This window comes from Molothrus aeneus, chromosome 11, assembly GCF_037042795.1.
Source record: "Molothrus aeneus isolate 106 chromosome 11, BPBGC_Maene_1.0, whole genome shotgun sequence".
In the NCBI taxonomy this organism is placed as follows: Eukaryota; Metazoa; Chordata; class Aves; order Passeriformes; family Icteridae; genus Molothrus; species Molothrus aeneus.
This window is the reverse complement of record NC_089656.1, coordinates 5,258,317-5,401,914: the sequence shown is the minus strand read 5'-3', so window position 1 is coordinate 5,401,914 and position 143,598 is coordinate 5,258,317. Positions and strand designations below refer to the sequence as shown.

The 143,598-nt window shown below is 46.6% G+C and overlaps 2 protein-coding genes across 2 annotated transcripts; both read right to left on the bottom strand.

Moving 5' to 3' along the window:
• Positions 1–2,483: 2,483 nt before the first annotated feature.
• VAT1L (vesicle amine transport 1 like) lies at positions 2,484–59,577 on the bottom strand. The gene is made up of 9 exons (XM_066557147.1): positions 59,266–59,577; positions 53,141–53,270; positions 49,204–49,419; positions 37,190–37,332; positions 34,962–35,065; positions 33,942–33,997; positions 32,054–32,248; positions 7,289–7,372; positions 2,484–5,337 (listed from the first exon to the last, which is right to left on the bottom strand). Exons 1-9 carry the CDS (start codon positions 59,493–59,495, stop codon positions 5,239–5,241), a joined length of 1,257 nt encoding a protein of 418 aa, XP_066413244.1. The 5' UTR covers positions 59,496–59,577; the 3' UTR covers positions 2,484–5,238.
• Positions 59,578–73,734: 14,157 nt separating this feature from the next.
• Positions 73,735–143,111, bottom strand: LOC136561426 (hydrocephalus-inducing protein homolog). The gene is given in 63 exon segments (XM_066557722.1): positions 73,735–74,092; positions 74,861–75,788; positions 76,261–76,427; positions 76,940–77,100; positions 78,276–78,497; positions 78,838–78,980; positions 79,324–79,575; positions 80,182–80,284; positions 80,846–81,038; positions 81,974–82,125; positions 82,718–82,950; positions 83,323–83,527; positions 84,165–84,237; positions 84,567–84,805; positions 85,087–85,255; positions 85,732–85,831; positions 86,346–86,448; positions 87,136–87,334; positions 87,491–87,663; positions 87,774–87,933; positions 89,231–89,350; positions 89,592–89,774; positions 89,946–90,133; positions 90,557–90,715; positions 91,193–92,261; positions 93,517–93,650; positions 94,132–94,317; positions 94,620–94,748; positions 95,160–95,284; positions 96,490–96,663; positions 96,964–97,128; positions 97,592–97,802; positions 98,060–98,299; positions 99,369–99,473; positions 99,839–100,030; positions 100,118–100,239; positions 100,892–101,028; positions 101,982–102,115; positions 102,843–103,033; positions 103,500–103,677; positions 104,567–104,695; positions 105,561–105,770; positions 106,469–106,670; positions 108,745–109,090; positions 109,558–109,690; positions 111,028–111,171; positions 111,738–111,996; positions 113,056–113,294; positions 116,162–116,326; positions 116,779–116,914; positions 118,158–118,258; positions 119,055–119,287; positions 121,409–121,476; positions 123,391–123,614; positions 124,782–124,900; positions 126,129–126,228; positions 127,299–127,491; positions 130,304–130,508; positions 131,811–131,935; positions 133,693–133,892; positions 135,329–135,463; positions 137,218–137,328; positions 142,845–143,111. Coding segments are annotated over 63 exon segments (12,330 nt in total). The 3' UTR covers positions 73,735–73,923.
• Between the last annotated feature and the right edge of the window lie 487 nt (positions 143,112–143,598).

Genomic DNA, 143,598 nt, shown 5'->3' with positions numbered 1-143,598 from the left:
AGGCTGATGGAGCAGGACTGGCAGAGCACCTGGGCTGGGCAGGAGGGGCACATTGCAGGAGCTGTGGGCATGGGAGGCCCAGGTGCTTCACCCCTGTGGTTCTAAGAGCAAACCTGCCCCAGAGAAATGCTCAACAGCTACTCCCCAACCCCTCAGCACTCACAATAAAACAGGTTTTCCTTCAGAGCTTTTCCTGCTTCTTTTGGGCTAATTGTAACATCTCAGCCTGGTAACTGTGCAAGGGGAAAAAACTCTTCCAGATAGATCAAAGCCCTCCTACTCTGAAGGAAAAGAAGAAAGTCCCCACCCCTGCAGCCCTCCCTCAGTCACAGACCCCATCCCCTTTTCAGTATCTGGGAGCTGCTGGTCCTAAACTAACAAGTGCCAGTGGCATCTCTTAATTGAACCCCATTTAATCCCCGAGTGCCCAGTTTGAATGGTGGTATCTGTATCAAGCATTAATCATCATGAGGCTTCAGAAGCTGAAAGAATCTTCCTTTGATTTTTTAGACTGTGCTTCATTTGAGACAGTTTTAAAGCTTTTACCAACTGTGCAGGCTGTTCCTTCCTAAATGAAAGCTGATCTTACATGATGGCAAGTGTAGGAGTTTTTAAGAGACAGGACAATCACTATGAGGGCTGTCAATGCTTGTTCCTTTCCTATTTTCCCTCATCCTGCCCAAAATGCCTGCAGTTCCCATAAGTGAGAAGAAAGGTTTCTCTATGAGAAGGGTTAATCCATGTGTATGATGTCCACCTGGAGTTTCTGTGTCACTCTCTGTGGGGCATGGAAGTGGATGTGACCCATATCCTTGAGAAGGTAAAAAAATAATGTCCTGAAGTGCAACCAGAGAGCAACCATGATGATTGAGTATTGCAGGGACTCTGGAACTCCTTCAGAGAAAGGCTGGGACCCCTCCAAGCACACACATGAATCAACAGAAAACATGCTTCAAATCCTCCTCCCTTGTTACTCTTGGGCAGAGCGCACAATTTTCCCCCACACTCATCCTCTCAACTCTTCCTCACCTGCACTGTTCCCCCAGTGCCTTGCAGGTCCTGCAGGGTGCTGGTGGGGGCTGGCAGAGCCATGCCAGGCAATCCCAGGAGCAGAGCTTGGGCAGGGCCAGCTGGGCACCATCAGCCAGCCCTGAGCAGAGAGAGCAGCGCTGGTGCTCGTGCTCAGAGCTGCTCTCTGGCAGGAGAACACTGGCACATTTGCCTGGCTGTCACAAATTACCTGGGAGAAAGGTGCTCTGCTCCACACAGCTGTCAGAGTGTGCTCTGCTCTGGCTCTTCCTGCAGGGGAGCAGAGCCCTGGCTCACAGCAAGGGACCCAGTGCTGCCAGGGGACAGAGCCCTGCACGGTTCTCCCAGAGCTGGGGGCTGTGCTGGCAGTTGTGACAAACTGGGAGAATCTGTCCTGACAAACCCAATCAGGAGGAACTCTGAGCTCCCAGAAAATGAGAGGGGAAGCACCAAATGGAGGGTGAGGTGTATTTTTGCATTCATGCAGATGCTGCACAAAGGCAACTTGCCTGCTTTGCGGTACAGTATGTGACAGGGCACTGCAGATGGCCCAGAGGGAAAGGTGGCAAAGGCAGAGCTTTGGTGGTAATCACAGAGTATTTGCAAAAGGCTATGGCTGTTTGCTTTCAGCCTCATCCTGACCCCATCATTATGGATGCACTGATCATTACTGGCTTATTAAAGCTTAAAAACAGAGGGCAGAAATTTACTCTTCACACTCAGCACTGTTCCTAAGAGCTTTGAGATTATAGAGCAGATTTGGTAACTACTGAAGTGAGATTTTCCAGGGATATCACAGGCTTTGGAATGTGTCCTGCATGACTAAAATGAACCAAAGCCCACACTCCCTCTTTGTTTAGATATTAAACTGAAGTTCATTCACGTCTTTGCCTCGTGTAGGGAGATCTTTAAAGCCATGTACTCCAGTGCAGGCTGGAGATGACTGTAGGGCTTGGTAACCATCACCAGTTCTTCCAAAGACATGGAGCCCTGGAGAGTGGGATTCAAAACTCAGTCATGTCCTCCTGCTTTCTATAAGCTCATCTGGTGATGATGGCTTTTGGATTCTATTTTAAGATTATTCCATTAGGGAGTTCTAATTTCTGAAAGGAGCTATCTCTCTGAGGGTAACCTTTGTGGCAGTCTGAGTCTTAGTTTCTCTTTGTTTTAAAATACACTTCCCTAAACACTTAGTAAAAGGTGTCCATATAATGTTTTGAATTTCTTAGACTGTGACATTCAAAATTTTAGATCTACAATGTTAATGGTCTGTAAAGCAGCACACAGCAGTTTTAATAACCTCGATTTACTCTGTAATAGTCAAAATTATTTGTATATCCCACAGTGAACCAAAATGGAAAATATGACCCCCTCACATTTTCCTCTTAAGCAGTTCCAAGTCAGCAGTTCCCTAAAGTGACAATAATACTAGAATAAAACATAGACACCAAGGATAATGCTATGCTCAACATTTTATTTATATTTTTGTGTAAACATAATTTGCTTTGTAGGCACAATATAACAAAAGCTCTAAAGCAACAAATACAATTAAACAGTGTTTCAGTTCACTTCAATCAGGCTTAAGTTAAAGAAGCTTTCACAGTTCCTTTAAGGCAAATTGAGAAATAATTTGTTTCACTTGAAGAAACTATCCAATTGTCTCAGAGTTGTTTAAACAACACTGTCAGTAGTAATCACAACCCTTCATTTCTGCTACAGTAAGACTTGGTCAGTAAAAGCCTTTTGGCTTCACCAGTTTGACCAGCACAGGCTCCACCCCTGCCAGTGTGACACTACTGCTTGTGGTCTCCTGAAAGGTACTTAGGGCTTGTGGGCCAAATTCTGCTAGCACACACCCTGCTTCCAGAATGGATGCCTGGAAAACTTCCCTTAATATCAGCAGCAACCTCCCTCCAAGCTCTATTGATAGCAGTAAAGCACAGAGCAGAGTTTAGCTTGCTGATGGTCACCCTCAGCTGCGTTGCACTCAGGTACTTCCAGCAGCACTCCTTTGTACTCACTGCAATTACCTGATATTCTGCTGACCAGAAAATGGCCCTAAAATTGGTATGAATTAGCATGAAGAGTATTTTTTGCCTTGCTAACAAAACCAGAAAGAACTAGCCAAAAATTATGTGATTGTTGTCCCTGTGGTGTCTGTGGCCATGACCAAGATCACCCATATTTGTCTTGCAGGGTAATTTTGAAGCAGAGCCCACCAGACTGTGGTTTAGAACAGAAGAATGGGTTTGCTATTCTGCTTGCCCTACTAATTTAAGGCCTTGAGAATGCCACTTACTGCCAGCTCGAAGGTCACCAGCAATATTGCTCACTTTGGCATCAAATCAAAATTCCTAGTTATGTTAAGGTCTGTTGCAGGACAACATCATTACACTAGCTGCAAAACAAAATTGGGCATGTTTCCTACTGCTGTCAGCTGATGAGTCATGAAAACCTAATGGCCCTTCTTAAAAGTCCAACTGGCAAGCCCAATAAATGGAAAACTCTCGCTGAATACATATTTTCTTCTGTGGATAAAGTCCCTGTTTGGGCCCAAAATGGCACTGGAAGTATAGGAAAGTCCAGCTTGAAAATAAACTCAACTATAATGAAGTGAAGAGAAAAATGAAGTTCTGGTTGGATCAATAGTTCAACAGCTTTTTGGCATTTTTCCCCACAGTTATTTCTTGCTGTTATTTTTGAATTTGTTTGACCCAAGGGGAACTCCTTCAGAATGAACCATCTGCACAATTATCTGACAGCGACTTCATGAGCACAGTGTAAAGAGATGGACATTAATACTCAGGCAGCAAAACCAAACAAACAGAAAAAACCTAACCAGAACCTTCTAAAACCACACATAAAAGTCATCCAGACCCAGAAGTCCTCCCACACTGAGAAAACCCTGAGAAGCCCCCATTTTTCATTTTTCTGTATTAATTTTTAACTTCTATCGTAACATGCTACTTGTAGATTTGGGTGAACAGCTAATCATGTCTGGGTAAACACCTTCTTTTGAAAAAATAAATATTAATTTGAAGCTGTAGGCATTATGCAAGGTCTCTGCCAGTCCTTCAGCATTTCTACTGTATGTGATCACTGTAATTTTAAAATAACTGTTTTAACAAGATAGTTGAGGACCTGAGTAGCTGCTGTTTGGATAGGGGAAGGACGTGGAAAAAATATTTATTTTTTTCATGTTTAGATATAGTTTCCACTAGTGGGAGGTAGATAAGACTAGCTGGTCTTTGAATACTTGATCCTGTAAATAATTATAAATGTAACTGTACATAAGGAGCAGAGCTTTTGATAGAACAATTCACCTAGATAGAAGTTATCCCTGTACATGATTGGTGGTGGGATTAAGGCCTAAACCTCATTTTTTACAGGGTTAACTTCTGCAGGAGTTCAGCTCCAGCCTGACAGCTGACCACACATTAGCAATTTCAGAGCAATAAACTCCATCACCAAATTTCTTTCCACATCCTGATAAGTGATCCTTACCAATGCAATTTAAAAATGAAATTTAAAATTTGTTTGAATTTGACATATGAGGCAGTATGTCCTTACCAGAAGATGTTGATCAAAGCCTCTCAATTAATGATTTCTTGCACAATTTCAGATTCCATGATTCTAGATGAGGTACTTTTGAAAATTAATATAGGATTGCTTGTGAAATGATGAAGTATGACTGAGGAAAATAAAAAGCAATCTTTGTTGCAACTTTTATTTGTGGTTCATTAAAGGAAAACCATTTTAACACTGAAAATCCAGAAACAGAAAATTATCCCTCCAGTTACTAGAATCTTTCAGACAGCAAGTAGGGATTTATTTTTTTTTTTTACTGTTTCCAAGTTGCAAAAAAAGCCCAAACCTCCCAAATAATTTTATGCAAGATGTTGGAATTTGCATGAGAAAGATGCCCATCTAAAAATACACAGTAAGTTAATAAGGCTTTCAAACAAGAACAGAAAAATCCATGGGACTCCTACAGGGAAACTGGGCATTACACAGAAACGTGGTAATACTGCACTGGATGAGAATGGCACTTGAGTTCAAAACAACAATGATCAACAGCTCATAGCTCAGCTGACTGCAAACAAATACAACACACACTGTACTACAGCATTTGTTCACTGATGCACAGAAGAGATTTCCCAGTCTTGCTCCCTTCTCCTCTCGGCTCCTGCTGCTGCCCAGCTCTGGCTGCTACTGGATGAAGGGCATGCGCTCCTTGTTCTCGTTGTCGCCCTCGTGGTCCTCCTCCTCCTCGCCAGCCTCGCTCGTCTCCGTGCTGTCGTTGGCCATCTGCACCACGAAACATCAAGGACATCACAGCACCTTCCTCACCCCTTGGCTCCTCCTCATTTCAGCTGGATTCACTGCATAAAGCCACTTGGGAAGCTCAAGGAGACAGGGCTGCCACAGCAGAATGAACGTTCTGTCTGTGCACAGCCCCGGCACCACTTCCAGCCAAACCTGCAAGCTGCTCCCCCACAGCTCACAGCTCTATTTCCTAACAGAAGGCTTCTGGAGGACAGCTGCACACGAGGACTCTGCTCTGTGCACTTGTAGTAAACTGATAGTAAGGGCCTTGGATAGGAAACACAGCTGTGTAGGAAGTTTACAGAACGTGGCACCTCTGGGTTACAACTCCTGCACCTGCTCTAATGGATGGCCCCATCTGAGGCACAGTGTGAAAACTCAGGGGGCAATTTCCTTTCTTTTATATGTTAAAAACCCAATGAAACTTTACAAATATAGGTGCTGGCAGGATACACCCACGACAGAGTGAAGATCCCAGATCATACAGGAGTGGGAAGAAACTGCATTTTCATATTTTACTGAAGATGCCTGCACAGGCAGTACACAATTGCAGGAATCTGTAGCTCAGAGCAGCATTTAAGGAGTACACAGTGGTTTTTTCACCTGTAAATATTTATTACAAGCTGTGTAAAGGTGCAGGACCCTCCAGCACTTCACCCTGTCAGTGTAACAGGTCTGTGGAGGCACAAGAGTCTGGCTGACTGCATGGGGGTAGTTTAACAGCACACATTGGTGTGACTGGATTCTATTATACACCCATGTCACCTCTCTTAGGACACAAGAAGATTCTTGTATTAGCTCATAACTGCTTCAAAACCAAATAAGCAAGGGACCCATTTAATTTTTGAAGAGAAATGCAATGATGTTCCTTCCCTGATTGATTATATTATTATTAGTCCTCTCTTAGGACACAAGAAGATTCTTGTATTAGCTTATAACTACTTCAAAACCAAATAAGCAAGGGACTCATTTATTTTTTGAAGAGAAATGCAATGATGTTCCTTCCCTGATTGATTATTAGCCTCTGGTGGAAATAAAAATCTCAAACACAGCCTGATTTCAATGCAGAAAAACCATTGCTCTGAAGTTACCCATACTTTTGAGTTAACACCCTTTGATGAAAGTGTATTGTTCCACAATGTGAGGTCCTCAATGCCTTCCTTTCCCTTGCAGAGTGTTTGTATGAGACTGGGGGGCAGTTTTAGAGTGAGTAAGAGCTTAACTCTAGGTCTAGGTTCTTTTCTTTTGAAACAGAAGGTTTCTCAGATCTGAAAGCAAACTTCACACATCAGTATTGATTTAAAGTCAGGTTTGCATTACCTTCTTTACTGCTCTTTCCTACACCATCAGTGAATGCTCAGGAGAGCCTGGCTTTCATTTATTACTGCTCTCTGAAAGGTTTCTGGACCATCCTAAGTGCTCCAAATCTAGTGGACCAGAGCTCCATCACAACTATTTTCCCTCAGGATATTTCTGGACATATTTATGTGTTATACTTCATATATTACACTTACCAGTAAACTAAAATTCCTACCAAAAGTATACTCTAACTTTACTGTGGGAATCAGAAAGCACTTTTATGTTTGCCCACTGCAGCAATATTGACTGGGCTTTTTCCTGTTCAATCCACCTATTAATACAGGAATTTTTTAGTTGAAGTGTCTGTTTGTTTTCCTCACAAGGGCAGAAGGAGATTTGGCAGTTTTACCCCAGTCCAACACTTGCTGGCTCATTTTTGGAGAAGCAGAGAGTGATTCAGTAGAGAGAAGTAACTGCTGGCACTTCAGCAAGTACATTTCACTTGGGTTAAATACAGAATTTATGGTTATTGGTGGTATTTGAGTGCTACAGATTTAGAAGAAATCAGTGTCAAAAAGGGACATGTGGGACATGTGTCCAGCATGTGTACATCATGTCTGTGCTGTGCACTCACCAGGGGAGTGGGTGCTTTCTCCACATCCAGAATGAGTTTCCCTATATTTCCTCGGTCATGGATTCTCTGCATGGCCTCCTTCACCTGAAAGAAAGATCACTATTGATAATTTCCAGTCACACCATGAGAGAACCCTGAGTCCCTCCCTTCCAAAACCTGTGAAACATTTGCCATGCTCTGTGCAAGGTCACTCAAAGAGCTGCTTGAGAAAAGACCAAGAGTTAAACATTTTTTAGTGACTTTGTAAGGCCTGGCTTTTGCATTGTGTTTGCCAAAATGGGATGTGAGTCCTGAGGACAGCCTCTGAATAGCAAACCACATCCATAAGGTTAATGCAGAACCAAAGTGATGGACAGCTGAGGTGCAGGGAGAAACACAGGCTCAGGGAGGTAATTCTAAAGGGGTGCTCATTGCACTCCATCTTTGCAGGATATTTATCAAGACATCCTACTTTCACTGAAAGTATAACACATTTTTCTAATTGACCTATGATGTTTTTCAATTTCTTATGGGTTACCACAGAGGAAATGCCATGCCCAGGCTATGGCTGGGATTAATGCAATACTGTGGGTCTTGTTGCCTAGGAAAACATTTCTTTTCCTATTTTTTTGTCACTTTTTTCCTTATCTTTTAAATAAAAATGTTAAATAACTGGTGTCCTACCATATCACCAAACCCATCTGTTTAACAGCTGGCTGCAATTAGTGCATGTGAGAAAGGCACAAGAACCTCTTCTTACAAGTGCACTGGAGAGAAGCTTGTTTTGATGTATGAACTTTCCCAACTCAGGAGAGCTCATTGTTGATAAATTGAATTTGTGTGTGAGTGTGTTGCACTGAATGTTTAATGTGCAGCACACAGAGCACTTCTGAGGCCCTGGCACAGTGTGCCCAGAGCAGCTGGGGCTGCCCCTGCATCCCTGGCAGTGCCCAAGGCCAGGCTAAATGGGGCTGGGAGCAGCCTGGGACAGTGGAAGGTGTCCCTGCCATGGCAGGGGGTTGGAATGAGATGACCTTTAAGGTCTCTTCCAATCTATGGTTCTATAAATCACTAAAAATTGGAAGGTGTCAAGAGTTTCCTCACTTTCACCATGGGAAACTTCAGGAACTGAAAATGTGCCCATAAAGGCTGTCCCATATCCTACTCATGCTGCTCTTTGCCAGAATAACAGGGTCAGTTGAGACAAAAATGAGTTTTATGTTAATAGGATTTAGCACCTGTGACATAGTTCTATTGAATATTTAAAGAATAATGGCATTTATGTTTGACAGAAAATGCTGAGCTGGGACCTGATGGGTCCCACAGTACATTTAAAAGCCTGAATTGGGGTCCAGGCCCCCAGAATATTCCCTGAATGTCTAATACAGAAGGAAGTATGTGATTTTTAAAGATTATACAGCATTCAACTTCCAATTAAATTGAATGGATGCTGGGCACAGCACAAAATGTCTTTCCCATCTGTCAGCCTTACTTGGGAAGCTGACTGCAGTGAACTCAGAATTGCTCCTTGAATTTTAGAGGTGTTCCCTCAATTATTAAATACCAGACTTAAGAAAAATTCTATTAGAACAAAAGAAAAATTGCACTGCAAAAGCAATGGCTTTCTAATTTAGGGCATTATTGTGAATTCACCTCAGAAAACACAATCTTATGAATCCCACTGGATAGCAGGCTGACCTCAAGGCTAGTCCACAAAATCACAATACCTTTTATGAAGCTACCTTGGAGCATAAACAACACTCAGCTATCCTGTCAGACTAGCTCTGCACTGTGGATAATATTCCTTTATCCGACCACGATGCTGGAGAAGCAGCAGCTGTATAATTTTTATGTCTGTTATTACCCAAATCAAGCTTTTAGGAGGTTACAGCACAGAATAAATAACAGAATTGGAGAAATCAGCAAATACACTTGCCTGTCCACTGAAATTTATAACCAGAACATCATGTGGAAAGCAGGGCATGCAACATTTATTTTAATTTGTACCACATCGTATTTAGCAAGGCAAATTTGAGAAAATGTGCTTTCCCTGCTTTTTTCACAATATCAAGTTTAAGCCCCTGGAGAAAGGTTCAGGAGTTGTTTCCAAGACACTTGTAAGTAACTTGCAAATGCAAACAGCAGGCAGAGGCAGAGGGAACAATAAAACTTGTAACAATAATAGTGGCTATGGAATCCAGATGGAGCTATTAAAATATATAAAAACATTGAGAAGAATTTGAAAAGCTGATACAACATCTGTGCCTTTTAGTGCTATTTGCAACTCACCTACCAGGCAGTCCAACTCTGTCCTAGTGCAATGCCACTCAGCACTCGATGTCTGAGTTAAGAGACCAAGAGCTATTTTAGCAATGAGCAATTTTATGTTTATGGCTGCTAACAGTCCACTTGTTCAACCAAGACTGCAACTACTTGTTTCCCAAGGTGCCTATTAAAACCATTCCCTCTTCTCCTACAGAGGAGAGAAAGGATTAAAAACCTTCTTTGCTGTGCAAGTATGGTTAAATTGTTCTGCACAGACTATAGGGAAACTTTTAGGTTTTTTCTGTGCCTTTCACAGAGGGAGAAGCTTCTGTGAGTTTGTTCCCCAGTGTTTGCATATTCCTAATGAAGACAGTGCATCCTTCTGTACTTGTTAAAACCAGACCCAGGCTTAATTGGCTGTACAGGGAGGCATGTAGAAATTCCGGAATTTTCTGGAGGTTCCCTGAAGTGGTTGATGTTTGATTCAAAATAAACATCCCTTCCAGCAGAAAGAATTACAAGGGTTTCCCTCTTCTTACAGCATTCTGTAAGAAGAATCCCTGAATCTCTTTTCACCAATTATTCCACATTGGCTGCTATATTGTTTGCATTTGTCAGCTCAAAGCCAAGAAAATGGATTTTACTTCTGTTTATGTGGATGAATTAATTGAAATTATTCTTGTGCAGTATCAGCCTCAGAGGGCTCTTGGATTGGAAACAGTGCACAGGGGTGTTTAGTGATATGAGGAGTTTCCACTGGAATAAAGGACAAAACTCCATTGTCCTGTGCTTGCTTTCAGTATGGCTCAGGCCTGAGAGGGTCTGTGTCTGACCTAGTGCCAAAATACAGATTTTAGCCTCGAGAGCCCCCAGACTGACACAATTTCTATCAAAGCTCTGCAATGGAACCAGAACTATTACACATTAGTGGACCACTGGTCCTGGCAGTGATACACTGGATTGATATATATTGATATATATATTGATGTATCTCTCAAGAAAACCCATATTTCAATTTCTCTTCAGTTAATGATTTGCAAAGTGTTTATTTCATTGAAAGCAAAAGTGAATCCTGTACAGTAACAGTCATAAACTATCCCCCACTACTGAACACAGCACCTGTGTATGCACTGGGAGCATGGTATGATATTATTGCAGTTACTCTGTCTTTAGTGAGCTGACAGCAATTTTCCTTCAAAGTAAAATACAAGCTTGCATAGAAAAAAGAGAATAATAATTATGTCAATTTCTTCCTTCTACATAGTAAAGTAGTAATAATAGCAGATAGTGAAGCACTACCAGCTTTCAGGAATCACAATATACCCACAAATGACTTAGAGAAGTTTAATGAAGTCTCTGTCAGTGCTCCTGATTAATTTGCAATACATTTCACTTTGAGAAATATAGGTTACAAAAGCTCCAAATTAAGCATGTTAGTACCTGTAACCACTCTGACCAGACAAAAAGGATTTTCCTATTGAAATTAAAAATAGCAGGCACTACACAATTTTTATCAAACAGTACCTGCAATGATAAAACAATGAAAAGCAAGGTGTATTCCAAACAGAACAACTAACATAACATGCTGGCATTGTATTTGCATATTTACAGACAGCTTCTGATTACTCTGCTTTTCCACAGCTTTTGATGTCAGGGTGTAAAACCAGTCCATTGAAAATCAACTAAAAGACTCTTTTTTTCCCTGCAATACATACTGTACCCCTGCCTTAATTCTTTTTTTCCTATGTTCTCCTTGGATTTCTCTTGTTTGTTTTTAGTTTTCCAGGTGGAATCAATAACTGGGACAGATTTCTTGTCTGGCTTTTCATCTTAAGTCTTTCATTTCAAGTCTCCACCTCTGCTGTCCTGGTTCCTTTTCCTTTGGAAAGTTCCTGAATAGAGACACTTTCCTGCGTGCAAGTCTGATCCTCTATGAATAATAGATGCCTGAAACAAACAATTATGCTCCAACTTTGTACTGCTATAGTCAGGCCCCCACTTACTTACCCATTTTACTACCAAACTAATTTGTTGTCTGCTTGCATTCAAAATCAAGAGCCAACAGTAATCTCTACTGACGTATTCATAAATTCTTGCTGACATTCAGTTGGCTCTGGAACATCATTTTGCTGTTAGAACATAGCAAGAGCAGTCTACTGCTTTATAAATACAGGGAAATTTAAGTGGGAAATGTATTACTAATTATCTGCTGCACCATTTCTCAGTGTGAAAGAGAAATGCAGCCTACCTAAGAAATGGATGCTATTTTCAAGCCTTCGGATGTTATTTTAAACATAATGATCCATTTCTGTATTTGGCTCCTACAAGGAACCAGTCTCAGGAGTAAAATGAAAGAGACTGGGAGCTGGATCATGAAACCACTGGCTCTGCCAGCATAACACACTGGGGGCTTCAGGCCCACGTCAGTCATGTGGAGTTTAGGAGGGAGAAACAATGAAGGCAACATGCCATGGAAAAGCTTCCTAGTGGAAATGTCACAGCACAATCTTTTCATCATGCTACATGAAGCTGTTTAGCTCAGTAATGTGATTAATTTTATTGATCTTTTTTTTCTTTTTAGTGAAGTTCCACATTTACTTCAGAAAAAAGAAAAGCCCTTGAAAGACACTGGTGCAGGAGAAGAGTGGATTTTCTTTAGCTGCATGAGGTTGGATGCAGTCTGTTGCACAAACTCCCATCTACAGATTACAGTTCCATTTTTGCAGACAACTTCTTTACCCCCTCACTGTCAGCTGAGGCAGGTTTATTGGCAGAAGGCTTTGCCCTTTCCTTTCTTGAGGCCCTCTGATGACAGTGTTATTCCCTAAGGTATTTGAAAGGATTTCTACTCACAATAAAGGAATCCTTCACTCCCTTTTGATAAATCAGGCCATGGTATGAAAGGCTAAAGAGTCTTATGCTAAGATTACAAATTTAATCCACATCAGGAGTGATATTAATTCAATTATCTCAGTGTAATCTGTAAAACTCCCCAGTCATTCCAACACTGTATCATCACGAGCTGTCAAAAAGGTTATCAGCACCCAAAGGAAACTTCCCTCAGTACCAGATGGGCACAGTGAAGCAGAGCATCAGTTCAGCTTATGATCTACAATTGCAATTTTCCCTCTCATTAGTTCCACACCTTTAGGTTCAAGATTTCTGTTTATTTTTATACATCATCTCAAAGAATCACCTTTCATCCTCTGCTTACACACTGAAAATGTCCAAGCCTTCCAAGCATGTCATGACTGTTCCCTTCTAGCCATGAAATAATCCCCTCATAAATTTTAAGCTGTGCTGCACACATCAGCCTAAAGCCCTGCTTCTCCAGCTACACCCCCCCCCCCCTTTAATCCTTCAGCTGATTCTTCAGACCAAAAGCAAAAACAAAAGGAACAACATTCACTCCCTGCATCCGGCCACCAACCCAAGTCCCTTCTGCCCACACCCCCTCCTGTGAACACTTCTGCCCAGTATTATTTTTAAACATCCATTTTTTGGTGTTTTTTTTCACATAAGAGAGTGTCCAACACAGACATCTCCAAAGCTGGTGCTCCAGGGATTCTTTACAGCAGTTCCCCCAATGTCACTGCATGCCCCAAACCCAATGACACCACTCTCCTGCTGGCTCACCCATTCAATCCTGGCTCTTGGGCAGTTTCTGAAGCCTGGACTGTGTCTCCTTGAGGGGTGTATGCCATGTCACAGAACCCCCACCTGATCCTGCTGCAGCCTGCTCATCACAGCTGCAGCACCCAGAAATAGCAACAGCACCTTCTGACCTGCTGTCGTCATCCAGCACATTCATAATTAAGTAAAAGAGGTGGAACAAAGCATTCACCTCAGCAAAATGACTTTATCTTCAGCCTGGCTGACTTCTGTTCTCCAAAGAATATGGGAGGAAGGAGGGAGCACCCTTTAGCCTGCTTAACCATCAGAATCAGAACCATATCTCTTATCAAAATGTTTGTGTGGTCTTTGGTTTGGTTTTGTGCAAAACAGATCCAAAATCCACTTCACAGTCCCATTGTGAGGTTCATCAGAGGTCAGAATGGAAAGCACAGCATGACATCTACTTTTGGGGGAGAATTTTGAATATCCTGTATATACAGACAGATTTCAGCCCCTGCTTTACTGGTGTAATTTCCCTAACATCACCAGGTTGCACATGAATGAGGGAGAGCAGGTACTGGGAGGAGAAAAAAGGAATACCTGGAGTGTTCCATAGCCTTCAATCACTCAAACAAATGTACTGTAAATGAATATTATCATTCAAGCATGGCTTTTACACAGATCAGCACTCTCTGACCACTCCTCCCAATCGGAGCATGAACTTTCCATCAGGAGAACTCAGTGTTTGCCTTACAACAGCCCAGAGAGCTCCCTCCTGCTAGCCCTGCCCTGCTCCTTTCTGTGCAGCTAAAACACAAATGAAGAATTTTGCTGGTGTTTGAGTGCAGGCTCTGTCTGCCAGGGCAGAGCTGTCTGCACGAGCTCTGCTCAACAACAATTAATTCCTCTCTGAGACGCCTGCAACTGCATCATGCCTGCAAAATCACATGGACAGGTCTCCATGGTGACAGTGCCATGAGCTGTGCAAACATCAGCTGGCTAGGCAAGGTTACTTTGGCAACCCAAGTGTCACAGGTAATGATCCAAATCTCCTTCACATTTATGAAAAAATAATCTGAATTAAAAACATGCCCATTTTTCATTCCAGGGCTGGCTCTGTTCTGTTGCTGCTCCTAACTGGCACTATTGCAATGAGCCCAGAGCTACCTCCATTAGAATTACAAACAATAATATCAAGAATAATTATTTAAGCATTATTTCTAGACAGTAATGAAGAAAAAAAGATGCATACTGCAGTTGATTCTAGCTGAGATCCCCCATAAGCCAAGCTTTAATACTATAGCTTTCATTAGTGCTATAGAGCAAAATAATTTTTATCAGGCTCACTGCTGTGTTCTATTACAAAGCTATGCTGTCTTTAATATGGATTGTGAGCTGCATTTTAATTGCAGATGCACTTCTCAGACCAGGAGAAGAGTTTTCTTTCATGTTTTTGGTATATATGGCTTTCAAAACTAACACTGCAGTCGCTGCAAAGAAAAAACACATCATCTGACTCTGGATTTTGTCTGTCTGGTCTGTGGAAGCGAAGACACTGGAGGAACCAAGGGCAGCAGCTCCTGCACCTGCTGGCAGCTCTGAGGGAACCTGTGGTGTTCCACTCCCTGCAGACCCTGCCAGGCTGCCAGGGCAGGGGAAGCACTGAGCAGAGGGAAATGGAAATGGAAATGTCCCTTTGCAGCCACCCAGCCCTGCTGGGGTGCCTTGGGCCCAGGGAAGGGACAGCCATGGTGTGTGATTAGTGCAATACAACACCACAGCTCCCTGGGCAGCCAGACACACACGTGGCCAGCAGTCACAGCCTCCTCTGCTCACAACTCCCTTCTCCTCCCAAAACAGGCATCTGTCAAAATTTAGTCCTGTTGTTTTCTCCTTGATAATCTTGAAATGTCTCTCTCATGTTTATACAATATGATGTTGTGGGGTAATATTTCAGCGGGAAACATGCTGGTTTTTTTCAAAGCCTTTTTGGTTTTATTTTTTTTAAGTGACTTTGCAATACTTCCCTTTCTCAGGCTGCCTTCTGTACAAGCTTTTGTAAAAACCTGTTTTCCTGTGTGATTAGTGACAGTTATCCTACCAGACACGGTTATTTGGACAAAGCCATCCTTTGCTGTGAAGGACTATTTCCCTTGAGAGCAATGGAGTAACCTGTATTCAGCACAGCACACTTCCCAGGGAATGATCTGCATTCCTGATAGGAATATTTCCCTTGCACTGTGTAGCAGAATAGCCAGCAGAAAAATGCTTCTAGTGTTAAATTGCCTTATCTGCCGTGACAAAATCCTTCAATTACCTGTTTGTGTGGGAGCTGGGTACATGGGAGGCTGGCAATCCCACATCTGCAGCCAGCCTGGATTCTCCTGTCTCACCTACTCCATTAATTCTGAAGAGACCTCCCAGACTCTGTTCTCCTGGAGGCTGAGGGTATGCAGCAGCTTGCATGGCAGATGGAAAAGCAGCATAATATTTACAGGATTTTGAAAAGGCTCTATTCCTGCCTGTGGTGAATGCAGCCAGCTCTTAAGATGCAGAAATTGAGCACTGAGCATATGTAGGAAGACACATCAAACTCAGGGTATGCGGGGCCCAATTTTCATAAACGCCTACATGGGCATGGAGAAAACACGGATACAATCAAAATGTAAAAATTCAGTATCACTAGCAAAGATTTTGAGCTGATTGGAGTGTTTTTCCTACAGGAAAAACTTGGATCATGAAGTCTGTCTCCATGTCACGTCACATCATGTCGTGTCCTGTCCTGTTCAAAGCCACCTGAAAGCAGAAATGATTTTATCCAACACCTCTGTTCATGCCCTGTCACACTGAACTTTTGCACCAAAGGTTTTGCCTGCACAAGTGCAAACAGAAAATACTTTCTGTATCCCTTTCATCCCTCCAGTGCTGTTTGCAGCTGCAAACAGCAGCAATGGCCTCTATTCCCTCCTGCTGCCTGTCAGTGAGGAGAGACCTTTTCTCTGGAGTACCTTTTAGCCTCTCTGTATGTTGCCATGGCAGCAAGACTAAAACCAGACCCAAGATGAGAAAAATGTCAAAGGAATAAAAACTGATGCTACAGGCAAACTGAGAGTCCTCCCTTGGCTGCTGAAGATACCTATTAAGTGATACATCTTCTGCATGGAGAGCTACAGCTGCAGAGCTGTGCTGCTTGCACTCCTTCCTTATTCCTGCAAGCTCCTGCTGACGTCAATGAGTATTTGTTTTGTCTCAGTAAAATTCAAAGAAAAAGAGATTTAAAGCCTTGTAATTACAGAATAACTGAGCCAAATCTCGCCAGCCTTTACTTACAGAGTCAACAGGGATAAAGGAGGAAAAAAAAGGCAGAATCAACAACAAATTAAATATTTAGAAGTACTAAAGAGCAGTGCCTAGATTATCAGTTTGGTGGGAGCTTTTCTACATGATAAAAGAGGAGAAGAGCCTGAAATTTGATCCATCAACACAGGGAACTCCAGCAGGTTAGGACAGCTCAGGGGCATTCAGCACTGATAGCTGAAAACAAACTTTTATTTGCAGCAAAGTGCTATAGAATTTCTGTGGGACTGTGCATTATCTCAGAAACTGCAGGGAGCCAGAATGGACACTCAATTTGATTTACACTGGCACATCTTTTCTCAGCAACACTTACTATTAAGATAAGCTTGAAGAAAGTAATATTTTTCCTGCATTACTATAGGAAATGATTATCTTATTCCTTTCAGAGTCAATTGATTACCAAAATTCCTTTCAGGGGTAGAAATTTGATGATGAAATCCCTGGAACATATTTGAGCTTGAGAGAAGACACATCCTGTGAATCAGGATGCAGCTTTGGGGTCCTCCACTGGTATTTCTTTTAGAGCAGCAGCAAAGCCAGAACCCCTACTCTATTCTTGTGAGCCACTGGCTCCCCAGGGCTGGCTGAACCTTTGGAATTGATGGTAGAAATTACAGAAGCATGGTCCCAATGCTAGGAAAATGGTTTTGAGCACATCAAAGCCACAAGTAGAGGAGCTCAGAACTGGTCCCCTGCACGGTACCTTTCTGGCATTAATGCATCTTGCAGTGAATTGCAGCCAGGTGTGCACACAGGGATGCCCCAGACACCCCTGAGGCTTGGGGAGTTCAGAGCAGCAGCTCTTATGGTGAGGAAGATTCCTTTAGCTGCAAATGAATTTTGGCAGCCACAGGGAAAAGAGACCCTCTGCGCTCTGTCAGGGTGCAGCAGTCTGCTGCCTAAATTGGATTAATACATGATCTCAGTTTGCTGTATTCCTGTACTCCATCACAATCTGCTGTAACAAATTATGGCAGGAAATAAACTTTATTAAATTTATCACTATGCAGGTAAAAAACCCCCACATCTTATGCTATTATTGACTATCAAGCTCTATGCCATCAGTTTTTAAACCCTCAGCAATGTTGCCCTGTGATCTCTATGAAAATCATCTGGAGAAAAACGGCACCAACCCACAAGATAATCTTATTTGCTCTCTTGCCCTCAGCTCCAGTAGTTATGAGTGCCATTAAACTCTGCTGCTCCTCCTCCACCCCCAGCCCATGCAGACCTGATCCTAAGCCCTCTGCTTTTTGTGGAGCTGTATTGCTTCTGGATTACAGTGCCTGGGCTGTGGAAGGGCAGAGCCTTGCAGCAGCAGCAGCCCTGCCTGGTTCCCTCCTGTGGGAATCCAGCAGAGCCCTCTCCACACAAGGGAAGGGTCCTCCAGCCTTTCTGGAGCAGCACAGGAATATTGCTGTGTGCCAGCAGGGGTCAGGGGCCCTTCCCACCACACCCCTGCTTTAGTGTTCAGGCTATTACAACTCCCAGTACTGGGGTCAAATAATGTAAGGGATGACACAGAACTCAGAGTGCCCCTTCCATGTGCTGCTTCTTTTATTATCTCTCTCAAACCAGCAGTTCTTGTCCTCTCAGAAGTTGCACAGTGGTGTGGATGAAACCCTGAAGTTCTGAGCTCCCTGTGATGCAGATCTCCACATGGCCTTTGGGCTTGTGTCTGTAAGCATAAGATAATTTGTACTGTCCATTCCTCGCTACTATGGTGTAAAAAAGGTATTTCTTTTTAGTTTTATGTTTAGACCAAAAGCCCTTCCAAGCCCCTCCTGGATACAACAAAACCAAAACTCCACAGGTAATTACTTTCTTCCTGCTTTCCAAGCTTTCATCAGCATCTGTTTACTCAAATTTCTGTCTATTCACAACAAAAGAATTTATTTTATATAGAGGAGGTATTTCATTGTGTGTACTTCACTAGAGAGGATTTTCTTTCTTTCAGGAAGATGCAAAACTACAGAAAACTTTCCACAAGCAATGTCCTTTTATATCTCCTATTATTTTACCAGCACTCCATGCTGATGGTTTGTATTAGTTCCACCTGATTTGTCTGTCAGGCTTGTTCCAGTTCTGTGATTCACTAGAGCCACTATCCAATAACTGGATCTTCACACAAAACTCATTTCTACAGTCTATCAGAGGTTTTCCATCTCTTACCAGCACCAACAATTTTTCTTGCATTTCTCATCAACACTTTTCAAGCCACACTTCACAACCTGCATGAGAGTAGTTTCCCTTTTTTCTCCCTTTAAATTCCCTGACTTTCCTCACTTTCTTCTACATGACCCATGAAAACATGTCCTTGTCCTGCACCTTTCTCAAATGGCAGGTGAATATTTTTGAAAGTCTGGCACAAAACCTGTGACCAGCATGGCTTTGGAATAGCCATGGAAGCCTCTTTAACCTCTTCTTTGGAAGCCTCTGTAAACTCACATCTTACTTTCTAAATGATTCAAATGAGTCAAGTATTTTTCACCCAAAGACCTTTATTACATATTCCTCAGACTCATTCTTAAGCTCTCTTTTGAGCTACTTATTTCACAATATGGGATATTAAAATCATTAATAAAAAATGACAAAATCCTATATGATTTATCTACGTATTCAAAAAAATTCTAAGTCTTCCTTTATTACTACTAAGGAGCAGAAATTGTGCTTTATTCCAGAATCACTATTCCAAAACCACGGGAACTAAACTTAGTGATTACAAAATACAGTAAACATTCAGTCTTCCAGATGGTAATCAGTAAAAAGTCTTGACACTCTAATTTCTAAAGTCTGAGAAGCTTCATGTAAAAATCCACCTACTGGGATCAGATTAGCAGAACACATTAATGTTGTGACTTTGAAAACTATCTCCATGTTACTTTGTAACAATGGATTATCTTCAGTAAAATCTGTCCCCAGTCAGAAAACTAATTATGTAAATCCTTGAAACTCATCAAGGTAAATACCAATCATGTCCCTAATGATACAAATAAGAAAATACTTCTCTTTCTACTTCCTTGTGTAATTTTTTTTTTTTTTGTTTCAGAAAGTAGTGCCATGAGGATTGCAAAGCTAATTCTTTGTATGTTATCACAGTATTTTTCAATCCTTCAAAAAGCTTGCCAAGTCAGATCTTACCATTGGGTGCCACTCTGTAACTTCATTAAAACTAAACAAAACCAAAACCCTCTATTGTATTAAACTGTAATACAGTTGTTATGATAGAGAGTGTGATTCATGCTTATCCTCAGTTTGAGCTACATCACTTTACAGCAAGATTGAAATAATTCATCCAGGGAAGATGAAAGGTATTTGAATTTATCTTGTTTGCTGGTTGACAGTTTTACAATATATATTGCAGTTCTATTTGCTTTATTACTTAATATTTCTCCTGGCACTGTTAAAAAAATGTCTCATTCTAAGGCTGTATTAAAGACCTTAACTCCCCGCTAGCATTGTACCAGTGTGACTGCAATAAAATTGATTTAGTTTACAGCACGTGTGATGCTGGTGTGTGAGCACTGATTCAGCTCAGCATTGCCCTGACCCAGCTCAGGCTGCAGGAATGGGCAGCACAGAGCTGAGCACGAGTGTCTGTGACAGAACATCCCTGCTGCAGCCCAGGCAGCTTCTCCTCTAATGCTGTGGCATTTCCAGGGGTGGATAGGCAGAACCTCAGTAACACACATTGTGCTTAACTGCAAACAGTTTAACTGGTTTCACTGCAGGAACTCTGAGAATTATGCTGGGTGTTTCCTTCAGATTGAAGGGAAAGATACAGGATTGTGTTACAGCTGCTGAAGAACTCAAAGGTTATGGCCTTCTTGCTCAGGAAAGTTTAGGATCTTTCAGATATTTTAGCCAGGACACAATCAGAGCAATAATAGAAAAAGCCCTCAGGTTTTTCTAAAGGTTGTGGATATTTGGTGGTGGTCAGGAATTCACTTTTACACAGTCTTTATTCTACTCAACTGAATTTATGTAAACGAAGGTTTGGAGCTGCCTGTGGTGTGTGAAGCCTCATTTCTTACAGGTATGGCCCAACATTCTCAGATGTGTGCACTGTAACACCACCTTCAAAGCCTGAGCTTTGATACTCCAACTATCATTTTCTGTACAATCAAAACTCTGGAAAATCAGTGCTCATTTGAAACTCTACAATTGCATTGCTTCCTTTCAGTATTGTTTTCTCAAAGTCAGTGCTCATAACACAGAGTTTTTCCCTACAAAATACCTTTGGGTTCAATCATTCCCAACTGGTTAATGTATATTTAGGAGTCTTTTAGTATTGACAATGTATCTGCTTCACTGCCTCGGTGTAAATTTAAATCATTATCTGTAATTGGCAATAATATTATTACTAAGCTGTAATACCACACAGAACTCTCAATTATCACATTAAATTTAGATTATATTATGCTAAGAGATTTCTTTATGCCCAAGAGTAATTTTGCTTTTAAAATTCATCTGTGTTTAAAATGACTGAAAAAAATATATGAGCCATTATCATTAGGTGAGAACAATTATCTTGATTAACAATTGTTATGCACTAAAATGAAGTGTTATTTTGATAGTTTTGATTTTTGATGCCTTTTTTATTGATCTTAGCAAAGTTGTGTGAAACAGAACACAAAACCTATGTTTTCTTTGCAATAAAGGCAGTCTAGTAACCTAATCAGACCATTAGTACCAAAGAAAAAATAAATTAAAATAACCCTGGAGAGTAATTTTGTGCTACTGCTCGAGAGATTTCCAAAATTTCTACCAGTCTGCCAAAACTAGTCATCAACATGATCAGCTGCTGAGAGACAGAATTGGCTTTGCTGCTGGAACTAATAATTTACTTTTCCTTTGGCCACTGTTACACAAATACACCCATAAGCTGATCCCAGGAAATGAGCTAGAATGCTCACCTTACAAAGGCATTTCTAAAACCAAAAAGGCCCATTCAATTTAATTTACTGTACCAGAGTTCAGTATCTATTAACATCTAAACATCCCTCTACTGCAGCTAAAAGCTTATGTCAGTGTTCTCTTCATAGGCCAAGCACCCAAAATTCCTCAAAGCTGAAAGATGTGAGCTGGAATTTACAGCAGAAATGCTCAAGGCACAGCCTCTGCTGCTGTTTCTCAGCACAGTAATGCAGCAGGGTCTGAAAGCTGCCCTTTTCCTTCTGCTCTGTTAACCTTTCTGCTCCCTGTCAGTCACAGAAATGGCCTCAGCGATGATGCTGCCACTGCAGAATCATTTAGACAAAATGGACCCATCAGATTTAAATATATATAGAGATATTTTCATTATTCTCATCTCCCACTTCCCTTTTGATTCTTTTCAGCGACTTCTTAAGTGGATTTCTGGGCATTCATTGATTAATGAAGGAAGAGACTCATAGATTACAGCCAGAAAAGCAAACAAAAAAAAAATTATTCTCATTTTCTTTTTTTTTCGAATCAAGAGGCCAAAACCTCACCCAAAAGCATCAGTCTGAAAATGGAGATATTTCAAAGGCAGGAGGAATCCAAATTGTTTGTATTCTCTGTTGTGCCAGACATACAGATGACACCTCTCAACTCTCTGAATATCACCAAGTAGACTGCATTATTTCTATCTCCTTTTTTTTAAATCCTTAGCATCTGTGAAAATAGGTCTTTCTTTAATTTGAATGCAGACTAAAAGGAGTTTCTGAGAGAATGTAAACAATCAGGAGGAACTGCTAACACAAACCTCAGATTTCTGGTTCATGCTATCCCTAGAGAAAAGCTGAGTTTCTCACATTAGCACTCCCTGCCAGCCTAACTTGAGTGACCAAGAGCTTTCTCCCAAACACCCAACTAATTAACAAAGAAGCCTGAGTGGAATTTTTTGTCAGAGGGAAATCCAAGGTTCTGTTCAGAGGCTCTGTGGCTGAAACTACACACACTAGCAGAGCCCAGCACAAGAATGAAAGAGCATCTAAATGTGGCTTTGAAAACTTTCTTTCTAATATTTTCCCTCTCTTGCCTGTTTTTTTTTTTTTAGTGAGTCTCACTCACAGCATCCAGCAATTATTTCTGAGTGACAGCAAGCACTCATTGTTCCAGCCCTGCAGAATTCCTTGCCAATTAGTGCTCTGTGGAGCAGGAGGCACAGTAAACTTTCTCTTAGAATTCATTTAAAACTATTTCTGCTGGTGGATGCATTAATGTATTGGCAGATATTTCATCCACATGCAAGACTGGAAGAAGACAGGCAGATATTTCCTTGCATTATCAGGTAGAAATAAAAGGAATGGATTGAAGCACACTTGGATCAGGGGTTTAAAAGCAAGTAGCTTTTGTTCTCTGATTTTGTTCTGTTCCTACTTCAGGAAGAGTGCAGAAATTGGTTTTGAATAGGGAAATGATCCCATGACACCCTTGAGAAGTGCTTACTTTTCATGACACAGACAGTAAAAATGAAGTGTAAAACAACTGTGACAAAAGTCAAATATACAAAATAAAGACAGAAGAAATAAATTCTATCTTCTGGGGCTATGCACAAATGTTGGTGTCACTGATGAAAGTAAAGCTTTCCCTCACCAGGTCTCTGTTCATTTCCTTGCCGAGGAGCAGCATCACCAGATCAGCTCCATACATAAGGAATGTGTGCCAATGTATTACTTAGAAGCCAGCTAATATATTTCAGGAGGCAGACTACTCCTGTAAAATACTGCTTCTTCACAGTAATTAATCAGCAGCTTGCTCAATGTAACAGCTTTGTCCTTATTTTTCTAATAAATGGCAAAGCAGCTCTCCCCATATAGCCTCCTGTTGCTAATTTAATTAACTGGAAGCATGTGACTAGTTTATCTTTAATAGTGCACACTTTTTATTCAGAGGAATCCATCAATGCTTCCTATATTATTTTCCTGCCTATTTCCCCCTGCCCTTGCACTATCCATCAGGAACCAAATCTACTTTTTATTCCCTTTTCCCTACAGCTCCAGGAGCTGTTGAGGCACACAAGGGCAAGCAGCAGGGACAGCCTGGCCTGCCCCAGAAACACAACCATGACTCACCACTGCACTTGTGCACTTTCAACCCCCAGTGTCTCATGCCTTCCACCAAATGTTTTCTGCCTCTGTGTCTCCAGAACTAATTAATTCTTAGCAGAGTGCTTACTAAGTAGATCAGGAAAGAGCTGTGGCTGCAGGCTGTATTTATGTAAATGGAGAGGTTCAGTCTCAGGCTGGTCAGCTTCTAAACTTTGCAACAGCAAATCCGAGCACAGGATCAATGCTCATCACAAACACTGCCAAAACACATTTCCCTGTTTGCCACTTCATTCCAGTGCAAGGAAATGCCATTCCCCTGGAAGGAAGGAGCTCACTGACCTTTGGTAGAACTCACACCTCTGTCCATCAGAGCCCCCACTAAGGCACCAGTCACAGAAGGCTCCTGGAGATGCTGAGGCACAGCCCAGGGCTATGGCTGGCAGAGGCCAGAACTGGCAATTAGAGATTTCCAGGCTGATCCATGATCTTTCCACTACTGTGCTGCATGGCACCAGGCAGGTAATGACATCCACCACCTTTGTTATTCATCTACTAAATGGGTACTGTAGCACAGATATGCTCACTGTGCACAAAGGAACATTCTGGAGACTCTAGGTTGTTCTTTAAATACAGGTATTTAACTGGCAGGCTAGAGAAAACAAGCTAAATTTCAGAGGCTGTAAAAAATGCTAGAAAGCATAGAGCAGAAATAAATTACTTGACTAATTAAATTCCCTTAGTGTAGCTTGAATTGCATACAGTGTTTATGAATAATATATAGCAATTGAAAAGAATTGACTTCTGCTTAACTTAACAAGTCTGAGTTTCCTAAAACAGCTCATTTACCCAATCAGATTTTGTGGTAATCACAGTTAATGTCATGAATCTGAGGCCTTATTACAGAGCCACCATACCTATATCAAAGTCTTGTCTTGTTTCTATCCCAGGCTTTTAATGAAATCATACCCATTGCCATCAACAGTGTGTGAATCTAAAAAGACTACTGGGTTATGCTATTGCTTCCTCATAGTGGTAGGAAAGGTAGAATGAATTATGAAGTAACATGAAGTCTTGTTAAACAGAATTAAATGCATAAGAAAAGCAAATGGGCACTTTGTAGGAACTTAATAATTCACCCAAGAGCAGCAAAATTCCCATAGTCAGGTATACAGAATGTTTTAGAGGGGGAAAAAAATTGCAATAACTAATTAATCTCCAGTACTTCCAAGATATGTTTCATTCATCTAAGCATACAGCAACAAAATAATTTTGAGTTTTAATTAATATTTATTTCAGATAGACATCTTGGGAGAAAAATCTTTGCCAAGCCTAAATTAAAGATCACCTTACTCATGGCCCAGTTTTCATTCCTTTAGAATTTGTATTCATTATATTTAATGTTAGCAAGGTAAAATTCAGGTGGAATAGCTTTCCCCTTAGTCTGGAGGAGGCTTCAGGGAGACCTCAAAGCCTCTTCCAGTGCCTGAAGGGGCTCCAAGAGAGCTGGGGAGGGACTGGGGACAAGGCCTGGAGGGACAGGAGCCAGGGAATGGCTGCCAGTGCCAGAGGGCAGGGCTGGGTGGGATCTTGGCAATGAGGAATTGTTCCCTGGCAGGGTGGGCAGGCCCTGGCACAGGGTGCCCAGAGCAGCTGGGGCTGCCCCTGCATCCCTGGCAGTGCCCAAGGCCAGGCTGGACACTGGGGCTGGAGCAGCCTGGGACAGGGGAAGGTGTCCCTGCCATGGCTGGGGTGGGATGAGATGAGCTTTAAAGTCTTGTATCAACCCAAACATTTCCATGAGTCTGAGATTCCCCACATTTAAAAGATGTGGTCTTTCTTTCAAATAGATTTGGAAGATATTTGGCCTCTGTGTATAATTTGTTTGTGAACAGAGAATCAAGCTGCCCTGAATTATTCAAGTTTTGTTCCCCAGTCTGCTTTCCCCACATCTCCATTTTCAAACCTTTTACATCAGTAAGGCACAGCTCCATGCATTTTTGTGTGCTTTGATATCTTGTATTAAGCTTGTGTTAGACCTGTGTGTGTACAAGGAAACAATGGTGATGAACAGATAAAGCATTTAAATTTACTTTGAGGTACAAGTTTTTATTTCATCAGTCAGATGAAGAACAAAGAGAATTCCGAGGCAGCATCAGAGGCCAGGATATCTGCAGAGGTAACACCTGTCCATCAGGAAAGCTGCTCATGAACAACTGCAAAGAAGTTGTTCTGTCAAAGAAATACTCAAATCAAGCAGAGTCTGCTCTGTGGTGCTGGAGGAGCAAGCACAGCACAGACACACTGCCAGGCTCGTGGGAGGTTTCACAGAATAAGCTGCACTTCCCTCCTTCGACACCACGGGACTGCAAAGTAAATTGTTTTATGCTTATGAAAAAATTAATCTTTTCTGTATTTCAGAGTGGGTTATTACTTTGGTTATAAATTTACTTCCTCTTTTATTCTGGTACTCTGTTGTTTTGTATACCCTGAAGAATAAACACAGTAGAAGTCCTTGACTTCAAAAAAGCATAATTTGTTCTGCTGGAGAATGTTTTCATCAAGCAGGAAAGACAAAAAACCCTGCACACATTATTATGACATTGTAACCATTAGAAAAAAAATTAGACCTGGGATGGTATTTAGTATTCCTAACAAGATACCAGCCCAATCTGGTATTATTAGATTGCCCTCTTTCTACATTAAAAGTAACTAATGGGTCAATTTTCTCTAGGTCTCACTCCAGTGATACATGGCAGGCTTTTTGCCCTGAAGCCAAGATCACAGAAATGCATAAATAGCTTTTGATGAAATTAAAGTCTCTCCTTTAGGGGGTTCATTGTTATTATTCTGCTATCATGGGTCTGATATTTCCCATCCCCCTGCCTCTCAAATAATGATATTGCTGATATTTAACAGCCTGCACTGAGGTGGTAATTTATAGGAGAGGATGAGTTCAGTGGAAAAACACAGGTTTCCAGTACCTGAACCCTTTGAAGCCAGTGAGCAGTGCTAAAACCAGACATATTGTGATTACTTTGCCCTCCCCAAAATGTGCCATAAATTCTGTGTGGAAAATGTTCCTTCATCCAGGTCTTGTCACTGGATTGGAACTCAATAAAGCTGTAATCTTAAAGCAGGGCTCCTACTCTTTGCCTGCTAACAACACTGATAGCTAATGCAGAGAACAGAGTGTGAGAACAGCAATCTATGACGAAATGTGCCTTTTACAGGAAATTTTTGCATCAGCAGGCACTCTAGAATGTCACTGCAATGTGATCAGTTGCACTGCATTCCTTTAGCTTCAGGTTCTTAAACACAGCTTGGGTTTCCTTAGCAAACTACCAGAGAAAAGCTCTGGCTTCAAGAGCAGAACATCTCACTTAGATAATCACTGTATTTACAGCCAGACCTACTGATACAGTAATTCCTTTAAAAGGCACATTTTCTCATATGTTGCTGTTCTCACATGTATCTGTTCTCTGCATTATCTATCAGTGTTATTTGCACACAAGGGAAAAATAATACAAACCTTACAGGGAGATCTCTCATAATTATTCAGCCAAAAAAACCCCAGTGACTCAGTGCAGCGTTCATTACAAACTAAATTAAGGTGCAGGGCTCTTTCCAGTTAAAAATATTCTATGTACTGACCACAAGGCACAGTCATTAGAGCTCTCTGACAGTCATATCATGATCTGTAATATTTAGTGCCTCAATTGCACTGATTTTGATCACAGCTCAGTGCCATAGTGTGCTCCTGGGCCTGGGCTATGGTTTTGGCACGGCTGTTCATTAAGTGAGGTGCTGCCAAAGCATTATTGCATTATCACACCAAAGCAGTGACACCTGGTGATGTGCACACTTTGTAGCAGCCAGGCCATGATCACACTCCCCTCTTATTTCTTAAGAGTAAATAACAGCTCTATTGCACAGGTCTCAGTGTCTCAGCACTCTTGCTGACCCTAAGGCAGCAGGAGCCTCTGGTGCCATCACTGCTCCAACCAGGGCACTGCTTCAAATCCTCTGAGAGAGGAATGCAGTGAATCCTTTGGGACATGGCACAGACCTGTGGGCAGGATGTTTTTCCATAATCTCACTCCTCACCCACATGGATCAAAATGCCCAAGTCTGAAAACTTTCTGACTGCTGAGAGTCCCTTTTGAAACAAGCAGCTTCAGGTAAAGGTGCCCCAGATATTTTGATGACTTTGACCATGACTGGCAGTTCCTGTGCAAGAATTTGTTTTACACAAGCTCAGTGCTAACTTTGACTGCTGTAAATCACCAAAGAAGGCATATATAACTTCTCTGTCAATCTACCTTGAACATAAATTTTCTTTTGCAACCATAAGGAGATGAAAACCACAGAATTTTAATAGAAAAGTGCAACGTGCATGTTTTTATTCAACACACTAGATTATTTTGAGAACTGTCAGTTTTCATCCTGCTTGCTAATTGACTACTGTGTAAAGCCAAATACTCACAGACCCTCAGGAGAATGCTAATGCATAAATGCACAGTACAAATTAATCAGAATGAAGACAAGTGGTAAATAGGCACTAACCAATAAACAACTAAAAAGATCAAAAAATATTCACTGAATACAAATTCTATTTTAAACTCAATTTGTAATGAAATGCAATCCTACCAGACAATCAGCTTTTTACTACACAGCAGCATTTTAAGCATGTGCTACTACAAATCATCTCATCTTTTAAACACTTGAATGCATAAACAAATAGTTGCGAAGCAGCAAGATATCTCACCAGCAGCTAATTTATTGTATGACTTCATTCATCTCATGATGAGCAATTCCCAAGTTGTATTTCCATTTTAAAGTATCTGTGGATTTTGTTACTGTCACTTTTAGTTAAATCCTTCTTACTTTTCCACAATAAAGTAGTTCTAATTGCCTACTTGAGACAAGACTTGGCTTTACTGGGATTTATGGATGTAAGTTTGAGATTAAAACTACCCTTCCCAAACAAACAGCAGCAGCTAACACAGCAATACAAATAGTTCTGCTCCACAGCAGCAGTCAAGAGTCTGGATCCAGAGCTCCCTTGTGTCAGCTGTAATCTGATGCACTGAAGAAAACTGAGTCACTTCTAAGTTCCTCTTTTCAGTCAGTTGGCAAATTTGTTTAAGCAGCCTGCACTGCAGAGGCAGGGCAATGCTTATCCTAAAACAAAGGCCAGTGCAACCAGGAATCCTTCCACAGACTTTGTGGCCTTTGGATGCAGCCCTAAAGCACAGAAAGGAGGACACTTGAAGGGTTTATATCCTAATGAGAATGATCTCATGGACACTCAGGCAAACCTTCATGGTTCAACAGGAACAGTATCAAATTCAGTCCATCTAATAATTTCTGAGCAGTTCTAGCTATAAAATAATTTGACAATGAACTGGACATCATTAACACAGGCTGCATAATAGGCAAATGGGAATCTAATAACCTTCTCTAAGTTCTATATTATTGCCACTTGAAATTGCCATTACAATATTCTCTCATCAGTATATTCTTTAAAATTCAAACTGTGTGCTCCTGCAGAAATTATTAAGAAATAAATGCTGTTCAAGGAACCATACCAGGCTTTTAGAAGAAGGAAGTATTTTTTTTACACTTCATGAAGACCGATGAAAACTGACACAAAGCCTGTCTCTGGCTGTTCTCACATGCACTGGAACATAAAGCCCTCAGTTTTGGGGTCATCATGCAAGGAAAGCAGCCTTGAGCAGCAAAGGGGAACACCACTGTGCATGTAACTCATTGTCCTCTGCTCTGACATGCGGATGGAAACTGATACAGGACTGAAAAGAGCAGCATTTGTACTGTGATATAGCTCTGGAACAAAACCAGGTGTCTTCCATGTTGGCTTTAGAGAGTCTGCATGAACTTGTGAATTGATATTTTCAAAAGGAAAACATGAAAACAAATGCAGGTGTAGAGTGAATAAAGAGAACTGAAGGGATGTGCTGGGGATATGCCTTTCATACAGAGATCAAACCTATTATGCATGTGACGATACATTCAGGTACTCAAAATAAAACATTTGGAAAGGTGTCCCATGGTGAAGGCTCCTTTGAGAATTTTCCTTGCAATATTTTCATTTGGAATGTCTCTGACTGGATTCAAGATATTTTCATTTGGAATGTCTCTGACTGGATTCCTCTAGGGTGGAACTGTTAGACAGGGGACACATGAATTCCCCCATGAGGCTCTGGAAAAGGCAATATTCCTCCCCAGAAAACTAATCAGCCATACATTTTGAAATGCCACTGTAGGGAGTCCTCCTTTCTGCCACTCTGTAGTTAATGCACATCCTCAGTGCTCTTATGGGTCAGGAAGTTTCCTTAGGAAACCGGGTAAAAGTTGGTCATGTATTGGTTTAGTCTCTAATGAAGCCTACTGGGAGAAGGCAAATGAAAGTGGACATTTGGAGCTCATTGAGCTTACCCAACAGGAAGTGAAAATCAATCAAATGTCCACCTCTGAAAGGAGATGTTCAAGCTCTGGAATTAAAAATGAAAACCTACCAAAACAGAACAGAAATGCACCAACCTTTCTTCAGTCCAGTTCCATTTAGTCCTCAGCTATGACACATTCTCTGTGTATCATATTAACTTGAGAGTCAGCCCTATGTTACCTTTATGACCACAAAAATATACCCCAACAATGATAGTGAGTGCCCTGGATGAGTAATATTTCAGTAATACTCTGCAATCAAATAAACAACTCTTGCACTCCCATATCCCTTAAGGTACAGCCAGACAGTTCCTCTGCCAGTTCCAGACAGCTCATGGAAAGCCAGCAGGTGTGACAAATGAGCTGGAGTTCCTAGACTGTGCTTTACAACAGATGTATTTACACATATCACAATCTACTGGTGGGGATGGTGCATGCTACTGCCAAATGTTAGATGAAATGTTATCAAACAGAAGTCTCCCAACAAATTCCCATTATGCTGACTATTGGGATCAGCCTGCCATGTGTAATTTTTCATGTTATGGCATGTCCTCAATCAAGTATTGTTTAAGCTATTGTAACTATTTTAATTATCCTTCTCTTACTCACCAGTACATGAAAAGTATGTATTTTACATGAACAAAGAAATTGCAGAACACCTGTCTAGAGACCTGTGCCACTTACATTTTTAAGCTCCTTCATAAGCTTACTTAATAATTATATTCAAAAAGACACATCAAAACCATAAATCTGATCCCACTTCTGGTTCATACTGCTCCGCAAAGGGCTCTCCCTTTCAGGCAGCAGCAGAGGATTTGGTCTTGCTCGAGCAGCTGCTCTTTATCACAACATCTGACATTCCTGGAGCAGGTGGATGCCAAGGAGAGCCCCTCAGTGTCCCCAGTGCCAGCCCCAGGTGTCCCTGGGTGCTCTTGGTGACACTGTGGCCTCAGGCAGACCTTTCAGAGGAAAAGAAGGGGGTTCCTGGGGAAGTTGTCACCACAGGGGCTGAACCCTTTGCAGCTCTGCCACATGAAGTGGCACCTTGGGATGCACTGGGGCACTTGCAGGGACAGTAAAGGACACACTGGGCTCAGAAAACAGCTCACAATCCTGGTACAACACAGCCAGCCACAATCTTAGTAAAACACAGCACTGCTCATGGATTGAGCCTGGTGGTGGTTACTATTCCCTCATGGTAACACCACCTACTGTGTTCCAACACAGACAGGATTTTGTTGCAGCACCCTCTGAACAGTGAAATCCAACACTACAGACACAACCCCACTCAGCAGAGCTATCACAGACACATCCCAAGTGATGTGCCAGGCTCTGTGCACTTCACAGACACAGAAACCATGAGTATTAATCTGCTGCTGCTCTATAATTGTGTTGTTTCTTCATATGGTAATTTCTGTTCACACCTCCAAAAATACTTCTCTTCCTTCACCAGAACAACTAGAAATGTCTCAACCAGCACTTTGAACAAGGGGTTTGTAACTGCCCAGGCTGGCAGCAGCTTGGCTTCTTTGCATGTCTTTAAGAAGAGCTGAGCTATTAGAGGAATTAAAAAAAGAACCTAAAAAATCCACAGTCCACAACTGCAACTTACATTTAAAGAGAGTTCTGATTTCTTTGTCTTTGACACATTTTCAATAACTGCCAGAAAACCTGCAAATTTCCAAGGTCTGCTAGCACAACTGTGGCACTGAAACGAAAGCTTCTGTATTAAAATGCATTCTGAGGGAAAAAATCTAACTTGTTTTCAATTCCATTGTTTGCATTTCACTCTGCACTTGTTAGTCACGTGTTTCATGCACTTAGGAAAAAGAAAGTTTTCTAAGATTGAAAAAACACATTTATTATTAGCATTTTCAATAAATATATACTTAGTAGAGAAATATGTGGATAACTCTGGATCTTGGATTTTACAAATATCAGGGGCTCTAGAGGCAACTTAGGCACAAACTAAAAAGCAGAAGACATTAATAACTGGAAAACATGTTTAAATATGATTTTACCTCTAAAAGTGATTATTTTTCAGAAATTTCAAAATGAGAACTCCTACCTCTTCCAAAGCCCATAATGAATCAACCACAGGCTTGATCTTCTTACTGTTATATAGATTTAGGAGTTTGTCCATCACACCCTTGATCAGGCCACCTCGATTCTGTTTGAAGAGTAGATTCAACAGGGAGAACCCAGCAATGACTTTGTTCTCCTCATACAGCTTGATAGGATTTACTTTCTCAACCTGCCACCACTGGAAACCAATAAACAACAGCATGGTTAGAAAAACATTTTTCAAGAATTGTACAGGGAAGTTCACAAGCAAGCTGCCTGTGCAGATGTGATAAATGACTCATCTGCCAGGCCTGAAGCAGCAGCCAGGAGGAGCAGCAAGGATTTGATTTAAGGATGAGGACAGGAAGGGTGCAGCTGACTGACAAGCAGGAATAAAACACAAACTCATGTTGGAGGAGGTCAGGGTGTAAAAGGGAGATGGGGAACACATCTGGGTTTGTAAGAGGGTCTGGGAGCAAGGAGTTTGGATTTCCTTCCCCCTTCTGCTCTCCTGCTATCCCCAGACAGCCCCTGGAGTGCCCAGATGTTCACTGGCAACTCCTGGCCATGACTCTGCTCAGAACCAAGGGAACCAGGCACTGCCTCTCAGCTGCCAGTTACTTTACATCCATTATTATGTTTATGACACTTGAGCATACCTCACAGTATCTAATGAAAGGATTTTATTTCATTTAGCCCAAGAGCATCATTGAGAGTGAGAGATGCCACTTCCCTGCAAATTTTATTTGAATGGGTAAATTTTTAATTAGAATTTTCATACAATTTTTATGAGTTCATTTTGCAGCATAATTACATGAAGAAACTGGTTATAACTGTATACAAAATTTGTATTTTTTTAATTCCTTCAATTTATTCATATTTATTCTGTCAATAAATACCAATACTATCCTGAAAATTACTTCAACTGAAATTTATTTCATTGGGCCAACCTACCCTACACATTATATGATCTGGATATTCTTACATTACCAGTAAAAAGGCTGCATAGCAATGATTATCTTGTTTTTGGTCACAAGTGTGTGACAATGACAGGGATCCTCCCACTACAACCACTAAGACAATGTAGGAAGCAAAGAACAGCTCCTTGCTCTGACTTCTCTTGTTTTCAGCCACACAGAGACTTTTGAAGCCAATTCCTCCTGGGAAGGGGGTGCTGCTGAAAGCTCTAAATGAGATTTTGGCAAAAAGATCATAGGACAGATGTTCAGAAAAGACTTTTCCCTATGTTTTTCCTGTATGAAGGAATTGCTTTCACTCCTGGTTAACTTATTTCTTGCTGGCAGTTGATGTGATTTATTTGTCCTACTTTTGATCTCTAGGATTTCTGTAAAGATTTCTGTTGTAGAAATCTGAAGAAAAAAAAAAATTGAACTTTGAATTTGTTGACATCATCAATTAGGAAACAAATGCCACATCATCATCTCTTTGATGTCACTTGAACATGGAGCACTGAAAAATGCTTTTCTGTATGAAACAAATTTCTGAAAAACTGGAATTGACTGGACACAGGCCCATTTAAGAGGTACATCTCCTTTAATTCACTGCATGGTCCTGACAGTGTTTTCAGATACAAGGACCCTTCAGGGTACAGTTAATCATACCCATGGATGTGATATTTTGCCACAAGTAAATAAATAATGCAGTCTAAACTAAGCTGTGTAAGAGATCTATGTCTCACAGACAATTTCAATGGCAATGGGAAATGCTCACAGATCCAGTTCTGGTCCAGCTGTGCTGCCAGGAGGAAACATGGCACAAAAACACAACATCAGAAGAACAACTCAGCAGAGATATATGAAATTGATAAAGATGGAAACGCTACAGAAAAGAACCAAAGATAGAGGAAAGAGCATCACCACAGAGACACTTACTGATTTTGCAAAACTGAAGAAGCTTTTTGTCTCCCCAGTAACCATGTTAGATGAACCTGTAAAGATGAGCACATTCACACACAGGTTATTATTACAAGTTACAGCAGACCATTTAGTACATGTAAAATCATCTCTATGATTCATGTTTAAGAAAAAAAACATGCCCAGGTTTAAAAGAGATTAGTAGAAATACTTTGAGAATAAAAACCAACAAAGAGGCCAAGGCAATCAAGCCCTCCAGGCTTACAGGAATTCTGAGCTGACACTGACAATCTATCAAACTGGGGATAGGTTAGGTTCTGTTGGGCATCTTCCCACAAACACAGCAATCCCTTCAGCTTCATCCCTTCCCACAAACACAGCAATCCCTTCAGCTTCATCCCTTCCCACAAACACAGCAATCCCTTCAGCTTCATCCCTTCCCACAAACACAGCAATCCCTTCAGCTGTGCCCTCCTGCAGGAGCTCCCCACACAGAGGGCAGCCTGGCACAGCAGCAGGGCAGATGTGTCTGCTCCATGTCAGGAGCAGTCCACAAACAGGAGTGGGAATCTGTGAACAGAAGTCTGGGTTGGAGTCCTCAAAGTCATGTCAAAGAAACCCAACAGCATTCTTCCTGAAATTGTCCTTCAAGCTTCTCTCTCACAAAAACTACACTGAAGTTTCCTTGGCCACACAATGATTGATCCAATGATTGATTTCCTTGGCCAGAATGAGAGATCCAACCTTTCTCCCATGCTTCTCCTGTACCACCCAAAGATGCTTAACCACCTGTACTGTAGGTTCACTTTCAATTTTGGATTTACTTTTCTAAATACTATTTTAAATCTTTTTTTTTTGTATTACCATTTATTTATCAATAATTTAGTCCATGGTCAGCTTAACTAAAACTCTTGACTGGAATGATCAAACTGAGCAAGAACAGCATGTCAATCACCAGTTCTGGAAGAAGGGGTATGGATGCTTTTAAGTTCTGCAAAGCTTTAGTTTTGAAATGTGTACGTGCTTTTTCCCACTCACCATATAAAATGTAAGTCCCGAGTGGTTTGAGAAGACTGAGGCCTTTCCCAGTATTTTCTCCACAAAGACAGTCCAAAACAATATCTACTCCATCTGCTGAGATTCTAAAACAAGGAGAAATCTCTTACTTTGCAGTAAGATACACAGGGATGCTCAGGCTGGTTGTTAACAAAATGCTGACATTTCCCAGGTACTTTAGAAAGGACTCTAAGGCTGAGGCTTTGACTGTGAAAACTTTACCCTCATCAAAATACATTTCAGACTCATTCAGTGCAAGTTTTTCAGGCTAGCCAACCCATGCCTCTTAGGCATTAAAGAGGGGGAAACCAACTTGTTCCCCCTTTTTCAGAGCTTTCAGTAAAATTATATTATCAAAAGACAGGCAACAGATACAAAGTTCTTTTTTGACTGAATGCAAATATCAGAGAATGCTTGTTTTGTGAATAGAGAAAAAGGATAATTTTCTTATTCACATCTAATATTATTTTTCTGAATTTTTGAGGAAACAGATCTTATCCTAATTTCTTTTCATACAAAGTTACTCAAAGTTGTTTGCAGAGTCTTCTTCAGATATTTTATCAACTAGATATCAGCTAAGACTTAAATCAAGCATAAAGAGAAGTCACCAAGAGCTAGAAATCCAGCACAAGTGTTACAATGTCAGGCCATTTTGCACTGTTTCAATAAACAGTTTGCATATTTATAACTTTCCAACAGCTCTGTCAATGCAATGTCAATATGATGCTGAAGAAGAAGAAAAATACACTGAATATTCCAATTTAGGCTTGTAATGCATCTTTCAGCTTCCTCACAAAACAAAGGTGAGACCCAGACATCCATTGGTTCCAAACAGCAGCAAAACCAGGCAACTTCACTCCCTGGCACTGCTGCCACATTTGGGACAATAAATTGCTTCTATTCAGGCCACTGGATGATCCTCCACTGTAAAGGAATAAAAATTTTACAATGAAACAGCTTTTGGTGACTTCCCTGGTTGAACTGATTCCTCATCCCCTATGGACATTTCCACATTCATAACATCTCTTAAGGATTTTTTTGGGTTTTTTTTTTTCATTTGCTTGGAGTCATTGGTGGTTGCTTTGGTTTTGTTCTGTTTTTTTGAGTTTTCTCCCTGCTGAATGCCCCAGTGACCTGCAATAAAGCAGGTTCCTACGACTGTCCTTTCTCCATCACAGCTCCATCCTCTTCTGCTCACAGACTTTTAAGAAGTGAACACTTGAAGCAGGACACAGTACACAGCTAATATCCATCAAACCAAACAACTACTGCATTTCCCTGGCTGCCACTGCCAAGAGACAACTTGTCAAAGAGGCATTCTCAGAGTTACTGCTGTAGGTTTATTAAAAATCTTAATGCAAATGGAAAATGGAAGGATCTGAGTAACAAATCAGGGTACTGGCACATTCTACAGGGTGCCACTTCTGTCCTGCAATCAGGTCTACTCACTGAGCTGATATATTAAACACCTCTGTGCCAGGAAAGAAGCACAAACTAGTATCACCTTGTTTAATATAACCTTGTTACACCCATGTTTTTTTATCTCTTGTACCCACCCTAATTTCTCCTGCAATACCAGCCTGCAGTGCTAACAGCCCAGAGAGAAGTTCTGCCACCTCCACCAACACCAGTATCAACAGTTAAGACAAACTGAAAAACAAAGTGTTTGAAAGCACATAAACAGAAACACACACGATGACTTCAAAAGGCAACAGGATGATTTTAATCTGAATGCAAACAAACAGAATCTAAGGATCTGAAATTAAAGCAGACATCATGTGCTCTGATATCAATCCCTGGCAGAGGATAAAAACCCAGGCAGATAAAAGCACACTGGAGAACTCCAAAACCTGGATAACTTACAAATTCACTGAAATTACCTTATTTGGTGCATTACAGTAAGCAAGTACATATGCAAATGAAGGCAAAGTACATCCTTCTGTTAAGATCTTTAGTTTCTTTCACTTAATTTACTTTGCTCACAACAGATGTCCAAATAGGGACAGGGATTGAAAAATTTCATGTTGCTTCTCAAGACATAGGGAGATGCTTACTATCCTGTCCCTTGTGGACAGATGGAATAACTGGAATAAACCACAGCTCCCAAACTCACAAATGTAGTCTCTTCCCATAAATATGATCAGCCTGGTGCCTTTCATAGTATTTTACCAGATACTATACAGACCTGACTCAGGAAAACACAAGATTACCTTTTTACTTCTTGAACATAGTCTGCGTTCCTGTCAAACAGGTGAGTTACCGAATTTTTGATTGCTTCATGTTTGAAAGATGAAGCTGTTCCAAAAACAGTAACATTGGGAATGGTTGAACAGAGCTGAGCAACAGCTTGACCCTGCAAACACATTATTATGTTAGTTCACTGACATGGAAATTGGTTGACAGAGTTTGCAGCTGCCCATTCCCTCCTGACACAGCAAAACCCGAGACCAAGCATGTGCAAGCACTTCCCAAACTAGTTTATTTCCACTGAAATGCAGTTCAGCCACAGGAAAGAAGATACCTAAATCACAAGGATATTCTGAAGACAAAGCAGTCCTAATACAATCGGATCATGTCTCCTTACGGTCTCAGTGGGAGACAGCAAGTTGCTGTAACTAGTGCTGTATAATAAAGAAAATCTGCTTTACCTCTTATTGATAACAATAGCTATTACTGATTATTCAAAATGCAGGAATAGCCCCCAGTCACACCAAGAGAGGTCTGCTTAAGCAGGGCCCCAGAAAAAAGTGATCAACTGCAAAAGGGATAAACAGCCTAGAGCATGTCCAGGAAAATCATTCTTCCTCCTGGTCTGGGCAGGAGCCCAGTGGGATCCATCAGATGCTATGCCAGCCTTTGGGTAGCACTTGGGGCATTGAAGGATTTGTGCAATCAGACGTCTGTACTTTGAGTTTCCAGTTTTGGGCTCCAGAAGGCCTTTATTGAATTTTGACCTCTAATTTCATGAGGCTGAGAGAAGGGAAGCTTAACAGCTGAGCCATCTAGATTTCAAAAACCATCCTAAAAGGTCATCTTACTACGACCCTAGGTTTTTTTTTTTTACTCTTAAAACACCAACAAAAGGAAACCAGATGTTTGCTAGTGTCATGGTTTGAGAGGAAGTAGGTTTTCTGGGATATGCTGTGATCACCAATAGGTGCTCAGATTTGAATATTGGCACCTGGTGTGGCCACTGGGGACATGGGATATGCCTCTGAGAACACAGGGGTTAAAGAGCTCAGGTCTCTCCCCCATCCAGCTGCTGCTGCTGGGCAGAGGAAGGGCAGCCATGCGGCCGGGTGAGGTAGGCCGGTCCTTGGACAGAGACGGGGGGTGAAGAGGCCCCGGCATGGAAGGGTGGGAGAAGCACCAGGAGGCATCGGGCAGCCCCCCCAGGAGAGAGAGAGAGTACAGCCTGTGCTTGAGACTGTGTTACCTTGAAACTTGATAAACATGGGCCTGTGCGGGCAGCAAGGCCCTGCCGAGAAGGAGAAGAAGGGGGGGTGCAGCGAGAAGGTGTCCAGCAACTTGTGGGAGCTTTTAACTCTTTTTTGGACAATGAAAACTTTGCAGAACATTAACCTTTCCTAGAAGAGAGATAGAGATGAAATGGAAGAATGGAAGAAGGAAATGTGCAAGTCTGAAGGCCTGGGCAAGTGAAAGATGCGGAAGAGTAGAGAAGAATCTTAGGTGGGAAGAGATGATGGAGTGGTTTTAACTGGACTCTTCTTGTTATAGCCATGGACAGAACCATGTTTCCTGTGACACAGAGACTGCATCCAGGGGGAGGCAATGCCTCAGGACCAAGAGGGTTCAGTGTTGAGACCCCTCAGCCCCAGGAGGTGAAATGTGGGGGGGACAGGTGTCCCAAAGGTGAGACTGTGCTCTTTTTGGAACAGGACAAAGCATCCTTAAAAAGACAACCCTAGAAGCAGCTCTGGTCTGTGTTCAGTGGTGAGAGCACTGGGCATGAAAGGAAGAGGTCACGATGGCAAATGTTCTCCGGGCGGTGCCACGAGTGACATGGAAACACACGAGGTTTGAACGCTGTTTCCAGGGGAAGCCTATGGCACAAGAAGGACTCCTCTCCTCTTGATGAACTGAGGATGGATTATCTAAAGGGTGGTGATGGACTGAGAGTTGAAATTTGGGGGATGGATGTATTGGAATTTGGTGGAGGGAGGAGGAAATATTTTGGAAGGTTTTCATTTTCCCTGTGTGTTTCTTTTTACTTAGAGTTGTAGTTTAATTAATAAAGTTTTTTTTTTTTCTTTCTTTCTAAGTGGGGGCCTGCTTTGCTTATTCCTGGTCACATCTCACAGCAGACACCAGGGAGAAGGTATTTTCATGGGGGCACTGGCATTGTGCGAGGGTCAAACCATGACAGGTAGCTACACCCTACCTCTTCTTGGCAACCACATTATTCCACTGGAGCCAGCCCAGTTACCTGGACATACCCAGAAGTTAAAAAAAAGGCACTGTCATTCTAAAAAACTGTGAGATGGAATTCAGCAGACTCTTACTTACATCTACAGCCTAAAGATTGTCATTTGTAAACTGCATGCATGACTCGTAAAACCACCCAGGGACAAACACATTTCTGTTCCCTCCAACCAGAAACCCTGATTATTAGTTGTACATCCCAGTAATTAGCACTTGGGTTTTATTTAGAGCAGGATAATTAGCTAACCCTGCATACCCTGGAGGTCTTGGCATCCTCATGTACTCTGCTGAATGTAACTCCAAGCTGAGCATCACCAGAGAGGGCAAGGTTATTATTTATGTATGGTGGCACCCAGGAATTTCAGAGTGGTTTCCTGCTGGGTTACTCAGTAAATGCCTGCTCAGCAAGGCACAGCTTAGGAGATCCTTTAGACAGGCAAACAGACACAGAAAAGAGAGCAAGAGAAGGGATCACTCTTACTCCTGCTTTGCAGATGAGGGATGGAACACCACAGCAGATTGAACAGCTTGTCCAGCAGCTCAGAGAAGTTCACAGGTAATGATGCTTACTCCTGGCATGGTAAATCCAACCCCAAATCAAAAACAACCTCTTCTTTTTAAAATTATCCATAATTTTCCTGGATTGGAATCCCTAATCTCTCAAAAATCATAGGAAAATCCAGTCCTGAAGGGCCTCATCTTGAAAGATGTAATGTTTTCAGGGAGAAGAAAATGTTTCACTGTTCTCATATTTCATTTCTCTATTACTTACCATCTCATTATAAACCATTCCCAGATTTTAGCCTCCACAAATAATGAAATATAGAATTAAAAGAAAAAAAAATTGCGGATTTTGTCGCTGTTCTTTTCTTAGTAATTTTCATAAGCAATCCTCTTTTCTCACTTTCTGTGTCTCGCAGAAACCCAACACCCACAGTGATTTAGATAAATCAGTAATTTATAATGCATGGTAGTTGAATGAAATTCTGACATTATTGATCTATTCTCTAATTAGTTTTCTGCATTTTCAATCTAACTTGGGCAGAGAAGGGCTAATGAATATATCCTGAATCAAAACCACTGAATGTTTAAAAGGTCAAATATTCAAGAAGAAAGCATGTTGGTTTTTATCCTAGAGAAGACGATTAACATTTAACAAACTGACAGTCAGATGAATAGGAGAAATGCACAAAAACATTGGGATGTGAATACCCTATTTTCCTCCTGACTCAAACTCCATAGTACACCTCTCCCTCTCCACAGAGATAAGCTTATCTAAAATCCCAGATCAGCTGGGAATAACTTCCAGCTTTCTGTATTTGAAGCCTACAACTGACTCATATGACCAGTTCTTTTATAATTGGATGAAGTGTTTTGAAGGAATTCCACAAAACACTCTTTTGCAGTTTTCTGAAATCTTAATTTGAAGCTGGCTCTTACTTATTTCTGTGCAAAGTATTTTAGCTGCTCTATCAGAAATGTAGGAATAAAGGCTGATATTGGACTGTTCACACTTTCCCCATCAAAACAGGAGAACTGAACTCAACCTATGAACTCAACCATCTCCCTAATTTCTGTGGAATTCAGCTAAGCTCCAAAACAGCACTGTGGCTATGCAAGTCACTCTTAAGTCTCCTTTCTAATCCCTCAAATCATGCAGCTGCCTCTGAATTAGTCAACACTGTTCAGCAGGTTACACATTTTAATCGCAAATACTGAGACCAGTGCTCAGAATACCCACGAGCCACAAATGAAGCACCCACAAAGGGTTTTGCTGCTGAAGCCCTGTCCTGTCACTTGGATCCTGACAACTGCCCTGTGGCAAACAGGGACACGAGGCTTTTGTGCCTCCTCCCTGCCCAGGCAAAACCTCATCAACTCTGCTACCAGCCTCCCTAGCTTTGGAAGCAAGAACCATGCGAGCAGAAATAGTGCATGAACTCCAAAACCTTCCAAGAGGATGCTAAATTACACAAGCATGGCTTGAAAAATATTTTTCACATATCTAATTTTTTCATATATATTGCTAATTTCTACACAGAAGTACTGACCAGATTCTTGCTTTCTGAACCTCGGAAGACTAGTAAGTTTTAATGGCAAGAAATAATTATCAATTGGACAATTAATGTTACCTTTAATGGAATTTAGCAGTCTTTGGGAACAGAAAATTAATCAGGTGATTCACTGAAGGGATAGACATGGTTACACAATATTCCCTTAAAGTGGAATTAATCGCCTTCAATATATTCATATATTTTATATTCTACTTATCACAGAATCAGAGAGTCATTCTGGATGGAAGAGACCTCCAAGACCATCAAGTCCAGCCACCAACTCTGCACCATCACCATGTTTTATCACTAAGTCATCCTGAAGTGCCACATCCACACATTTTTTGAACACTTCCAGTGAGGCAGAACATCATGTGGTGAAACCTTAGAGAAATTAATGGCTTGGATTGAATAGCTGAGATTAAAGAAATTAATGGCTTGTGGAATGAAGGATGTCTGCTAATGCTGGATGTGTCTCCCCAGCTTCACAGTCTGCTTGATGGATTCCTTTTCAAGGTATCCTGTGAATTCATAAAACCAGTATGTTGAACCTAATCTACACATACGATTATTACAGAAATTAATATAAATTTATAGCCTTACAGTAGTTTGAGATCCAGGAAAAAAAAATTCTTCACATTCCATTGCTTTAAAACCCAAGTCTAAGCCTGCAGGATTGGAAACCTCTCATACCAAGATAATCACTTAAAAATGGAAAAGCAGTTTTCTAGGCAGTAACAATGAAACAGACTGTTTAATGCATTTCAACAATTTCAAAGAAAAGAAGTCATCAATATTTGAAAGTCAATATAGAAAGCATGAATAGAATGAAACTTACTAATCCAATTGCCTTGTTAACACAAACATAATGCTGGATGAAATATAAATAAGGTGTACAAGTGAGTGGCTTTCCAAAAGCATCTGATCTAATGCCACCAGCCTGACTGCAGCTCCACACTGAATTACAGCTTTCAAGAAAGCATCTTTTTGCTACTGTGTAAACTGAGGGCAGCCTGGTAGCATGAGAGAATAAACCATGTATAAGATACTACCCTGCAAAACTGCATCAGTGAAGAATTACCATGTCTGTGATATATTTCTGCAGCCTAAAGGTGCTACAGCATTTTTAAGAAGAGCAATCAGACTTAATCTTTCACAAGAAACTTGTCTGGAACCGGATGTGAGAAGAATCCAAGTTCCAAAATGCTTTCATTCCACCTCAGCATACCTGAAGGTGCTGTGAAGTACTCAAACACAGAAAGAAACTGCAAGGGGAATCATCTACTGATCTTGTGACATCAGGAAAACTCTTCACTGGTGTTAGGTGAAGTCTGATGTACAACATTTCATCTCCTGAAGGTGTCATTTCCCAATTACAGCAGGGGAAATTGGAAACCTAACACTGGGTGAACATTGCAGAGTGGACAAACTAAAATGTGATTATTGGACAAGCATAAGGCAGCATCTGCTACACTCAGCACAGCACAAATGAGTTTTGGAGTGGAGGCAGGGGGAGAGTGACCCTGAGATAATGATCTCTCTCACCCTCAAAACATTTTCTGCAACAATTAGCAGGGTGTGTTTTTCTTACCCCTTTGCAAAATTGTGCAGCTGAGCTGCATCAAAACCTCAGGGCTGGATCTCCCTCTGGCACAAATCCTCTGCAGCTCAGGGGAGCCACCCGAGCAAAACTCTGCCAGGGGACACAAACTCCACCTGCACAGGCAGAACAGCCAGGGGAGAGCTGAGCACTGCCTGTGACCTGGGGACAGGACATGTCCCCTGGAGTGCAGGGCTGCGAGAGGCAAAAAGAAAGGCCCTTCAAAGGCTGCAGCTGTGCTCAGGGAAATTGCTTTCTGTGCATGGCTGGCTGGGCTTTTGTGTTTGATGAGCAGATTGTGCTCTGAGGCAGTGTCTGGAAATGGGCTGGGCTGTAGCACCAGGACTCTCTGGTGCTGCTGAGGGAGCACATCCATGGCCTCAGAAGCCTTTACCAGCAGCTCAGCCTCCACTGCCCTGCCTGGCTCCAACAGCTGGGCACGTGGAGCAGCCCAGACCTGGTGGCACAGCGTGTGAGCTGATTTATCCCTTCCTTGGATGCTGGAGATGAAACAAGAGGAAAGCTCCTCATCAAGTGCAGAACAGCTCTGAACTGCTAATATGAGAACAGAAGTGCAGCCCTGGTAGCAGGGGAAGGTGTCAGCAAAGTGGGCTGGATTGATGCCCTGCCACAGTGGGCTGGCCAGGACCAGCAGAGGAGAAGAGTCAATTCTAATTACTCACACTCAGGGAGCTCTGACTCAAACTCAGGAGTGCTGTTTAATGTGCTCCTCCCTGCTAAGTGCAGACAGAGCAGCCCACCCATACAATATTTAAAAGGATCAGGAATGCTGTGAGATCTGTTCTAACAGGATCTGGCTCTCCTACCATCTCATTGCTGCTCAGAGCCCAGGAAACACATCCACATCTGCCTGGAGGATGGCCCAGGAAACAGACATCTAACCTTACAAAAACAGGGTATGAGCAAACAAACCTGCCTTCAGCCTGAAAAATACAGGCCAAGGAGAGATTTCATGCTGAGCTTGTTGTAGCTGTAAACATATATATCCTACCAAAAAGATCTAAAAGAAATGCCCCAAGAAGAAAGAGGACCTAATTTTAATTAATGGATAACATCATTAAATAAAAAATACGTTAACTCTAAAGAAGAAAGATGCAGTTTCTGGCCATGAATAAAGTCTGGAAAGTTCTCACTGGGTAAGACAGAATGAAGGGAATCTGAAGAGATAAACACAGGTGTTTTTTTCAGGAAGAAATTAGATCATTCTCTTCAAGGGTTCCTATATGCTGTCTGTGATAGCAGGTGACTAGATTCACTAAGAAATGCCAGTTCTTTGTCAGATAAAATATCACCACTTCAGTGATTCATCTGGGAACACATCCTCAAATATTTGCAATTTATGCAGGGGAGACACAATAAAAAAGAGGGCTCCTGCCAAGCAATAACAAATCCTGCCAGGATGGCCTAAATCTGTTGCCAAGTCAGATTTACCCTTCAAATTCACACATGAGAGCTGCATCTGTAACTTACTCTGCTTGCACTTCCTTTGCTGCTGAGCCTGAAAGGGAAGGTCAGACATCATCTTCAGGAGAAGCAGTCAATGCTCCTGCATGGAAGGTGGCTTATTTTTAGCATCTGCAAGATCAAACTGCTAAAGAATTGCTAATAATTCTGCCTTGAGTCTGAGGAGTTAAGTGATGAGACTGGTGTTTACAAAATCTTGGTAAATAACCAAAGCTTTGTGCTCTAAATATTCAGAATAGGAAGTACATGAAGAACAAACAAACAAGCAAGTGGACATAATGGCTCCCTCTCACAAATATAGAGCCCTGGAGGAATTAATTTTCCAGGTAGACATCACAGAAATGGGAATTGGGTTTATTGAAGCTTAAGGAGAAAAGCATCGTGGTTTTTTTCAATTTCTTTTACTACAATACCCCTGTATTTATACTAATTCAACAGTTTACATAAATAATTGTGAGCAGAACTTTATAATCTCATACAAGCCTGTGCTGTGACTTGCACTGAATGCACTGACTTAGAGAGTATTTATTTTAAAGAGCTAATTGCCTCTTGGGGCAGACCAGTCCCAGCAGGGTGCACACTGCTCAGGAGTTTTGGGGTATTTTCTTCAGTTGTCATTTTGCTTCACTTCAAAGGGATGTGGGAGTATATTTGTGAAGGGAGCTGCTCTTCCATTGTCTTACAGTCATTTCAAACATTAACTGCAGTGTTATACAGTTAAGACAGAGCAATATATGTCCTACAGTAAGTCATATGTTCTTGCAAAGTCATTTTTTGAGCATTAATGTGTATTTATGATGTTTAGTGTTAGCTGGCTTTCTCCCTGATTTAGCAATCAGTTCAGAAGGGCACTTGAACATTTCTGTAGCTTAAAGCATTTAAACTCTATTTGTATGAGACAATTCTATTTTTTGTTAATTATAGAACTGCCCTGCTACTCAATTTAACAGTTTAATCAGAAGTTCTAAGCGTGCTGCCAAGCAGAGGCCTGAAAGGGGAGCAAATGGCAACTTTGTTAGATCTTAGCAGCAGGACTTGAAAAGTGTTCATCTCTTGTCAGAGCCTGAGGGAACCATGGAATGCCACTGTGAGCCTGCTCTGTGCTCTCTGAGGAGGCTCCTGAAATATCTCCAGCCTCCTTCCCTGCCCAGGCTGGGAGCTGAGATTTGCCCTCTCTTCACTGCCCCTGTCCCAAGGAGACAAAAGAGCCAGGAGAGCCAAAGCAGCCCCTTTTCCAAGCAATCAAAATCAACCAGCTGGCCCTGTGAAAACCAAATGTCATTTCTGCCTTCACTCCCCTGCACAGCTCCTGCTCCCCCCAGGGAAGGGGGAAATGTCCCACGGGCCAGGAGCAGAGCTGGGGGGTCCTCTTGTCCCCTCAGGGGACACCAGGGGCTTCCCTGCAAGGGCCACATCTCCTTCCATGACCAGGGAAGATGGCAGGATGCCCTCTCCAGGGAGGGGGCATCTGGTTTGGAACATGGAGCAGGAGTCAGGTCTGTCACACAGGGACAGGTGTGTGAGGCTGTTATCATGATATTTTCTGAAAAATCTCCTATGTTCAGGATTTTTCTCCTGAGAAGTTGAGAAGCCTCAGAAAAGAAATGAAAACAATAATTATTTATTGCTTTGGAATGTGGTCTGGAGGTTGCTTACCAACAGGTGCATCTTTGATTGGTTCCATGTGAATTGGGTTGATTTAATGACCAACCCCAGTCCAGCTGTGTTGGGACTCTGGTCAGTCACAGATTTTATTATTCATTCCTGTCTAGCCTTCTGAGGTATCCTCTCTCTTTCTTTAGTGTAGTTTTAGTATATAATTTCTTTTAATATAATATAATATAATAAAATAATAAATCAGCCTTCTGAGAACATGGAGTCAAATTCTCATCTCTCACCCCCTCCTGGGGACCTCACAACACCACGAGACCTTTTTCAAGACAGGTTATCTTGGTATGTTTCCTTTTTCTCTCCCTAATCTTCTGATGTCCCCTGGAACTTCTGGAATAAATAAACTGACTTATCTAAAGCATCCTGGCAGACATTAAACCTACTAATCACACTGCAGGCACAGATGAGGAGACAATTGCTATAGTTACCTCACTACCAGAAGTATCTATCAACAAAAGAAGGCCACATAAATAAACTGAGACAATACACAAGAGTAAAGGTCCTAGAGAATTTTCCCTGTTTCCACTTATTGTAAAAGCTGCAGGATCCTCCTAAAGAGGACTGAGTAGCCAGAACAAAGAACCTCACAAACATTTTTGAAGCAACAAGTTCTTTTTCATAAACTGCCTGAAGCAGCTAAAATAATGATCTTGCATAATGAGAAATGAACAATTAGAAACTCCCAGTCCCACAGGGAGCCTATTGTCTCATTAAAGTGTTCTGGAATTTCTCTGACATTTAGAAACCAACTGGACAGATTTGCTGAAAGTGGGGAAGGGCATTCTATCTAGTAAAGCAACAGCACAAAAATAACTTTTATAGCAGCTTCAGTGCCAGTTTTCTGTTCATTAATAAAGACCTTTGTGAGAATGATGTGCTTGATCTGAAGCTGTCAGATTTTTCAAAGGATTAACAGACAGATTATTAGAGTAACACAGACCCCTCTGAAATCTTTATGTCTGCTTAGCAGAAAAATAAAATCCACACATCTTCAGAGTGATATTTTACCTGGAAAACCTATCAAGCAATGGGAAAATTTCCAGTTCTTGCTCTCCATGCTGTTCCCTTACAAGGAACAAGGGGCTGTGTGAGGCACTCTCCCCTGGGACAGTGATCAGCATCCTGGCCTGCAGGCTGCCCAGCCCTGCCTCCCTCCTCCTTCCAGTCCCCCTGGATCCTGCACAGCCCTCCAGCCCTCACTGCCAGCCTGGCTGCTCTTCCTGCATCTCTGGCCTCTCCCTTGGAAACTCTGCTTTATTTAACTACTTAGCAAGTGATGGATCTGATTTCTCCTTGTTCTCCTGGCAGCCAAGCAGGACCCATCCTTCCTTTAGCTGCTCTCAGAGAAGGTTTGGAGCAGCCACAGCAGAGGACCAGCCAAAAGCTGCCCATGGAAGAGCTGGGATGAGAGGGGAAGCCAGCAGCTCCCTCCAGGAACAGCCCAGCACAGAGGCTGGGCCCCAGAGCAGAAGGGATGTGAGAACTGACATTAACAGAGCATCACCAGCCCTTCAGGAAAAGAAGGAGGAAATAACAGAGGTGAGTGAGATCAGAAAGAGAAAGAAACACAGGAATCTGAAAAAAGAGGAGGGGTTCAACTTCTCTAGATACACAGGTACATGCAGGGATTGCTCTGGGGCTAATTCTGTATGCTCAGCCCACGCAGGGTCTGTACAGTGCCCGGTGGGCAAATGGCCTTAGAGCTACAGCTGAGACTCTGATTGCTGTGGAATATTCCCCTGAATGTGTGGCCTCATGTTGCTTTAGCAGCCCTGAATTCCACACGAGGAGATTGAACCCTGCAGAACAATAGTCAGCCACAGCCTCTGTGCCGGGCTGTGCTTTGTAATACGATTATAAATTCCATTCATTTACACCAGTATTCCAACAGGACAGACCCTTCCCTGCCACTGGGATTATGGCTGGCTAAAAATACCTTGTACAGGGAACTCATGAATTTATTCCTTTGATTACAGCCCTCATTTATATGAGAACCTGAAAGAAGGGCTAAGGGCACAGAATTAAGGCTGGCGTGTTTGGGGCTGCCCACCAGACCTCAGTAGAAAACAGAACATTATTTTAGCATAAATAAGGCATAACAAGAACACAGAAAAGGTACTCCAGTTTCAAAGGCTGCTATCTGCTAATGGTCTCAGCTCATAAAACCTGTCTTATGAAAAAGGACTGCATAATTTCAAATGTAAACAAACTATCACAATGTTTTGCACAAAACTTTAATACCTTCAAAAGAAAGAGATTTTTCCTAAAAGATACTTCAAGGACTGAGGGCACAAAATGCTGACTCTTTATTTCACTGTGTGGCCTGGTATTCCCACAAATTCATCCTTTGCCCGTGCCACACAATGCCTCCTCAGGAATGGTCCAAACTACAACATGCAGCAGCCACCACTGGCTGCAGTTTTGAATTTGTACCTTTTCCTCAGGGCTCACATGAGAACTTTTCACTGCTCTCAACCCCTCTACAAGAAGGGGAAAAGAAAATCTTTCACAATGAAAGCACCACACACACTCACACACTGAATGTGCAGGAGTGTTCTGAGAGGGACATTTACTATAAAGAGGATTATGGTTACATATAAATACCTTTTGCAGGGAGCTTATTTATTCTTTCCATGACACCCTTCTCTAACACAGAAGTACAACATGTGTAATTTCAGGAATGCAATATTTGAGACAACGCTTGATCCTTGATCTGCTGACAACCAATTAGGGGCTTTTCCATGAGATGTTTTTTCGTAGAGTCTAGAGCCATAAAATTTTTATTTTACCAAAAGCTCCTGCCAACCATTCACATCAGCATTTTGATGGGAAAAAAGATGCAGTTCCTCCCAGTGCAATCCCTCACACAGAGGAACATCACATCAAACTGCAGGTTCTGGCTCATTTCAGGAATGAGGATCCATCAGACTTTCAGTTACTCAGGGACAGGAAAGGAAGAGAAGTTCCAACTTACCACCCCGCCTCCTGCTGAGTGAACCAGCACAGACATTCCTTCTCTCAGGTTAGCAACCTCAAAGAGCATCATGTAGGCAGTTACAAAGTTCATGGGAAATGCAGCAGCCTCAGAAAAAGTCATGTCATCTGGGATCTTGTAGACAAATTCTACTGGGGTGCACACGACTTCAGCCCAGGCATTGTAGTTCACAAAAGCCATGACTCTGTCTCCAATCTACAATCAAGGAAGAAAACAACGTTGAGGGTCTGACTGCAGTTGAGACTGTAGAGAGCAACCAGTGAGAGCTGCAATCTCCTGTTCAAGGTGTGTGTGGGACACTGCCTGACTGTGAGGAAAAGGGTGCTCCACATCTTTGGAAAAATAGCAATTAAACTGTTCAGCTTTGGGCTTTCACTGTGTTTAATGTCAACAAAAATAACCAAAAGAAGTTAAAGCCATCTCTTCCTTTTTTTTTACTTTTTTTTTTCTCCAGTCTTCTCTGTTAGAGCAGTCCTCTGTCATCACTAATACAGATCATCTTTTGCTAGCAGAGCTCCCAAGTAACAAATGTAAAGAATGAAAACAGCATTCTTAGCAATAACCAGGAATTTTGCTAAAGAGAAAGAGATGAGGGGGAAAGTTTATAATTATATTGATAGGAAGCATGGAATAAAGAAAATTATATCTAGGATAATTTTCACTTTGTTTTCTCAGTCCTCACACTAATTTAGAGCTACTTTTCCTCTCTGTGGATTGAGAAGGGAAGGCCTTGTGCTCTGGTAGATGGAGCACATGAAAGGGTGGCAAAAGCTCTCATTCAGAAGATAACACCATCTGTACCCACTCTCTATTTTTATCATCTTATTAACTGATTCTACCAAGATATATCCATGATTGTAATCTCCACAGCCATGTGTCAGAGCAGAATTTAGTTCTACAACTTCAAATAAGCCACCTTAAACAGCAAAAATATACCTTTGGATTTTAAGGCACTGTTAAATCTACAAAGTGAATTTGACAAGATTTAAAGGAGCAATAAAATATTACCTTTCAATGCAACATTTCTCTGCTCAGTTTTTTCTGAAAATATATGGTAGTGAAAGCACAATTCACTATGGAGAAAGAAAGGCTTTCTGTAAATATTAGATACAGCTGGCTGCTCCCAGGCACCCTTCAGAAGTCCAGGCACATCAAGCTCAACTGTTTGTATGTGTCCTTCATTGCAGCTTCAGGTTTTTAGGGCAGAGACACTGACTCTTCTCAGATGGACAAGAGTAACAACAAGGCACAACAGGCTTGGAGAGCAACACTTACCTTAAAGCAGAAATTGGGCTGCTGGGTCTACAAGGGACAGCCACACTGAGCAGATGTGTGGCCAGTGTGTATTAAAATCTTCACAGGCACAACTCTTACAAACTCTCAATAATTCCTTGCCACCAGCAACTCCATGGCATCTTTTACCTTTTACCTTGCCTTAGACCCTCTGCCTTTCTAGAATACACCAACCAAAACAGCATCCTTAACATGAAAGGAGCTCTGCAATGGAGCCACAGGATAAGACAGGCCTTTGTGTTTTAACTAAACAGCAGCTGTCCCTCTAAAATAATTTTGCTTATCTGCCTGATACTCTCTTACACTCTACCAATGCTCTCTAATGCCTTAGGAACTACTGGTATGGAGTAAAGCACAACACTTTTGCCTTCAGGCAAACGTTTACAGCACAAGCACATTTTGGTCTCCTGAGTCATCACTTTTGCTGTGGGATATTGCAGGTTTGCTCCAAGCTAAGGGGCTGCTGACAGTTCTGAAGGATTGTCTCTTTTAGAGTGAGAATGCTGAAACAGAGCTGTCATTCCAATTTCACTGAAATGCCTCCTCCTTCTGAAAAACATTCAAATTAACAATGCCTCACTGGTAATCACTCTGTGGTTCCCTTTTGCTCTTAGAGAAACATCTAAAATAGAAAGTCTGCTAGGATTAGTTAGTGCAGATATTAATATGCCCTATATCCTTACCATAAATCACAAATAATTACCAAAAAGAATGCAGAGAAGTCCCTCTTGGTGATTCCCAAGGCACTTCTTGGTAACATTAAATACCACATTTTACCACAGACACTATACAGAGCCTAGTCAGATCAGCCCTCATTTCTTGAGAATCATCCCCAAAACTGGAGAGAGACCAAGCCTGATACAGCTGTTATCATCAGAAAGCAGCTTTTTCTTTGAATGGGAGAAGGAATAGGCATTCCACCTATTTTAGGAGGGCTTGAACTGGAAGAGATCTACCCAGGGAAAGGAGGTCAGAAGATACAGGGTGCAGAAGATACAGGGTGCAGTCTTTGCCCTTACTGTGGACAGAGGTAACAACCTATGTTGAGGAGACACCAAGCATCTGGTGAGCCCCTACTCTGTGCAAGAACTCCATAAAGAAACCAAGAGAAGGTTCTTCCATCATCCTCATGTTGGCATGTTCTCCTGCTGATGGATTCACACCCATGCACAGCAATCCCTGTGAGTGTGAGCCCTTTTCTAGAGCACCCAAACACAACCATGGCTATGAAGGCTGTGTGTAAAACATGAAATTCTAGGGCTGGTTTCAGTGACAGGAGTACACCAGTGCACCAGCGTGCTCCACAGTCAGAACAAAGGTGTCACCTTAAAAAGAGACACAGTCTGTTCACTCAGGTGCAGTGTTATTCAAACAAGCACCATATGCTGTAGCCTTGTGATGCCCTTTAAAAATAGCAAGAACTTGAAAAATGAGAGTGCTGATCTGGAGCAGAGGCTTTCTAGAGAATATTCTCCTTTCAGAGGATATTCTTCAATATGGAGCACAGCTATGAAGTACAGATGCTAGAGCACTACTGAAGCAGAAAAGGTTCTCAAACAGCAAAATTATCATTCAGTTGTTGTTTGTAACAACATACACTGAAAGATTGCAACTTGTTTCAAGGCAGAGATGGGGCAGGAAGGGAACTGAGACAAATCCCCTAAGAAGATTTCACCACTGAAACCACAGTTGAAACTAAACTGGCCATTATCTTCATCCAACTGACAAATTTTAGCTCTTTGAGAAGAGAAAAATTTTGTCTTTAGATAAAAATATTTATATCTTCTTAAGATCCAGATATAATAAGAATTCAGAAAACTTGATCACCTTTTTGACATGACTGACTCTGCAAATAACTAAGATACGATTGACATGTATTAACTCAGGATTTATTTCCAAAATTTTCAACCTACTTAGGCAATAAAATGCAAGTTTGCAGTGAATATAGATGTTTAATATCAATAACAGAATAGGAGGCAGGACAAAATGCTGCTTTTATGCCATAAGAGATACCAAAGAGTCCATAACCACTTATAACAACTTTACTATATACATCAGCTATCTGTCATTTATCACAACCTGTCAGGTGAAATATATATTTTTCCTGAGCAATCAGACTATGTCCTATATGCAGAATCAGAATCCTAATTTAATTTGCACCTCATTAATGCACACAGTTGTAAGAAGCAATGCTTACTGTAAACAGGGCTCTGTTAACTCAAGATCAAAAGCTGGAACCAGAATCAGAAGCACCTGGGCTTTGAGTAAAAGAGCAGTGATGACAGGAAACATAACCAAGAAAGGAAACTTAACAAGTTAACTTAATTTCTTTCATTTTATTAAAGGACATCACTCATGCTTTCCAGTTCCTATTTAGCCATCAGAATGTGCACATGGCACAAGTGCCTTTCAAGAAGGATTTGAAGGAGATGACAGTGGTGGATTCAGAAACTAATTCAAGAGGTCATTCTCACGCTTGGGAAGCAGCAAGGAAAAATCGACCTTTCAAATCTCAACAGGTGGTGAAGGCTGCTGTCACTGGCAGAGGAGAAGGGATTAGAAACTGGTGATTATTTATATGAGACTTTTAACTCTCACTTTGAAAATAAAAAAAAAATATTACCTCAAATCCTTTCACGCTGTCTCCAAGAGCTTCTACAATTCCAGAACATTCAAACCCAGGAACAAGCGGAGTCTTAGGAGGGTTGTCAATATTCCCCTGTCGCACCATCAAATCAATAAAGTTCAAACCACTGTAAAACACAGGAAAAAAATCAAATCAAGACTATTACCACAGATCAAAGCAGAGGAGGAAACCTTGACCCGAGTGATGGCACAGCCAGAAAACTCCAGGGCAGCATTAAAAGCTGGGCTCTGCAGGGTCATTGGGAGCCAGCAGACATTCCCACTCTTGGGATGCTGGCAGAGGGTGCTCATGCCAGGACAGCACAGCTGCCAGCAGCCCCAGACTGCTCAGCAGTCACACAGGCATTTCAGAATTCAATACAGTGAAACACTGATTGCTACCAATGCACTACCAGCTGGCAAGGAAAGCCAGGTCAATTTAAGAAGAAAATCCCAAGCCTCACACATTATAGTTATTTTGGGCTAGGAGCTACATGATCTATCTGTCCTAACCTTTGATGTGACCCCAGGAATGCATCTTGTGTTTGTCTCAGGCAGGATTCCAAACTCAGGCATGAACTTGCTAAGTACCAGATAGGCTTTGGTTTTAAAACTGTTCCTTCCTGGATCATGCTTGTACATTTTTTCAAAAGTTATTAAGGTCTTTGAAGTCCTCAGGTTTGATGCTCAGAAAAAAATTCAGGCCTTTCCCTGCAGTCTCAGCTTTGCAAAAATCCTAAAGCACTTTTGCATTGTCTTTTGTATGCAATTTTATTAAGGAAAATTTTGTGGTTTTCTGGGAAGCCACAGGAAAAAAAAAAACAACACCAAAAAAACTAAAAAAAAAAGCAAAAAGGCACCACTTAGCTGCTATGTGCATATATTGATTACTGGCCTTATTGCCACAGTTAAAACTTTAAAACTCCTAACTAGCTGAATTACACTTCAGCATTAATCCATTGTTCCAAACACAGCCCTGTTTTTATGGTTAGCCAAGCACACAGCCAGCCCTACTCACACATGTGATACCAGCAACCTCCTGGACACATCACATTACTGATGGGCACAAGGATTTATTAGATGCAGCCTTAGTCAGACACTAATCAAGACACAGACAGTCTGAAGAGACCCAACAAATTAACAGACAGAGCAGACACCCAGCCCCAGCACAACGACAGCATGGATTCATGGGATGTAGGTCACTGGGGAGGGGGAAGGAGATGCCACCAAATGAAAGCATTCATAATTGTGGTGGAGGGTTTAGAGCAACCTGAACCCACAACTTTCACCATACTCATACACAAAGCTTATAATATCAACCGTATGGAAGGTTAAGAGGGGTTTTCACACAGTTAAGCTGGTAAATTTGAAAATATTTTGGAAAGATCTCGTCTTCTCCAGTGTGTAAGACCACCTCCTACATTGTCACGGTGATGTTGATATGAAAGAGAAATTCCAAATAGCAAAATGCCTGCAAGGCAGCCATTGTTTGAAGAAGAGGAACAAACAAATGGATAAAAATTCCAAAACAAACCACAATTCCAGAAACCCCACAGCACTGATGGTGGCAACCACTGTCTGTGTACATTAATTTCAGCAATGGTGTTTTAAATGCATCTTTCCACACTGCAAGCGTTCTACAAAAAGTTAACTTTTCCCTACATTCCTGCAAGAAAAGGCAGCTGGAGGCAGGACTGTGATGAGGGAACCTGGGCAGAGCACACCCCGTGGTGTCATAACAGGAGGCAAGAAGGAGACAGGTGGATATGTAAAGGGCATTGCTCTTTGCTCATTACAATGATCACAAATAAATTCCTTCTCATGAAGTAAATTGTCAGACAGTTTTTGAAAAGGCACATGTTCAGTTCTGCATCTAATGACATAGTACTGGCAGTTCAGTTCTGCCCTAGCTCTATTTCTTTTTCTTCTGTTTTTTCTCCAAAGGTGGACAAAGGGCAGCAAATTTATATTGGGAGTTCATCTCTATTACAATGAACTTACAAGGCCTTATACTAGAACAGGTGTGATAAGGGAAGAAAAAACACAACACAAGGTAAACAATAATCAAATCACGTGTTCTTATTGTTTGAATTACTAGTTGAACCATGGTGTGTTGACAGGCTTTCTAATCACTTCCAGTCACTTTATAGAGAGTTTCTTCTTCATTCACTTTCATCTCCTTTATTCTTACATATTGTGACATCCCTGCTTCTCTCATACAAGCCTTTATTCCTACTCTTCTCCATGTTGAAGGAAGGACAGAAGTTCTATTTTACCTGAGAAATTTGAAGATCAGTAGATCTGAAAGCATGATTATGGTGTATTGGTCAACTCAGCTTTTTTTTTTTTTTTCTTTCCTTAGAATAACCAAGAGGGCCTAAAGATGGATGGCAAGTTTTGTAACTACACCAAAGACACCCAGCTCTTTCACTGGGATTCAATCAACAGCACACTCAGGAAAAGTTTGACTGCACAGAACATCACAAGAAAATATGTCTCATGAAGAGTGATAGGTTTAGAGATTAAGCACAATTTATTTCTTGTACCACTGCAAACCAGGATAGCCTGCTCTGGTGTGCAGACAAAGTGACTCCTGAACTTTAAGTAAGGGCATATGCAGAGGGAGAAGTGGAAATGGAAAGCAATCCAGTGACAAACAGTACACAGCATGTTTTTAATCCTGAATCAAGAGCTGGATACAAATGAAGATAGGAAAGGATATGAATTATCAAGATCAACACATTGACATAGGGGTTCTTCAAGAACTTCCCTGTGACAAAGCAGGGATGTCTCTGTGACCTGCACAGACTGGATAAACTGTGCATTACTGGAGGCAGACTTTATCAAATATGGAATTACTCTTGAATCTGAATCTGACTTTCTCAGTCTGCAATGCTCTACCTTAACACCAGGTCCTTTTGAGGACGTTGAATATTATTCTCTATACTTGTGGTTTAGTTTTGCTGCATTTTTGTTTCCCTTTTCTTAAATGTGGAAAGCAACAGTCAATTTGTTTCTCCTTGTTCCGTCCCACGCACTTGAGGATGCCCAATACCTTCCATTTCAAAATCCCAAATCATGCAGAACAGTCCATGACACGGTTTGGAGAGGTGCTGCTTTTGATCTGTCTTTCTTATTTCACTGTAAAAATCCACTAAAATTAATTACTGAAATTAATGAAAAGCCACAGAACAAACAAGAGGACCATCAAGTTTTGCATTCTTAAAATCCTTCCTCTTAACCACAGCCAGCAAACTGCCCAATCTTAAAATTAAAAAAAAAACCAAACAAACAAAAAACAAAACCAACCATGTCTATACATAAAGGAAAGGTTTAAAATTATCAGGTCTCATGCTTTTTATGCAGAAACCAAGACCATATGAACAGACTGCCTTTAGGAGCAACACTGATTCTCTTCCACTACTCTGTTACACTTAGGATTTCTTTTATCTGCTCCAGTTTTTTAAAAATGCCTTTATCTCACAGTCACAGAGTCAGAAGGGTCACTTCTGCCTCATTCATCATAATGCACATGTACAGCAGTACAGGGAAGAAATAATTATAAGAGAAAAAAGAACAATAGAGGGAGGTAATCATAGGGCACCATTGCTTATTCACACAACCCGTCTGAAATACGGCTTCTGTTCACTCCAGCTACTTGTCTCATCTTTTCATCACTCTGTATCCCAATATTCTGCTGCCTGCAAATTACAATACAAACAAACACAGGAGTTTCAACTCCTTCATCATTATCAATCAGAAATGATTTCAGGAAATATGCAGAAGCTGTGACTCAGCTTGGACATTGATGGCTGTTCCATTTCTTAGTCACTGAATGAGCCTAACACATGACTCATCTCAGCTGACACATTTTCAATTGGATCACTGATATTCCAGACCTTCAAAAGAATTATTCATCTGGCTTAGTGCTAATAACAGCACATCCTCCATCTCCTCCATTTCTAGTGCCATACTACGAAGTGTACACATACAACTTAAGGGGTCTAAACATGTGATTCAATTGGTTTTATCCACAGGGAATTCAGAGACCACACAGAACTTGTTCTTCTACTGATATATACCATTTATCAAGCATGTGCATATCCTTCTTAAAATAAAGCTTATTTTTCTCCATCAATTTGTTGAGTCAAAAAATAATAATAATAATAATCTCTAGTGGTGGTCAACTACAAAACTGATTCAACAGAATACATGTTTTGTAAGAAGTACTGATGACTGAAACAGCCCATCTTGAGTGTGTTCAGCACTGCCCACATCAACCTGTGCATGCTGCCCTGGGCAAAGCCAGCCCCTTTCTCTGTCTCCCAAGTCCATCATCATCCCAATCAATCCTCTGCATTTACAGGCTTGGATCAAGAGGATCAGCAAATTGATTTTGCCTTGCCTGGAAGCGCACTTTGGTGACCTGGTGCCATTTCAGCCCTGTGGCCATTTCCAGTCAGGAATGACAGGCAGATGCTCTCCAGCCTGCAGGCAGCAGGAAGGGAAGCTCCCAAAACACAGGGGGCATTGTGCAACCTGGCAGTTACCTGTGGAGCAGCTGAGCAGGTCTGCTGATGTCAAACAGCACACTTGCAACTCACACAGCCCTACAGACACTGCAGCCCTGGAGAGCAGATGCATCTGTGGCTGCACAATTCCATTTTACAGCCAAGTGTTCTTGTGCAGGTAGCTTGCTATTTGTGACACATAGACAGCTACTGGTTTCATGAAAGTGGAATTCATACAGGTACTGGAAAATGCTGTAAATCCCTGACACATTTAGAGGACTATATCCATGTGCTAATAACATTTTTAGTTTTGCATGTTAACTTTTGCTAACACAATAGCTGGGGAAAAAAAACATGCAGGAAACAAGAACCATTATTTCTATTCACTTAGCACAGAATTTCTTGCATTTCCCATTGTGGCTACTAGAGAGAGAAAAAAAAAAACCCAATACCAAATGTGAATGCAAAAAATCCCAGTCTATTATTTACTAGTACTCATGCAGATTAATGGATACCACTATTTTTCACAGGCAACACCTTGGTAGGGGGAATACTCACAATGGTCACAAACTTTATGAGCCCTATTAAGAATAGGATGGAAAGTACAGCATCTGAACAGGTCAAGACACTCAGCTGCATTAACCTACCAGGATATTCCAAATCTGAAGCAGATCCACTGGTATATGATTCAAAACAAGCTCACTCCCCCATAGCAGTAACATTTTTAACACAAGTTCCTTCTAAAGTAAACAACCTGGCCTTCACCTTGGAATTTATCTTCCAGAAGCACCATGTTTTCATACAGCAGAAAAGGACAACAGAAGATAAATCCTTGCCTAGGCAAAATTAATTCAGTCTTTGGTAAACATCAAGTTGTGTAGTAAGATCCTAATGTGGTTTCTGTCACTCAAAAAAATTAATCATATTTTCACGAAGGAACATGTGCACTAAGAACCAGCAATCTAGGAAGAAGAGTCTGCTCTGCTTGTCTGTGAAAAGAAAAATAAAAAAGAAAGAAGAAAAAGCCATGTAGGAAAGCACGTTTCAGGATGCTGCCAGACCGTAGCCACTTGTCACCTGGACACAGGGACTAACACTGGGAAATTATCCCGAGCTCTGGCCACGCTGCCACAGCAGCTCCGATGAAAAAGGATGCTGACTTAAGTAAGTGATTCCCAGGAGAAAAACAACAGCCAGTGTGTCAGAAGGGAAAGAGACAGGTGCTGAGCAACACGCACAATCTGGCATCCACATTTCTCACAGAAACCCAAACCCCGAACGCACTTGGCCAGGCTTTCCCCCCCCTTCTCCCAGCTGGTAGCGTGAAATACCACTAACAATTTCCTTCCCTTCGCACCGCTGCCGAGCGCACACGAACCCCGCTGGACCGGGAGCCCGGGGCTCGGCGCTGAGCCGGGGGTGCCGGCGCCGCCGGGGCAGGGACGGGCCGGGAGCGGGGCTGCCCCGCGGGGAAGCCACAGGTGAGGGGAGTCGGAGCCGGGGCTGCGCGTAGGGCGCGCTCCGAGCGCAGGGATGCCCGGCCGCGGGGCACCCGCGGGACCCGCACCCGCCCGCACCCGGGGGAAGGACAGGGCGAGGGGCGATACTGGACCAGGCTTTGACGCGGATCTTCAGCTCGCCCTCCTGCGGCTCCGGCATGGCTTTCTTGGACACGCGGAGCTTGTTGAGTCCCCCGAAGGCGGACAGCACCACGGCTCGCATCTCCTTGGCGTCCCCGGCGCGCAGGCTGCCGCCCGCGCCGCCCTCGGCCGCCTCCCTGCCGCCCTCCTTGTCGATCATCTGCTCCGTCTCCTCGGCTCGCTGCGCTCCCTCCTTGGCCATGGCGGGGCTGCGGCGGCTCCCGCGGTGCCGCCGTGCGAGGCCGGTGCCGCCGTGCGGAATGGCCGCGGAGCCGCCGGGGCCCGCCCGCCGCACTGCACCGGCTGCGCAGCGCCCTCCGCCCGCCCCCGCGGCGCCCGGCACGGGCAGCGCCCGCAGCGGCCCCCGGCAGCAACCACAGAGCCAGGCCGGCTGAGAGGACCTCTGAGATCACACAGTCCCCCTTGTGACCCATCTCCACCTTGTCATCGTGGCGCTGAGAGCCACGTCCAGTCCTTAAACACCTCCAGGGATGGGGACTCCACTACCTCCCCGGTCAGTCCATTCCAATGTCTAATCATCTTTCTGTGAAGAAATTATTCCCGATGTCCAGCCTCAACTTCCCCTCGTGCAGCTTTAGTAATTCCTGTCACTTGTTACCTGGGAGAAGAGCCCGATCCCCACCTGGCTCCACCCTCCTTCCAGGTAGTTCAAGAGAGGTATAACATCAGCCCTGACTGAGTCTCTTCTTCTCCAGGCTGAGCAGCCCCACCGTCACCTTAGGCCAGCGCAGAGCCTGAAGCCCCCTGAGCTGAGTGTGAGGCCAGGCTGTCTGATTGGACCAGCCACCCTCTGTGCCCCAGAGCTCATGGCATTGTGGATTAAATCTCCACTCGAGATGCCCGGGTCTTGATCCTCGCTGGGGAGCCCCGTGTGTAGAGTCACACTTTCTCAGCTCTTCTCAGGCCCAGCTCAGTGAGTGCTCTTGGCATCAGAAGAACCATGCAGGAGAGCAGCTGCCTCACGACTGACAGACACCTTTGCAGCAAGAAACACAAGCTTGAGACTCTGCTGTAGAGCACTTTTAAGCCTTTGTATAACAGATCTTTACCTGGTGATCAGTGCTGGTCTTTGCTGGTTCCCGTGGGAAGCTAAATCCTTTAATATGAGCACAGGGTGTCCTGCAAGGCACCCACCCACCAGAGCCCCCTGGGACTGTCCTGGTTTGGGTCCCTGAAGAGGCTCAGACATCAGCCACTTAGCTCTGAGTTAATGAGGGTCAGTGCCTGCAGCCTCCCCTGGGCCAGCTGAGCGTGGATTTTGGGGGTCATTAGTTGTGGTTCCATGGATATTGATGGAGTCTCTGAGTATTGAGTTCAGTATCGGATCCCTGTACCAATTTGTGGATGGCCCCACAGTTTGAGTAAATCAGCCTAAAATGATGCATGTATTTATGGAGTTCCAAAATTCATTGCAGCATCATGCTGTGTGTATAGCAAGTGGTCCTGCAGACCTCCCTGTGGGTACAGCTCTTCCACCAAACCACCCCATCTGCAGCAGCTGAGTCCTTAAGAAGCTTCAGGACCTCTCTGTCATCTGTTGGGGATTATGACCACCCTCTCTTTAGACTGTGGAGTTGTAGTGGTCTGAGTTCATCGATACTCCTTAATTTCACAATGTGCATTTATTTCATCTTGGGTCATGTGTTCAGTGTTCAAGTATTTGAAGGAAGCTGAAAATGTTGGATATATCTTAGCTATAACATGTAATGTACTGTTAATTTTCATTAACAGTAAAGTGAGACAGTGGAGGAATGGAGAGAATTTTCATATGCCTTTGCAATTTTGGGGTTTTTCTCTCTGTAGTCTGTGAAAACTTTTAGATCACGTATTTTTAAAAAGCTGTTTCTGAGAATTTGTCATCTAAGCCTGCCATATATGAAGCAATAAATAAATACATGATAGGAGCAAAGGAGAAATAGTACTAGCCTTAGGGAAGGTTCACTAGGTCCATTACCTCAAGAAGTTCAAGCAGATTTTATCAAAAGTGAAGTCTGGTGCCTCAAACACCACTTAAGTTGTCCTTAAGATATTATTTTGACAAAGACTCAGAACCAGATCATTAACACCATCAAGAATTTTATGTGTGACATATTAAAGCAATGCCATCCACTTCCTTCTGAGTATCAGCGTGTGGAGAGATCCAACTGTTTTAAAGATCAGGAACCTTTTTCCTTCCTTGCTCGCTGGGTAATACCATGAATATCCCCTCCCTGTTCCCTGCACTTGGCTAATTCAGTGCTGTAATGGGCAATACAAGGTTCTGTCACTTTAGATCTGGCCATTTGAATGCATGACCAGGCAGGCAGCAGCTGAATAAAGAATAACATGCACTTGTCTCCAAATGATTCACTCTGCTGGCATCTTGCTACAGTTCTAACTCAAATGAATGGTGAAGCAGAGAGTGACTGGGGAAAGTAAAAAAGATAACATATGGCAACTAAGTGACATCCAGAATGATGAAGAGACTCGGGGATAGCTCACTTGCATCACTCCAGCAGTCTGCAACAGCCAAGGAAGTGAATTTGGGCCTTCAAACTGCATTTGTTTTGCAGTGGTTTGTGAGTCTTCTGATTAAGCCTCCCCATATTGATTTAAAGCTATCTCTATTACCCCTTGGTCCTGAACCAAAAGTAATTTATCCTAAATACCTTAACTGGGTACTGTTTGCAAGTCAAAATGTTGAAGGATGGCCATTTTGTAGAAACATGATGAATGGTAGGATTGCACAGGTCATTGCATTGTCACATTGTGGCAACCAAAGTAAGGTACAGCAGATATTTTTGCATAATCATGATCCCATTAGTTTGATTTAATTCTTGAGCACCTCTTTAAGAATATTTGATGATGCAATACAGAAGCATACACTGATGTAAAAGCAGGATTTATTCTGACAGTTGACTGTAAATTTAACCCCCCTAGAAACAGTCTGCAGGATGACCATTCATATCACTTAAGCCTTCAGTAAAAGCATTCCAGTGGTGGCTTTCCACTGACTTCAGCAGCTGGTAGATTGGACCTGCAATAGTGAAAACACAGAACTTGATTTGATGAATATAGACAAGCAGTGACAATATTAATGAACATGCTGTGAGAACCTGAGCAGAAGGGAATTAAGAGTTCTTTCATCACCTTCTGTACCTGCTGGTCAAGCTGGGGATATTTCTTCTTTGAGAAAGTGATGTTTAAAATGCATTGCAGAAAGGAAGGGAAATGGAGCAGTGTACTGTGGAGAAATGCTGGCAGTCACAGTCAACATTTCCTCCTGATTCAGATATTTTACTTTCAGAACATAAAGTTCCTTTGTTCAGTAAAGGAACCTATATATGACTACGTCAGATTGTTTTGAGGGCTCAGGCCTGAATTTCATGGTGTGGAGCAGCTGTTCAGGATAAATCTGACTGCAGTATTGCCATACTTCTGGGGGAAGTTAGAGGAAGAATTTGAAGCTGCTACTGGAAATACAGACCCAGTGGAAAGCTGATCAAAAAACTGAAGTAGATGAGTTAAATGCAAGGTTTGATGCTGTGTGAAGAGAAAACCAAACCAAACCAAACTAAAGCAAACCAAACAATCCTTGGACCATTGTGCAAAAGAAATATTCCCCACTAGATACTCCTGACGTACTTGACACCACTTTCTTTTGGGAGAACAATGAGGTTTGTGTTCAAGAAGGACTTGATGTCTTTGTATCAGTTTCCATTCTTAACAGGAACAAGAAGACCTGAATAAGGGCTAATCACTTTGCTCAAAGGGAGTAACACATAAATGGCAAAACCAAATCCTCAGTTAGAATGCAATTTTTATTTCAGTAATTTTCTCTGGAGCATAAATCATGTTTTGTCATTAGAATAAAGTATTATAAACATTTTTTAGGCTATTTATTTTCTAGTAATTATAAATTAAACTAGAAAATCATAGTGATGTATGTTCTGGCTGCCTCAATGCATTATCAAGGCAGTTTTTAATACACTGAGTTCCAAAGCATTGGTTTTTTATAGTCTATTGTCACTGAATTCTGTTTAGTGCCAAAAAGAAATCTGAAAGAAATTATGTTTTGAAAATAATGTATATGTTTTTAAGCTGTTGTGATGCCCTATGGTCCACAACATCTCTTATCAATAGGAAAATTGGTTTAGTGTCTCTTCCGACCTGTATCCCTGTGCAGAATGTATTAACAAAGATATTTCCAAAGGAATCTCCAAGAGTAGAGGATGCTAGATTTATTTGTTTGGGCTTTTTAAAAACAAGAGACCTCTATTTCCTCAGGTTGATTTACATTAAGATAATTGTATTATTTTATTTTATTTTAGCCAGGGGCTTTCTCTTGTTGGTGAAGCTCTGTATGAATCATAGCAGCAATGAAGCAATTCTCTGATCATAGGCACTGAAAAGAACTGTACAGTTCCCTTCAGCAGATGCAGTTTAGAGCTCCTTGGCATCATCAGAAGTAATGAAAATATGTTGCATTTTAAACCAAGGAGGAAAAGAAATGAAAGCACTCACAGAGGATTTGGCAAGGCCAATATATGATTTATCCTGTTGGCTGCTCAGTTATTGCAGCCCTTTGCTACTTAACCATTTGTCTTATTCAGAGATTGTGCTCAGATAATTCAGTGATGAGTACAACAGAAATTATATAAATCATAGCTGATCATGAAATAATACAACTTAGGAAAATTTAAATAGATTGTGAAGTATTTACATCATGGTGATGACAGTTATGACATAGAGACCAAAAAAAGCCCTTTTAACAAAACTTCATTTATATCCTTGTTCCTCAAGCCCTACTATCCATTTATTTGGCTGATGTAGGATAATGTAAAAATACTGTTCAATATCTTGTACTGTTTATACATCCCAACACTTCTCTTCTGTTTTCTAAAAGCTCTGCATATTTTTTTATTTTGAAAAGCATACATTATTTTGGTAGTAACATTAAAGTTCTGTATTTTCTTTTGGTACTCAGCTGAGGAAATGTAGAAAAAAAGGTCAGAAAATTTTGCAGAGGTGGATAGTAGATCACACAGAGCAAAGTTACAGGAGATGAGTACATTACTACTACCACTGCTTTAGAGCATCTCTCACAAAAAGCAGACTGGCTACACTGTCCCAACTCCACCATTTCAAGTCTCCATGACTTGTTTCCTGCTTTGTAAAGCTGAATTGAGCCATTTTTACCTAATATGAATAACAACTAGTAATACACACTTACAGTTCTCTTGTATTACTGCAACAGCATTAGGTACCCTTAGAATTTTTTAAGGTATTGCAATGCCATCCCTGAATTTAATCAGGTTCAAGATATTATTTGGAGCTTATTCTTTTAGGTAATTTGTAGCAAAAGTAAAAAATTATTCCAGATGGTCAGTAACTGGACTGTTATGTGTATGGGAGGCACACGATGATTTAAGTACTGCTTCATTCTGTGTGACTCCAGGCTTTGAGAAAGAGTAATCCCACTTGGCATTTGGACTCCCTTTGGTCTCAGGAATTATGGATCCAGAGTAACTTGTTAGAACTTGTGAAGAAAACGTCTCTGAAGTTTACAGCAGAGCTGAAGCGTACAGAAGGATGAGAATTCAATGAATAATTCAATGAATACTAAGAATAAGTAATCCTACTGGCTATGTCCAATTGTTATCCACTGTTGCAGTACAGTGCACATGATCACCAGGAACAATGTGAATGTCATCTTCAGACTATTAACACGTTTTGTTTTTATCAAAGTCACTTTCTACAAATTGCCAAGCTGGTTTGCCTTTTTGAGGCTCCTGTTTTTTTCGTGTTAAGTATTTACATGTATAATACAGGTGGCTCCTGAATCTCATCAAGGCACCCAAAATGAGCTTTTAGGTTTTCTAAGTTGAGGTCTGTTTTGCCTGTTTCTGAAGCTGCAGTCCAAGAGCAGTGACTTAAAGGTCGCTGCTCTGGGACCAGGGATGCTTCTAGCTTGAAGTTAAACCTGAAGGCATTGTACCAGTTTAAAGCTCTTGCAAGAGCTCTGACACTGCACAGAATTTCCATAGGCATTACAACACAAAGAACTCTTTCCCCCCACAAGCTCTTGATGCAGCTTTCTGTACCACCCTGGTTATGCACTCTGTGATGGGCCTTTTGCAGAAAGGAAAAGGATACTCTTTAGCAAAACTGTGGAGTGTTTTATCATGGTCTATTAATATTCTCTTTTCCTCAGTTCCATAGCTACTTACTGCTTTCTAACTCATTGATTTTAATAAACCAACTGAGCATGCTGCTGTATTCTCTTCTACTCTCCCTGTATTTTTTCTACTCTCCCTATGGAGGAAAAAGAAATACCCATAAAACCAAACATAAACACCAGCTTATTAGGAGATTGGTTTCCTCTGAGCCCTCTTAAGATGCTAATGGAATTGTTCATTACATAACTTCTAGGCTGCATCTCACTTGGGCTGGTAGAAACAGGGATTTTCACTGAATAAATGCATTTGAGTTTGCAGGCAAGGTTCAGAACCTGTATGCTGTTTTACTGCAATGGAGTTATTTTTCTTCACAGTGGCTGGTGTGATGCCATGTTTTGGATTTACAACCTCAACGGTGCTGATAACACACCAGTATTTTTGTTATTGCTGAGCAGTGTTTACACAGTGTCAAGGCCTTTTCTGCTTCTCCCACCACCCCAGCAGCGAGGAGGTGCACAGGGAGCCAGGAGAGGACACAGCTGGGACACCCCACCAGATGGAAGGTGAATCCTCTTCCACATGGCATCTTGCTGAGCAAGCACTGCTTGGGGAAAGAAGGAGGAAAAGGGACATTTGGAGTTATGGCTGAGGGCCTACTTTCTGGGAAATGGCCAAACATCTGCCTGCCTAGGAAGCAGAGAATAAATTCATTATTTTGCTTTGCTTGCACATAAAGCTTTGCCTCACTTACTAATCTGTCTCTATCTGAGAACTCATGACTTTTCTCAGTGTTGTCCTTCTGACTCTCTGCCCTACCCCACTGCAGAGGAGAGATGAGAAAGTGTGTGGAGTTTATCTGCCTGTCAGAGTTAACCCACAGCAAAACCGAAACCAAAACATCTGTCTTCTTTTTATACTGATTTTAATAAGTAAACTCATAAATTAGGAAATGGGCCTCAAAAATCTTAATGCCATGTTCACCTAGAGTAGTAGTTCCTTATTTTATAGTTAAGCATACTAGTGAAGTTCTTTGTGTAAACTTATACTATTGATAATGGCACGGTATGAAATATTTATAATAACACTAGGATAAGTGTTGCAGTTTTATGACTTTGTGAAGGGTGAGAGAATTAGGATTATTCAGTCTGGAGAAGAGAAGCTTCAGGGCTACCCAAGTGGATCTTTCCAGTACCTGAAGGAGCTCTAACAAAGATGGAGAGAGACGGTTTGCGAGAGCCTGGAGCGACAAGGGGAAATGGCTTCAAACTGACAGAGAGTAGATTTAGAATTAATATTAGGAATGAATCCTTTACTGTGAGTGTGAGGCCCTGGCACAGGGTGCCCAGAGAAGCTGTGGCTGCCCCACCCTGGAAGTTTCCAAGGTCAGGTTGGACAGGGCTTGGAGCACCCTGGGATAGTGGAAGATGTCTCTGTCCATGGCACGGGGTTGGAATGAGGTAACCTTCAAAGCCCCTTCCAACCCAAACCATTCTATGATTCTGTGATTCTATGTACTTATTCCATCTGTAGCTGTAGTTCACCATGCTAGAAGATAATGGAAAAAAAGGCATTGTGGTCTGAAATTGGACCATTTGCTGACAGCAGTGTAACTACACAAGAGGACTGACTGTGCCATTCTGTTTCTTCTCTCACCCCAGTGTGGGCTCGCTGCCCACTGCACGGTGCCAATTCACACACCAAGGCAAAGTATTTCTATTTTCTGCTCTAGTTTGTGCAAAGTAGGGAGCTGGGGGGTAAGCCACAAGAGGCTGGCTCTCTGACCATCAAAACTTCACACCATTTTAGTAAACAAAGGTATCAGCATTCACTGGCTAAAAGCTACCTGGTTCTCTTTTTAACTGGTATTCTGTCTTTGATTGGTTACATGGTTCTTTGACTTCCCATGCTAATTAGTCCCATGCTCAGTCTTTCTCTTTTCAGACACTGGGTTTCTTGGGTCAGTGGCTGTGTAGTGGTGGTTGCAATATTCCCCTGGCTGAATTGCCTTCTACCCAGCTGGAGATGATTTTAGCATGGTTGCTGAGTTGACTTTGTTAGTTTCCTCCTTATCTTGGGAGTCCTGCAAAGTGTCCTTGTGGCCTGTAAATTCTGCATTCTCTGTGCCTGCTATCAGAATCACATCCTTCTTCCCAAGCTTTGCTAACCTCCCCCAGCTCTGAGATCACTGAAGCCTGTCAAGCCCTAGACTTAACAAAGCAATTCTACCAAAAAGTAATTTATGTTTCTAACACCTGGACATGATTTAGGGACTTTGAAGAAGAATTAGAATGATTTCAGATGTGCTTTTCAACAATAATCAGCTAAATGTTAGATAAAGGGGATTTCTGGAGACAAAATTAATGTAAAATCTACATAGCAAACCTTCCATGCTGCAACCAAGAAAAATGATTCTTCAGTGCTCCAGTCTTTTGAGAAATCAGATCTGGTCCAATAAACTCCAGGGTTTGTCAGTGTGTTTGGAAATTCTGAGAGAAAAGCTCAGGAAGTGAGAGCCCGTAGAGCATTCTCAGATTTCTTTCATTGTGGCAAACCCATCTTGTTGTATAGGGGCAGCATTCTTATTCTTCTCTCCCTAGAAATTGTGCAGATGGATTAGAATATTGCTAAGTTGTGAACTATCATGAACAAGTGATCAGAGAAGGTATTTAAAGATGAATGGCAGAACTTGGCCACATAAGACTTTGAAGTCTCAGTTAAGGGGTGAAAATGAGGACTGCTTACTGCCACAATGTCCTGGCACTGCCTGATTGTGACCTCTGCGTGTTTCAAGAGTTTCTGTCTTTTTGAGACATCAGTAGAGGGCTTTAAAGTCCTCATGAAATGATCTTCTTCTGTGGGAGTTTAGATCACACCTGCTATCTCCCTGTATGACATAACACACTTGGGTAACCATGTAAACTATCATTTGCTTGATCTATTTTCTCCAGTGTAAGGAAACCTGCGAGAAAACCTGGGCACTTTGGATAAATCTTTTTTCTTTCAGGGCAAAATGGAAGGGTCACAACTACTTCCTGAGCATGCAGTTTGATTTCCCCTTACTTTCAGGTAATTATAAAGTCTAGCTGTATGTAAACTCTAGCTGGTCAATTTATCAGATGATTTAAATTAAAAGTTGGAAACCATTTTAGGCAAGAGTTTGGAACTCAGAAGGAGTGTCTTTGTAAAATCACAGTTCAAGTGCTGGCACTTGCCTTAGTCTTTGAGGAAATAATTCAAAATACAGTTTACATCTACAGCCAAAAATAAAAGTTAGGAAGAAGTAACATGGGATGTGAAGTAGGACAAAGGAAACAGAGGTTTCTAGGAGTATTGGTATTTTGCACTACAAAAAGAGATATTTTTTTCCCCCACATAAGAAAAATATATAGAAACCTTCTGGCTTCATATTTTAATCATGAGTTAAGCAATGTCCTCTCATGGCAGGTAATGAGCCAGCACCTCTCTTTAAACATGGAGATGCTGACTGGTATCTGGAATCTCAGCTGAAGAAGGGGATTATGTTACTAAATCAGATCCAAATACCAACACTATCTTGGTTGAGCTGCAGCATCAGAATTATTTTTGCTGAATGTCACCCAAGTTTCCCCAAAGACCTTGAAATCAGTGGGATTGTCAAGCATGCATGTGTAGTCCAAAAAGGAATTTCTGCACTAAGAGGCTGGATCTCTAATCACCTTGAAGTCACTCCCATAGGAGGAAGATAGAAGAGGCTTATAATACTTTCAGATCTTTAATTCAAGCTTTTAATTTCTTCAGTTTAGAAAAGTTAAATTTACTGTTGGGTTAATCAAGTTAAAAGAGAAGCTTAATTATAAGCTAGAAAAAGCTGAACACTGCTCCAGAAAGTCAACATTGTGGGTTATTTCTTTTATTTTAACAAGGTGGTGGTGGCAGGGGTGTTGAACCTTCTCTATTTTGAGAGAGAAGCGTGGGTAGAAACATGAAGAAAGGAAGACAAAAGAAGTGCCCTACAAACACACCTAAAGAAAAGAATTTGGTATCAGCTCATGGAAAGAAAGCACATCAAAAAGAAATTTATGTAAAGCTGTTCAAAGAGGTTTGTGAGCTACTTTTGAAAGTGTGTGCCCTATCCAAATAAAACATTCCTTTAGGACAGGAAAGAAATCTTTTAAGTGTTCAGTGGTCTGAGGAACTGCGGGCAAAAGGCATCAGGGACACAGAATACACATCTTCCAGTCGTGCTCCAGCTTCAGGGCTATGGAAATAGGCCTGCAGGAGACTTCAAGAGCTCTACAGAAACAACTGAACAGCACAACTATCAGACAGCTCCCTGGATGAGCAGGCAGACGTGAACCAGGGCACCTCAGCCCTCCTCAGATAAATGCAGAGCCAAGTCTTGGCGAGTTTTAGAGGGAGCTGCCAAGAATTCTATCAAAGATTCTCATGGACAGGTACAGTGATTACATCTCCTGCTGCTGGCAAGCAATAATAGAAAGGGAATAACTGAAGTTAAAAGGGAGGAAGTAACCTTAAATCATTAAAACAAGAGAAAATTGAGGCCTCTAATTGGGAAACTGTGGCACAGACACATCAGTGTCAAAACCAGTGACAGCATATTACCCTGTCTGAGGAGCCAATATACTTGTGACTTGTCTCAACCCTGGTTGTCAGAGGCATATGGGGAATGGGTTATACATGTGCCCTGTCCAGGAGGCACCAAGGAGAAGATGGAGGAAAGCCTTGTTTCCAGGGAGGCTTTGCCTGGCAGCCAGTTCATGTGTCACAAGGGACAGGCTGTCAGCAGGGGAACCCCAAAGGCACTGTACCCCAGACACTCTGCAATCCATGGCTAAAGGTCTCTGCCGAGGGGCTGCACTGGGGCATTGGGCTGGGCCAGTGGTCTCCTGTCAGCAGGCAGGCTTTGGGAGGAGACATGGACATAAAAATAATTGCAACACAAGCCATGGGTTTTTTTCAAAACTTGCTTTTTGAGCGAGGGGAGGCTTTGGAAACTTGCTTTTTGAGTCTGGGGGCCTTTTATGTCTTGTTTCTGCTTTGACTCCAGCCTGCTGAGGCCCTTGCTGGATCTTGCTCGCCCTCACATCTGTTCTGTCTCCCTGCATCCCTGACTGATGCCCTGCCTGCTTCATCTCTGTGTCCCTGAGCCACCTGTGTCCAGCCCTCCCCACCCCCAAGCCAGGCCTCTGTCTCCCCCACCAACTCCTTTCCCATTTTTCTTCCTCTTGCTCTGTCTTTTCTAGCCATCCTTAGTAGAGTAATCTTTGCTTTTTTCGTTACCAATAACTGTTTGTCTCAGTTGACTTTATTTCTTTCCTGACCGTCGAATTCTCGAAGAGCTGCTCGCAGTTTCCCTCAGTGTAAGGTGACACCCCCCTCATGCAATACTGCAGCACAAGAGCAGGTCCCTGCCAGGCTCTGATTGTTCTGCTCAAACATCTCAGCCAGGAGCTGGGAACAGAGAGATTCCTCCATCAGGAAAAAGCCATTTTGAGAGGGTTAGTCCAGTCTAGTGGCAGTGTAACCTTATCCTGAACACGAGTGCGCGGAGCTCACACCACGCTCTGCCCCCAGGGAAGGCTCCTGCGGGGTTTTCTGAGCTGGAAGAGCCTCTGCCTCTCTCTGTAGCAGACAATGCCATCATGCGGTGGTTCCTGCTTCCTCGGCTGACACATGCAGGCTAAAAACTGCTTCTTCTATCCCGGAGTTAATAAGCAAACCCCTCTGTCCTGCTGAAGTGTTTCCATAGCATGAGGACACCCCTTAGCAGGATGCAGGCAGGCCCCATACAGATCTTTCTCTGATTTCCAACTGCAGTATTTAAAGGAAAAGCCATTTCTGGGAAAGGGTTAAACCAAGCCCCTGGGAAGCTCATGACCAGCGGTCTCAGTCACCCTTTGGGACTCAGTGGGGGCTGAGGGGTTCCAGTGGCAGCAGCCTGAGGTGGAATGTGTGATGAAGACTATATGCCACAGCAGCAGATGTCCTGGCCCCTCCTCAATCCTGTAGCAGTTTTCAGTTCTCCAGAGTACACATGACCACATCTCATGTAAAACTAAGATTAAATTCACTGCGGACAAGCAGCTGGAGATGCCAAGGGGTGCAGAGAGGATTTGTCTTTTTCTGTAGAGAAACCCAAGTGCTGACTTCTCTGGCCCATGTAGTAAAGGGTCATCTTCCCTCATTCCCTCAGAGGGACACCAGTGGCTATTTCTTCTTAATATAATAAGCACATGCACACAGGGAAGGTCATGGTGTTCCAGCACCAACACTGAACCAACCAGAACAAATTGAAACAATCCAAACAACACCTTTCTTTCTTTAACCTAACAACCTTTTGGCTTCAGCAAAATCTCACCTCATCTCTCACAATCCACTCTTTCCTTTTATTATCCTGTTTTTGCTGAAGCCCTTGGTTTAATTACCCCGTCTGGTCAGCACAAACTGGCTCCTTTTGTGAAGCAGTTATAAATAAGATTAATCCGTCTTTTCTTAGGTCGGTGTTAAATTCAGTCTATTTAAAGGTTCCTGATTTGTCAGTTCTGGTTGCTGTCCATAGTTCTCCTCCAACTCAAGTAAAGTAGGATGTAGATATGCTTGTGTGCAGTGCCTGCCATGAGCAGTTCCATCCGTGCTTGCTGGGATGATGCAAACCTCAGAGGGTGACTGTAGCACCAAAGGTTACCTTCCTCGGTATCCATACCTGCTTCCCGAGTTCTGTGCACTAGAACAGCACACTGCAGGAATGCAGAGGTGAAGCATAGAAGCCATGACACTCCATCCAGCAATTTGCAGAGTCTTAGAACATCATTTCCTATTCCTCTTTTGTCAAAGTCTAGTTTGCCTCATATTCCCACTGCTCAACACCCAAGGGGTTGCAGCCCACAGTGGAACAAAAGGCTCTCAGGTGGCAAATACAGAGGTCAGTCCAGTCTTGCCCTTGACTGTTCACTATTAAATCATCTTTTGAAGATTAACTTTTAAGGGTCACTTCCTTGTACCACTGTCCAAGTTTGGGGAGGAGCTTCCGCTTGGCCCTTTGACTTGAGAGGCGTGAGAGCTTTTCTGCAGTCCTGGTAACTGTTTCAGTTGTTAAAAGTACCTGAAAGGGACCTTCCCACGCTGCTGTTAAGGTATCATCATTCCAAGTTTATTAGAACCCAATCTCCTGGTTTTATCTGGCGTATGTGAAAGTCTAGAGGTGATGTTTGGGGTAACAACTCTTTTCTTCTAAGATCCATGAGAGAGAGTGCAATTGCCTGCAAATGATTTCTGAGATCTAAGTCACTAGTTTCAGCCATTGGCAACCCCTCCTCCCTTCCCAGATAAGGTAACCCAAGTAACATTTCATTGGGAGAAACTCCTATGTCCTTACTTGGAGCAGTTCTGATCCGTAATAGTGCTAATCTGCTTTCAATCATTAATTTGGTAATATGGTTCTTAAGGATAGCATTCATTCTCTCCACACATCCAGAGCCTTGAGGGTGCCACGGGGTATGAAATCTCCAGTTTATGTCTAATTCAACACATATAGAATGCAAAATTTCTGAAGTGTGTTCCCTTCTCTGAGTCTATTCTTTCATTATCCCATATCTGGGAATGTTTGTTCTAATAGCATCTTAGCCACTTTGGAGGCAGTTGCAGTTGAGGTAGGAAAGGCTTCTACCCCGTGGGTGAGGTGATCAATTATTACAAGAAGGTATTTCCATCTCTGTATTCTGGGGAACTCAGTGTAATTTATTTGCATATTTTGAAAGGGTCTAAGGGCTAGGGCTCTTCCCTCACTGGGATGTTTTCTCATCACTTTCTTATTTACCTTTTAACAAATTTTAACAACATTGTTCAGTCTGTTTGATTCCTGTATAGATTCCCTCACAGCAATAAGTTCTTCCGAATTGATCACACAGTGCTTGAGCTCTCTAGTGTATTCCTTGGTGTAGCTTAATTAAAATTTCTCTAGTAATTGCTTTATTCATTATCTGCCTCCCTTCCCTGCACAGCTGTGACCAGAACTACAGCAAAGGGCAAGTGCCTGCAGCCGAGGGAAGGTTGGGTATCTGGTTCTGTTTGTTGTTGCTGCCAGTGTTGGTTTTGTTTGCCTTACATGCTAGTAAAGAACTGCTACTCCTTTTCCCATATCTTTGTCTGAAAGCCCCTTAATTTCAGTTATAATAATTTGGAGGGAAGGAGGTCACATTCTCCATTCCAGAGAGGTCCCACAGACACCTGTCTTTCCAACCAAGACAAGCTGACAACTAACGATTTATTGCCAGTTGTTTAATTAACAATTAAACAACAGTTAGTTAATTAACTTAGGTAACTAAAAGATAAGCTAGAGGTGTTCACTGGAAGGGTAGCTGCGGAGGTCTCTGGTGAAGGGTGGAAGACCATCAGCAGCAGAAGGCACGGTGTTGCTGGCTCCTGTGGAGGCTCCAGCTGACACAAACGCTGTCACTCAGGGGGCAGTTTCCAGTGCACATGCTTCTTGGGCCTCGGGCTCTCCTCCCTCTGCCGTAACGCCGGGCTTTTGGGTTTACCAAACCTCTTCTTCTTCTTGTCCCGGGCCCTGCCTTTCAAAATCACCCGCACCCTCTTCTGACTTGGCCTCAGCTTAGGAATCCTAGGAAGAAGGGGACTGGTGTTAGCCAGAGGAACATTTCCAGCCAGCTGCTTTTCTGTCTCCTTGCAGAGCACACAGTGTTGCATCCTCTCTCTGTGCAAGCAGTGAGCAGCAGATTAAATAAACACACTCACTGCACAGAGGTGCAAGGGCAGGAACATGACCAGTTAAGTGCCTGGGAATCAACTACAGCACACAGGGTTCCATGTAGAGAAGCAGGCCTTGCTTGTCCCAAAAGGAAGCAGAGCTAGGGACTGGCTTGTCCCCAGATCTCTCGTTCCAGATTTTGCAACCTTCCAGGAGCGTGATGTTTCATACGATGTCTTTTCCCAGTGCTCCCTTCCAAGGCCAGATGATGATCTTTCTGTGCTCCTGTGGGGCTGCCTCTCTGGGGCTGCCTGACTCCATGCCCACCTCCCCATTCCAGTCAGAGGGACTGAAGGGAGGGTGTTAGGGGATGAACCAGGCTGTGCTTGGTGATGCCCAGCAATAGGACAAGAGGCAATGGCAGAACCTGAACAGGAAATTCCACCTGAACCTGAGGAAGAACTTCTTTCCTGTGTAGGTGACAGCTTGCCCAGAGAGGGTGTGGAGTGTCCCTCACTGGAATTATTCCAGAGCCCTCTGGACACAACCCTGTGCTCTGGGAGGACCCCACCTGAGCAGGGAAGTGGGACCAGATGACCTACTGTGGTCCCTTCCACCCTGTCCCACCCTGTGATTCAGTGACACCCATTGATAGCATGAGTTGGCGGAGACGTTTCCCACCTGCACACCATGATGGTCTTAAAACTCCCCACAGCCTTCGGGGAGAAGCGCAGATGGAAGGTCTGCATCTCGCCAGGAGCCAGGGTGCCGCGGTAGGGGTCGATGGAGAACAGTGCTGCCGGTGTTTCATCGGTCAGATCTGGGAAGATTTCCATGGAGGAACTGGTATGCTGCAGAGAGATGTGCTTTTTCTTCCTCTTCTTCTTGGAAGGGGCTGGCTGCTCAGGCTGCTGCTCCTCAGGCTGCTGCTGCTCGGGCTGCTGCTCCTTGGGCTGCTGCTCCTCGGGCTGCTGCTCCTCGGGCTGCTGCTGCTCGGGCTGCTGCTGCTGCTGCTCAGGGAGGTGCTGTTCCTTGGAGCGGCTCTGCTTCTTGGAACCCTTCTTCTGCTTGGAATCCAGCTGCTCCTTCTCAGAAAGCTGCTGCTGCTTAGAAGGCTGCTGCTGTTTGGAATCCTGCTGCTGCTGCTGCTGCTGCTTGGAATCCTGCTGCTTGGAACCCTGCTGCTGCTGCTGCTGCTTGGAACCTTGCTGCTGCTGCTTGGAATCCTGCTGCTGCTGCTGCTTGGAACCCTGCTGTTGCTGCTGCTGCTGCTGCTGCTGCTGCTGCTGCTGCTGCTGCTGCTGCTGCTGCTGCTGCTGCTGCTGCTTGGAATCCTGCTGCTGCTGCTTGGAACTCTGCTGCTTCTTGGAACCCTGCTGCTGCTTGGAACCCTGCTGCTGCTTGGAATCCTCCTCATCCAGAGGACCCAGCAATAGGTCGGGATCCAGGCGCACCAGCTGGCACCACCATTGGGTAAAGTCCTCCTTCCTGAGAGGCCGCCGCAGCTGGCGCCGCCGCCGCCGCACTTTAGGAGGACGGGCCAGCCGCCGCCAGTAACGACGCAGCAGCTTTCTGCGATGCTTTACAACTTTATTGGAGAGGAACCGACCTGCAGGGAGCAAGAGGACACCTTTCAAAGACCTGTGTTCCCAGCAACTCTGCCTCCTGCTGCACATAGGTGGAAGAGAGCTGGGATGCACTTGGAGCATCTCTGGCCAAGTACCTTATTCTAGAAAGAAAGAGAGCGTCTGGGAGCAGGGTCTCTGCCTGCAGCACACATTCCTGTGCCAAAGCAGGAGAGTTGCTTTTAGACAGTGACTTTGCATTTGCCCTGGAGTGGGGAACTGCACACAGACAGTGGCTGCAGGGCAGCTCACTCGTTACGCCACTGCTTTTCCCAGTCTCAGACTTCTCCAAGAGATGACCTGATGTCCCCCTTCCCAGTCCTGACCCAGCACGTGGCTCTCCCCAGAGCCTGGCTCAGCTCCTTTGCAGAGCAGAAGTGGCAGAGCAAGAACAGAAAAGGCTGAAAGGCAGAGAGGGATAAGGAGAAAATGCTCCAGCTGCAGCTGGGAAGATGCTGATGAAAGTGGACGTGTGGACAAGGATGAAAAAGCAATTCATGTTTTGGGGTGAAATGTCCTTACGCATCAGAGTGATTGAGTATGGCTTCTTCACTGGTTTACTAGCTACAAGTTCCTCCCAGTAGTATTCCAGGGCTACCTTCCCTCTGTTGTGAATTCTGAAACTGAAAAGCAAGAAGGAGGAATAAAAAAAATGCCCAATAAATATAAAGCAAATAGTACAGTAATATTGTTTGAGGAACTTCCGGTATCACTTTCTGCTGAGGAGCACCTTCTTCCCCAGGCAACCCTGCCATGCTCAGACTGCTGTCCTGGGTGGCCCAAAACAGTATTTCCAAGTCTGGATGTTTAAGAGGAAAGGGCCAACATGGTGCCCAGGACACTGACGCTAAGGGGCTTCCTCTGGACTTTAGGTCTTGGTTTGACTGCAAACTTATTCTTGAGCAGATGAGGACAGGTGACATGCAGTGAGAGCAAACCTTTCTGTTCTCAGCAGAAAGGTATGGCAGCACTGAGGCTCTCCTGACCACCATCTCCTGCTTGGCCTTGTGTGCACGTAAATGGGCCTGTGCTGGTTTGGGCTGGGGCAGAGTTCTGGGAAGCAGGCACTGGGCCAGCCCTGGGCAAAGGCAGCTCCTGCTCCCCGGAGGAGCTGTGCCTGGCCTCCAGCACTCACGTGGCTGTCCTTGTCTGGAAGGGCAAGGTATCCTTGAACTGAACCACGATGGTGTTCGTCTTCAGCTGGGTGTAGGCAACAGCAGCACTGAGGCACACCTCGGCCTCCTGGGTGCTGTCCTCCACCACAGTGTGATCCGTTTCGGGGACTGGCTCGACCACCTGGAAACACAGGAGGGAGGAATCACTGTGCAGAGCCCGGAAGGTCAGGCTGAGAAGGGAATCTTCTGACCTCCAAGATCAGCCTCACAGAGGGACTGGAAAGGACCATTCACTTTTACTTCCCTGGAAAGATGACAAAATTGGGACTGCTCTGCTACAGTAGTTGTTTCTACCCACTGATCCAAGCAGTCACTACCACAGCTGTTAATATCCCCATGGAGACTACAGCTGTGTTCCAGTCCCTGTACTTCAACCTTGTAGAGGGACGGACTCTTTTCCTGGTCCCCTATAAATCCAGCAGGTCTCAAAATTTGGTTTAAGTTCCCCTGCTGGAGCTCTGTAGATGGAGAACCCCATGACTGAAGAGTTCTAGAAAGCACCTTTTCCTTCTTGTCTTAGGAGAAAGTGCTCTCCAAATTTCTTGTGTGGATCAACAGCCACACTGCTGGGAGCTGAGGATGGGCATTTTGGGATGTGAAAGATCTCACTAGGAAAGTCTCCAACTGCAGATGTTCTGACAGAAAAGAGGATGGCTTAGAAGCCTTAAAATGGTCCAGAAACTCAGAATTAACCTTCACCCAAGACGAGTTTGCGTGGCAATAATGACAATAAAAGTCAGAGTCTCTGGAGATGATCCTTCTCTGGACTCCTCCATACTGTCACACAGTGCCTGAGCTACTCCATGATGAGATATCCCACACAATACAGAGACTATAACCAAATTCTCTGGTATCCATGCAGACAAAACTTGGACTTCACCAGCATATGCAGGAGAAGTGGATTTCTCTCTGCTTCAAAAGAAGAGACAGAGTGCAGCAGACTTACCTCCTTGTTGGTGAAAAGGGACCAAATGGGATGAAGACATTTCTAACACCATAAAATGGGATAAAATCATAAAACATTGTCCCCCATTCAACATGGGCTGCAACACTTGTGCTTGTGGCACAGACTGATGGTTTGTGTGTGGCTAAAGGTCTCTTGTCCAAAGGATTCCCCCTCTTGTGTGGATGTATCCAGTCACTCTGCATCCACCTCCCCCCTGGACTGCACTGCTGGTGAACCTCACAGCTGCCCAATGTCAGAGGAGGCAGGAGCTGCACAGCCAGCAGTGATGGTGTTATGGTGGTTCTTTTTGTAAAAGCTGGGTTGGCTTTTTTTGCCATTTTGCTTCTTACCTTCTCCATTTTATAGAATTTGTCTCCTGGGTCTTTCCTGGGGGTAGTCTTCCATGAGACAATGCACTTTTGGTCATCCCAGTCCGGAACCTTCCTTGGTGGCAGCTGAAACTCGATCTTGGTCACCTTACATTTCACAAGGTGCCTCCTGTAGGTGACTGGGACATTTGATTTGAAGGACACTTTGATCTCCTTGGCACGGCGAGGACGGAGGTGTCCCACCTAGGGGGAATTGGGGAGTCAAGACCAAACTGGAAGCACTGCCAAGGGCAGGACTGACAGCAAAAGGAACTGATGTGGTGAGCAGCTGTGCCAGGAATCTGCACTTCAGAGTGGATTTATGTGAAGTTTGATAGACAAAAGTATGAACAGAAGGTGCCACCTCCCATAACATGAAACCTTTGCTGCAAGGCTGGCAGCCTTGGCCCAGCCAAGCCAGGAACTGCATCTCCTCATGGCACTGGAATGGGCTATCAGTGGCATGTGAGGACTCCCTGCCAGCTCCTGGGAACACCAGGGCAGGGCCTGAGCAGTGGGGAAAGGCAGAGCAGTCCACGCTCACCTTGGGGGAGAACTGGAATGGGCCGTTTGCCTCCCACTCAAAGCGCAGGAACCGGTGCTGGGTGCGGTTGATGATGGCGAAGGTCCTGTGGCAGCGCTTCCCGACGGGACAGTGCCCAAAGTCCACGTGGTTCACTCTGATAGCTGTAAAGGAGGAGAGCAAGGGATCTCAGCATGCAGGGAGCTCCATCCACCCCCTCACGTGCACAGACACCTGCATGTTCAATGCTTCCTTGCTCCAAGCCTTCCTCCCTCTGCAGGGAGTTCCCCAGGCAGTTCCCCATCCCACCACTTCCAGGGAAACACCCTGACACATCCCTAAGCCAGCGACATGCAGCACAGCACACACTGCTCTGCGTGCATGGCTACCACACCCACAGGCCACCAAGTCCCATGGGTGACAGCCCAGGCCTGGCTAGAGGGAGGACACACATGATCAGACATTGTCCTCTTCCTTGCTCCACCTTGGCAGCCTCTCCTCTCTTACCATCAATGATGTCTTTATTCAGACTGCTCTTAGCATCCCTTTCCTCTGTGTCTTCCTTTAGTCCTCTGAAGGCGAATCTGTCCCTGTGGCCTTCACCCACCAGCTCTACTAGGATCTTGTTAGAGCAGGTGTCCCCCACCAACAGACGAATCTTCCCTTCCAGACGTTGAGCCAGGGTGGGTTTGAAAATGACATCAAACTCTGTTGATTCCCCACGATGCAGAAGGAAGAAAGGCTTTGTGGGCTTGCTCTCTGCACAGCAATGGAAATCAGAGTTAAGTGATACAGCTGTACAGAGGAAATATTTCCATAGGATATATGAGGAATAAGAGGTTGAAACCAGGTACCTTCTAAGCACAGCTTCTACCCCCTCCGTGGTTCCAGACCCTCTTCCTATGCTCACAAGACACCTTGTGCCTATGCCACCTCCAGACACATCACCACTGAAGCAGCTTAACCTCAGACTGATGCCCAGCCCTCATTCCATCTGCTTCCAGCCAGCTCCAGCCATATGCAAAGCTGAGCCAAAGAGTGCTTTTGGCTTCTGCTGGCTGTCTGTGTGCTCAAGGGCTGTGTCTCTTCAGGTCGGTACCTTCCCACATGCAGCAAATACCCCAGAGGGTCCACTGTGGTAGTGACAGTCCCCCACAACTCAACCCTCCCCGTCTAGAACAGAAGAACTTCCTACAACTTGCTAGGAGGAAACCCTGCAAAAAGGCGCCAAGAAAAGCTTGGGGGACAGAGAGCCCAAGGAACAAAACTGTGCCTAACATCTGGCTGCTGCTCGGAGAAGCCAAGAGCAGGCTTGGCTGAGTTTTCCCTCTTAGCATGATCACATTTCATGGTTAATGAATTTACCATTTCCGACGGAGTCCTCATCTTCAGTGTGGAATACCTTGAGTGTGGAGGCCCTGCCCTTCAAGAAGAACGCTCCGTACTCGTGCTCCAGGCGTAACATAAACTGAGAAAAGGGAAACCAGAGCACAGTGATGCTGGTGCGAGTACAGGGTGGCACAGGGACTGACACCACAGTGCTGCTGGTCCCACATGGCAGCCCAGCACCCCTCCCACTACTAACAGCACTTAGCACAAAAGTTAAGTCAAACCAGACAAGAAAAAGGGCATTCAGAAACATCTGGGTAGAACTGACACAGAACCAAACAGGACAGAAAGTAATGAGCAGAATGTAATTAAACTACATCTAAGTCTACTTAAAATGTAGTAAACTGGGATCAAATACAATCTAATGGAACTGGAAAATCACACATGTCCATGAGAACAAAAGGTGACCTGAGAGACAGGGGGGAAAATACTCCACCACCTTTCTTGTGTTCAACTTAAAGAAGAAAGACTGGATGGAAAATTTCCAAGAATTCCCTTCTTGGAGAACAGATGTCAGTCACTTGCTTAAAAAGAATTTCTGACACCTCTTCCCAGGTCTGCCATGTTTTTTGGGACCCTTCCCCTGTGCCACAAGCGCTTGTTCCCAAACCAGACCATTCCTTGAGCAGGTCCTCCTCACCTTGAGAGGTATGATGCCATCGTTCCGGACGACCAGGGGCAGCTTCTCGGATCTCCCCACCTGGAGCCTCTTGAAGCGCAGCACGGCCGTTCCCCTCTTGCTGCGAGCGCTGGGGCACACGACTGTCAGCTGTGCCTCGTGCGCCTTCCCACTGATGGTGAAGGTCACGGTTTGGGGTTTAATTTTCACAGGGCTGCAGGAGAGGCACAGAAACAATTTCAGCTGGCACTAACCCATTTCTCACTAGGCAGGCAAAGCAGCAAGGGCCACAGTGTTTTCCCTGCCTGGTGCTCCTGTACCCCACAACACAGCCCCCCACCAGCCTCTTCCCAATCCACTCAGGGCCATTCGCTAGAGGAATCTGCTCCAAAGAGCCAGAGCCTTCCACAATAACAGTTAAAAATTATTTTACTTAATTGAATCATGCAGTACAACAGGTAAATAATGAGGCACCAGATGAGATATGGCAAATCCCCTGGCTGCAGTGAGATGAACTTATGCAACAAGCAAAAGCACAGCATGTAAGCAGTACAAAAGCAAGAAGGCAAAAACACATCATCATCACCGTCAGTAAAGATCATTTCCATGAACAGTAAAAAAGCAATTGCTTATTAGCAATTAGACTTGTCTTGTTCCAATTCAGCCCCTAAAGGGTTGAGGAAGAGCAGGCCAAAGCCCCAGCACACAGATCCCAGGGCAGAGGAACCAGACTCTTCTTTCATACCAGCTCCAATCACTCACATAAAACAGCTTAATGAATGCCAGGGAATCACAGAGGATCACCTAATTTTACAGAAACAAAGAGGAAACTGTGACTGCTGACTTGCTGGTACAGAAACTGCTTCATCCAAGCCTTTGTCCTTAGAAACCCCCAGCTCAGCTGCAGCACATCTCAGTAACTTCCAGTTGGCTACCTAATATTTGCCTGTCTTCTTAGTTCTTCATACAGGCTAAACCATCAGCCTCATTTTTCTGCTCTATCTAAGAGTTACAGCCTCCCAGATCATCTCATGCCAAGTACTTTGCCTGAGGCTACTGAAAGCATTAGAGCTAACAAGAGGTCTGTGCCTTCCCAGGGGAGAGGCAGCTATCAGTGAGGCCTCCCCAATATTTCACAGGGTCAGTTACCTTTTTGGGATGACAAGGGAAGCCTTGAAAGTGCAGTTGTAGTTCTGCTCATCCGGCGGGGTGAAGGTCACTGTAGCAACAGCATGGGATGAGCCAGGAACGGACATCTTGACTGGATCCAACTTGAAAATGTTGTTGATAGGGATTTGTTCCTTGGGGGAATCCAGAGAGCAGTGTTAGGAGAAAACACCTTTCAACATGACACAGTTTTATTCATAAATGCATTACTGAGAACATCCCCAGATATTGTGTCTTCCTTCCTCCTTCCCTGGGCAGGCTCCCATCCTCCCATTCTTCAGGGAATGCTGACCTTGTGCTAAAGCATTGTGTGTTTGAGTGCAGGAACCTTCCCCAGCCTACATGGGAGATGGGCACTGCATGGAAGATCCTGCATATAACCCACAACTGGCCTTCAAAGAGAAGGAAAGGCCAGGAAGCCTGAGGAAATGCTCTGCTTTGAGCCCTGCCAGGTCAGTTCATAACAGCCCCTCTCTGTGTGTGCTTCCAGGAGAGGTTCAGAAGGATTCACTTCTCCCACCAAAGACCCAGAGGTGTGAGCCAAAACCTTGCCCAAGACATGCAGAATTCCACACAACTGTTCCCTGGCTCTGCTGCTCTCCCCTGCAGTTTGACCTGCACTGATCAAGACTAGTCTGGGCCACAGGAAGCAACGCATCTGGAGAACAAAACAGGCTCTAACCCAGCCCTTAGTGGGCAACCACCACCTTGGCCTCCTGTTCTTACCTCTCCAGGCAGAGGTTTGATGGAGAGGACCACATCACATGGCAGGCTGCTTGCACTGTAGATACTGAAATGAGCTTCTGCCTCTTGGCCAACCAGAATCTTGTTGAAGATGAACCTGTTCTCATCTCTGATGAACAGGCCCGTGCCTTTCACTGACTGCAGCTTGCGGTCGAGGTCGGTGCTGCTGCAGATCGGGTACTCCTTGAAGATTAACATCACATCCTCAGCAAGTCCTGTGGACACACCAGAGGGATGAGCATGGAGAAGCCTCCCTGATGAGTTTATCTGGACCCTGCTGGCCACTCAGAAGGCTTGATAAGCCCTTTCTGCCCGAGTGACTGCTAAACCCAGCCTTGGGTGGAGGAACTGGCTGTGAGGAAGGAGCTCAGTCAACCTCAGTCTTAGAGAGCATTGCTTTCCTTTTATGCTTCCAAGCATCCCTCTCAGCCTGGGAGGGATGAGTCCACTGGTGGACTTGAAGAGGGCTGGAACCTCTGAGGATTTTAAGGTGGGACACCAGGGCTAGCGTGCCTCTCTATCCCAGCAGCAAGTTGAGGTGCTGATCAGCAGCAGGTGTGACCAAGGGCCCTGTGGGCAGTGTGTACCTGGGAGGCAGGACTCGGCAATCAGGGTGAAGGGAATGCCGAGGGGATTTTCCTTGGGGTCTCTGCCTGGGATGTCAATGTAGAGCTGCTCCTCACATTTCCCCTCCTGCCCTGCGAAGCATTCCACTGTAATCTTCTGCTGGCCCCACGGACCGATGGAGCCAGAGCAGGGGGACACCGTGAACATGCCAAGACTGAGGTGACTCTGCAGAAAAAGTTCCAGGAGAGGCTGATGGCTAATAGCTGTGCCTTGAGCACCCCAGCAAAGAGTACGTCCTGCCCTGGCCTCCAGCTGGGCCCAAGCACCCAGTCCCAGGGCAGGGAAGGATGACTCCATGGCCCAAAGGCAGCCCCAGGCTGAGAGCAACAAGCCAAGAAGAGCTACAAATCTGTCCCGGGGGCAGAGAGAAAGGAATTTGAGTGTAAAAAATAAAGGTGGTAGCTGTGATCCCTCAATCTCCAGAGGTAACAGAGGAGAGCAGAAATGCCTCTGAGAAAGACAGAAATACCTGTGAGAAATGATGGGAGAGAGCTAGGGGACTGCAAAGAAGAAAAAGCAATGTTGTCTGAGCTCTGTGGACTGGGAGTTCAGTGGGGGATGTTTTTGCTTCTGAGGTGTTCACAGACCTATGCTGGCTTGCAGCTACCAAACACAGGACCTGCTCCCCTCTGTTGACCCCACAACTCCAGGTCAGAGCCAGAGTACAGGACTGTCAGTGGGACTGAGCAGATACTGGTCTTGCAGACCACATCCCACCCTGTGGCGATGAGCCCCAGCCTGGGCACAGCAGCATCTTCTCAATCCCCTGCAGCAGCACTGCTGGGGAGCAGGAGTCACCCACCTGTGTCAAGGAGCTTGATTTCCTTGCTGTTGAGAGCCTCGTAGCCAGTGGAGCAGATTCCCCTTCCTTTGAACTGAGAGGAGAAAGCAGAGGTATCTGTCATCTGAGCTCCCCTGCCTTTCTCTGAGGCCAAAGATGGCCTTCCTCCTCACAGAGGAAAGTCTTGTGCTCCTGATGGCTCCCAGAGAGCAGCCAGCAGCACCCATTGAGAGCACCTGCTGGACTGAGCAGCTCTATCACCAGCTTCATACTACACATGTGGATACCCAGGCCTTTTTTTGCTCCCTCTCCCCAAGCCAGGGATGCAAATGCACAACAGCCCAGGTCTCCTGGCTGCCTGCCACATACCAGCTGTGGGGTGGTGCCTCCTCGGACAGGAAGGGTGGTCAGGGCCTCTCGTACCTTTTGCTTTCCGATGTAGACGCGTCCTCGGGTGGTTGGCGGATGCAGAATTTGAAGTGGAGCATGCCTTTGTTCTCCAGCACCACAGTCTGGCTCTTCTTGGTGCCCTTGATCATGGCTCCAAAGTTGATGGGTGAGGCAGGCTCAATGCTGTACTTGCTGTACACAGCTTTGGCCGACACCTTCAGCGGGATGTCGGCGACAGCCTGGCCTCCTCGACCTGATCTGGCATCTAGCACCTGTGTCCACAGGAAGGGCTGGTAAACAAAGCAAAGAGGCCAGCCTCTACCCCAGTCCCCAGCCTCCCTCCCCAGGCCTCCAGTTTACCCCTCCCTGTTTAAGCACCTCCTCCAGAGTCAGATTCTCAGCTCCACTTAGGAAGCCTCCCAAATGGCGTTGAAGGACTTTGTGTATGTAGGAGAGAGGATTCTCCAGTTAAAGCCCTCCTTCCGTTAGACATCTATCCTGTTTATACTCCCAAAACACCGTGTGATAACACAGCCTGGCCCAGGCAGCTCACCTGGCAGTACAGGATGGGTCTGTTCTTGAGGAGCATTTCATTTGTGGGGTGGAAGAGCATCTCAACATTCACAGCAGGCTGGGAGGCAATCAGCACGCCTGACTGAGGCACAACAGTGAAGTGGGATGCCACGTCTCGCATCCTGGGACCTGTACCCTTCAGCGTGAACCTGGGGAGAAAGGGAAGGAATGGAGATCTCTGCAGTTAAAAGTACAGGTGCCACCAGCACAGCCAGGACTTTGCATAGGACCAGAAAAAAAAGGGAGAGTTCAGCTCTGTCAGGGAATCCTGGATCTTGACAGAGAATTCAGACAATCATGAGGTTACTGCAAGAAACCTTGAACCACCATTTTTCATTCACTTCCTTACAGAGTCTCAGAAAGAGAAAGGAGGTGACCATCAAAGAAAGGCAATGAATCTCAGCATTTCAGTGGCTGAAATTTCTGGGGCTGTCCTTTGGGTTCCTGCTGAGCTGTGAAGAACTGCTGGTTTGCGGCTGGATTCTCTTGTAGAATAATTGAGATTAGAGAGCCCAGGTTTTGTATTTACCATGAGGTAGCCAGCATGGAAATGGTTCTAGCCATTGACAGAGCATGCAGGCCTGGGAACCCAAGGAAATGCTCACTACCAGGCAGCAGGACTCACCTGTACTCAATGTTGTATACCCCTTTGTTCTTTAGACGTAGGATTTTCTTCACGTTATCCATGACATTAATGGTTCCAAAGTCCAAGCTTCCTTCTGGACCTGCAGAAAACCCACAGTGAGGTCAAACATGGTATTTGTGAGCTGCTGCAGAATACAACAGGCCACAAGCTACGTGGAGGTCTTGGTGCAAACCCCTTTCCAGCAAGTTTCTGTTCCTGAAAGGGTTTTCCAGCTACTTGTCTGCCCTTTCTCTTCACACTCAAAATATCTGCAGGCTTAGTAGCTAAAGAGCTCGCCTTCCATTTCCTCACTCCCAAGCACAAATCCAATTACTTTATATGCTGTGCTGAGCCTGTGGGAGTTGCCAACTGCCTGTTCACGTCACTGTTGGGAAATCCAATCTGCACATCAAGCTGCACACTTCGAAGTTCAGAGGGGAGAGACTTAAGGCTGTCAGAGACCTGACAATGCTTTATTTCATGCAGGTTGCAGGGTACATGCTTTATGTATCCATGCCATCCTTGTATTCCATCCCATCCCATCGCTTTGGTTGCCCACCTCCCAAGGTAATGCAGTGCACCTGGACTGCTTTGTTTGGGAGGCATCCACTGACCTTCAGGTATGAAGTCAATGGTCAGAGAAACATCATAGACCTCTGCAGAGATTTCGATGTTTTCAGTGTGGACAACCCCCAGGGCGTTTTCTGTATCTGAAACCTGAGGCAGCAAGAAACAAACACTGTTCAGGTTATTCTTTTGAAAAGTCCTTGTCTCTGCTGGCTGCTTCCCCTATGGACTCCCTGGCTTCACAAGTGTTGGTGGACTCCCAAGCTTTGCTAACCTGTTCCTCTCATGGGCTGCCCCAGTGGGATTCTGCTGCAGTAAAAAACCCTATCAGCCCAACTCTGCATTCCTACAGCAGGGAATGCTGCTGCTAAAGCATCCTTGAGAGGCACAGGGGTGTAAGAACAACCACAAGAAATGTGAGGTGTCTCAGAGCAGGTGGCATTGACAACCCTCTCCAATCACCTAGCACCCTGTCTGAAATGCAGCCCCTAAACCATGGGGAACAAAATCCCAGGGGGAGAGTTTGTTGCACTGTGCAAGAGCTTCAGACAAAGTCCAGGAGGAATCTAGAGATCATGCTACAGTCTGTACCACCAAACAACAACCTTCAACCATTCAAAGGGACAAGGTGGTTGTGGCACAGGCTCAGGATGCAGTGTCTGCTTATCTGGGGGGATGTGGATGCACTGCATGTTCTGGCAAATACTGTGCAGAGGCAGAAGCTGGGGTCACAGCACCCTTGTGTCTCTCAGGTGCAGCTCTTCCTGATTCTGTCCCTAGGAGCACATGGCTGCTCACTGTGCCCTGCTCTGCCAGGCAGAGCACAGTTCCTCTCACCTCTAGTCGGAGGATCTTCTCAATTATGCCAATCTGCTCAGCCTTGAAATGCAGTGTCACTTCAAACTCTGAGCAGGGATCAAGGATGCCATTATCTTGTGACAAGGAGAAGTTCTCAGCAAGGTAATCCAGCCCATTAAGCTGCCAGGCCATGGGCAGCAGGCTGTTGTTTTTCAGGACCAAGGTCCTGCTGTCAGTCCTGCAGAGAGAGGAAGGCACTTGGCATCAGCTGCTGGATGGTCACACCAGCCTCACCACTGAATGCAACTCGGAGCAGCTCCATCCATGCCCCAGAAACCAGAGTCCAATGTTTTCTCTTTGTCACCAGTCTTGGAGTGCTTGTGGGATGACTGACCTGTGCAGAAGCAGCTTGTCAAAAGAGAGCTCCGAGGGGCTGACCTCCAGCTTCACATGCACCCCATGGCAGCACAGGCTGAAGACCACTGGCTCCGGGTTCTTCTCAATGCTGCAGATGAGTTTGTCTTCCAGGAAGCCAAGGGAAGTGGGGTATGCCCAAATGGTCAGCTCCTGGACATGGCCCCACAGGAAGAAATCAAAGGAGCTCTGAGTGTGAGCAGGAGGAGCAGCCCCTGGGCACTTCTACAGTGCCTGCTCTGCTCTACCTGCCCTTCTCCTACCCGCTTCTCCTTTGGTTTCAGGGTCATGCGGCGAGGATCCACAACAAAGGTCCTTGTTTTCCGATCTTTCTCAAAAGAGAACTGGACCTCTACGACCATGGGGGAGATGTTGAGGATGGTTAACTTCTCCGTGTTTCTGGGACCGTTCTGGGTCTTGTACCTGTCCACAAAAGGGGACTGTCCACAACAGTCTCCTCCAGAGGAGACTGTTGCCTTTGCCACACACCAAGGAGAGCACTGTGTGCACCCGAGGAAGTGATGCTGGGAGACCCTGCTCTAACAAACAAGTGAGGGAAATGGATCCCAGTCAGGGCCATGGGCGTGTGCTCATCCCTGCCTTACTCTGATGCCTTCCCCTGGACTTGGTGCCTCCAGCCCAGAAGCCTGATGATGCTCAAGCCACTTCAAGAGTTTTTAACACAACATTAATTCAAGGGTGCCTAGAAAAATAAAAGTACACCAGACACATGGGTTCTTTCCCCTTCTTTCTTGGGATGCCTTCCCTGCAGGGTATAAGGAAAGGCTTTCGGAAAAAGAGTTTAGCTAATCTCTTTCATAAAAGTCATGAAAGTGCTTTGGATTTCATGGGTTAGCTCAGAGTCTGAGAAAGAAACATAAAGAATCAATTCCTAAGAGGAATGCAAAAAGATAACAAATGACCCTTCTCTCAGGTGTGGAAATGACTTTGGAGTTAAAGTTAGAGAGAGGAGTTTGGAGAAAGGGTTAAAGAGGCAAACAGAGATCCCAGACCATCCGTCAACCTGGCTAAAGATTGTATGTATTTCAGTTTCATTTCCTTGGGCTGTCAAAACAGACCTAGCCCTCCAGAGCTCCCATGGAAATAAGAACTTAATTTTTTTTTAAGTGACAGTAAAAGTAGAAGTACACAATAGCTTCAATGACAATGAGTTTATGCAGATTTTATCCAGCAGTGAGCATGCAATGTCGTTACAGGAAAATGTAATTCCTGCTGTATGTTCCCCTCGACGCCCATTGGCAGGTCAACCATAAAATCTTATTAATAATTACAGATTAATGAAAGGTTTACAAAACCATCTACAGAATAATTGCTAGATCAGACTACCTGCAGAGCTCAAAGCACTTCAAAAACCACCATAAAGTTCATTTCCTGTGGGTTGAAGCTGACATGTGGAGGGGGACACAAAAGTTGCCCCCAAGTCACCTTTGGACTGGCAGCAGCACATGGCTCTGGCCACCAAGGTGGCCACCAAGGCACCCACTGGGTAGGCAGAGCAGCTCCTCCAAGGCTCATTTGCCTCTTATCTGCTCAAGTTCACACATCTGTGGTCATTTAAACCCATGTGTCTTCAAACCCACGTGTCTTTGGTCCTTCAAACTCAGGACTCTGCTGGGGACTGCCCTGGATTGTGCCACCAGGACAGCCTGTCTCTCCAGGCATGTCCAGAAAAGGACAAGGCCCAGCAGGGAGCACATACCACTCTCTTGATTTCCCACACAGCAGCGGTCCAAAGTGGAATTGCTTTGTGCTCTCAACGTATTCCTTGAAGATGACTTCATCTTCCTTCATGGTTTTCCTGCACTGTGGAAACACCACCCTGGGCAGAGAAAGTGGGGAAGGAGGAGCTATGAGATGCTCCAAGCAGGAAATGTAGTCAGAAAGCCATAACCCTTCCTGGTGGCTGAGGTACCATCTGCCTTCCCAGCTCCCAGCACAGGAAGAGATGCTGTGTGACCCCAGGGAGCATGATCTGCCCAGGCCAGAAGCCCCAAGGGGCAGCCCTGGCTGTGAGTTCAGCGGCAGCTGTGCTGTGGGAGGCTGCCAGGGCCCAGCCTTACCGAGGGTTCTGGCTGATGCTGGGGTAGAGGCCGGTGCCACGGCAGGGCAGCTCGTACTGGCGCTTTGACTGCACGAGCTCAAACCTCAGTGTCTGCTCAAACCTCCCTGGCTTTTTGGCAGTGAAGTGGACCTTCAGTTCCACCTCACCGTGGGCAGGCACTATCCACCGGTACCGTTTCAGCCTGGCAATTAAAGAGGAGGCTTCAGACATTGCTGAGGAGCAAACAGAACAAGGAGGGTGCACTCGCCATCCCCCAGCACTGGCACAGGGTCACTGTGGAGCTGGGGACGATGGACCTTGTTTGGCAAGAGGACCGAGAAGCAGAGGCATCACCTCCTCCTGTGCAGCTCACCTGAGGAATTCTGTGGGGACTGAGGCACTTCCCACTGTACTTTTGGATCTTGTTGCAGAGGAATCCTGGGGACTTTCTGATCTCTGTGTGGAGATATGCTTCTCCTTTGCAGAGCTGTCTCTGCTGGTTGCTTTACCTGTCTTTGGATGGCCCTTGGCAGAACTGCCCTTCACATCTGGGGCCTTGGCCTAAGGGGAGAGAGAAGAGGGAGGGAGAGGTGAGTCCTGAGACATCCTCATTCTGGAAAGCAAAATGGGGGTTTGTTCACCAACAGAAGAGAGAAAAAATAAATAAGTCCACCTGCCCATGGACTTGGTCTTCCTTATTGGTGTTTGTTTCGCCTAGGACACCCCTGCTCACTCAGGACCCTCTCCTCAAAGGAAGTTCATGGTTTTAAGTGCTGTTTTCCCCTCTTGTCTTACAGAACTGCTCTGTCTCCAGCAGAACTGTCTCTTTTGTCCCATCCCTGACAGAAAGGAGACCTGCAGACATGGGACCCCATCACATCTTCACTACCTCTCCACAATGCTCCCTTTTCCTGTCCCGCCTGTCCCTGTCTAGACTGGTCCCTGCCCCGGCACCTTCAGTGCCAGCACCACTGGAGCACCCACCAGATCCTCTTCCATAGCAGCACCTTCTGGTGCCACAATGGTGAAGGGCTCCACACGCTCTGCAGAGCCCAGCCTCTCCTCTGGGTACTCGACTATGGAGAGCACAGCAGCAGGGGGAAGGGGAGGGCCGTCAGGATGCAGTCCCAGATGTTTCAGCAGCTAAAACAGAAGAGAAAATCCTGTTTATACTTCTGTCACCTTCATCCTCACAACTCCTTCTTTGAAGGCACTGAGCTTTTGGCAATGAGGTTTTTAATTTACATGAAGTACAAGTGCTTTGTTATGTCCAGTGGGGTGAGCAGGGTCCAGAGCAGACACAAGAGCTGCAAACAGGACTGGGAGAGAAACCTCTCCCAAGTGACTCAGCTGAAGAAAACAATGGCCATGTCCTGGGACGGTTTATGATTTCCAGGCTGGGAAACTCTGAACAGATGGGATACTTGTGCACAGAGCCCTCCCACTTCCTGCTCATCTGAGGGATGGTGATAACCTCCCCCTCCACACGGATGATAGAGTCTTTGTGGAACACCATCAGGGACCTGGATGTAGCTCTGTGCCATTATCACCTGGGGGGACACAATGCTCCAGGGCCCAAGACCACAGCAAGATCAAGATCTGAGCCTTGCAGGGTTTTACCTGTTCTTCCGTTGGCAGCTTCCCATCCCTCAGGATCTCCTCAATCATGGCCTTTGGATCTGAGACCTCAATGTCCAAGCACGGCACCCCAATGTGCTCGTCTCCGACTGCTCCTTCGGCAGCTTCACTTTGCGTCCCCAGCTGAGATGACTGAAGACTCCTTTGGTCTCCACTGTTTTGTTCAGGCTTCTTCTCCACAGGCTTATTGGTTTTCTGACCTTTGTTTTCAGCTGAAGACTTTCCCTTTTGGATCACAGATAACTGCACGGTACCCTGAACCCTGTCCCAGCAGGAGAAAACTTGTGCAACATTCTGCTGCGATGAATCATAGATCTGAAACCTCAGGATCAAGTTCTCCATCTCAGCTGGGTCCTCTGGGATTTCGGTTCCCCCCTTCTTAGGGGCTTTGGTTTCTCCCTTCTTTGGAACTTTGTGTTCCCCCTGCTCTGGGGCTTTGTGTTCCATCTTCTTCGGGACTTTGGGTTCCTCCTTTTCTGGGATTATGATTTCGCACATCTTTGGGGCTTTGTATTTCCACTTCTCTGGGATTTTGGTTCTCTTAATCTCTAGGACTTTGGTTTCCTTCTTCTCTGAGGGTTTGGTTTCCTTCTCTGGGATTTTGGTTTCCTTCTTCTCTGAGGGTTTGGTTTCCTTCTCTGGGATTTTGGTTTCCTTCTTTTCTGGGGCTTTGGTTTCCTTCTTCTCTGAGGGTTTGGTTTCCTTCTCCGGGATTTTGGTTTCCTTCTTCTCTGAGGGTTTGGTTTCCTCCTTCTTTTCTGGGGCTTTGGTTTCCTCCTTCTTTTCTGGGGCTTTGGTTTCCCCCTTCTCTGAGGGTTTGGTTTCCTTCTCTGGAGTCTTAGTTTTTTTCTCTGGGGGTTTGGTTTCCTTCTTCTCTGGGGGTTTGGTTTTCCCCTTCTCCGGTTTTGGAGGTTGCTTCCCCACAGAGACACCCTTCTTGTCCTTCTTCCGCTTCTCTTCCTCCTTCCGCCTTTCTTCCTCCTTCTGCCTCTCTTCCTCCTCTAAGGCTTTTGCCTCCTCCTCACGCTTTTGAGCCAGCCGCTTCAGCTCCCTTCAGCAAACAAAACAGAAAAAATCGCTGAGAGTCCCCACCAGAAACTTGGGCTCAGCAGTCCTGGCCGGCCCTGCACTTCATTCCTTGACCCTGAGGCCAGGCAGAACCACGAGACCATTTCCGTGAATTTTTCTCAACCCACAGAGGTTGGGAACATCCCAAGTGAGGCCATTGGTGGAAGGGGACCTCCAGGACCAGCCAAACCTGAACCTTGCCATCATAAGGTCCTGGCTGTGCAAGCTCCCTCTTAAGGCACAGCCAGACACCTCCAGCCCACTGCCAAAGGCTGATCCACCAGCTCTCTGTGCTGATGCCTGAAAATGCTCTTTGTCTCTTGATTTCCCAGTTTAAAGCAGATCACAGATTGCTGACATCTGCATATCTCTCCTACAATTCTCACTCAGCTCATTCAGCACCCCTCAGGGCACAGCCTGCTCCTTAATGAGAATAATCCTATCAGTCAAAAGCAAAGGCTGCAGGAACTCCTCTCCTGCAAGACAGGCTCTTGTCAGCCAGATTTCCTGCAGGAACCCAGCTGTGACCAAGCAAACCGGTGCTCTCTGCCATGAAAGCCATCTGAAACAGCCTCCTCTGTCTCCTCCCCATGAAACCAACTTCAGCCTGGGCTGAAGGAAGTCCTGATACACAGACTTGCTTTAACCAGCCTCCACTCTCAGCTCCACACTTTGCCTGTGTGTCCTGAGCTGGGCTGCCTTGCTGGAGCTGAGCTTCTCCTGGGCTGGCCTACTGCTGCAGCTGAAGGGGAGCCTAAAGGACGTGAGCTTCTGTGGGTGGTGTCCCACCATAAGGAGAAGCCTGGCAGATCAGCATTGCAAGGACTTGCAATGCTGTGGCAGGAGCAGGACCCAAACCAAGGTTTGCTCTGTGCCCCACACCTGCCCATACCACAATCCCACTGTTTTGGTGAAGGGAGATGATCAAGAAGGTGCAACTCAACACCATGGACCTAAAGACACCTCTAGAGGCAGTGCCAAGGCAAGCCCAGAGCCCAGCTCCCTGCAGGCAGCATCTAAGCCAGGAGGGCTCAGCACTCCAATAGAGAAGAAGATCTTCTGTCTCAACAGAAGAAGGTCCTTCCTCTCTTGGGAGCCAGGGAGCTCAGAATGGCCATCCCTGTGCTGCTTCTGGCCTTTGCTATCCAGCACCTCTGAGCTCAGAGTCCTTGGAGCAGGGAAGCCCTCCAGGGACAATAACCCATGGAACAGCAGTAACCCATGGAAGCCTTACTCACTTTTTCCTCCGTATGAGCTTCCTTTCCAGTATTATTTTATCCACTTCTGCTTTCTTCTCCTTAGGGAGGGCATCATACTCATCCTCATCCATTTGTAAGATACATTCTGCTTTCCTCTGCAGAGCTTTCTCTCGCTGCAGTTCTTTAGCACAAAGAGGAGAAACCATGAGTGACTGCAAGCTGACCTGGGTGCTCTGGGTCAGCTGCAAGGATTCACAGCTTTTCCTGACCCAGCCTATCATCCCAGGAGATATTGGGGAGCTCATAGCCCTGCTCCAGAATTCAATCTCCCAAGCTACGGCAGGGCAGTGAGGTCCTGTGCTTTGCCTGGCTTAAGTGCACCAAGGCTGAGGAAAGTTGTTTGTCACTGAGCTACAGCAGCTGGCACTTGTGCTCAAGCTTTAATGTTAGAGATTAAGGTGAGTCTTAAAACCTCAGATCTCCTGCAACTCTGAGATGAGTGCTGGTTACACTGAGGCAAAAGGTGGAAAGATAAAATAAAAACATTTCTTACAAGCTCTGCTGCAAACCCAGGTACACAGATATAAAGTTGAGGGCTTGAGAGAAAAGATTTGAGAGGGATGGAGATATCTCACCTTTCTTCTCTGTTTCAGCTTCCCTCCTCTTTCTTTCAGCTTCCTCCCTGGCTTTCCAAGAAGTATAATCCTCGTGCAGGTTCACCATGAAGATATGACAACGATTCTTGACAGCTTTGAGTACACAGAGTAGAGAAGACTCCAGGCTGCTTGTAAAGAGGCTCTCCAAGCCATCAAAGATTGCTCCCTTGGAGCAGTCTTTACGCTGTGGATAAAGGGAAGAGTAAGTCAGCCATTGCACGCAGGGGGCTCGCAGCTGGACACTAAGCCCAGATGTCCCAGGGCACCAGCTATCCTTGTTCCAAGTGCAGTAGCTAAGAGCAGCTGGGACCTGTCCCTAGGCTCTGCCAGCTAAGGGCAGCTGCAGCTTCCCCCAGGGTTCCCTGCACACAGTCCAGGATCCTCCAGCAGCATGTACAGACCTCCTCCTCCTCCTCCTCTCTGAGTCATACCTCAGTGCCTGTCTCTGCAGAGCAGGAATGTCTCCTTTTCCCCCACCCCACACACCTTCAGCCTCTCACTGAGGATGTCCACCAGCAGCTCCTCGGGCAGCACACAGCTCAAGCAGTTCAGCTCTTCTCCATGACTGCTGATGATGTTCAGCTGCTGGGGTGCAGGAGCAGTGGAAACTGTGAACTGCAATGGGAACCATTGTAAGGAAAAGAAACCACGGTGGAAAGCCCTGAACAACTCCCACTGCTGGGCTTGGAGCTGGGGTTCCTCACTAGTGGAGACTAGAACAGACTAGCAGTGCAGGCTGGGGGCTCCAGGGGATGGTCCTGGAGGGCCCATCCCTTGGCCAGCAGAGACCCGAGCTTGCAAGCCCCAGTGCAGCCTCCCAGCACTTTGCTCACTGCCTGCAGCCACAGTAGCCAGGACTGCACTTTGCTAGAAAACCACTGAGAACCAGAGGAGCTGTCTGCCAGAGCACATTCCCAGCCCAAGTCATGGCCCATGGACCCACAGAGCCTCCACTGTAAGCAGCCCCTGCCCATCTCAAAGACAATGCAAAGGTCCCAGGCATCAACCAGGGCAGATCATGTTTACCTTGATGTCCTTTTTGTCCAGTTTGCTGGCTGAGTCCTTCTTTTGTGCTGGAGGGGTCTTGTCTTTGACATTCTTGTCGATTTTTTCCCCAGAGGCTCGTTTATTCTTGGTCTGAGACTTTTTATCTGTACAGGGGACAGATGGTTTAGGGGGGCTTTGTAAAGCAAGCAGGCACCTTTGACTGCAATGGGCACAGCCTTGGGAAGGAACATGGCAGCACTGGCAGCACTGTTTCCCAGAAGCAGCTCCTTCCCTGCTTCTCTTACCAGCATGGTAAAGCACACCATCCCATACTTGATTTTAAAGCCAGCACTACGTCCCTCCTAACAACTGTGCATGCAGGTGATGCTGCTCACACAGCAGTTCCCCTGCAGATCAAGCCAGAGATTTGTCCTCCAGGAGCATTGTTCCCATACACTGCACCCATCCTGCATTCCCATGTGGAGACCTGCAGCCCTGCCTCACTTGCATCACCCATCTCCATTGAAGCTAAATCCTCCTTGTGGGAAAAGCCCAGCTGGGACCCAGACTCTTCTTCCTTCCACCAGCTCCCAGCCCAGCCAGGTTCAAAACTGAGCACTGCAAAACTTCCCCCTGCACCGAGCCAGGTCTGGCCTCACCCTGCAGTGCTCAGGGCACCAACTGCCCAGGAAGTTTCATAAATGTCTCCAGTCTCACATGGAGAACAGCCCAACGAGCTGTGTAACCTGACAGTGGCCATAGGTAACTCTCTGGAGAAAAGAGCTCATCTGGAGCATGTCTCTCATTGGAAATTCCTCTGGGAGGCTGACCTTCCCTTCCTCTCATTTGTGAGTTTACACTCACAGTCCTCTTGTGCTTAATGAGTCACTTCAGAAGGCTTTTTCCTTGCTCAGGTGGGCAGCAGTTCTGCCTGCTGCCCCATAAGGAGAAGGCTCAATTCAGCTTTGAGGAAATATAAAATAGTTGGGAAAGAGACAGGCATGTTTTAACATCCCTAGATGAGCTCTTTTCTCCAGAGAGTTACCTATGGCCACTGTCAGGTTACACAGCTCGTTGGGCTGTTCTCCATGTGAGACTTGAGACTTTTATGAAACTTCCTGGGCAGTTGGTAGCCCTAGAAAACTGAACACGTGCCAAGAATAGCAGCAAAGGGGGCTACAAAAGAACCTTTTACTGAGCCCTTAAAATTGATTTCATTTTTTTTTGGCAAGCCAGTGATGCACTTCACCCATGTTCCCTAAGAGAAACCCAGGGACTGAAAAACTGCTGCTCTGAGTAAGCAGAAGTGGACAGTGGTGGTGGGTTTCTCAAGCACTGGCTCTGGGTCCTTACCAGCATTTCTCCTTACCAGCATCACCTTCGTCTTTGCCTTCCAGCTCCATGGCAGCCTGGGTGCAGAGCTCCCGGGCACGGAGCCCCGCTGGGCTCCCGTCCTTGGCCATGGCCTCTTTCACCACGGTGTCAATGGACACGTAAGCAGCGTCGTAATACTGACACAGGCCTGCTGCTATCTCTGTCTTTCCTGAGAGAGAGAGGAGGGCTGCTTGGTGACACTGGCACAGGAGGCACTACAGGGACAGGCCCTGGAAAAACCTCCAACAAGATTTCAAAGTTAAAAGGACAGTGGGAAAGCAGGTGTCCCTCCAGGGCAGGCCATGAGGGAGGCAGCTGCAGTGTGGATACAAGCTCTGAATTCTAGAGCCAAGAGGATCATCTCCACCTCCTGTTCAGCTGAGGACTTTGCCTTAAGCACCATGGCCCACCAGGATGTGTTCCTCCTGCTTGCCCCTCTCCCCGCAGCCCTGGGCTGCAGCTCACGTACCTGCCCGGGGTGGCCCATGGATGATGACAACCATCCCTCCTTGGTGGGGCTGCGCTTCGCAGGAGGACGGGGCAATGCCCAGGTGGCGCACGACAGCCCGAGAGACAGGATTCCCAGTCTCTTTCAGCAGGGACTCAGGAGTGAGTAGGACAGTCCTGTGGTATGCTACAGTGCAAAACCGGGGGAAAAGTCAGCCTCCTGCCTACATTTGATCCTCACCATCCTCCCCATCTCCTCAGATCCCAGGAAAGGAGACTCGGTGAAAGCAAGATGAGATTGTTCTTTTGTTGCTAGGAAGGTGCAAATATAAAAGAGCCAGTGATATTAGACCTGGTCCTACTGGCTGAGGAACTCATCCAGCCCTAGTCTTTGTGGCTAAGGGACACAAGGAAATATCCTGATTATTTTCCCAGTCTATGGCAGGCAGATAGGAGCTTGCTTTGGCTACGCTCAGGGTTGGTAGAGGATGCCACAGCCCTTCAGCCAAGAGCTCCTCCACCAAGCTGGGGAACAGGCAGCTGCTAAAAGAATGGGCTTTCCCTGGAGAGCAAGGTGACAGAGAGTTCAGGGTGTATGGGCTGGACCACAGGCAAAACAGACACCACCAAACCCTCACTGTTTTTCTGACCTGTTGCTGCCTTGCCCATGGCCTTGGCCTTGGCCTCAGACTCAGCCCTGGCCTTGGCTTCTGCCATGGGCTTGAGCTCTGCCTGTTGAGCCTTTGGCCTCATCTGTGCTTCGTGGTCCTGCAGCACCTCTGGAGGCAGTGTCTCACCCATGGCACGTGGAGGCATAAAAAAGCTCTTTTGGTACTCAGACCCCACTGCCATCCGCAGGATCTGTGTGTGGAGGGAAGAGAAGCCATATGCAAGATTCCTTTTCTTGCCTTTCATCACACAGACTCAATCAACCCATTTTCTGTCTCCTCCCTTCCTCCCAATAACACAAACTATTTAGTTTAGGTCCTCCCACAGCATGTCAGCAGAGCTGGCTTTGCCCTGGGGATTGCCTCCATCTCCCTGGCACAAGCCTGGGAATGCTGGAGTGCTGTGAAGCTTGGGCAGTGTGTCCATGGGGACCAGACCTGCCTTCTCACCTTCTCCTCCTCAAGGTACTGCTCATCAAAATCCAGTGAATAAAACTCAATGGGGAAGTTGCATGGGTTCTTCACCACCACTGTGGCCTCCACCCCATTGCTGTCTACCAGCATCCATCCCATCTTTAGTGCTGGGGGTCTGAACTCCAACCGTGGCTCCAGACCTTGTCCTGAGAGGTGCAGCTTTAAGCGACTGCTGCTCCCACGAATTATAAACTCCAGCTCATTCTCGTAAGACCTCTGAAAAGAGGAAAGTGCAGAAAACTCATCCATGAAGTCCCAGGTGACAGGACCCGAAATACAACAATGCTTGCTCCAAGGTCAGGGTGTTATCAGTCCCTCCAAGGTGAATGGAAACCAGATATTTACTTATGCTAGGGACTAGAGCATCTGTAGTAGTCTGGGTCTAAATAACTGGGATGAATGCTGGTGTGCACTGTAACTGGGTATTTGGGAATCAGATGGATGTATGTACAATGGACTGTCAGACATTTTCACCAAGTCATGCAGGAGTGCAGTGCTCATGGGAAGGGCCCTCAGGGTTACAGTGTCCAGACACAGTCCTGGCACTGCTGCATCAGGCAAACACCAGCTCCAGGAGAGAGGCAAATGAGCTCTCACTGGCAAGAAACAAGGGTCATCTTCTCTGCTTAGTGTCTGGCTCTGGTCCAAGCCAGACACAAGATGGTTACATTTCTTGAGCAATTAAAAGATCCCTGGGACTGTGTGTGGCACAGAAGCACTTGTGGCCATGCTGGTACACACTGCCAGTTTCCGAGACCCAGCAGCCACAGGCAAACCACTTTTGGGAATGCTTTGTCCTTTAAGCTGAATCCCCAGCTGCACAGGAATGTGCAGGCAGGCCAGAGCCCCAGGGACTGCTGGCAGCACCCCACTACAGGTGACCGTCCTGCCGTGCCCAGGAAGGTGGGTGGTGGCTGTTTGGTCTGTCAGTCCTGCAGCAGGATGAGCCATTCCAGGATTATCCTCTGTGAGTGGGCAGCTGCTCTGCACTGAGTGTCACAGCTGCAAATACAGCCAGGCAAGGGGGAGGCTGAGGGGAGTTGGGCACATCCCCCCCATGTGCCAAGAGGCAGCCTCAGAGCCCTGGTGCTCTCTGTGCAAGCTCCCTGTGGGCATTTCAAAGCACATCTCACACGAGTGCTCTGTGGGGTGAACTGAGCCACGCAGAGTATGGGGCTTGCAGAAAGCTCCCTGTGAAGGCAGAGCTCCTACCACACTCTCTGCACCAGGCCCTCATTTCCAGACAGCCCTGACAGCCTCCTGGGCTGACACCCGCCAGTCTCACCTCCTCCTCGGGTGTAAACTGGATTTGCAAGTTCTGCCACTTCCCTGGATCAAGGGTTCCTTTGGAGGGCGTCACGTCAAAGGGACAGGGCTCCTGTTGATTCTTCTGGGCACAGAAACCAATCATGTGAGTTCTCCTTGTGTTCTGAGACACTGACACGGAGCTGAGAGCACCCACAGCCAAACCAAGTGTGGCCCCAAAGCCCAGAGCTGGAGGGAAGCCCTGGAGACAGGGCAGGCAGATAGGGAACTACTGTCCTCAGAGGAGGAAGAGGAATGGGTGAAGATGGCGGCAAAGCAAAGCATCAGCTAATGGAACAGGTTGAGGCAAACCAGCCTTGATCTAGACCCTCAGAACTTTCCTCAAACACACTGTAGACCCAAGTGCTCAGGCAGCCACAGGAGCAGAAAGAGCAAGAGTCACAAAGAAAACCCAACCAAGTTCCGTGTTCAATGTCGCCTGTGCTTTACCTTCAGAGCAGGCTTGTTGGAAGCAATGAACCATTTGCAGGGTACTCGGAACCAGTTGAAGAGTCGGATGGTCTCAACCTGGCACTGCCCAACAAGGATGTCAGAGAACTGCAGTCTGTTCTTGGTGAGGGTGAGTGACATTTCAAACACAGTGGCACGGATGCGGATGCTGTACATAGGGCCTTTTGTCACCTGGAGAAGGACAGAGGATTCAGCAGAGGGTGTGGGTGACATCTGCTGCTGTGCCCAGCCTGCTGCCTGCCCCAAGAGCTGTGGTACCTCTATGGGCAGCAGCACTTCCACATCACCATATGGCTTGTGGGCACTTTCAAAGCACACGTCAAAGTCCACGCTGTTGTTGGGGGGCAGACAAATCATCTGGTCCAGGCCCACGCTGAAACCTTGAACAGATGAACACAAAGCAGCTGAGATAGACACAAAACACAAAATGTGTACAAGCACGTTAAGGCCTTACAGGTGTCCTGGCTGAGAGGTCTGGCAAAAGCCCCACGCTGTGCTGTGACCTGGACAAAACTTAAGAGTGCACCTGAACACCCTTCAGACACAGTGAGCCACTGTGTGATGGAAGGGCAGCCTTGCCTCAAGGCCTCTTTGCCTCAAGGCCTCTTTTGGAAACCTCTTTTGATCCACCAGAGGATCTCACAGGCTGCTTCCTCAATAAAGACTGAATACAAGTGCTGTGACAGTGTGAACTCCAAACAAAGCACTTCCAAAACACAGCAGACCCCACTGGTTGACAAAACAAGCCCACAGAGTGCCCAAAGAAACTTGCTGCTCGTGGGAGCCAAGGGGGGAAGATGCTGACAGGTGACCAGGGTGATGAGTCCATTGGCCCCTGCACTGAAGCGTTGGGGCAGTCGCAGGCAGGCCAGGTCCCTGGGCATGGCTGGCCAGGAGAGCTCTGCCTCTAAAGCTCCCAGCAAGGGCACTGAGAAGAAAAAGCTCAGAAACCTCCCCAGGTTCAGGGGCTTAAGCTAATCTGTCTGAGACACCTCCTTCAAGGCCACAGGAAGTGTCTCCAGCACTGCTTACCTGTGTCCTGCAGGACAGATACATCGACCTTGAAGGACACATGGATCTGCCCAGGGTTGGTGATCTTCAGAGAGCATGTCTCAGTGTAACCCCTAAGGACAGGGCCCATGTCCAGGACATACTCGAGCAGCTCAGCTCTGCAAGGAATAAGGACAGTCCTTAAACCACAGCCTGGCTACACATCCGAGTGGATGGAGGATACAAATAAAGTGGCTATTTCTTTATTCACTGCTGTAAAAACTCAGCTCAAGCCCATGAAACCCATAGCCTGACCACCTGGCAATGACTTTGGGAAGTCAGGAGGAGTGCAGGCCCTAGGTTTGATCAGCTACTAATGGTACCTGAAAATAAAATTAGTTTAAAATGGACACTGGCCACAGCTCGTCTGCCATGAAAAGCCAGTCTAGGTGAGTCCACTGGGCCTCCACTGCTCTCAGTGGAACTGCCTAGCCTGGTGTACAGCCTGAGCCTGAAATTGCTTTGGGGTCTAGGAATAAGGTTTGCCTGCACAGGAAATCTTCATTGCTCTACAACCAGACCACATGAGCTGCTCTGCAGAGCATCTTCTTCCTGAATTGAAGCCTCCCGTGCTTGTGCTGCATCATGATGGTGCAAAGGGACGGGCCATGTCACCTGCCCTGCCACCCCACCAGGATTCAAACCATCTGATGTTGGGTTTTAAAGGGTTTGCTGACATGTGCAGCTCCCTTCTCCTTTTGTTCAGTGTCACAGCTGCACAGCTGTTAGTTGGAAGCAAGACTTCAGCTGGGAGTTGTCTCCTTCAGAGCTAGGCAGCAGGGACAGAATCTATGCTGTCTGGAAGGGCCTGAAGGTCTGCACTGGGTCCCCCAGCTCTAGGGACAGAACCCCACAGCTGTGGGGAGCTGAGCAGTCCAAAGCTCAGCGTGGTGCTGGGGAAGGGAGGACACTCCACTGCTCACAGGCAGCGTGTCACAGCCACCAGGACCAGACCCTTTCTGAAGTCCAGGCTGTTCCCAGCTCTGCAGAAACAGGGAGCTCTCAGGAGAAGGGGACATGGCTGGGTGTTCCCAAGGGGCACCTGGAGATGGGGATGGGAGTCCCTCCTCACTTGGCAAGACTCTGGCACAGCTCCTTGTCAGGGAACCTGCTCTTCAGGGGATGGGTCGGAAGAATTTGCTGCAGCTCTACAAAAGGTTTCTCCATCAGCATCCTCATCATCTTTATCTGCAGCTGAGAGTCTGACTGAAGAAAGGGAAGACAGTGGCTGGTTAGCAAAGGTCCTTCCCAAAGCCCAGCTTGCACCTGAGAAAGGATCCCACCCCACTCTTGTTGGGAGGGGGTGTGGGGTCCTCCTGTCTGGCTGCTCAGTGCCTGTGACACCTCCTGCTCTCTTAGCCAGGACCTCATCTCCAGGGAAGTAACTCCAGCATCTTTGCCTGCCCAGACACTGTCAGCAAAGCTGATCTGGCCAGGCAGACAGACAAGCCAGGAACCTTCCAGAGCTCCAGATACTTGTCTGCCCCCAGCCTGTACCAAGGCAGCTTGGACAGCAGCTGTCTTGAAAGGGAACTGGGACCAAGCTGGTGCCTCTTGGAGATGAGCACCTCCAGCACAGCCCCAGGGCACAATCAGGCAGCTGCTGGTAAGGGCTGTAAATCTGGCAGGGCTTGGGTTGGGAACAATGAACTCCCCAGCAATGACCTGCATCTCCCTCAAAGCACCATCAACTCCATCCCTGGAGCATGGCCTTCAGGATCTCTCCCTGGGGTAGCCAGGAAGCTGCTGCAGCCCCAGAAGAGACATGACCAGCGGGGCAGCCCTAGGGGCAATGCTGAGGTGACACAAGGTTGTCAGTGGGCAGGGAGGTCCCAAGGGTCATCAGGGCACCAGGAAGCTGCTGTGGGCTGCAAGGGGCTCAGGTGACATGGAGAGGGTGGCCTGTGCCAAACGGGGCTGCAGCTGTTCTTACTACAGTGCCAGAGGCAAGCACGCTGGGCTGCAGGTCCTGAGTCTTTGGGTTCTGAGTCTTCAAGGTCTGAGACTTCAAGGTCTCAATCTTTGGGCTCTGAGGCTTCTTCAGAACAACTGATTTATAGCTGGGATCGTATATTTGCCGGCGTTTTATGAGCCGTTTCAGTGTCTTCTCATATTTTTCATTTCCTGAAGAAAGAAAACATCCACAAAGAGAAGTGTGAGCAAAGTGCCAGTCCCATTGAAGCTGGGAAGTCCCTGCCTCCCAACATTGGTTTCTACCAGAAAGAAATCCCTCAAGCCATCTATGGAAAGTGGATGCTGCTGTTCCTCTCTGAATCTCATCCCCTGCAATGTCACACAGATCCAACCCTGCCAGAAGCCCTGCCAGCCTCTCTTACAGCTTTCCCAAGCCTTTCACTCTAGCCATTGTCCTTCAGGGATGAGGATGGCAGGCTCTGCAGGTTGGCTCCTGGGACAAAGTCCACATGGCATCCTCTGCTCAAGACTCATGAAGCAACCAGGGGGCTTGACTTGGTCTGGGAGTCCTGCAACCCTCCAGGCTCGGTGGAGGTTGGCATGAGCTGCCCTCAGGGCCTATGGTAGGGAACAAAACCAGAAGGGCCTTTCCTGAGGGCAGACAGGCAGTGCCCACCTCTGATGCTCCAGGGCAGGTCCAGACTGATCATGGGAAAGGATGCTTCTCCTTTCAGGCAGATATTTTCTGGTTGCAGGTCACCCACTTTAAGCTGGTAAGTCCTGCTGAAGGCTCCTGGTAATCCTGGCATGTAAGAGAATTTCAGCACTTGCGTCTCACCGGCTGCAAGGGAACCCTGCAGGGATGGGAGAAGAGGGAGGGAATGCATCAGAGTGTTTGATGGGGGATGGCTCAGGGGACAGACAGGCTGAGGAGACAGGTTCTCATCTAGAAGAAACCATCAGACCACATCACCTTCATGATAAATATATTACAGTATTGGCTTTCACAATTGTTAGAGTAGATACTATGTGTTTTATAATGATGACTTTTGTAAAAGAAGTTTTGCTAAAGTTTAGGGTTCTTTTAATGAGAATGTTATGTTTGATACCAACGTTGGTGAAGAGTTGTTGCAATATTAACATTTAACCAATGAAGGAATGGAAACCTGTTGAATGTGTTGAAAAGTTACAAATGACCAGGACTGGGACAACTGCACTTGCTCCATCTGCTGAGCAGGAGCCGACACAGCGCCTCAGGGCTCTCACGGTGACGCTCTGTCCCTGTCCTGTGTTACTCTCTCTGTTTCTCATTTTCTCTCTTTTCTGTCCCCCCTCTGGTCGGGACCATGCCATTTCTTTATCAACAAACAGTTTTCAGATACACTACTTGCTGGGTTTGTGCCTTATTTTCCTCTGAGAAATCTATCAAAAAGAATTCTCCTCTGCTCCCCTTACAGCAGGACAGGACAGTGACCCATGCTCCTGTGCCTCCCGCCGGTGTCTGCCTCTGACAGCAGAGCCACCCACCAGCCAAGGCCGTGGGGGAGTCTGTCAGGAGAGCACTTGTTTGACCTTCTCTGGCCCCAGCAGAAATTGCTTACAGCCCTGTCTCTCTCATGGCTGGGTTTGGGGTTTTCCCCTCTGACTTTTTTCCCCCTTCCCCACCTCCCCCCCTTTTTTTCTCTTTAACACTCTCCTGGGCCACCTGACACAGGGCTGGGCTCAGTCACTTGTGCTACTTACAGTGGTGGGGTTGACCAGAAACACACCAGGCAGACACTTGTCTGCAGGGCTAGGCTTTAGCACCCACTTGAATTCAATCTTGCCACCGTTCACCAGGGTGACCTTGCTGTGATGAATTTCATTAAACATCTGGAGAGAAGGCACAGGAGAGGGAAGTTACAGACCCAGGCCTGCTGCTGGGAATCTCCTTCCTCCCTCCTGGGCTTGAAAGCAGACACATCATGGGAGCAGGGACCAGGGAGGAGATAGGGGCACTTGGGAACCTGGGGAACCCCCAGGCCCAGGGCACCTGCACAGCACCAGGGAGCTCTGGCAGCACACAGAGCTGTGGTAACAACCATGTGAGGGCCAGCAATAAATGAACCAGGGCACACAGGCCCTCTGCCCTCTGAGGGGTCACCAACAGCCAGGAGAAACAGAGACAGCACTGAGGCGTTCCAGGAGAAAAGGCACCTGCATGCAAGTATTGGCAAGCAACATAGATGCAACAAGGGAGTCACCTGGGGCAACACAGACAGGGCCAGCAGCTGGAAATATCTGTGGGCTTTTGACTGGAAAAGAGTGAAGTGGGGATTATTCTGGGACAGTCTCTCCAACTGTAGTGACTGGAAGCCCAACTTCTTCCCTTGATTATTGTGTGGATTAAGCAAGAGCTTTAGACAAGAGCATCTCCTTGGAGGTCAGGCTTTAGGTGTGGATCAGCAGAGAGATGTCTCAGGGACACACCCCTCAGAGCACCCCCACTGGGACCCTGCCTGCCCCAGAGGCAGTGTTAGGTACCCTGAAAAAGAGGCATTCCCAGCATTGTGGAGAGGGTTGGAGATGGCCATTTTAGAGCAGCTTGGATGCCAGATGTGTCCCTCAAAGGTTGGGCTTCCAAGCCCCAGAGCCAACAAAGGGGCTGGGAAGGGAAGGGAGCCCTGGAGCGAGGTGGGCAGGAACCTGCTGGCCGTGGTGCCAAGGCAAGGAGCTGTGCCAGGGATGTGTGTGGTACCTGTAAGCCACAGTTGATCTCCTGGGGCCTCACGAGGTAGCTGAAATGTGAGATCTCCCCGGTCACCAGCACCTCGTAGGTGGGGCCTCCCTCCACGTGGCACAGCGCCGTGACATCGGAGATGGTGTTGAGGTGGCCAGAGAAGGTGAAGGAGACCTGCTGGCTCTCACCTGGCTGCAGCACACCTGACATTGGCAGGATACTGAAAGCCTGGATGGAAGACAGGAGAGATTGAGCTGTTGAGCACGGCAATGGATGCAGAAGAGCATCTTGGAGCAAAGTGCAGCTGTACCTGGAGGGGCCTACTCCCCAAACACTGCCAGAATCACCCTCACCTCATCCTGCATCCATGCCACTGACCAGTGCAGGGACCATGGGGAAAATCTTCTCCCACACTCACAGATCAATGCATTAATTAGTACATTACGTGAAAGTGAACTGGGATGTCTCCTGGCAGTAGAAATTCTCTCTGATGCACAACTTGCCTTTAAAAAGCATTTCTTACTGCTTTTAGAAAAGGAGGAGGCTCAGAGTGAGAGCTCTCGGAGCTGAGCGCAGGACTCCAGCCCAGCTCATCTGACTCCTGAGGCTCTTCCCCTCTCTCTGATTTAAATGCTGCTTTCTCAAGGTGCTACAGCAAAAGCTCCTGCAAAAGTTTCCTATGGACCACCTGAGGAGTTCCAGGGGGAGCAGTGCCCTCCATAGGTGCTGCAAAGTGTCCTTGGGCAGCCCTACAACATGTCCTGCATGGCCTCTCCAACTACCAGTTGCTTCAGCAGCACTTTGTGATGGGCCTGCAGGGATGGGCGGCCCCTCTGTGGCCAATGCTGAGGGCCACCAGTGGCACTGGGAGCTCCAGCCCTGCTTGCCACACTGACAATGTGCAAGTGAGACAGATTCCCTCTTACCTCCTCTGCTTTGAGGGAAGTCTGCGTTTCGTCCACGGAGATGCTGAATCCCTCAAACCCTACTTGGAGGCGAGGGTATTCAGGAAGTTGATCTGATTGCACCTGAAAAAGAAGCCATTTTCTATGCTGGGAGGAAGAGACAGCCACTTTGCAAAGTCTCCGTTTGTAAGACAGCTCCAGGGCCAGCAGTGCAATAGCAGCTCTGGGTGAAAGCAGAGCCCTGCAAACTTGGAGTCTGGCTGCCTTGGGAAGAGGCTCCATGGAGATCAGGACTCATCCCAGCTTGCTCTGGGAAGGAAGCTGGAGGCCTTACCATGATGATGCAGATAAAAGCCTCATCTTTCATTGTGAAGGCAAAAAATCCCACACTCAACACAGGTCTGTAGGATCTGAGTGAGCTTCTCCAAGGAAAACTCTCCTATTTCTCCCTCCCACACAGCCCACGTCCAGCCACTGGCCCTGCTGCCCAGCCCACTGTCAGGGCACCGGACAGCAGGGCAGCAAAAAGGGAGGTCAGCACGAGCATGACTTGGTGGTGGCAGGCTGGGGAGGAAACACAAGCAGTAGATGTACAAGAAAATCTACCTTGTTTCTTAAAGATTGGGTAAAATCCTGCATTGTTCTCAGCATTCTGGCTGTGTCCTCATATCTCATCTTGAAGTGTCTCCATCGAGTTACTGGGTGAACCAAATAGGTTGCCTTCCCCTTTGGTGGTTGGGGTGTGAATTTAGGTGGGTAAAGCTCATGTCTGGAAAATAGGATAACTATGAACAGGGATCTGCAGGGGAGGGAGGGACCGCTGCACGAGCAGCTCCTGGTCAGGATGCAACCCCTGGGTGGGTGCTGGCACGTTGAACTGAGAAATGGTTTGATCCAGCCCTTCCCAATCCAGGCTGGAGCAGGTCTGTTCTAACGGCAGCCCAGGGATAACACTGAGGTGCTGCAGCAGCTGCAACTGCTTGCATTGAGCAACTACAGAGGACAGGGATTAACACTTTGTGGGGATGCAAAAAGCACAGTGGGAGAGAAAAAGACAGAGAAGGCAAGCAAAAGGTGAGATCTGAGGCACTGAGGGGCAGAGCCAGCCACTGATGAGCCAGCACAGCCGCCCCAGTGCTCAATGCCAGAAACTCTGCAGCTCCACCAGGTATTTATCAGGAATGTTTCCCTGACACTGGTGGGGGGTTGGTTGACATTTTCCAACCCTCCCAGGTGACTCAGGTCACATTCCCCATTTTAAATTAAAGCAGGTGCTCAGGGTAACTCTGCTTGTGTTTCTAATGCCATGTGAGGGACACAGTCAAACTGTGCCTGCCTGTCACCCTGCTGAGTTGCAAGTGCTCCCCACAGTCAAACACCACCTGGATGCTCCGTTCCCAGACAGGCATTCAGGGCCTGTAATGACCTGCTCCCCAAAGAATCACTGTCTTCAGCTTTGTAGCTTGTTATCTAAGGCTGGGTTTCATTTCTGGCTCTCTCATCATAACCCCCAAGAGATCCCTAATCATTTACTCCACTGTCTTTAGTTTTTATGAATGGTTTGAGGCAACTTCCCAGGACCATGGTGCCCAGACAATGACATTTTTCACTCTAAAGTAGAAACTCTCTGGGAGACAGGGATAGGAGATGATGTGATGAACAAGCCCTGCTGACAAGCAATTCAGAACTCATAAGGGACATGTTGCAGGGTGGAAAAGTCAAAATGAGTAATAAGTGACACCAAAAAATGGAAGTGAAGACTCCAAGGTGTCCACTGAAAGCTGACCCCTGGGAAAGAAATCGTCCTGGCACTAAAGGAGTTGTCTCAGCAAAGAAGGAAAGGGAAGGTAACAAGATGTTCAGCATCAGCCCTGGTGCTAAGTGGCTCTTTCTCTGCTTTTGGGACTTTCTGGGCATCCTCCAGCACAATGCAAGGGAGGAAGGCAAGGAGCAGAGAGCAGCTCCTGCAGAGAGGACCCATCCCAAAGCAGAGGGGCCAGAAGGGCCTTCAGCAGAACTGTGGGAGCTGGGACTAGGAGCCCTTCATCAAGGTGGACATGGTCTCAGGCCACAGAGGTCTGAGAAAGCAGCTTTCACCCCAGCTTTCCTTCCCAGGGGAAACCACTGTGGGGGCTGTGCAGCACCAAAGTGGTGGAAAACCTATTCCCTGAGCATCCAGCCTGAGCACAGCTGCTCAGTGCCATTTGTCAGATGCCAGGCAAACAGCTTTGCTCTTGGCCAAGTACAAACAGGACACAGCAAGAAGAGCTTCAAGGGGAGGGCAAAGGTGCACATACCTAAACCTGGTCACCTTGCTGTCGGAACGGAATGACCAGCGGTACTGGACGGGCAGTGGGCTGCAGTTGGTCATCTCCAGGGAACGCACTTCTTCCGTGTCAGGCCTGATGAAGCCAAACTCCACGGAGCTGGGCTGCATTTGGAGATTTGGGAAGTGAACTTCTCCCTCAAGGCTGATACGCTCCACAAAAGGATGGCCCCTGACCATGTCTATCTTCAGAACCTTCTCTTTTCTCCAGCTCTTAAAATCCAGTTCATAAGCTGGGTCAAACACGATGTAGAGATGACAGGTCTCCCCTACATCCACTCTCACAGGCTGCAAGGAGATGAGCAGTAATTAATCACCTGTGGGATGATGTCCCAAGGTCTGACAGCATGAAACAGTAAATGCTCCAAGTGACCCCAGCACGGGCTTCTCAGTTCATGGTTCATCTCTCTACAGCAGGGGTCTGGCTGCAGGCACCACAGGCCAGTCCAGGATCCCTCAGGCTCCCGTTTCTGTGCTCAGCCCCAGTACAAGGGGGTGGCTGCTGGAGAGCTGGCATGGCTTTCCAGGAGACACCTTCCCTGCATGGCTTGCCCAGACCCAGCTGCCTGCTCCCCTCTCCCTGTGCCTTAAAGCCAGGATGGATCTACTCAATTCAGATAAGATTTTGATTCCTTCAGCAGCTTTGCTGATGCAGCTCAGGCCAGCCCACTGCTGATGCTACAGAATAAACTTCTTGACTCAAGGAGCTCCCAACAGAAAGGCACCACCACATCCCTCCTCTTCAGACCCCACTGGAGGAGGCCAGGGCTGCTCACCTGGCCACCTGGGAGGGGCTGCTGCTCCTTATCACAGACCAGGAATGGCTGCTCCAAGTGCAGCATGAGGTCCAGTGGCAGCAGGCAGGTGTTTTTTAAAGACAAAGGCTGGTACTGCAGTGTCAGGACATCACTGGGTTTCTATGGAAACAGGAGACAAGGAAAAACAGCCTCAACTAGAAACAGACCTCCTTCTGCTTCTGCTGCAGCTCACATTTTTCAGCCTCACGAGTGCATACATTTCTGTTTACTCTTTCTATTTGTTTCTACCCTTCCAGGAGGTTTCTCTTGACAGCAGATGCTTTTCATGTTTAGAAACCACAGCATCCTCTGGAGGACAGGGAAAACTCCCAAGTACAGATGAGGGAATAGGCCCCTGAGAGGAGGTGGCTGCTTGACCTAAGATCTAAAGCAGAAAGTGAATCCAGGCCATTTGTCTCCAGTTTTGTCTCTCTATTGGGCAGAACAGCACTAGAGGATCTTCACTCACATACAGTCATTTCTCACAACCTTCCTGGCTCTAGCAGCCTCAAAAAGCACTTTGTCTGCACCACGTGTCCTGCAGCCCCTGCTACAGGGACAAGGTGTCTGTGGTCTCAAAGCTCTGATCAGCCTGGGCTCTTCCTTCCTGTCTGAGCATTGTGCTGGGCTTCCTGCATGGTTTAGAGAAGCCAGAGACTTTGGGAAACGACTTCTGCATGTACTGATACCAAACAGGTGCTGTGCCATAGTATGCAATAAATCAGTTTGTGTGTGTGGCATTGAGCAGAACCCAGGCAGAATCAGGGAGAGCTGAAAAGCTTCTCAGTTACATCTGAACTGCCTGTTCCAGGGATTCTGTACTTCACTGGAAGCCTGGGAACCAGAGGACTGGCCTGAAACTACAGAAACCAAATCATTAACCATCTTCTCTTTTTCAGACAACTTGCAGGAGGCAGAAAGATGATGCTGGAGTTGGGATCCAGAGACTAAAGGGCACCTGCTCTGCCTCAGTGTTATCATCACTGCAGTTGCAGGATGCCTGGGGGTCGTTTGAAGCAGAGGAGGCTTAGGGAAATGCACAGAGCCTATCCATATAGCTGTACCATCAAGCATCCATGCCAACAGCAGAGAAGGCAAAGAGACACAGGAGATGTTGGGTTTTTCCTTGTCAGCCTGAGGAATTCACAGGAATCTCCAGTTTTCCCAGCTTCCCTGCAGCATCAGTGTACAGACATCACCGTGCCTTGGAGGGTCCTCAAAAGCCTCCCTTTACAGTGAGCACAGAAACTGGCATTTCTCTGGAGTGGCCACCATCTCCTTGGCACTGCAGCTGGAACTGCACTTTTACTTTGGGGAAGTCAAATACCAGTCTCATCTCTAAAAGCATCTTCACTCACTTTACAAAGTGCCTCAGGAAGGGTAAAGAGGGGCTTTAACACAAGCACACACCCCCCTCAGCCATGCTGTTAAAATGCCAGCATGCAATCCAGACTTACCTTCTCCACATAGAAAGAGAATTGTCTGGCTGATACTTCTATAGAGGGGTGAATGAACTGACAGGTAATGATTGTTTCTATTATCCTCTCCATCTTGGGGGATGTCCCAATGATGGCTTCACAGAACACATAATCCTGCACCTCCTGCAAGCAAGAGTCACTTGTCACCAGTGCGTAGTGGCAGGGCACCCTGCAAATGCCCTGCATTGGTTCTGCACCCACCACGGGCCCTATTCCTGCCACAGTTACAGTCCCTGCCCCCTTTTCTTCCTGTGCTCAATTGTCTGTAACACTGCACCCCAATAACCACAAAAGGCACTTGTGAGAAACCCCCTCCCTTGACATGGCTTTTGTTTTACTCCGTGCTCACTCCAGATAAACCACTTGGCACTTGTTTAGTTCACTTTCTTTTTGGACTCCTAGTCTAAGTGTAACTTATTTCTCTGCCCTTCTTTGCTGACTCAGCATGCAACACTGCTTGCCCCAAAAGAGCAATATTTCCATCCACCCCTGCTTTGGGATCAGCACTGGGTTTTGCTAGCTGTGGAATCACAATAAAGTCTCAGCTGGTCTGATGGTGGCCAGCAAGGAAAGCAACTGGTGCTGCCACAGAAACGAGTAGCCTTAAATCAGTTTTGTGAAGGCCCCTGCTCATTTCCCCAGGCAAATGTCAAGGGCCTGTGGAACAAGCCGAGAGGAGGGGATCTCACCTGTGGGATGCGGGAGAAGCCTCGCAGCACCATGTCCTCAGACTGGCCTGGCTGCAGGCCCATCGTCGGTGACTTCACCCCAAACGCAGGCTTGGAACGTTTGGGGCGCTGGGAATCATCCTTGGCCCTGGGGCTGCTGAGGGTTGAGACACTCTGGCTCCCCTCCTCAGGTGGGCTGTAGCATTCCGCACTCCAGAAGAGCTGATGGTAACGGCGGCCCTTGTTTGTTACTTTGAACTGACGAAGACAGGGCACGAGGCTGGAATAGAAGGCAGGATGGAAAAGAGTATGAGAGTAGCTATTTCCCTGGTCATCAGATTGCTCCCAGTGAGCAACCTGAGGTGTTAATTGCTTAGAGACTGTCTTCATTTCCAGCTCTTAATGTGGACCAGAAGTGGTGTCTGATAAGGTGCCCTTTTGATGTCATTATTGCAAAGAGAAATATGTTTATAATGGTAATGTAACATTTTCCAGGTGAGGCTAACAGGACGTGGTGTTTTCCCCCAAAATGTTTGTTCTGGGGTGATTCATACTGTTGCTGCATTTTGTATTAATCTGTGCCCAAAGCTGAAACTGAATCTTTGAGATGCTGCCCTTGGGGACCTTGTGTGTGGGGGTAGGATTGCAGGCATTCCTAAAAGCCGGCTCAGAGGCAGTTTCTGGATGATCCCAGCAAGCTGGTAAAAATCATCTGCCTGCTCCAGGAGAGGAAACCAGGGGAGCAGAGCCTCTCTCGTTCGTATCAGCCTTGGCTCTGCACTGGTAGCCATTTGTAGAAATTTCATTTTGCAATTAGAAACTGTTTGGAAGTGAACTTTGCAAACTCTGCTGGCAACTCTGCCTCTGGAACTGCTCTGTGGGCTCCTGCCTTCCTGGTGGGGGTTGTCACCCTCCTGTCTCTTTGTTCCCAGGGCCCCTGCTTGCCTGGGAGGTGCCATTGGGAAAGGGCAAGGGCAAGGGCAAGAGAAAGGATCTTCCCTTGGTGCCTCAGCCACATGGAGGGACTGCCTCATCTGGGCACCATTTCAGGAACCTTTAGTTCTGGGGCAGCCTGTGAGATCATTACTCGATCAAGTGAGGACATCAATGTATTAGAACTAGAGACAGTTTGTGGCAATTTAGCAACTGGTTTCCCTTTCAGTGGCTTTTGAGGGTGTCTAACAACTCTCAAGTGCCCATCACATGTTTGTAAAGGAATCTCTGCCTTTAGGGAAGGAGTCAGGGCTTTGAACACTGAAGAAGATCTTGCCTGAAGGACTACAGAAAAACTGCTCCTTGTTGAGACAGGAGGAGAGGTGGGAGTGGAGAGATCTCCTACCTGAATTGGTATCCCAAGTTGAGCTCTGGGGCAAATGGTTTGTCTGTGACAATTGTGGTGCCAATGCCGAAAGCCTGGAGAAAGACACTGCTCCAAAGGCTGTTCCCAATGAACAGCTGGACAGCGTCATCAAAACCCACAGTGTCATCCAGGGTTGCTGTGACAGTCACAGGAACCTCACCCCTAGCAGGGATCGCTCCTTCACTGGGTTCAATAACAAAGCAGTAGGATTTGGAAGCCTGTAAGACAAGCATAATATGCATTTAGGATGGAAACCACACACCCTGGTGTCTTGTGGGATATAAGAAAAGGAAAGACTAAAGAGGGGAGGATAAAAATCCTGAAGGCCTAATCTCCCTAAAGTTAAGCTACAGTACTGGGCAACAGCAGAGCTCATACAACCTGTATTTTCCCCTCCTTTAAGGGACTCACCCAATTAACCCCGTTTTGCCCAACCCAAGGGATGCTTATCCTCAGGAGAGTGTTCCTTCCCCAGTCTTTCTCTGCACTGTGGGCCAAGGAAAGCTGCTTTCTCTCTCCTGGCCTCTCACAAAGGCTCAAGGCCAGAGGAAGGCAGAACTGCTAAAATCCCACTGCAGAAACCACATGGCTGGAGGACACTGCTGAGAGCCTGAAGAATGTCTCTGCAAAACCAGGGAAGCAAAACCCCAACACCAAACTAATCTTTCCCAAGGGGCCATCAGTGCTTCTCAACACCCCCTAAAGGACTGAAGCCCTCACTCCCCACCAATCATCAGCTGTAGAGAGGTGCCCCAGTGCCCTCTGCCTAAAGAAAAGTCACCTCCAAATGCTTATAGCAGAGCAGGAAAGCAGGAAGCAGAAAGAAAACTGGACAACATGTGCTCTGTGGGCATGGCCCACTCTTCCCAAGAACTCTTGTCATCTGCTTTCTCATGGACTTCACAGATTGGCCAAGAGAGCTGGAGGCTGCCCAAAGGAGGGAGGAAAGGCCTTGCACCAGCACAGCTGTGCAGACACAGCTCTGCAGGTCTGGCCCTGGCAGGAGCACATGAAACCCAACCTTTACACACCATGAGCACCCAGCCAAGGGGCATTGCTCCCTGCAGAGGCTGAAAGCAGAACTCCATTGTGGAGTCAGGGAAAGCTGCCCTGGAAAAAAACCTCGCTTTAGAACAACATTTATCTCCCAAACAGCTGGAAAAGCAGCAAGAGGAAAAGTCACACCCCTCCTCCTTGGCCCAGGAGGCTGTGGCTGGACTCTCCCACATGGCCTGATGCTTTATCCACAGACACAGACAAGTCCATGGTATCAGGTTTTAACCAGCTCCACAAGTTCAACACACCCAGCATGAAGAAGAGCAAACCTCAAGCCCCTCACAGATCTCCCCCTCCAGCAGACATCCCACCCAGCCCCAGGCCCAGCCTACAAGCCCTTCCTGGCTGCACCAGCCCTGCTCCCCCTGCCAGGGGAGCAGCCCCAGCTCCTTCTGCCCTATGCAGCCCCCACATATTAAACAGCCTTTCTCTGCAGCTGCTCCCCAAAGATGCTCTTCAATAGCACAGAGATCACAGGCTGGGGGGTGCACAACCTCCACCCTTGTCCTTGTGTGGACAGCCCAGCTGGCTTGACCCCCAGGAGGTGTGAAAATTGCCTCCCCACCAGCAGTCTGAGGACACACCTCACACCCTGCTCTCTACTATTAACAGCAGTTTGGCACAAAGCAAATGTAGATGGGACAGGGAAACCACAGTGAAATCCATGCTCTGGGGAGCAAAGGACCACAGGTTTCTCTTGATCTCGGAGCTCCAAAATGTGACACACACAGCTAAAGACAAAAGATAAAATTAAGGGAGAACTTGTCAACACAACCCAGATTAATTGCTGCTCCAACATCTCTGCACCTGACCTCACTGAGGGGTGCCCCAGCTAAAACCACTCCAGAGCCAGGTTCCTCTTGCCTGGCTCAGAGGGAATATTGGAGTATCTTGCCTCCTCTCACACAGGACAGTATGGAAATCTTGCTTTTAAAAGCCAAGTCATGGCTGCTACTGACCAGTCCATTTCCCTGGAAAACAGCCCCCAGATACTTACCATTTCTATGCTGAAGTCTACAGGGACAAGACATTCACTGAAGAGGGTAAAGCTTTGTGAAGCAGGCTGTAGAGCTGGGATCCTGCCAAACTCTAACACAGTTGGACTTGGGTAGATTGCTGCCAGCCGTCCAGAGCTCCGTAATTCTACTCCCTGTTCCAGGAAGCAGGCAAGAAAGATTAAAAAACACTCAAAACAAACCACAACAGGGAAACCTAAAAAAGCTTAAACAGCTCAACCCTGCTCAAGTTATTGCTTTAGGGACAGCTACCACACTCCAGCTGAAATGCTGGGCTTTTGGGGAAAAAGAAAAAGAAAATTACATGTTCACCTCCAAATTTAAAAGGATTAAGGTAAGAGAACCTTTCAAACTACAAATTATTGGCCCAAAGGTAAAAGCTTTGCAAGAAATCTCTAGTTAAGACCGGGCTGACAGTTAAACAACTGGTTATTCTGGTAGGGGGAAACCCTCCTTTTTAAGGTAAGCAGCCTGATAGTTGAAAGCAACTGTTTTGTCAAACTTCAAGCTCCCTGGCACAGCCTGCATTGCCTGTCCTTCCTGTTCACTGATTTACAAGCAGTGCCACAATGGCCCAGGTTCAGATGTTTGGTGCCATCCAGGGAATTTGGCATCATCATTTCATTATGTTTTAATCTAAGTTTAAATCCTTGCAACCAGTCTTCCAATGCCAGTTTTCCTTTCTTTTACAGAAAGCTCAAGGTTCCCAGAAGTCTTCTGACATCTTCTTTTGTGCTCAGAGAGATGACAAGACATTTGAAAACAGATGTTTCCAAAGTTAACAGCATTTTAAAGCTTAATAAACTAAAACTACCCTCAATTCTAGCTTAGATGAACTACCTTCTGCGTCAGACACTGAGATCACCACCTATGAGGCATGGGCTGTTTGTGCCACCCATCCCTGCTGTCCTTCTCCCCAGCAGCCTGTGCCTGTTTTCCCTGGAAGAATCCCTGTCCCTGTGCACCCTGCCAGGAGCAGTTGCACACAGGCTCACATCTCCCCTTGCACTCACCCGTGGGTTTCTCTCATCCCCGAACACGCCGACGAGAGCCTTGGTGCGATGCTCGCCCAGCGTCTGCACTTCGATGATAACTGGGATCTCTGCAGTGCTGTAAGGCTGCACAATCCCACAGGGCTTGGGGCTGGAGTAGAGCACGGGAGAGTCGTCCTTGCGTTTCTGGAAGGGACAGAATGAAATGCAACTTCAGAGGGACCTCTGAAGAAACTTTAGACTCCTTAACATCCACCGCAACAGCAACTTACACACACGTTTAAAACTCCCCAGGACAAAGGTAAAGGCACAAACAAGCTGCAAGAATTGTAGGCTTAGCACTCCCAGGGGATCCTGCAAGGAGCCTGCCAGCACAGGCACTGGAGTCTGTGAATGCAGCAGCTTTTCACAACCCTCTAAGACCTCCCACAAGAAAACACCCTGAAGACTAGACTAGAACATAAACTGTTTCCTCAGGAGGTTAAACTGCATCCTAAGGTTTACATTCAGGTAGGATCCTTTTCTCAGCAGATCTTTAAGACTGAATAGAAACCAGCAAGGTCTTATCCAAACCCTTTTTTCCCACTAATAGTCTCCCCAATAATATTTGACAGGAGGAGGTGGATGTGATGCCAAACCTGGGGAACAAGCCCGTAGCAGCCAGGAAGGCTGGAGGGATTCGTAACAATGAGCTTCCTCTCGTATGGCACCTTCAGGAGGCACTCATGGTACGTCAGGACTACGGGGAACACATGCAGCTCTGGAACAAGACATCTGGGCAAAGAGATGACCCCAAGGGAGTCAGAGATACTGAGAGAATGGAGAACATTTACCCCCAAAGATTGTGAAATGGAGCAGAACACGTTGGTCACTGTCAAATGCACATTGAACAGCCCTACAGTGATAAATTGCCTTCTACTTCTTCCCACTCCAACATGTCTTGTCAAGGAGGGGCAAACCCTGAGAGGCAGCACCCAGAGGCTGCCAAGTGCCCCAGGCAGAGCACTTTGTGCCACAGCTGCCTCAGCCCCTCCTTTACCCAAGAAGGCTTGACAGGACTCCTGGAACAGTCCCAGTGACCCACGAGCTCTGGGGGAGCCTTCCCAACAAGGATCAGGGCTCCCTAAGGCTCAAGCAACACACAACCCTAGTGTCTCATAAAAATGACTCCCTTCTCTCCCATGGTGCTGTGGCCCTGCCTGAGAACTCAGCTGCTGGCCCCAGCCTTGGAGGGCACGAGACAGCAGCTGCCCCACAGAGTGGCTGATCAGCCACCCCCTCCCAGGCCCTGCAGCTCCCTGGCTCCTTCACTGCACAGCTCCAGGCACTGACTGGCCCCAGCTCCATTTGCTTGACAAAATGGCAGCCCAGGCACTGCCTGGATGGCTCTGCCTGGGAGAGGGAACAGCACCAGGGAGCTGCATCCCTCTGGCATCACACTGACACCCACAGCAGCACAGCAGGGTGGAATTCTGCTGCAGCAAGAACGACTTTTGGTTTAAGTCTGAGAACATTAAAGCTCAAAATGGGAAGCACAGGGAAGGAGAAAAACTGGAGCTGACCTGCCACATCAAGGCTGCTTTCCCCTCATAAGACTTTGCCCTCCCCACTCTTGCTGGGAGCCACTTTCCCCTGTCATGTGCCCTCATGGACAGAGCCAGACCCTGACTCTCAGCAGGCTGCCTGGTGTGTCCCAAACCAATGCAGGGTGGTCACAACCAGCACAACTCCATCTCTTGCAGGAAGAAGGAGAGGAGGCCCTCGGGAAATTTGTTCCACCTCAAGCACCAAAACCCAGGCCAATCAATGCTATCATTCCTGGTCCCTTTAGAAAAGGGCCCAGGATCGTGCTGGGCTGTGAGCAGGGGCTTTTCACCACAGGCTGCTGTCCAAGCACTGCTGTTCTCATGTCCAGCTGGCACAACACGAGGCCATTAAGCAGCTCTTCTCCTTGGCAGCTGCAGCCAGCAAAGCCTGTGCAAGGCAGTGCCTGGGGGAGGCCAGGAAGGGCTGGTACCTGGCCTTGATGACCACTGATGCCACTTCCTCAGCAATACCCTCCAGGTCCACCAGCAATCTCCTGTAGAATTCCATCACGGTGTTGGAACACAGGGTCACCTGGTAGAAAAAAGAACAGTAAATTCTTCCTTACAAAAGCTCATTACCCACATGTGATATCCTCCAGTTCTTGAGGAAGGATTTGGCTTTAATTCTTCTGCTGGTCCATGTGTAGAGCACAGTCTCAGAGTAACAAAAGCCTTCTGGCAATACCAACTTTGTTAAACACACCTTGCTATCACAGCATAGATCAGCTTCATTAAAACATTAGACTAAAGCTCTACACACCACTGTATTCAAATTAAGGGGCCAATTTCTCATCTGACTACAATGACATAAGTGCAGAGGAAATCTGACTTGAACAGACTGAGTTCAGCTTTACAGCAGGAGGCTGAGGTCAAAGTGTGGCCCAGCAGGTGCTGGGCAGTTCATGGCTGCAGAGTGTTTTGTCTCCACTGGAGATCCCTGCAGTGAACACAAATTTTTCTGCTCCCCAGGAGAGGAGAAATGAGACCAAGAAGAAAAGCTAACTGCTTTATACAATGACATCTCTCTGACAGCCACCTTCTGCCCTCATCCTTGCTCTGCCCACTTGCAATCAAAGAAATCACTCTCAAAAACAAACGAATGGCTTCAGGACTTGACAATATGGTATTGATCTCAGTGTAGGATTTTGGAAACAAACCAGTGCTCTTTGAGGAACATCCCGGGTAACCCAGCTAGCAGAGGCCTCCCAGCAGTGCAGATCTCTCACTCCCAGGATTCTCAAAGCTGGCACCAGAGCTAAAGCCCTCCCACACTCCAGTGAAGCTTCAGCCCTGGTGCTGAAGCATCTACGGCTGGATTCTTCCCATACCTCAATGTCCTGGTGTCCCTGGGGGAGGATGGTTCCTTGGCTGGGATTAATTTTGAACTCCCTTGGCTCCACATAGAAATGAATTCCCTTCCTCCAGGATGGGTCACCTTCTTTGCGTATTTGATCAAGGCTGTCAACAGCCGGCTGCGTGCCATTGTTCGACATGCGGAGCTTGAACGTCACGGGCACCACGGAGCAGTTGGTGAGGCGAATGCTCTTGGTGCAGGGAAAGCCTAAGAAAGGACACAAATATCCATTCAGGCACCCATTATGGCATGATCCTGGTGGGAATATCCTGCCAGGATAAAAGTGAGATTGGAGTTTAGCTCTTTATTTTCTGAACTACAGCTCACTGAGAAGCTGCATGAGGAATTAATCGTCACTGAGTTCCCTTTGACACTGATTCCAGACTGCAGCCTTGAAAATGCCCACTCCTAGCCCTGCTGAACACTGCAAGCTTCTCTCTTTGGGATGGGGAGGAGCTCCCTCCCCTGCCCCAAACCAGCACCAGTTATCTCTCAGTGATGAGTGTGCACCCAGACCCAGCATTTACTCTGAGAATTCAAGCTGTAAAATTCCCTGGTAAGTCTGCCAACACTCCCACTGTTTTCACGATACATAAACAGTGAGTTGTCATTGAGAAGAAGCTACAGCAAAAGAAAATGAGGATGGAATCAGGAACTAGAATGTGATGCACCTTAATGCAGTTTCTCTCTGCAGGACCCTTAAAGCATCTCTTGGTTTGGGCCAAACAGACTGAGCACATGACAGCTCAGAGCCCACTCAACTGGGGGCAAACCCCAGCCTTGGTTTGAGATTAGCAATTAGGAACCAGGTCCCACCTCGCCCAACAAACAGGGACATCACAGCCATGCTGCTCACTGTGATTGCTGCCTGCAAGGGTTTCCCCCACTTTAGCTCTGAGATTTGCTTTCCATCCTGCAAAGCCAGAGATACAGCCACACATGGTGGGGATGTCCTGCAGAGCCTGCAGAGCAGCCACAGCCTGCTCTGCAGTGCACATCTGGCTGGGCTGGCAGCTCTGTGGGGAGGACACTTCTCCCCAGGCCTGCTCACCAAGAGTCACTGGAACACAGATGGGGAGAAAAAACAAGTGCAGCTGCCGCCCAGAGCTTCTCTGTGCCCACCCAAGTGACCACTGCCAGCTCCAGCAGTGACTCCAGCAGGGAGGCAAGAGAGGCACAAAAAGGACAAACCCAGATGTCAAAACCTCAAGTGAGACTGAGGTCAGCACCTGCAGACAACAGTCAAGAGTTACAAAGAAGCAAAGATACAACAGCTGCCTTCAGCTGAAGAGACCTTAGGAATGAAATGGCATTCAGCAGGATCGATCTCCTGCTTCAGAACCATATTTCCATCTGTTGCCTTTCTTGTTTCATTTCTTCAAAAGGCAACTTGACAAGTGCCTCCGTGGTGATGCAGGCTGGGGAAGAAACAGCTCAGGAAAGGCAATGAGTTTCCTTCAAAAGTTGATGAACTTCATTGTTCTGGGTTTAGGCTCGGTAGTGAATGTTGCCAAGGGATTTTGGGGGGTTTTGGTCCTGGGGTGGGCTTTTTGTTCGGGGTTTTTTGGGAGTTGTGTCTGTGCAGTGGGAGCTGAGGCTGGGCAGGGAGCGGAGCTTCCCTTCCTCCCGCTGGGGATCGCAGCTTGGCCGGTGCTGCTGCGGGAGGTTGTGTGCTTGGCCCCGGGACTGCCCTGGCTGCAGCTCAGCGCTGCCATCGACCCTGCCTGCCTGCCCCGCTCCTGCCTGCTGCTGCTGGGCACTGCCCACATCCCCCTGCCCTTTGGGGGTTTGCAAAAGGAGCATTTCCGTCCTTCTCTCCCTCCCTCCTTCCCTGCCGGTGCGGGCTGGGAGGGGATCACTGCCCTGCCAGAGCCCACAGCTCCTCCTGCTGTGATCACAACACCACCAAAGGGGTAAAACGGGACTTGGCCCCTGGGAAACGTCTGTTCTTGCCTTCTTGTCTGTGCTGTCCTGATATAGTCTAGGAAAGAACTGTTAGTCCTTTTCCCATAGTTTTGCCTGGGAGCCCTGTAATTTCAAAGGTATAATAATTTGGAGGGATGGGGTCATCTTTGCATTCCAAGAGGATTCCCACCTTCCTTGGCAGACATCTGTCTTTTAAAGCAGGACAGAGACACTAGAAAATACTGCCTTTCTACTCCTTGGTTCTATTTGATCTCACAATGGCAAAATGCCCCCTGAGGCAGCAGCAGCAGCCCTGCAGTTCACAGCCTGAAGAGGCTGCTGGGGCAGACCAGGAGTGAGGGATGCTTTTCTGTTGGAAGGCACAGATCCCTGACGCTGTGTCCCAGCCCAGGCAACACTCACCAAAGGAGATGTCCCCGAAGTCGAGCTCAGGGAGGTCGAAGTGTAAATTCGGTCCAGTGACGCTGCCCCTGGAGGCCGAGGACAGAGCAGGAAAGGGCTCGGTTAAAGGGATTGCAAAGGTCCGGCTGTCGTGGCTCGGGGCACAAAACCTGGGCTCAGGGCACCCTGGGTTTCCAACCAACACAGCACCGTGTGCTCAGCACAGGGCCCTGTGCACAGGGGGCAGCTCAAGCCAAGTGGCCAGCAGCCAACAGCCACTGATGGGCAGGCAGGAGAAGCCCCTGGGATGCTGGGGGTCCCATGAAGGACCCTGAACACACACCCAGACATGGCTCCGTGCCTCAGTTTCCCCAGCTGCAATGGGATGGACATCAAGGTGTCCCCACAAACTTCTGTAACCAGCCTTTCCAGCCACAGGTTCCCTGCTTTGCTCCTTCTTAGCTGGAACTGCTGTTCCCGTGGAGGAGCTTTCTCAGGAGAGTTTGACCCACACAATCATTACAGACACAGTTCTGAGACATGAATCCAGGGGAGCCCCAAACATCCTCTGAAAAGAGCAGCAACAGTTCTACCCAGGGGACAGGTGAATCCTAGAGGAAAGGAATGGTTTGTCAGCAGTGCCCCAGCTGGCACAGCCAAGAGCAAGAGCTTCAACAACCAAACCAGGCTGTCCTGAATCTAGCACAGCACCTCACCTGGCCTTGAACTCAGCAGACACACTCCAAAAGTCACCAACATCCACTGAAATCAGCACTTGAAGCTGCACAACACTCACCAGTTAATTTCATGATTGATGCCAATCAATGCCCACTCTGCCTTTTGGTTCAAAATCAAGGAGCAGTGAACTGTGCCTTCTGTTGCACTCACAGGACTGCCCCTGGCTCTGCTCTGCACATCTCAACAAGAGACACCTGCCCTTGCTCAAGGAGAAAGCTGCTTATGCACAAACACCCCATGACCACTTTGGGGGAGGGACAGAGGAGAATCAATTCTTTGATGGTGAAAGGTTCCCTCTTGATTTCCAAACTAAAAAAGCAGCACTTTTCCTCCAAAAACAAAGCCAGCATAATTGTTTCTCCACTATGGGCAGACCTACTCACCACTTTTCTCTTGCCAAATAATAACTTCCTTGTTCCGTTTTATCCGTCTCCCTTATCTTATTGGTACAATCAAGTGCAGATTGCTTTCATTTCTTTACTGCCTTGAGCCAGTGCCCCCCAACAGCAGGAGCCCAGCTCCAAAGCTGCAGAGCATCCAGCATCAGCTCTCCTGCTTCCACTCCATTATCCTCCCAGCACATGGCTCGGGCTGGCAGGGACAAGGCCTCACACTGCTGTGGTGCTGAGGACTGAGCTCTGCCTCCCCTGTGATCAGCCCTTCTCCCTTTGGCTGGGCCAGGATTGTCTCCTGCCATGGCACCAGCCCATGGGATGGTGCCCCAGTCCTTGGCACAGCCCCTGCTGCACAGTTCCTGACTCCCACATCAGCCCTTTGCTGGCTGTGCAAAGGAGGCACCAGAGCACTCTGTGCACAGGAGCTGGGAGCTCAGCTTGTCCCCCACAGCATGGCCATGAGAGGGGAGCTGAGGCTGCTGCTGCCCATCTGGCATGGATTATTAATGGAAGTTTTTAAAAACACTGCTGCTGCTGCAGAATCACCCAGGCTGGCCCATCTGCAAAGCCCTGGGGGCCTTGCTGGGTGTTCAGGTGGGACATCCCAGAGCAGCTGCTGCCCAGAGCTGCTCCATCCCACTGCCTGCCATGGCCCAAGGCCCAGGGAGATCCCTGCAGGGAGGAGTCATTGCAGCTCCTGGGTACCACACAGGGCAGGAGGCATCCTGACACTAAGGCAATGCCAGGATCACAGCAGAGATTAAGACCTCAGGCATCACCTTTTTTCTCTGCTCAACCCCAAAATGAGGTAGGTGGGGGATGTCCCAGAGACAGCTACAGATGTGCCCACCAAGCTCCCAGAGTCCTTACCTGATGGTCAGGATCACAGGTGTAGGAGTTTCAGCCACACTGAACTGAAATTCTTCCTCAAAGCTCCCCAACACGGTGGTATGGAAGGAGATCTGAACAGTCTGGGTCCCACCTGGTGCAATCATGCCCCGCTCGGGCTCAACCGTGAAGCAGAAGTCCACATTTGTGGTTGAAGGGATATAGGTGAAGGGAGCATCAAGAGCTCCTTTGTTAATCAGTTCCACCTGCAGAAGCAAGACAGCAAAATAGAAATACAGGTGGAACCTTCCCTTCTTGTGAGTTATTGTCTAATGATGCAATGAACACCCAGCAAAGGCAGAAGATGCTTTGTGCTGCTGAATGGCAGAAGTCAAAAGATATAACAGGACAAGTTCTGCCTTTGGGTTTTCATGCAGAGCAGTGGCAACTCCACAGACCTGCAGTCACCCTGGGCTTATCCCATGGACACAGAGCAGTGCACCTCTGCTCAGCATCACCAAGCTCATTGGGAGCTGGCCCTGAGAGCCCTGAGTGGGGTGATTGCAGCTGCAGAGTGAATCACCCCAGAGCTGCTGCTGCCCCAGTGAGCACAGCTCCAACAGCACCATCTACTCATTCACCTTTTCCCATACCATGGAAACAATTCATTGAGAATGAGGCATCAGCATCAAAATGTACAGACAGCACCATCTTTTGGTAAGAAAACTCAGCGTGTCTTTCCCTTCCCCAGCCGCGCTTTTGAAAGTGTCTGGCATGATGTAGTGCCTCATTTTCTACCTCTTTGAGTTGCTCTCTCATGAATTTTTTGCAAACTAGACACTATTGGGGGGGAGGCAAATAGGTAGAAAAATCCTTTGCTTTATTCCCAGGAACAGTTTTCTCCTTCCAGAGCCAGAGATGCACCAAGGCTGAAGTGTGGTGAGGGACTGGTCAGCAAGGGAGAGAACTCCCAAGACCTTTGCAATGGCCAGCACTGAGCCAGGAGGCTGGATGGATTTCCTGTGACTTCAGCAATAAGCAGGGACACTTGACTGGAAGCTGTTTGCAGTGGGCTGAAGCTCAAAGGCAGCCAGTTTGTCGCAGCTGCTTCTGCAGAGCCCAGTCCAAAGGTGCCTTGTGTCTGGCACTGCCACAAAAGCCTCTGAACCTGCAGCTTTTTGACCCAGTGTTGGTTTCATGTGGCAAGGGGTTGTTTTGCAGGAAGCCTCTCAGCTGATCCCTAAGGAAGGTTGCCCAAAAGCAGGCACTGGGGCTTCAGGAACAGACACACGTTTCTGATCCCCCCCAGGTTTGAGCAGTACATCAAATATTCCCTGCTCACAGCTGCCCAGGTTGGCAGCAATTCCACAGCTCCACCAGGCTTGCTGCTGCCTCAGGAGCCATCAGGATCCATCCCAAGCCCTGCTACTCACCTCATAGACATAGGAGGTGTTGATAAAAATCTCCCCAACGTTCAGTATAGGAGAACTGAGTTCAATCAAGGGTCCTTGGCCTTCCCCTCTGAGCTGCAGGGGTATCCTGCTCTCACGGCCTGGGGAGAGATGTCCATTGCAGTACAATCATTCCCTCTGTCACACTGGATTTTCCAGGCTACCTCAGTGCTAGTCCCTGACTCTGAGCTGGATGCAGTCAGCTCCTGATGCTGCAGGAGAAGATATGGACCCTTTTCTTCCCTCAGGAGATATCCCTTGGGGCTGACTTTGAATTTCTAACCCATTCCTTGGGCTAGTTTCCAATTTGAGCCACGAGCCTGCTCAGTTTAAAACATCTCTGGTGTCCTGGAGTGACAGGCCAAGCAGTAATGGGTGGAAATGGAAAGAAAGGAAATTTAGTTGAGATATTGGGAAGAAATTTTTTACTGTGAGGGTGGTGAGACACTGGAGCAGGTTCCCCAGGGAAGTTGTGGAGGTTCCAGCCCTGCAAGTGTTCCAAGCCAGGCTGGATGGGGCTTGGAGCTACCTGGTCTAGGGGGAGGTGTCCCTGCCCATGGCAGGGGCCTTGGCACTAGATGATCTTTAAGGTCCACCCCACCTCATCATACTGTGATTCTGTGGTTTCCTTCCTGTGCACCTAGAGGAGCTTTGAAATCCATTCAGTGCAGGCACAAAGCTCATGATGAGTTTGGCAATTACCAAACTACCTGGGCCAGGAGCACAGGCCTTTGTTGCCCAAGTGCTCCCCTTCTGACACTCAGCACTGTGTTCTGTTTCCACAGAGTGAGAGCTGCAAGGGGACAACTCCCACACAGGCAGAGAAGCAGCTGCTGGCCAAGGGTGCTCCCTCTACAAACACCCTGTGCTCAGTGGGGCTCAGCCACCTCTGCTCTGCTGCTGTCTGGGCACTGGGAGGTGATCCAGGGCCAGGGAGCACATTTCTAACTCAGCTCCTTCCACCTGATGATGGATCCATGGCAAATGGACCCATCCTGGAGGCCAGGGGCCTGCAGGGGCTTAGTGCTTGTTCACTAAAGCTGTTCTGCTCTGGAGCTCTCTGGCCTTTGAGGAAATGCTGGCAAAGCCATGGCATGAAAACCTCTCCCTGCACTGCCTGGGCTGTTCTGGGATCAGTAAGGCAGACCCAGCATTCTGAGCCCTGGCCTTGCACAGGAGACTCCCTGGAGGCTGCAGGGCCAGGGGGGATGTGCCAGCACTGCCCTGCTGACCAGGGACTCTTCCCAGCACTTCCATGGGAGCCCAGTGGGCTCAGGCTTGCACCATGGCTTCACTGAGGGGGACAGGAGCAGGGCAAAGGAGCTGCACCTGAGACATGGCAGTAAGCCACACTTTGATACTCCAGTGCTTCCAGGGGTTCGAAGGTCACCGTGATTTCAGCCGTACTATTGGGCCCAATTTCTCCCTCCTACAACAGAAAGAGAAAGCAAAGCATTGCTCTTCAAACTCCACATTTCTTGTTTCCAACCACAGGCCTGTAAGCCTTGATTGAGCATCAATGATGAGTGAACAACACAAGCAGCCAAGGAAAGCCTCCAAACCCAGCTCAACACAGCGCTGGAAGCTCTCAATGCTCAGCTGATCAGCTGCCACTCTCCACAATATTCCTGCTGCTCTGACACAAGCTCTTGGTCCCATCATGCTGCTGTCAGCTACATGGGATGTAAGTGCCACTGTGCACTGGTGGCTCTTGGCCTTAGATGGGCCATAGGAGTAACCAAGAAGAGACAACTACAGATATTAGTTAAGCTGTTTTGAAAGAAAGCAGAGGTTGGGATTATTCTGGGCTTTACTGCAAGATGAGAAGGGATTTTGCTCCGTGCAGACACCAGGCATTCATCATCTCTTCCAATGCCAGTACTCAGAATCAGGGCTCTGGCTGATGGGAGCACGTGGCAGTTTGCTTGCATCACCAGAAAAGGAAAAGGTTTTCTGTCCCTGTGTGCAGGAGAGCTCCAAAGGCCCATTTCAACCTTGCACCCTTGTGTCCAGGCTCACACAAGGATGACACTGGAAGGGACACTCAGCAATAGTGCAAGGCATGGTTACAGGAGGGGATTGGCATTTCTGTCATTAACCTTGGGCTGAATTTGGCCTCCTTTTGCCAGGGAGCCATTGCAAGCTTCAGGTCAGTGTGTGAGCTGGCAGCGCTCCAACAGCCTCTGCTGAGCCCCACGTGTGGGGGGAGCCCCTGCCTACAGGAACTGCTCCCTGTGACACTGCAAGGACACGCACGCAGGGCCTTGAGCTCCAGCCTGGCAGCAGAGCTGGGCTGTGTCAGGCTCCCAGCCCTGCCTTGAGCCTGCAGGGCACAAATGCTTTGAGCAGGGAGCTCTGCAGCCGCTCCAGAAACTCCACGTCCTCCCTGCCAGCACATGGGGCCAGCTGAGGATCTGCCCAGTGACTGCAGCCGGGGGAAGGGTGCTTGGGAGGAGGAAGAGGAGGGGGAAGAAAATGAGGTTCTTGGCTGTCACTTACCAATGGCTCAATGAAAAAATTGTCACTGGCGAACAGCAGGGGGTCTTTGTGCACCCTTTTCTTCTTCTCCTCAACCCTTCTTCTCAGGAGGGTAGTGAAATCTTCAGAAAAGCCCTGCACCTTCTCTACTTCTTTCTCGTCCAAGAAGTTTTCCAGCCACTCCTCATCTGAGGGGTGCAGCAAAAAACTCTGCCTGCAGCCCCAGGGAGAGACAAGGCCAGCTGATCATTTAATAAGCCACAGATTTGCATAGAGAAGTGGGAGTGCAGGAGAGCAAAGCACTTGGGGAGGAGCAGCAGCAGCTCCCCAGCAAAGGCTGAGCCAAGCCACGAGGGTCCCGCATGGATCAGAGGATAACTTGTTCACTGGCACAGCAGGGAGTTTCACCCCACACTTGCAAGCTCAGGAGAGGTTTCCAAAGCCAACATCCCTCCAGAGAAACCTCCTGGCTCAAAGCCTCTGCCAAAACTGAGGGAGAATCCACCGACCACCTCAGCTGGCTTTTCCTCCCACTGAGCTGCTTGGGGGATGCAGGTAAAGGTCACAGAGCACCCACTGCAACACTTCCCTGGGAAGGGGAGATGAAGCTGGCTTGTAGCTACGTGTTACCAGCATCACTCTTTGTTTCTTCCATTTTGGACCTGCCCTGTTCCCTACTCTGCCTTTCCCAATAGCATCCCAGAGCACTTCCAAAGGAAATTGATGAATTCAGGCACCGCATCGCTTCAGTGACATTGCAGGTTTTATATGCAAGAAAACAGAGGCTTTGAGAGGGGAAGGGACTTTGTTGTGCAGGAGGGAGACAGCAAACTCCTGGAGTTTCATGATCCAGAGCTTTTTGGGTCCCATGCCAGTGCATGGTAGTAAATATTCTGATCCCGCACTATCTCCTCTCCTAAAAACGTCCTCTCTGCTCTGAGATCTCAAAAGCTTCTCTGACAGCAGGACAGTGGCCTTGGAGCTAAAACCATCCCAAAGACTGGAAGTAAGAAGAACAAAATGTCCTGGTGACAGTCTAGGACACAAACGAGCATGAAAACAGATGTAATTGGACAAAAATCCACAAAACCAAAACCAGGCGTAAGTTTACTTTGGGGAAACTTAGTTGCTTCTGAGGGAAAAGTGGATCACCTGGGGCTCAGGCTGAGGCAGGCAAGTGGGAAAAAATGGAAATCAATAGTCCAGGGAAGTAGCTGGAGAAGGTAAAGGGATTTTCTTTATACACACATAGCTTGTATGGAAGTCAGACACTGTGAAGTAGAGAGAGAACAGAGGAAAATCAAGAAGCCCAGGGCACTAAATGACCCTCTCATCAGCCATTCAAGCAGGCAAGGGTCGATCTCCTGGTCCTTTGCAGGTGATGCAAAATGGCTCTGGGGAGTGCGAGCGACCTGGCCCACAGCAAACAGGGACTTGCCACGGCAATTTGGGCATGGCAGTTGGCACAGGTTTTTCAGTTTTTTGTGGCAGTTGGCACAATCAGGTTGAGCAAAAAGGGTGCAGCCAGCTATCTTCCTTGTGTCTTTGGCTGGTTGTGAGGTGCTTGGGTGCTTGCTTTTTTTTTTTTTTTCATTTCTTCTTTCTGCCTTTTTTTTTCCCCAGCAATGTTTTACAAATGATGAAAAGCCATTGCTGCTGCTGCTGCTGCCAGCAAGAGTGTACTAACTCAAACAGAAGCCCCCAGGAAGGACGTAGCTGTCCAGGCCCCTGGCTGCAGGGAGGGTCTGAACCTGGTGCTAAGATCAGAGGTTAGTGCAAAAGACACCTGTGTGTGGTGTCAGCAGGTGAATGATCTGCTCTGTCCAGTGGCAGAGCTGAAGGAAGAAATGGAAAAGCTGAGGAGAATTAGGGAGAGCAAAACAGAAATAAACTGTTGGAGCTACACCCTTCTAACCCTGAGAAAAGCTCAGCAGGAGTCAGAGGAGCCCTGCCTTTTCTGTGATGAGGCAAAAGGAGGAGACTTAAAAGACAGTGGGGAATAGAAATGGGTCTCTACTAGGGAGGTAATAAAATTCCTTCCTGACCCCCACCACCTACCCAGATGTCCTGACAGAATAGGTATGAGGCCCTGGATCCAGAAGGTCTGGCAGACGACACTAAAGAAAAAAATTCTGTCTGGAGAGTCTCTCAGTTGCACTTCGTCTGTCAGCATATCACAGCCTCAAGTATTAAGAAGAAAAGAAGGGTAGTGGTAGTAGGTGACTCCCTTCTAAGGGGAACTGAGGGCCCTAGGTGTCTTCTGGATCCATTCCACAGGGCAGTCTGCTGGCTCCCTGGGGTCCAGGTACTGGATATCACCAGGAGATTCCCTAATAACTAAATGAACTTCATCTGCTCACCACTGTCTGAGGAACAGTCACTGTGAAATAATAGAGTTCTCAATATTTGGTGAAACAAGGACGGGCATCAACAAAACTCCCACTCTGGACTTCTGGAGGGCAGATTCAGCCTATTCAAGAGACTGATTTGGAGAGTACCTTTGGAAACAGACCTTAAAACAAAGGGGTTCAGGAAGCATGGACATACTTCAAGAAAGAAGTCTTGAAGGCACAGGAAGAGACTGTCCCTGTGTGCTGAAAGGCACACTGACGGGGCAAGCTGACAGCGAAGACAACCAGCCTGGATGGGAAAGGAACTTTTGAAGAAACTAAAAGAAAAAAAGAGGGTGTATCACCTTTGGAAAGAGGGGCTGGCAACTCAGGAAATATTTAGGAATGTTGCCAGGTCATGTAGGAAGAAGATTAGAGAGACAAGAGCCCAATTAGAACCTGAGGAAATCAGTCATTGCAACCAACCTTTCCTTCCCAAAATGCCATTCCTGGTTGGAGTATAAATGGAACTCGAATGCTGAGTGCTGAGCTCCTGAAGCCCAGGGACACATGCCCCAGTGCCAGGCATGGTTTACTTGGCCTAAACCATTCAAAAGCACCAACACCCCCCTGAGGCCATACGTTAGTTTCAGTCTTGGGCCATATATCTCACTGAAATGCATCTTCCAAACCAACCTCCTCTTCTCTTCATAGTCATCTTCCTCAGAAGGCAAAGCCTTCCACTGGAAGTGGGCTGTGATGTTACTCCTGTTTTCCAGGAACACGGTTGTCTGGTATGCCATGGTGATGAAGGTCTTGCCAGCCTCCACAGAATTTGTGCTCAACGCAACATCGAGCTCTACAGCATCTCCATGGAGCTTTATGTGGATACTCTCTTCACCTGGAACAAAGCAAAGGGGAGTCTTTGCTCAGCTCACTGGCTGATGGAAGCACAAGGAACAGAACAAATCCCAGGGCACAAAAGAAGGTGTCACAGTTTTTATCTGAATGAGCAGTTCTGTGGATCAGTCCATTTGTCACATCCTGACAGCTCTGTGTGTAGAGTGGTGAGGATGTCCTGGGCAGCTCCTTAAACCCCTTGTTTCTGAGTGTGTTTGTAGAGATTTGGCCCCAAGGTGACAGGATGGACAGTGGGATTGGTCAGTGTGCTCTGGTGACCCACTCAGATCACTGGGATTTCTGCATCCAAGTCCTTCAGGTGACAGGGTGAGGAGCCCTGTTCAGCCCTGCCTTGCCCAGGGTCTCCCTGGGCATCCCACGAGGCTCCCATCTCTCCTGATCCCTTGGATCCCTTGTTGCTGACCAGCAAATATGCCTGGGGGCAGGTGGGCAGCAAAAGGAGGCCCAGAGGAACAAGTGAAGTGACAGCGCACAGCAGGAGGGGACACAGGTGAGGAAACACAACCAGCCTGGCTCTGCAATGTGACAAACCACTCTAAAATGAACACCATGAAAATCATCATCATCATCCTCTCCCTGTCCAAACCCACAGCCACATCAGTCTTGAAATATTTTATATTGTTCTGATCTCAAAAACCAAGCTGGAGCATTGCACATTAAAGAAGAAAGGGACAATAGAAAGATTAATAAGTACAGAGCAGCTTCTACATTAAGACTGAATGGGATTCCTCAGTCTAGAAATCAAATGGGAGATAGATGTGAGAGGTTTGTAACAACATGAACAGCCTGGGAAATGGGCACAGGGAAAAATTTGTCTTGATTTGTCACCAAACAGGAACTTGAGGGCCTGAAAATGTTATTAGACAGAAACTACATATATGTGTAAGGGCCACATAGAAAAAGGATGTGTGAGAAGCCAGTGGAGAAGCAGCATATGGGACAGAGCTGTGAAAGAAATCCATTGCATTGGAGAGAGTCTGATGGAGACCTCACATCCAGCACGGCCCAGGAATCAAATAAAACTTCACCCAGGCATAGCCACATGGTAGTGGAGAATCAGGGATCCTCCTTCCTCCACTCAGCAACTCCCAGCAAAACAGGAATCAAAAATCTTCACCCTTTAGACGGGATCCACTTTCTCAAGCCCTTGAACACCAAGCAGTTTTCAGTTTTCTTTGGGGTAAAGCTGAACAGGGAGGTACCTCTAGAGGGAATGCAGGGGGAGGGACAACAGGGAGCCATGTGGAGAACTGTCCTGTGCCCTGCAGGGCCCAGCACTCACCTGGGTTGCAGCACACTGCCAGGGACCCAAAATGGTCCCCGTTGGTCAGCGCATGAAATGTCACTGTCACCCGCATGGTGTCACCAGCACCCAGAGTTCCTGCGGTCGGCACCACGGAGAAAGGACTGCAACACAAAGAGAGGGATCAGGGCTGGGGGGACACCTGGCCAGGAGATTCCTGCTGCACTGCAGCTCCCTTGGGCAAGCAGGGAGCAAACCAAGCACAGGCAGCAGAGGACAGAACAGACAGGCTCAGAAACAGCCACTGAGCCACTGCTGAGGAGATCCAGCCCTCACAAGATCCTGGGGGTAAAATGACCTCAGCTCCCCCATACTCTGCATCCAGCTCTCTGCAATGAGGCTCAAGGGTCCCACTGCCAGCAATCCCATCAGAGAATGGTTTGTGAAGAGCACAGAGAGGGTTCAGAGCTATCTGCATGCAGAACTTGACACTGACTGCCTCAGGAATTTCTCTTTTCCTGCTGCCTATAAACCTCATCCCAGGAGATGCAAATGTTAGGGCACTACTGTCCTGGGATATTACAGCCTAGGAATCAGACAGGGAGAAGGAACTTTTCCTTGAAGACCAAGGAATAGTTACAGTTGAATTTGCAGTGTGATTCTTTGGTTTATTTTGCCTTGAAAATATCCTGATTTAGCCTAAAAAGGGCACATTTTATCAACATTTCAATGAAAGCTGCTCTAAGAAAAGGAGCAGTCAAAACTCTGAAAGAGTGCAAATGCAGATTAGAGCAATAGAGTGACATGGAAACCCAAAAGGAGGATGCTATTTACAGTCTGAAGGATCCCATGCCAGCTAAATGAAGCACCATGAGCAGGAGCACATCAAGGAAGCAGAACAGGAGGTTTCTGTGTGTTTACCAGCAATGCAGTCTGGGACTGTGGCTTGTCATCCAGGCTGGTAACTGTTGCTTGGCCCAGCAGAGAAACTCTGGGCGAGGTGTTGGAAATGTTAATGCAAATGTGTTGGTGCACTTTGGATTTAACAGGAGCCATCAGGATTGGTCACCAGGTAAAGAGCTCTTGCCTGACAAGCACAAGACTCTGTGCTTTGATGCTCAGGGACAGCTCAGGGGAAATGTGCTTTGTGCTCTTCTCCAGCCCCACTGAGGAAACAAAAGTTCCTGGCCTGGGTGCTTTGCTGCTGGACACTCTGTCATTTTAAAGTGTGTTCTGGGGAGTTTGGTGATGATTACATCACACACAGAAATAAAGAGAACATCTGGCAAGCTGAGCTTGATTCATGTCACTTGCTTCAGGTTCAGCTCATTCAGGACCTCTCGCTGCAATGATGGGCTGAGCTGTTCCCATTCCCACTGGTGAGACCATCACTGGCTGATGGAGAAGCCTTGGGCCAGCAATGTTTATGTGCTGGACGTGAGACTTTGGAGGGAGGGGAGGAAAGACAAGGCCCCAGCAGCCCCAGAGCCAGATCAGTGCACGGGCTCCTGCATCTGCCCCAGGGCTGATGCCAGCACTGCTGCAGGTCCCTGCTGGGGCTCGGGGGGATCAGTGCCTGCTGGGGGCAAGGCACGGGATTTTCTTCTTATTCTTTTGCCAGAAATTCCACCAGAACAGAGAAGCTGCCAGTTAAGGGAATCCCTGGCCACACTTCAGCACTACCTTCCATTCCATTCCATTCCATTCCCTTCCCACTGCTGCCCCATGTTACATGTTCCTGCCCTCAGATGGCAGGATGGGAATAACACTCCTCGGGGTGACTTCAGGGGTTGCCTGCTCACTTCCAGCCAGGGCTGCAGGGCAGCAGCTCTGATGCTCTGGTTCCTTTTGCTGCTCTTTCCCAACTCTGCTCTCACCCAAAGGTGATATCCTTTGCACAGGGACAGATGAGCTGCCTCACCTCTGGGTGCTCAGCTGGTAATGAGCTGTCCGGTTACCGACATTGCGAACCAGCAGAGTCTTCTGGGTGCTGTGCTTGACCGGACACTCGGAGAAGTCCACCTGGGCAGGGAAGTCCAGGATGGCTCGGGCAAAAATGGCCCGAATTGGCACAACGATCTTCTCCTTTGCCGTGATACAGGTGAGCTCATGGGAATAATCCTGCAGGAAAAGAAACTGGCTCAGCACAGGGCATTTAGTGCCATCCCCATGGCAGAAGAAAAACCATTTCCTGTAACTCATCCATGGCATCAATTTACCGGGCATCAATTTATCTATTCCACCCTAAAATAAACACTGAGTTTTTCTAATATGTCACATTTTAAAGGCACCAGTGCACTTTGCAAAAGCTATCTCAGTGGCATTAAGCTCTTGTGTCACTTGGGTCATACGGAGAACTGCCCTAGGCCACCATAATTTTCACTCACAAATTTTAATGATATTAAAGAATTCCTAAGCTCCTTCTAAGGAACATGGAGCTAGGGAACACAGCACATTCCTCTTTAGGTTTCTATATTCCCACTGTCTGAGAATAGGATAAAGTGCTAAACTGACTCTAAGCAGCAAGAGGAAGATGAGAAAACAGCTGCACCCAAAGAGATCCTGCACCTCTGGCCTGGTGCAGAAACATCAGTTGGCTCACAACTCCCCTCTAACTTTGCCTCTCCAACCAAGTCAGGAGAAGAACAGTGCTAAGAGGTTGCAGGATGCTGTTGGAAAGGGCCTCTCTTTGTTTGCCTGCAAGGCTTCCTCCCTTCCATGCCATGTCCTAAACCCTTCCGTATGAACAAGTCTCCAGATGCCAGCAGTGAGATCAGACTTGCCAGGGCCTCAGCACTGCTGTTCAAACCTCCATGCAGAAGCACCTTTGGCACGGAATGGGTGCCAGCTGACAGAGCAAGCACAGTGACAGGCATGAAGACAGAGCCCCAGCAGTGTCACTGCCACAGGCTCTGGGCCCACAGCTCTGCCTGCAGGTTGTACCTGCCCTACACGAGCTCCTTCAGGCAGGTGTCCAAGTCCCCTGCAGCTCAGCAACCTCCTGCTGACCAAGGGCACCCAGAGCCCAGTGTGCCTGTGCCAGGCTGGGCTCACGGGCACAGCACATCCTCTGCCCTGCCCCTGCAGCTGTGCCATGGTCACCTGTGCTCTGGGACAGCACAGCTGCAAGGCTGCAGAACAGAGGGGGTGAAAAAGCACCGTCTTTGCTCCAGCCCAGGGGCAGGCAGGGAAGCTGTTGGCAGTCAGGAAGGAGGAAAGCTCCCTGACCTCTTTGTCCCTCGAGTGTTTTCCATAATAATGAAACCCCTTCCACTGGACCTAGAGATGGCTGAACAACTGTCAACATCTCTTTGTCATTTTCATCCTGTTCCCTGTGCATCTTCCCTTGGGAATGCTCAGGGATGTGCAGGGAGGGGAAGCAGAGCCTGTCAGGCCTGGCTGCAGTGCCTGCCAGCAGTGCCAAGGTGTGACTGGCTGCTGCAGGCTGCCTGCCCAGGGCCTGGAGCCCAGCTCACAGCATGCAATGGGCTGGAGCAGAGTGCAGGGAAAACAATGGCTGTGGAGATCATTGTGTGCTTTGGCTCCTCCAGCCTCACCTTGTTCTCGTCGGGAGTGAAGCGGATGCGCACAGGGGCAGAGGCGCCTGGTGGCACGATGTGGTACACATCACTGGGGCAGGCCAGCTGGAAGTAAGGTGAGCTCTCCATGGAGACCTTCACCATCCGAGCAATCTGCAGCAAAGACATCAAATGATGATTTTGCCACTTGTGGAAACGAGAGGAGACCTGTCCGTGCCCTGCTGACATCCCTCCCTGGCCCCTTTTCCAAAGCACTTTCAGCTGTGCAGGCACAGGCACATCATTCACAAGGCTGAGCTTGAATCCCTCCTGTCTGGCTCCAGCATTGTGGCCAGGGCCAGTAGGGCAGTGCCTGGTGGGAAGGAAGGGCCAAGCAGGTCAGCACCAGCAGGATGGAGACAGAGCACCTGAACCAAGTCATCTGCATATTCAACAAGGCCAAAAAACCTGCTGGCTTCTGCCTGCACACAGCCATGAAGTTGTCATGTTCCAGGGGTGAATGTGCTTCCTGAAAGCAAAGCATCAAATTGTCCTGGGGGGAAGGAAAAAATTCCCTTCTAGCAGATGAGGTTTGGGTAGGGACATTGTGGAGATAGAGTCATGCAGGCAGAGCAGCAAGAGAGGAGACCAAACCACTGTAGCCTTCCTGGGAATAAAAGTAAACCTGAAAAGCAAAAGAAGGAACACAGCAAGACAATCCCTAAAACAAGGAGATGGCAAAGAGAATTTAAATGGGCAGTAAAGCAGCAAGGAAGAATCATAAAACCATGAGAGCATTCAGCTTGCCAAAAGTGATGGAAACACAGACAGGCTGTGCCTATTGACTCTGGGCTTCAAAGGCATTTTCTGCCTGGAGAAACATGACCAGCACTGAGTGATAGTGTGGTTCCAGTATGCAAAGCCAATCTTGGCTCTCCAGGGCTTCTTGCTGCCTGTGCAGGCAAGCTGGGCTGCTGGGCATTCCTGCCTGCAGCCAGCAGGCCAGGTTCTGCCCTCTGGGATTCACAGACACAGCACACATGCATTTTCTAGCACACAGATATCATCAACCCCTGAGCACCAAAATGCTCTCAGAAAGTCTAAACCAGATGATTTGGACTCCCTCCTGTCTCTTCCCACCAGCCCACTCTTGGCACAAGGCTCATTTGAGAAATGTTTCCCTGACTGAAATTCCAATGGTCTCTGTTTTCCTCTTTACACTAGAACACAACTGGTGACATTTTTCAACTTTTTCCCTCTCAACTCTCTTGGGAAACTGTAAAACAATCACAAGTGAAGGTGAAAACCTCCAGGAGCGTTGGATGTGCTGTGGTTCTTCAAAGGGAAAGCAGAGCAGTTGCTTTTGGAAAAGCTGAGCTGAATGAAACTTAGCAGGAGCCTGAAGTGGCACCTAAAGGCCTCCCACTGCTTCTGCTCCATCACTCTGATTGCAGGGCTCTTTCAGAACACATTTCCTGCAGTGCCAATGCCATTAATGAGAAGTGATTCCAGCATAAAGTGGAGAAGACTCAGCCCCTGAGCTGACTGTGACCTGCACAAAGGGAGCCAAACAGTCTGAGAGAGGCAGAGATTCCTACCAGAAGCCAAGATTAACCAAGGAAACCCAGGATGTGGTATAGCTCAAGGCAAAGCATGAGAGCAGCTAAGAACTGTACAGGCTCAACATTCCTACCAATCCAGAGCTTTCAAGAGCAGGAAACTCCTTTGGCATAGATACCATCAATGCATGGCCAAAATCAGGGGACAGTTCCCAGCACAGGAAGATTTCCACAACTTGCAGAACAAAGGTGCTGAGACATTTCCTTCTGGATGTGCTGCAGCAGATACCTTGCTTTGCTGTACACTGGGGGAATGACAGCACTCTCCTCTTCCAGCACAGTGTTAAAGCTCCAGGTGCCAGCACTTACCTTGTCCTTATTCATGATAGACAGCACCATTTCAGAGACCTCATGAGCAACGACGTTCTGAAATACCAGCTCTTGTGGGGAAACTGCCAACACGCTCCGTTTCGGAGGTGGCTGGAAAGGTGAGAGAGCAGGGAGAGGTTCAGCTGCTGGGAGGAAAGTTCATGAAGGATCCCTTACACTGGTCCCCAGTGAAGCACAGACTCTGGGTGAGCATGTCTGCCCAGGACACACTGGGCAAACTCTGGCTCACCCACCTCTGCTCTGAGCTGATCAAGAACTGCTTGATCAGCTTAGAGCAGGCTCAAGCCAAGTTGCTCTTTTTATTTCTCCAGCTTTCCTTCTCCAGAATGCCAGGCAGCACTTTCCTTAAGCACAGCCCTGTGCCCACTGGAGCACTGACTGAGCACTCATGGAGTAAGTAAAACCCACAAATTAAATCAGATTCAATTTTGGGATGTCCTTTACTCTGAGACAGGGAAACTGAGGCCCACACAACTGCAAATACCTGTTTTGAACTAGAACTTAAGCATCAGTAAGAAGAGAACAGTACTAGAGGAGGTGTGAGAGATGAGGTGATATTTGGCTGAAGCCAAAAGGTTTTTAAGTGAAAGAATGGAATTTGTTGGTACTATGTGTTGTTTGGATTTGTTCAGGTTGGTGTGTTGGGTGTTGCTGTGAGCTGGGAGAGGGATGGGGTTGACAACCTGACCTGACCAAAAGGAAGGAGGATGAGAGGGAAGGGGAGGTGAGTCCCCTGTACATCTGGCTGCCTGCAAAATCTAACACCCCGTCAGGGTCCCAACACGTTGTTCCCGCCCAAAGCAGTAATGCAATTTGTTTTGCTAAATCTGAAGTAATTCCTGCAGGTCCTTGGCCTCAAAGGCCAACGCTGCCACTGTGGAGGGAATGCTGTGACCCCAAGCATTTGATGGTGACCACACCAAAGCAAGAGGTGGCTCCTTCAGCAGGAGAATGGCAAATGGCAATTTTGTGCCTTTGTGTCCTCAGCCTTCCCCCCCTGGTTTTAGCAATGGCAGCTACACTCCAGCACAGCCCAGCAGCTTCAGCAGAGGTCATTTGTGTTGGCTTAGTGCAGATCAGGACTCCCAGTCCACCACTCCCAGCAGTTTGCAATGACAACAGGACCTGGACACTGAGGTCTTTTGCTGGAGGCGAGCCTGTCACAAGCACTCACCCTCTTCATACTTCATGTTAAACAGAAAGGAAAAGAGCAGGAAAAGGCTACCTTTGGAAGAAACACTTCTGTGCCTTCCGTGCTTAGCAGTTTGGTAAGACCAGGCAGATAACGCCAGGTAATGCCGGCATCCTTCCTCATCTGGATTATCTGATCCCTCTGGTACTTGCTGGGACGCACCTGAAAGGCAGAAAAAAAACCCAAAAAAACCAAAAAAAAAAACAAAAAAAACCCCCCACAAAAACAACAAAAACCAGCAAGAATGTCAGAGATGTGCTTGTTCAGAAAGGCTTTCCTTGAACAAGTGGCACTGATGAATAATTTGTGATCACAACCACTTGGACAGTTCTGGAAACACTGGAAGTTGCCTGCTGAAATACTTAGCACCAATAAATTAATAATACAGAGTGCAATACACATACTCCAGCCACATGGCTGTGTCCCATGAGTCTCTCTGTGATTTGATGGGACATGTTTGGGGATTTCTGCTCTTGGGGCATTTGTTTCCTCTTACATTTCACTGGATTGAGGCAGTGACCTTTCCAGAGAGTGGGGAGGAGCTCTCAGAACTGCCTGAACTCCACCCCTGCACAACACTCAAAACTCACAGGCAGGAGATAGCACTGCTGGCTGAGTCCAAGGGAAGCAAGCAAGAAAAGCTGTAGCAAGAGTGAGGTGCACAGGAATGTGTCCAAGTTTTAGCTCTCTCTGTTACTTAGCATTGGTTTTCTCTGTCTGGGCTGACAGAGCCCTTGAGAGAAGAAAACAGAGGGATGTCCTTGGCAGAGCCTCAGCAGTGGGGCATCTTCAGTCAAGTGAGCTGCAGACAGCAAGGGACCTTTGTGGCCCTGGCTCCAGTGCTGCCTGCAGGGCTGCATCTGTGCCCACCCAGCAGCTGGGAGAGAACAGCTGCTTTGGAAGCTCTTCCAGCTGGGACCAGCCGTGGCTCTCAAGGCTTGGGGCAGAGTTTGAGCTTTCCCCCTCACATGCCCAGGTGCCCAAGGGCAGCTTGGTCAGAGCAGCACAGGTGAGTGCCCAGCCTGACAGAAGGAATTGCTGTGGCAAAGGGGAAGGAAAGAAGCCCATGCTGAGGGCTTCAGCTGTACATTGGTTTCACTTGGCTCTGCTGGCACAGCCAGGCAAGGCGCTGGGCTGTCCCTGACACATCCCACAGTGTTCCCTACTGCACCAGGACAGCCCCAGCAACAGGAGCATGGCACAGAGGGCTGGGGAGGGGATCTGCAGCTTCAGAGCACTGCTGGACAACAGGGGCAGGGAGAGCAGGGACACCAGGGCAGTTTCCAGCCTTAACACAGCCCCAGGGGCTACTCACATTATTAGGCTTCTCTTTGTCCCTGTTCAAAAGAGGCTTCGGTACCTTTCCGTGGAATCCGGCCGCCATTGTGAAAAGATGATGTCACAGATGAGTGACAGTCCCTCAACAGAACTGGAAGGAACAACAATGGAACTCTGAAAATCCAGAACCCAGTTCATGGCAGACTCAAGGGATATACTGGTGCTAAAGATTTTCTATGATTTGAAAGTAGCTATGTGCTTGTTTGGCATAAGCAGCTAGTATTGTTAGGCCTCTAGTTGGACTTTATTTGAACTACATGGTTACCTTGTGCAATTCAAAGATAGATCATACTGAAACCTGGAGCTAAAATGCTCAACATTAAAAATACTTAGAACAATCAAAGCTGTAGCTTAAATATTACTTAAAAACAGCTTGAGTGGACCTCCTCTTCTTTAGGCTAAACGACCCCTGCTCTCTCAGCTGCTCCTCACAGGACTTGTGAGAGACTAGAGTGTTATGGCTAATGGCTTAAATATTGCTATAAAGGACTTTTTCACACAGAATCACACAGAAATTCTAGGTTGGAAGAGACCTTTAAGATCATCGAGTCCAACCCATGTTCTAATACCTCAACTAGATCATGGCACCAAGTGCCACATCCAGTCTTTTTTTAAACTCTTCGAGGGATGGTGACTCCACGACCTCCCTGGGTAGATGATTCCAGTATTTGACTAGTCTTTCTGTAAAATACTTCCTCCTTATTTCTAGCTTGCATCTCCCTTGGCGCAGCTTGAGACTGTGTCCTCTTGTTCTGTCGGTTGTTGCCCGGAGAAAGAGACCGACCCCCAGCTCACCACAGCTACCCTTCAGGAAGTTGAAGAGGGTGATAAGGTCACCCCTGAGTCTCCTTTTCTCCAGGCTGAACAACCCCAGCTCCCTCAGTCGCTCTTCATATGGCTTGTGTTCCAAGCCCCTCCCCAGCCTCGTTGCTCTCCTTTGGACACGCTCAAGCATCTCAACGTCCCTCTTAAAGTGAGGGGCCCAGAATTGGACGCAATACTCAAGGTGTGGCCTCACCAGTGCTGAGTACAGGGGAAGAATGACCTCCCTGCTCCTGCTGGCCACACTATTCCTGGTACTAGCCAGGATGCCATTGGCCTTCTTGGCCACCTGGGCACACTGCTGGCTCATGGTCAGCCGACTGTCAACCAGCACCCCCAGGTCCCTTTCCTCCTGAGCACTGTCCAGCCACACTGTCCCCAGCTTATATCATTGCAGGGGGTTATTGTGGCCAAAGTGCAGGACTCGGCACTTGGACTTATTGAACTTCATCCCATTGGATTCTGCCCATCCCTCCAACCGTTCCAAGTCCCTCTGCAAAGCCCTCCGTCCCTCTAACAGATCCACACACGCTCCCAGCTTAGTGTCATCTGCAAATTTGCTAATAAAGGACTCTAAACCCTCATCCATGTCATCAATAAAAACATTAAACAGAACTGGCCCCAGCACAGAACCCTGAGGAACACCACTGGTGACTGGCTGCCAGCTGGATGCAGCACCATTCACCAACACTCTCTGGGCCCGGCCATGCAGCCAGTTCCTGACCCAGCACAGAGCGCTCCTGTCCAAGCCACAGGCTGCCAGCTTGTCTAGGAGTATGCTGTGGGAGACAGTGTCAAAGGCCTTGCTGAAATCCAAATAAACAACATCTACTGCCTTCCCTGCATCCACTAGGCGGGTTACCAGGTCATAAAAGGTGACCAGGTTGGTTAAACATGACCTACCCCTCCTAAACCCATGCTGGCTGGGTCTGATACCCTGGCCATCCTGTAAATTTTGCGTGATGGCGCTTAATATAAACTGTTCCATTATTTTACCAGGTACTGAGGTCAGACTGACTGGTCTATAATTACCAGGATCTTCCTTTGCACCCTTTTTGTGAATAGGTATCACATTGGCCAGCTTCCAGTCATCCGGAACCTCGCCAGTGAGCCAGGACTGATGGTAAATGATGGAGAGTGGCTTTGCAAGCTCATTTGCCAGCTCTCTCATCACCCTGGGGTGGATTCCGTCTGGTCCCATAGATTTATGAGTATCCAAGCATTTCAGTAGTTCTATGACTGCCCCCTCTTGGATAAAGGGGGGACCATTCTGCTCCCTGTCACCATCAACCAGCCCAGGTGGGCAGGTGTCTTGAGGGCAAGTCATCTTCCCACTAAAAACTGAGGCAAAATAGGCATTAAGCACTTCTGCCTTTTCCTCATCTTCAGATACTAAGTTCCCTCCTTTGTCCAATAAAGAACAAGGGCTGGTCATACCTTTCCTTCTACCATTAATGTATTTGTAAAAACATTTTTTATTATCCTTTACAGAAGTTGCCATTCTAAGTTCAAACTGAGCTTTGGCCTTCCTAATTTTTTTTCTGCATGCTCTAGCAGCCTTCTTGAATACTTCCTTAGAGACCTGTCCCTTCTTCCAATGCTGATACGTCCTCTTTTTATTCCTAAGTTCCTCCAAAACCTCCTTGCCCAACCAGGCTGGACGTTTACCCCGTTGGCTGATCTTTCGGCACACAGGGATGGTCTGTTCCTGTGCCCTCAAGATCTCTGTTTTGAGGTATGCCCACCCTTCCTGAACTCCTTTGTTTTTTAGGACTGCTTCCCAAGGGACGCTCTGAATAAGTCTCCTAAACAGGCCAAAGTCTCCCCTCTGGAAGTCCAATGCAAGAGTTTTACTGGTACTCTTCCTGATTTCACCAAATATTGAGAACTCTATCATTTCGTGATCACTTTGTCCCAAGCGACCTCCAACCACCACATCTCCCACCAGCCCATCTCTATTTGCAAATAGCAGATCTAACATAGTCCCTCCCCTGGTGGGTTCACCCACCAGCTGTGACAAAAAGTTGTCCTCCATACATTCTAAGAATTTCCTGGACTGCCTTTTTACTGCTGTATTAAGTTCCCACCAGATGTCTGGCAGGTTGAAGTCACCCACAAGAACAAGGGCTGATGATCTTGAAACATTACCTAGCTGCTTATAGAATAAGTCATCTACCTCTTCTTCCTGGTTGGGTGGATGATAACAGACTCCCAGTATGGTGTCAGCCTTGTTGGCCTTCCCTTTTATTCTTACCCATAGACGTTCAACTCCATCTTCCTTAGTTTCAATTTCGGTGGCATCAAAAGTCTGCTTAATATAAAGGGCCACCCCTCCACCTCTTCTTCCTTTCCTGTCTCTCCTGAAGAGCTTGTATCCATCCAGTGCAGTACTCCAGTTATGTGAGTCATCCCACCATGTTTCTGTGATGGCAACTGCATCATAGCTCTGCAGTTGCACCACGGCCTCCAGCTCTTCTTGTTTGTTGCCCAAGCTGCGTGCATTGGTATACATGCACCTCATCTGGGCTACTGACTTCTCCCCTAACTTAGCCTTGTAATTCTTGGGCCTGTTTCCAGATAGCTCAGCTGGTTCCCCTTCCCCCTTCAAACCTAGTTTAAAGCTCTCTCAATGAGGTCTGCCAGTTCATATCCTAAAACCCTTTTGCCCTTAACAGAGAGGTATACCCCATCTGGTTCCAGCAGAGAAGATGCTGTAAAAGTTTCCCCATGATCAAAGAATCCAAAATTTTGCTGATGACACCAACCCTTGAGCCACTTGTTGATGATGCGTATTCTTCTGTTTCTTTCATCATTTTCCTCTGCCACCAAAGGGACTGAGCAGAACACTACCTGAGCTCCTGCCCTATCAACTACCTGACCCAGTACCCTGAAGTCCTTTCTAATTGCCTTGACACTCCTTTTCTCAATCTCATCACTGCCAGTCTGGAGTATCAGCAGTGGGTAATAATCAGAGGGCTGAATCAGCCCAGGAAGTCTCTCAGTGATAT

Excerpts from the sequence above, each read along its gene's own strand:
- VAT1L (XM_066557147.1), bottom strand. The coding sequence starts at position 59,495 with ATGGCCAAGGAGGGAGCGCAGCGAGCCGAGGAGACGGAGCAGATGATC. Across the intron at positions 33,998-34,961 it reads CGGGACTTACATTTTATATG|GTTCATCTAACATGGTTACT; the intron begins GTGAGTGGGAAA and ends TCATCTTTACAG. Across the intron at positions 32,249-33,941 it reads TCTTCAGTTTTGCAAAATCA|TGGTGGCAGGTTGAGAAAGT; the intron begins GTAAGTGTCTCT and ends ATTGGTTTCCAG.